Source organism: Triticum aestivum, chromosome 4A, assembly GCF_018294505.1.
Source record: "Triticum aestivum cultivar Chinese Spring chromosome 4A, IWGSC CS RefSeq v2.1, whole genome shotgun sequence".
Classification (NCBI taxonomy): domain Eukaryota; kingdom Viridiplantae; phylum Streptophyta; class Magnoliopsida; order Poales; family Poaceae; genus Triticum; species Triticum aestivum.
The window spans coordinates 746,450,633-746,594,811 of record NC_057803.1 but is presented as its reverse complement, the minus strand read 5'-3'; the positions used below and the strand labels follow the sequence as shown (position 1 = coordinate 746,594,811).

The 144,179-nt window shown below is 46.0% G+C and overlaps 1 protein-coding gene across 1 annotated transcript; it reads left to right on the top strand.

The window, feature by feature from the left end:
• Positions 1 to 119,443: 119,443 nt before the first annotated feature.
• On the top strand, positions 119,444 to 122,848 carry LOC123083591 (protein NPG1). Its single transcript, XM_044505590.1, has 5 exons — positions 119,444 to 119,797; positions 120,535 to 120,736; positions 120,886 to 122,078; positions 122,184 to 122,331; positions 122,405 to 122,848. Exons 1-5 carry the CDS (start codon positions 119,636 to 119,638, stop codon positions 122,722 to 122,724), a joined length of 2,025 nt encoding a protein of 674 aa, XP_044361525.1. The 5' UTR covers positions 119,444 to 119,635; the 3' UTR covers positions 122,725 to 122,848.
• Positions 122,849 to 144,179: the final 21,331 nt, after the last annotated feature.

Below are 144,179 nucleotides of genomic sequence, written 5' to 3'. Positions count from 1 at the left end.
GAAACATTCTACTAGATTGCTCGTCATGTCCGGTAAAAGTTGGCCACGAAATGCCTCATGCACCATCTGTGGTGAAGCTTTGGAGATCCTGGAATAACAATGTCCATTGCCTTGAGTATGCCATAGTGCCGGTCCGATATGATGCATATCTCCCTAGCCCCAATCACATTGTGCCTAACATGACCCATGAACCACTCCCAGTTGTCTTGGTGCTCGGAAGGCACCAAAGCAAATGCAACTGGCAACACGTTGTCGTTTGATGAGTGCGCCATTGCTACCATTAGTGTGCCCTAGTAACTACCGGTCAAGAACGTGCCATCTATAGACAAGACCGGACGACAATGCTGAAACGCCTCCACACATTGTCCATAACTCTAGAAGGCACGATGGAACACTCCCTCATGATCCTCGACCACATGAAACATGCCCGGGTTCTTTTGTGCAATCGCGCCCAACAACCTCGGGAGCTGGTTGTATGCTTCTTCATAACCACCATACAACATCCTAATAGCATTTGCCTTTCCCTTCCATGCTTTCCCATACTTGACTTCATAACCAAATTGTTTTTTCACCGTCCGCATGAGAAACCTCACTTTCACAGTGGGGTCAAATCCTGTGTCTTTCATCCATTTGTATCCGAGATACTCAGATGTGAGTTGACGGTGTGTCATTCGAAGTCGTTTAGATGGCGGTTTGCACCTATGAGTGGCAACACAACTTCTTAACACCCATTCTTCGGTTTCTTTAAGCTTTCTTGCATGAACCTTCCATGGGCATCCTTCTTGCTCACACTTCACGGTGTAACGCAACTTCATGTCGGAGTGCTCAACATAAATTGGCCTATGGTTCCGAATGGCATAGTCAGCCAACCAAAACTTTAGCATAGGCAAGCTCAGAAACTTCACTCCTTTCTTCAAATAAGCATTCTCGTCCTCATTCTCCACCCTTGGTTCTCCTGGATCCGGGCATGGTGTTGGCTCAATCGCCGTTATTCCTATTCCACCGTCAACAAGAGCTTTACGGGCAAGGCTGAGATCTTTAAACAAGTGAGTTCTTTTTTCTAAGCCCGTCAGCTCAAAGTGGATTTGGTTTTCCTCCTTTGTGAATCCATCCTCATCCAACTGTTCAACTAGACCCTCGTCATCCGAGTCATACGCATATTGACGCCTAAAAGGCAACTCACGATCCATGCCCTTCTGTGCTATGTACGCATCCAAGTCACCCAACATCATTACCATGAAACCCTTCCTGTTGCTCTTCGTCGTCATCATAAGCATCTTCATACTCTTGAATTATTTCATCACTAGCAATCACCTCAACTTCATTTGCTTGGCTAGTTTGTGGTTGGCTAGAAGCATTGGGGGCATACAACTCAACCTTATTTACTTCAATAGATGGTACACGGGGACGTGGTTGGTGATAAGCATTGGGGGCATCAACCACAACCCTATGCTCAACAAGTGGCACCATTGTCCTCTCGCTCATGTCATCCATTGGGGAAGAGACATGCTGGTTCAAATCAAGTGTAAACCGAGGAGATTCAACCTTGGTGGCAAACAATTCAAGTGACTTGTCTTCCAATTGGGAAACTTTTTTCTTGTATACATCCCAATGCAAATCCGAGGTGATAGGCATACTTTTCAAGCGAGATTTGGCTCCAACTCCAACATCATACCTTCCTATTAACTTAACATCAACATTGGTGTCCATCCACTTTAAGACTTGTCTCACTTTTGCAACAACATCCTCATAGCTAGGGCTTGTATCAAAAACCAATGATTCCTCACCGTGTCGGCATTGTTACTCAAGAATGCCTCCTTGTCCATGTAATGAACATTAACAAGTCTCTCCATCTAAAACCAACATAAATGCATTTAAGACTTCAATGAGAATTGGTGTTTATCCAAATACATCTCATTATATCCTAATCATATCAACACTAAATTATTGGTGAAGTCCACAAATTTTTTACTAATTAACACACACTAAGAAAAGTTAACCCTAATCACTAACTAACCCTAACCCCCAATCTTTCTACTCAACAAGCATATATTCCTACTACACACCATGCATATCACTATATTATCAAAGTTAACCAAGCCATTTACACTAACATAAGGGAGAAATCATGAACTAGGGTTCCACCAACATGTAAAAAATGCAACCAAAATAACAAGATTTAACCAAAAAAAATTGGGTGATTTGAAGGAGACTACCACAAGCAACAAAGTGATGGAAAGATCCACCTAAGGGAAGCACCTTTTGGAAAGGATTTGAGGGGGGAGCTTGAGGGGTGAGAGAGGGTGGGGGGCAGCAAATGTTCTTCAAGCTCGGGCTGGATTGGGGAAAGTGTGTGGGGTGGGACCCACACACTCTCCCGGTGGGGTTATCCAGTTACCAGGGCCAGACGCCAGGGTCCTTGGCGTCTGGCCCCTTTGCCATGTAAGCAGGTCAATGGACACGCGGGCAGTATGGGCCAGGGGCCAGACGACGGGGTTCATGGCGTCTGCTTCGCAATCCATACGCTAGGGATGTTGGCGTCACCTAAAAAGGTCAGAAACATTTTCCAAACGAGGTCAAATCGGGATTTTGTTAGCCACATAGGTCAGGACAGTAATTTTGTTCCCCATGCCACTACTTACCTTACTCTCTAAGCTAGCTCCCACTATAAAAGGAGACCCCATCCATCCATCCAGGATGGACCCTCACTCACGCATACATCCATGCTCACTCACGGTGGAGCTCTCTCATGCCCACTGGCTAGCTAGCTCACATATACATATGAGACAGTGAGCACTCGGCTACTACTCTCAGTCCAATACAGCTCCAGTAGCACTCTGTACCAGATATGCCACATATACTCAGACATGCAGGAGTAGGGGTATTATCTCTCCGGAGAGCCCCGAACCTGGGTAAACTAGCGCGTGTGTCGGTGTCAAATCCGGCGGATCTCGGGTAGGGGGTCCCGAATTGTGCGTCTAAGGCTAATGGTAACAGGAGGCGGGGGACACAATGTTTACCCAGGTTCCGGCCCTCTCTATGGAGGTAATACCCTACTTCCTGCTTGATTGATCTTGATGATATGAGTATTACAAGAGTTGATCTGCCACGAGATCGTAGAGGCTAAACCCTAGAAGCTAGCCTATGATTAGGATTGTTGTTGTCCAACGGACTAAACCCTCCGGTTTATATAGACACCGGAGGGGGCTAGGGTTACATAGAGTCGGTTACAGAGAAGGAAATCTACATATCCGAATAGCCAAGCTTGCCTTCCACGCCAAGGAGATTCCCACCCGGACACGGTACGAAGTCTTCAATCTTGTATCTTCATAGTCCAATAGTTCGACACAAGTACATAGTCTGGCTGTCCGAGGACCCCCTAATCCAGGACTCCTTTAGTAGCCCCTGAACCAGGCTTCAATGACGATGAGTCCGGCTCGCATATTGTCTTCGGCATTGCAAGGCGGGTTCTTCTCCAAAATCCCTGAGTACCTGTTGTAAGGAGCTGTGTCTGGCTTTCCATTAATGTTGCACTCCTCGACTTCTGTACCTTAATAATGGCAGTCTCCATGTGTCGAGTGGATGCGAGAAGTCAGGGCAATTTTACATTTGCCACCCTGACCATGTAAGTAAATCGTCTATTAAAGAGACGGGGATCTTCAGATCCAAATCATTCCATCTTCCCCCAAGCGAGGATTCATCGGAGCGCGCTTGAAGAAACCATCCGATCATGGCCGGCAGCCGCAGCTCCTCCTCTCGCCCCCATAGCGCTAAGCCAGGTGATTGGGAAAAGTGCACCGTATCCCACGGTCAATTAGTGGAGTTGCAGACCCAAGGGTTTCTCCCGCCTGCATATCTTGTCCCCGTCCGAGCCGGATTAGCCACTTACGATAGCGGGGAGAAAGCAGAGAGTTTCCCCAACCCATCCAGGGGGGAGCGAGTATGCCTCGTCCCTTACTTGCTGAGGGGCCTCGGATTTCCAATCCATCCGTTCCTCCGCGGGCTCCTGGAGTATTACGGCCTCCAGCTGCATAACCTCACTCCTGCCTCCATACTGCACATCGTAGGTTATGTCGCCCTTTGTGAGTTATTTCTGGCTGGGAAGCTCATTTCGAGCTATGGAAGAGGCTATTCTGCCTCGTCCCTCGCAATTAGGAGGGATCAATATACCAAGTGGGCGGAGCCGAAATATGGCGCATCGCCGGGACCGGATACCTATCCGGCACTCCAAAGAAGACATCCAAAGATTGGCCTTCGGAGTGGTTTTATATATAGGACGTCCCCCTTCCGGACCCTATCCGGATAGGCCTTCCTGAGTTTGCCAATGCCCCACTGAAGAAGCGCTGCAGCTGGCATCCCCGGAGCCCCCAGGAGGAAGATAACAGAGAGGTTCTTTATCTGATGGGAAGGATAAAAACACTGGCCAAATCAGGATTGACAATAATCGAGGTTATGCCAATATGCATAATGCGGGGGGTGCAGCCACTCCAGTACCGGGGGAATCCCATGTGGCACTTCCATGGAGAAGACGACGCCACCCGCTGCAATCGTAAAGGTCCGGACTCCGCCACCGCTCTGGCGAAAATATTGTCCGATTTGTATAAAGGAGAAGAAGAGGAGTTCATCCGCATTAAGCCACGGGATGGGTTTTCCATGTACAACCCCCCTGGCTGGGTGAGTTGCTATCTTTTACTCAACTCTATTCATTCCCGCAGTCTTTTTATCGCAAATATTTACTTTGCTAATCCATAACAGGAACTGCGAAAAGCTGTGAGGGAGGTCCATAGTCTGCCTCCATAGCCAGAGGACCACAACCGGGCCCTCAACCCCGGACTTGAAGAAGATCCGGACGTATTTGTGGAGCTTGTCGAAAGGACGTTTTACCAAGCAAGCTGTGATGGCACCTTGGTGGATATCATAGCCGACTATCCCGGCCTACTCCTTGCATCACATGTAAGTAAAACCGAAGTCCTAACTTCCGAGAAGGATCCCTTCTTTACGCCTTACCCACCGCACATGTATTGCGCTTTATAGGGAAGGCCATCGGGGCGCCGTGCCGAACCCGCAGTGACTCACCAACAAGGGCCGCCGAAGACGGGTAGGCTTAAAAGGAAGGCGGTCAGGACCGAGACGCCGTCGCAGAGGTATGATTAAAAACCTGCTCCGTGATTATCGTTTTTAAAATATAACAATGTCCATTGTCTCCTGGCAGAAAAAGAACTCGCCGGACTGTGTCCGGAGATCCTGCCGACCATGCCTCCACCAGCCGGACTCAAGGGCGGAGGCTAACATGCGGATAGAATATCCGCTACAAATTCCGAAGTGGAGAGCGCTATGAATCACAGGCGTCGACGGGCCGTACTCCGCGGCCCTAATTTCTCAGAAGAGGCGTTCAATGCCTTCAACTCGGGAGACGCGTACATCCGAGCTGCTCAAGGTGGGCTTGCTAGAGCCATAGACCAGTATTTAAAAGATATACGGGTAAGAAAAATCTGATAATTATGTATATCAGTAGACCCCGAGACTTGAAACAATTGGCACAACTGATTTAAGGATCATTGTATGCATAGGTTCTTACAGAGAAGAACACCCATTTGTCTGAAGAGCTAGAGGAGTGCAAAGCCCAGCTAAGGGCCGCAGTTGCCGGAATGGAGGAATCTAAGAAGGCCTCATCTGGTAATACTTGTCTTGATCAAAAAGACTGTAATTATATGTATCAATTAGTATTTGGCATGCTTGCAAATCTAACAATAGATTCTGCAGACAATCCCAGAGTGGATCCGGAGATCGTACAAGAGGATGAGCAACGAGCTAAACGACAGCTAGAGGCTAGCGAGCGCGTGCTTACATGGGTTAGGCGAGAGAAAAACGATCTCCAGGATGCCAATACCCGGCTGGGCGTTGAATTGGAAGATGTTCGGTCCCAGCTTGCTGACTCCGTGAAGGAGAATAAGAGGCTTCGACGCGGCATTTTTAGTATGTGCTCAAACGAACCTTTATATAGTTCGATGAAGAAACGGGCTAACAGAGTTATGTCTGTAGGTATGCTGACAGGTCGTCCTGGAGAGGAGATGCCCGGATCCGCAGGCGATCTTCTGCAAGAGCTTTCACAAATGCACGAACAAGTTTGGCAGGTGATGCAGGGTATTGCCCAGGCACTTGTGGCCGTCCGCCTCCCTGCTAGGAAGCATGGGGGAGCTTGTAGAGATGCTCAAGGGAGCGCGGCGGCGCTTCCGATTATGGAAGATATCGGCCTGCCGATAAGGTGCGAGGGAAGCCTGGGCCATGGTAAAAACTCGGTACACCAAGGTTGATCCGAATCACATGGCCCAGGTCGGACCTTTAGGATCAGATGGGAAAGAGATTCCCGTTAGTCTGGTATATTACCAGGTAGGATTAGCCGCAAAGTATTCCCAACAGGATTGTAGGCTGGACAGCCTGTTGGATGGTATAGAAGAAGAATTTAGCCAGTCTAAGTGACTGTGTACTTCAATTGACATATTTTGTCCCTAGACGGATTGTAAATCATTTGTCATGGCGGACCTTTTCGCTTCAACCTTCGGACCCGACAGTCCGGAGTGTATCCGAATACCCGCTCAGTTATGTAAACCGGGGTACGCGTGGAAACCAGGCGTAGGGGTCATAAGTGCTTGAACAGACAAGTACCCAACTAGCTATGTTATATTACATGGATAGTAAGAAACATCTTCCAAAGAGAATAGTTTCGTTAAGGGTTCCTTTCCCTGGGTATGCATGTATTAATGTGCATGTCCGAGCTGCGAACAGAGATGCAGGATATAAATCATCTGGGGGTGTATATTGTAATAGGTAAGAAATATCTTTTGTTCACCGACCGAATATTCCCTTAAGAACGCTAGTTTTTGGCTTCACCCAGTCTCAGGTACACGTCCAGCGGACCCGGCAGTAACAATCGCAGAGGTGCTCCCCTTATGCCCTAGCTGAACTAACGGGAACGTAGGGCATAAACACAGGAGCCAGTCAACCCAGCTTGGCCAAAACTTAAGTCATATCGATGCATATAATGGCGAAGAAAAGGTACATATGGAAAAGTGACACATATGTAGTGGGCATGAAGCCCGGAATATAATTATATTAAGCTTCTGTATAAGAAGCCCCCATGTATAATGAGCGCGCATAGCATGTCGAGATTGTGTAGTCGAGTCACACTTGAAGCTTTTTAGGGCCATAAAAAAGAAAGAAAGAAAGAAAGAGGAAATAATTTAAAAAGGGGCAGAGGTAAGGAGACGAACACAGAGTTCGGCGCTAGGCGTAGAATCTTCGGAGTCTGGACGCGTTCCATGGGTTCGGCTCGAGTCAATTATCTGATGCATCACGCAGGCGGTACACTCCTCCGGTGAGAACTTTATCAATGATGAAGGGACCCTCCCACTTGGGCTTGATCTTGTCCTTTTTCTTCTCCGGTAGGCGTAGAACGAGTTCGCCAATGTTATAAGTTTTGGCCCGCACTTCTCTGCTTTGATATCTTCGAGCCTGTTGCTGATAGAATGCGGAACGGGCTTTTGCGACGTTGCGCTCCTCCTCCAGGGCATCTAGACTGTCCTGCCGATCAAGCTCGGCTTCTCTCTCTTCATACATGCGCACTCGAGGTGAGTCATGAATGATATCGCAGGGCAAATACCGCCTCTGCGCCGTACACCATGAAGAATGGTGTGTATCCGGTAGTTTGATTCGGCGTGGTCTGCAGTCCCCATAGTACGGAGTTGAGCTCCTCGACCCAGTGCGTATCTGATTCCTTCAAGGATCGCACTAGTCTGGGTTTGATGCCGCTCATAATAAGACCGTTTGCTCATTCGACTTGACCGTTTGTTTGGGGGTGATAGACGGAGGTGTAATCGAGCTTAATGCCCATGTTGCCGCACCAAGTTTTCACCTCATCGGCTGTGAAGTTGGAGCCATTATTGGTGATGATGCTGTGGGGGACACAGTAACGGTGTACAACCCCTGATATGAAGTCTATCACTGGTCTGGATTCGGCCATTTTAACTGATTTGGCCTTTATCCATTTGGTGAATTTATCTACCATGACCAATAGGTATTTTTTCTTATGGATTCCTCCTTTAAGGGGTCCGACCATATCGAGCCCCCAGACCACAAAGGGCCAAGTTATGGGTATTGTTTGGAGAGCGGTGGGTGGCATATGGCTTTGATTTGCAAAAAGTTGGCAACCGACGCAATGTTGGACGAGGTCCGTGTGTCTGCTCGGGCTGTCGCCCAGTAGAAACCTGTACGGAAGGCCTTGCTTACAAGGTCCCGAGCTGCGGCATGGTGGCCGCCGATTCCAGCGTGATTTTTGGCCAGGAGCTGCCGCCCTTCCTCTTCGGAGATGGATCTTTGTAATACTCCGGTAGCGCTATTCTTATAAAGCTATCCCTCGTGAACCTTGTAGGCTTTAGAGCGCCGCACGATGCAACGTGCCTCATTTTGGTCCTTGGGGAGTTCTTGCCTATTTAGGTAGCCTAAGTAGGGTTCTGTCCACGGGGCGATGATAGCAATGATCGTGTGGGCCGAAGGTGTTATTTCGGTGGTGGAGCCTCCGATTGTGTCAGTGTGTTCGGGATCTAGGGTTGTGGTCGGATCCGGACTAGTATTGCCAGTCTCCCCTTGCCACACCACGGATGGCTTGAACAACCTTTCTAAGAAGATATTAGGTGGGACGGGGTCGCGCTTGGCGCCGATGCATGCGAGGATATCCGCCGCTTGATTGTTTTCTCGGACCACATGATGGAATTCGAGCCCCTCGAACTGAGCTGACATCTTGAGGACGACATTGCGGTAAGCCTCCATTTTTGGGTCCTTGGCGTCAAAGTCTCCATTTATTGGGATATTGCGAGGTTCGAATCCCCGCGCACCTCTACACATTGAATGCCCATGGAGACCCGCCATCCAAAGACCATGCAATAGAGCCTCATATTCGGCTGCATTGTTGGAGTCTCTGTATAGTATTTGGAGTACGTATTGGATTGTATCTCTGGTGGGGGATGTCAGGACAACGCCCGCTCCCAGACCTGCCAGCATTTTGGAGCCGTGAAAGTGCATGATCCAATTGGAGTATGCGTCGTACTCTTTAGGGAGTTCGGCTTCTGTCCATTCGGCGACGAAGTCAGCCAATACTTGTGACTTAATGGCTCGCCGTGGTTTATATATGATGTCGAACGGGAGGAGTCCGATGGCCCATTTAGCAATCTGGCCGGTGGCATCGCGGTTATTTATTATGTCGTTGAGTGGTACTTCGGAGGCCACCGTGATTGAACACTCTTGAAAGTAGTGTCGTAGTTTCCGGGATGCCATGAAGATCGCATATGCTATCTTTTGATAATGTGGGTACCGTGACTTGCATGGTGTGAGGATAGTGGATACGTAGTATACCGGATTTTGAAGCGGTAACTTATGTCCGTCCTCCTCTCGTTCGACGATGAGCACTGCGCTTACAACTTGGTGCGTTGCAGCTATATATAACAGCATGGGTTCGCCGATGGTTGGTGCGGCCAGGATTGGATTGCTAGCCAAGAGGGCCTTTATTTCTTCCAGTTTGGCCATAGCCGCATCCGTCCACTCGAAGTGTTCGGTGCGCCGAAGAAGGCGATAGAGAGGTAGTGTCTTTTCTCCCAATCTGGAGATAAAGCGGCTTAAGGCAGCCACGCATCTAGTTAGTTTCTGGATTTGCTTGAGGTCTGTTGGGGTAGCCAATTGTGACAAAGCTCGGATTTTAGTCGGATTTGTTTCAATCCCTCTATTGGAGACGATGAAACCCAGGAGTTTTCTGGCAGGAACACCGAAAACGCATTTTTCCGGGTTGACCTTGATGTCATATGTTTGGAGATTCTCGAACGTAAGCCTCAGGTCGTTTATTAAAGATTCGACGTGTCTGGTTTTGATGACCACGTCGTCTACGTATGCCTCAACTATTTTGCCGATTTGTTTTTCCAGGCATGTCTGAATCATGCGTTGATAGGTTGCACCGGCATTTTTTAGCCCGAAAGGCATGGTGTTAAAACAGAAGGGGCCGTATGGAGTGATGAATGCCGTTGCAGCTTGATCGGACTCCGCCATCTTGATTTGATGGTATCCGGAGTATGCGTCGAAGAAGCACAATGAGTCGTGTCCTGCGGTAGCGTTGATGATTTGATCGATGCGGGGGAGAGGGAAGGGATCCTTGGGGCAAGCCTTATTGAGGTCTTTGAAATCGACACATAGGTGCCAGGATTTGTCCTTCTTTGGTACCATCACCAGGTTTGCTAGCCAGTCTGGTTGTTTTATTTCTCTGATGAATCCGGCTTCGAGTAACTTGGCTAGCTCCTCTCCCATGGCTTGTCGTTTAGGTTATGAAAAAACACCGAAGAGTCTGCTTGACCGGCTTGTATCCCTTCAGTATGTTTAGGCTATGCTCGGCCAGCCTGCGTGGTATACCTGGCATGTCTGAAGGGTGCCAGACGAAGATGTCCCAATTCTCTCGCAAGAACGCCCGCAGTGCGGCGTCTATTGTGGGGTTCAGCTGTGCCCCGATGGATTCTATTTTTGTAGAATCTATTGGGTGGATTTGGAATTTGACTATTTCGTCCGCTGGTTTGAAAGAGGTGGACTTGGATCGTTTGTCGAGTATCACGTCGTCCCTGTCCACTGTGGAGCGCAGTGCAGTTAGTTCTGCGGCCGCAAAGGCTTCGTATAATGCCTTAAGGGCCATGGCGGTGGTTTTGTTTTCGGCGCGGAGTGCTACGTCCAGATCACTGGCTAGAGTGATGATTCCATTGGGCCCGGGCATCTTGAGCTTCATGTACCCGTAATGGGGTATAGCTTGGAAGCTCGTGAATGCATCCCGCCCTAAAAGGGCGTGGTATCCGCTACTGAACGGGGCCACTTGGAATGTGATTTCTTCGGACCTGTAATTCTCTGGTGTGCCGAATACCACATCTATTGTGATTTTTCCCGCACATCATGCCTCCCGACTAGAGATAATTCATCTGAAGGTCGTGCTGCTTTGCTCAATGCGGCTCTTGTCTATTTCCATTTTCTTAAGAGTTTCCTCGTAGATGAGGTTTAATCCGCTGCCCCCGTCCATGAGAACTTTAGTAAGCCGGAAGCCATCCACAATTGGACTAAGGACCAAAGCGGCTGGTGCTCGGATTGTTCGGAATTGAGGTTCGTCACTGGCATTGAAGGTAATTGCCGTGTCGTTCCATGGATTTATTGCTGCAATGTGGCAGACTTCAGCGAGGCTGCGGAGTTCTCTCTTGTGCCTGTTATTTGAGGCGAAAGTCTCAAAGACTGTCAATATTGTACCGTTGTTTTCCATGGGATGATGCTCTGCGGTATCGTTAATGAGGAGATCCTCGCCGCTCTTGGCCACCTGCCGAAGTATCCAACATGCTCTAAGGCTGTGTGTTGGTATGGTATCCGATGTGGTGTGAATTTCGCATGGCCCATTGAGCCATCCCTCCAATACGGTTGCACGCCCTGTAGTGGGCTTTGGTTTCTTTGTACTTGGATCGGGTGACTTGCGAGAGTGCGCCCTTTTAGTTCGGACGAAGAATTTAGTGAGAGCCGGAGGAACCCAGAATTTTGTTTGGGTTTTCCAGGCGCTTTCCATCGCACAGTACTTCTGTACTATGGCTGCCAAGTCAGTGAAGTGTGCTATGTCACGTCGACTTATGGCAATGAGGATCCCCTTGCCGTGCAATTTTTGCAAAAGAATGAGATTGCGTCTTCCTCGCGACAGTCCTTGACCTTGCTCATTACAATGAGGAATATGGCCCAAAAGTGATATACTGTCTCTTGGGATTCTTGTCTAATGTGGGAAAGATCGCTTGTATCTGGGTAGGTGGGTAGATTTAAGTCTGAACCCTTACCCGATCTGAGACCTAGGGGCAGAGGAGCTTCCGAACTTGGCAGTTCGGGCTTCGGGATGTTGCCCAATTTTTCTGGCTCACTATCCGATTCTAAGTTCGGAGCCTGGGTCATGTCCTCCCGTAGACGGGTATCCAGCTCGGAGAGCTCAGAGAGCTCGGGAATCCGGACATAGTTCGTCCTCAACATAGAGGAAGAATCGCTGCATTGCTCCTCCACCACCGCTATCTGATGGGTGACCGGCGAAGAGTTAATCTCTCTTTGGTCGGGTTTAAGCCTGATCCGATCATAGTCCGTAGCGACTCCCAAGGCAGCGATGTGATCCAAGAGCTCGTTCAAGGACGAGAGCTCCATTGGATCCATCCGCTCGGTGAATTCCGAGCTGACGTGGAGGCTATTTTTGATGACCCGAGAAGTCATTGTCAGCGTGGCGGCCGAACGGGCGATCATGACGAAGCCGCCTAGTCGGAGAGTTTGGCCTAAAGCTAGGGCTCCCCCAGAGGTGATCTTGTCCTTGATAACAAGGCGAGCCATCAAGCCTTACCGTGACGACACAGTGGAACTCTCAATGAAAGCACCAATGTCGGTGTCAAATCCAGCGGATCTCAGGTAGGGGGTCCCGAACTGTGCGTCTAAGGCTAATGATAATAGGAGGCGGGGGACACAATGTTTACCCAGGTCCGGGCCCTCTTTATGAAGGTAATACCCTATTTCCTGCTTGATTGATCTTGATGATATGAGTATTACAGGAGTTGATCTACCACGAGATCGTAGAGGCTAAACCCTAGAAGATTATATGAGTATTAAAAGTTCACTGGATTGTGGAAATTTTCCATTCCTGACGTAAACTTGGCCAAAAAACGTGTGGAGATGCTTGCTTATAGAGTTGCCGTCACATTGCCGGTCAGTAAGGGACATGGACTGAGTCAGAAACATGGACTAAAACTGCTTACAATTGCCATAAACACCAGTTCGTAGTGGCTTAGAGACGGATCCATCGTCTTCCTCGCCATGCGTACCACCACTTCCATGCTCCTGCTCATATGCGTCCTAGCCGCCGCCAGCTTGCTGGCCTCCGATGCACTTCAGCCCGGGCCGGCCGGCGGCTCGGCCGGCCCAAGCTGCATACCGCCGGAGCGGGACGCCCTGCTGTCTTTCAAGCGCGGCATCACCAGCGACCCCATGGGCGTCCTTCACTCTTGGCACAACGAAGACTGCTATCGCTGGAGGGGCGTCAAGTGCAGCAACCGGACCGGCCATGTCCTTAGCCTTCATCTTCGTAATCTGCCTCCAGATGGGTACGACATAGGAGGCACAGCTTTGGTTGGCCAGATAAGTAATTCTTTGCTCTCCATGGATCGTCTTGTGCACCTTGACCTTAGCATGAATTACTTTGAGGGCCCAAGTGGTCATCACATGCCGGAGTTCTTGGGCTCTTTGACAAGATTAAGATATCTCAACCTTGTCGTCGTCGATGCGATCCGGGCCGAGCGAGAGAGAGGGATGCGAGAGAACAAGACAATGGTTTTTGGTCGCCGGGCGGAACCCCAGCTTTTCCGTCAGATCTATTATCTCATCTGTTATTCAGTTTACAAGGAAACTAAGCTATCTAGCCCGGCCAGTCTGCAGTGATCCGATTTCATCGTGCCATCCCACATTGATCGCATCGCTAGCATGCCACACTGACCGGGCAGGGTAGAACAGAAAAGAAAACAAGTGCGGGGCGATCGTGTACACGACTCGGACCCCTACCTATTCCTACGTGCATGCTGCATGTCCAGGTCACATCGACACACACACGCACTGCTTATTCAAAAGAAATCACTACCCACGTCGCCTGGAGCTTACAGAGCTAACAGTTCTCCCCCTTAAGCTCCAGTGTTCTTGGCGATCTCCCTGACTCCCAGCCTCTGTCGCATCTCCAAATGGCGCACGCGACCTAGCGCCTTTGTCAGCATATCAGCAAGTTGATCTGCAGTCCCGACGTGGTCTAGCTCCAGTTGCCCTTCTTCCACACAATCTCGTATGAAGTGAAACTTCACATCTATGTGCTTGCTTCTGTCATGGTGAATGGGATTCTTTGCAAGTGCGATAGCAGATTTGTTGTAGCTTGAACTTAGTTGGGGCTTCTCCCTTCATCTCAGCGAGCAAACGGCTCAGCCAAAGGCCTTGACAGGTTGCTGCTGTCGCTGACACATACTCAGCTTCACAGGAACTAATGGCCACCACCTTTTGCTTTTGTGAGGTCCATGAAATAGGGTTCCCACCGAAGAAGAAAACCTGACCAGATGTGCTCTTCCTGTCTCCAACATCTCCTGCGTGATCGCTGTCACTATACCCCAGCAGAACACCTGTCCCTCCTCGAGTGTAGTAACAGCCATAATTCGGAGTGTTCTGTACGTACCGCAAGATCTGCTTCACCGCCAACCAGTGTGTCACAGTTGGCTTCTCCATGAACCTACTCACAATGCCTACCGCGTAGGTGATGTCCGGCCTGGTATGTGTCAGATATCTTAGACTCCCAATGATACTGCGGTACAGGGAGGGGTCAAAAGACTTAGCATCGTCTTCCTTTCTTAACTTGAGCCTGCACTCCATTGGCGTGTGTGAGCCATTGCACCCTTTCATGCCACCCAGCTCAAGTATCTTCTCTGCATAACCACGCTGACTCAATGTGATCGAGCTCTCTGACTGAGCCACCTCGATCCCCAAAGCTTAGGAGGCCGAGATCGCTCATCTTGAACAGGTTCTGCATTTGCTCCTTGAACTGAATGATATGATTCTTGTCAGTGCCAGTAATGATCAAGTCATCCACATACACACCCACCAGCAAGTACGAGTGGGCATCTCCCCTTCTGTAGACCGCATGTTCCAGAGGGCTGCGAGCTAAACCTAGTGCATCCAGAGTCTCATGGAGTTTCGCATACCAGGCTCTCGGTGCTTGGCGCAGACCATACAAAGCCTTTGATAGTTTCAGCACCTGATTCTCCTTCCCAGTGACAGCATAGCCCGGTGGCTGCCCCACATAAACCTCCTCCATGAGCTCACCATTGAGGAATGCCGATTTTACATCCATGTGGTGCACCTCCCATCCAGAGTGCGCGGCGAGGGCGAGAAAGAGGCGGACAGTTTCCATTCGAGCCACGGGCGCGAACACCTCCTCAAAGTCCACGCCCTCCCTCTGTGCATAGCCCTTTGCCACCAATCATGCTTTGTGCTTGACGGCATTGCCGTCGGGATCGCGCTTCACCTTGTAGACCCACTTGAGGCCGATCGCTTTGTGTCCACGCGGGAGCGTAGTGAGCTCCCAGGTGGAGTTCTCTGCAATGGCGTCCATCTCAGCATCCATGGCCTCTTTCCAGGCGACATCCTCGGGAGCTTCATGAACATTGGCTGGCTCCTCAGCGCTCAGCAAGCAGTGCAGCATCGCCTCGCGCACTGCCTCCCCCTCAGTCTCGTCCATGATGCACGAGACGCGACGATAGCGGATGTCGCCAGTGTCCACGTCTCGCCGATTTTCATCGTGACTAAGTGGTGTGGCCCAGCGAATGTCCCTGCCACGGCTACTGGGTGTGGACGACGCGGGGGTGGTCGCCGCGGACGTGCTCGCTGCGGGTGTGGACGGCCCGGGCGTGCACGGCGTCCCCGGTGTTGATGAAGAAGGGCTCGCCAGGCTCCGCCGTGTTGGGGTTGACACATCCAGCCCGGTGTCCCGCTCCTGCACCCCGTGTTCCGTGGTGTACACCACGGTAAAAGTCGCCGGCGTTGGAGCATCAGTCGCCGCGTCCGGAGCGCGCCATGTCCAAGGCCTGCTTTCCTCAAAGATCACATCACGTGTCACCCGTACCTTGTTACTTGCCGGATCGTAGACACGATAGGCCTTGGATCCTTCTTCATACCCGACGAATACCATTGGCGTCGAGCGGTCGCTCAGCTTGGTGATCCCGGGGCCAACGTTCTTCACTTGAACCGTGCACCCAAATATCCGTAGGTGATGCACTGCGGGTTTGCGCCCATGCCATGCCTCGTAGGGGGTGACACCGTCCAGGCTCCTCGTCGGTGCGCGGTTCAGCAGATAGACTGCCGTCCGCACCGCCTTGCCCCAGAACAGCGCCGGCGTCGCCATGCTCTTCATCATACACCACGCCATCTCCACCACCGTTTGGTTGCGTCTCTCGACCACCCCATTCTGCTGCGGAGAGTAAGGCGCGATGGTGAAGTGTTGAATGCCGCCTTGCTCGCAGTAGGATCTGAACTTGGCAGAGATGAACTCGCCGCCGCGGTCCGACCTGAACGCCCGCAGTTTGCACTGGCCGCTGGCCTCCGCCATGGCCTGAACCTTCTTGAACCGAGCGTGCGCCTCGTCCTTGGACTTCAGCAGCTCGAGCCACATATACCGGCTGTAATCATCAACCACCAACAGAAAATATCTGTTACCTGCCGGCGTCGTGGGCTCGATGGGGCCACAAAGATCGGTGTGGATGAGCTCCAGGCCGCGCTCTGCATGGTGTGCTGTGGCCTTCGGGAACGGCGTGCGATGCTGCTTTCCCAAAGCACAGCCGTCGCAGTACTCCTCCACACGATCGATCACGGGCATGCCCCGTACCATCTCCTTGGACCCCATGGCCCGCAGCGCGCGAAAGTGGAGATGCCCCATGCGTGTGTGCCATCTCCAGGCCTCGTCGTCCCCGACCGCCATCAGGCACGCCGGCGCGTCCACCGCCAGGACTCCAGTGTACAGGAGGTTGGTGGAGCGTTTGATGCGGGCCAGCACGCGCTGCGACGGATCGTGGACCGCCATCACTCCGTCCCTGATGTCGATGACGCAGCCGGCCTCGTCAAGCTGCCCGACAGAGACAATGTTGGTGCGCAGGCTTGGGATGAAGAAGACACCGGTGAGGGCACGCTGACCTCCGCTCTGGCAACGGAACACCACTGTGTTGCGCCCGCGTATCGCCACCACGGATCCGTCGCCGAACCTCACCGTGCCACGGACGGTCTCATCTAGCGTCGAGAGCACGCGCCTGTCGCCTGTCATATGGCTGCTGGCCCCTGTGTCGAAGAACCACATGCCGTCCGGTGAGGGGACGGGCAGGACCTTTTCCTCGTTGAGGTACACCTCTTGGGGTGAGACAAGCTACGATGCGTCGCCGGTGGTGGCCACGGCCATGTAGAGGCCCTGATCATGCTCTGCGTCTACCTGTGCTAGGTTCGCTTGCTCCGGCTTGCCCTTCTGCTCCTGCTCGCGGAGCCATGTGTGGCACTCTTTCTTCCAGTGCCCCGGGATGCCACATTGGTGGCATTTACCCTTCTTCTTCTTGCCACCAGATCTGCCAAAGCCGCCTACCCCGGCGTTTCCCGGCGTGAACTTGCCACCGCCCTGACCCTTAGGTTTAGCAGGTGACTTGCTGTTGGGGAACGTTGCAGAAAATTAAAATTTTCCTACGGTTTCACCAAGATCCATCTATGAGTTCATCTAAGCAACGAGTCAAGGGAGTGAGTTTGCATCTACATACCACTTGTAGATCACGTACGAAAGCGTTCGAGGGAGCGGTGATGATGGAGTCGTACTCGACGTGATTCAGATCACCGATGACCAAGTGCTGAACGGACAGCACCTCCGTGTTCAACACACGTAGATGGCGGCGGCGTCCGGTGAGGGGGCGGCGGCCAGGGAGGGGGACTTGCCCCCCAAGCAAGGGGGGTGCGCCCCCTTTAGGGTCCCCCCAACCCTAGGCGCATGGGCCCAAGGGGGGGCGCGCCCAGCCCACCAGGGGCTGGCTCCTTCCCCACGCAGCCCATGTGGCCCCCCTGGAGGGGTGGCCCCTCCCGGTGGAACCCCGGAACCCCTCCGGTGGCCCCGGTACAATACCGATATGACCCCGAAACTTTCCGGTGTCGGTTTGACAACTTCCCATATATAAATCTTTACCTCCGGACCCTTCCGGAACTCCTCGTGATGTCCGGGATCTCATCCGGGACTCCGAACAACATTTAGTAATCACATACAAGTCTTCCTAATAACCCTAGCGTCACCGAACCTTAAGTGTGTAGACCCTACGGGTTCGGGAGACACGTAGACATGACCGAGACGGCTCTCGGGCAATAACCAACAGCGGGATCTGGATACCCATGTTGGCTCCCACATGCTCCTCGATGATGTCATCGGATGAACCACGATGTCGAGGATTCAAGCAACCCCGTATACTATTCCCTTTGTCAATCGGTACGTTACATGCCTGAGACGCGATCGTCGGTATCCCAATACCTCGTTCAGTCTCGTTACCGGCAAGTCACTTTACTCGTACCGTAATGCATGATCCCGTGACCAAGCACTTGGTCACTTTGAGATCATTATGATGATGCATTACCGAGTGGGCCCAGAGATACCTCTTCGTAATACGGAGTGACAAATCCCAGTCTCGATCCATGTCAACCCAACAGACACTTTCGGAGATACCTGTAGTGCACCTTTATAGTCACCCAGTTACGTTGTAACGTTTGGTACACCCAAAGCACTCCTACAGTATCCGGGAGTTACACGATCTCATGGTCTAAGGAAGAGATACTTGACATTGGAAAAGCTCTAGCAAAACAAACTATACGATCTTGTGCTATGCTTAGGATTGGGTCTTGTCCATCGCGTCATTCTCCTAATGACGTGATCCCGTTGTCAATGACATCTAATGTCCATAGTCAGGAAACCATGACTATCTGTTGACCAACGAGCTAGTCAACTAGAGGCTCACTAGGGACATGTTATGGTCTATGTATTCACACGTGTATTACGATTTCCGGATAATACAGTTATAGCATGAATAAAAGACAATTATCATGAACAAGGAAATATAATAATAACCCTTTTATTATTGCCTCTAGGGCATATTTCCAACACTTGCCCTTTCCACCGCCGCCGCCGGACGATGATGCGCCACTGCCTCCCTGCTTGTCGCGGGCCAGCCACTCCTCGTGGGTGAGCAAGAGGTGCCCGGCGTTCTGCGCGCCATCGTCTAGATCGTAGTGGTCCTCGCACGCGGAGAAACGGCCGACGAGCTCCTCGATCGTCATGGCCTTCAGATCGAGAAGGGACTCGATCGCCATCGCCATCGGATGATAACGGCGCGGCACCACCCGGAGGAATTTCTGCACGGCCTTGTGCTCGGTGACGGGGTCGCCGAACAGCTCGAGATCAGAGATGAGGGCGGAGAGCCGCAGCCCGAAATCCTCGATGGACTCTCCGTCTTTGAACCGGAGATCCTCGAATTCCCGCCGGCGCACCTGCGCCTTGGCCTCGCGGGCGCGCGCGCTGCCCATCCTCATCGTCTTGATCGTCTCCCAAGCCATCTTTGCCGTGTCCTTGGCGGCCAGGACACGCAGCAGCTCCGGCGGCACGCCGGTGAGAATTATCTGCAACGCGCGCTGGTCGTCGTTCTCGTCGGCGCCGTATTCGATCACCGCGGTCCAGACTCGGGCAACCTGCAGCTTGACCTGCATGACAAGTGCCCACTCCTGATAGTTGGTGCGGGTGAGCATCATCGACGCACCTGATTCCTCGCGCACGACACGCTCCACCACACGCAGGTCGCCGCTGCCGCTGCCAGTGAGGCGCGCGACCGGCGCCTTGGACGAAGGCGTCCGCGTCGGTGATCGAGCGCCGCCCTTGCTCTTGCCGTCCGACTCGTCGCCCGACATGTGCGCCGCCACAGATCAAACACCGCCGGCCACGGGAGCAGGATCAAACACCGTAGGGCTCTGATGCCAATTGTCGTCGTCGATGCGATCCGGGCCGAGCGAGAGAGAGGGATGCGAGAGAACAAGACAATGGTTTTTGGTCGCCGGGCGGAACCCCAGCTTTTCCGTCAGATCTATTATCTCATCTGTTATTCAGTTTACAAGGAAACTAAGCTATCTAGCCCGGCCAGTCTGCAGCGATCCGATTTCATCGCGCCATCCCACGTTGATCGCATCGCTAGCATGCCACACTGACCGGGCAGGGTAGAACAGAAAAGAAAACAAGTGCGGGGCGATCGTGTACACGACTCGGCCCCCTACCTATTCCTACGTGCATGGTGCATGTCCAGGTCACATCAACACACACGCACTGCCTATCTATAATAACTAATAGATGATCCCCACTAACCTATTTCTCTACACATGCAAGCTATACACATCAGCAAGTTTCTGATTGGTCCACGTCACCCCCACATGCACATGCAACCATGTCACTTCTCCCAGATGTGGGAACCGACCCATTTTTATCTGTTCCCATGCCTAATTTCTAATCGTCCATTCGTTTATCCTCCCCTTTTGTAAATGAAGAGTCAATCTAATCGCCTTTTTTATGATAAAAAAACTGAAGAGTCAATCTAATATCCACACAAACAGGTCATGTGCATCCAGTACTCGAACCTTCCAGGAGATGGACCCAGTGAGGCGTAGCGACGCTGCAGAAGTGCCAAGTGAACCTGGTGATCCAGGCATGGCATACAGTGTGACCTCGGTGAGCCGCCCACGATCCTGGCGACGTCGCCCGACCTCACAATCCGGCGTCCCCATCGGTGCCGCCACATGTGACCTCGGCGAGCCATCCGGCGACCCCCTGCGTGTGATGCCTCTCCGGCGACCCTCTCTGACCACGTGTCCGTTCTTCCATTAACCACTTTAGCTGTTGTACAGGGGGAGGCCAATTCTATGGGCACTGTGTGATCACTACAGGTCTCACACCCCGTTGTAGGTAAATCGAGCCCTGCGGCCTCCGCGGACCCATGCCCTGCGCCCTGGCATCGACCAGAGCTCCCGATGAGCCGCAGACACCACCGTCAGTGTCCTCCCTCAACAACACATGCACCAAAGGTTGGGGCTCTCCTTCCTCTATTTCTCCCCGGATTTGAGTGATTCTTTTTGAGTTAGCCTGGGTTGCAAGCTCTGATTCGTGTGTGGTAGGCAATTTTTTATAGAAGAAAGCTCTATTCCATCTCCAGCCACTTCCTCCGGGGCAGCAAGTCCGGTCTCCAGCAATGCTGCAAGCATTTTTCAAGACACGACAGATTCATGATCATGTTTCCAATCCGGTTGGTTTGAATCCGAAGCACTAGATGGTGAAAAAGTTCTCTTGATTTGTTTTCTTTAATGTTCTTGAAGAAATAAACAAATGAAGCTTACCATTTATGACGTGCAACTACAATCCTGTATCTCTGTCTATATATCTCTCACTTACATACAGATATATGTTAGTTTAGTTTTTTTTTGGTATTTCTAATTCTTTGCATTGATTTTCTTTTTGCAGAATCAGAGCATATGTGATATTTCTATTTACTTTCAGGTACGTTGTTGCCTAGCAGTTAGCAAATTCATAAGTTAGGAAAAGTATGTTCGTTTCATTAATTTTCATACTGCCGCTTTTGATGGTGTGTATGATGCAGGCAGCAGTATCTAACACGTCCCCTCCCACTTCTTTGGAGTAGTTCCACATTCTATTTTCAACAGGTGGTCGTACCTTGTTCAAAAGAAAGCACTACCCACGTCGCCTGGAGCTTACAGAGCTAACAAACCTCTCCGGAATACCATTTTCTGGCAGAGTGCCCCCTCAGCTCGGCACCCCCTCAAACTTGCAGCATCTTGACCTCTCATGCAAATATTGCAGAGAAAGTATGTACTCAAGAGAAATTTCATGGTAGCACGCATCCCTAATTTGCAGTCTCTTGGAATGAATTGGGTAGACCTCAGCACAATAGTTGATTGGCCTTATGTCGTCAACATGATCCCTTCTTTGAAGGCCCTCAGTCTTGGGTTTTGCTCTCTTCAAACCGCAAATCATTCACTCCCACATATTAACCTTACCAAACTGGAGAGGCTTGATCTCTCCGGCAACAACTTTGCCCACCCAATGGCACGGAGTTGGTTTTGGAATTTGACAAGCCTCCAACATCTCTACCTTGCCAGAACTCAGCTATACGGTCAAGCTCCTGATGCACTGGCACATATGACGTCCCTCCAAGTCCTTGATTTGTCATATAATCATAACATGGGGAGGATGACAACAAGTTTCAGAAACCTATGCAATCTGAGAATCCTGGACCTTTCTGCATGTCAAATTGTTGGAAATATAAAGGATATTATAGGGAGGATGCCCCAGTGTCCCTTGAACAAACTGCAGGAGTTGGATTTGAACTACAATAATATCAGCGGAATCATGCCGGATTGGACAGCCTACTTGAGCAGCTTAGTCGTTCTTGACATCTCTAAGAACAAGCTAACTGGAGGCATACCACGTGGGGTGGGTCTGCTCTCTAGATTAAGCAGCCTTGATCTCTCTTACGACAATCTCAATGGACATAAAAGAGGGCGGTAGGCGCGCCTCCTCGTTGGCTCCTCCGCGCTTCGTCAAGCCAAAGACGGAGCCGGGGCTCGCCGCCGTGAAAACGGAGCCGGGGCTTCCCGCCGTGAAGACGGAGCACGGCGTGGAGCTCAACGACGAGGCGGCCCTGAAATGGGCGCGCCAGGACTACCTCAAGATGGAGATGGAGCGCCAGCACGCCGCCCTGCAGCGCTTCGAGCAGCGTCGCCGGGGCCGCGACGAAGGAGGCATCGTCGTCCTGGACGACAGCGACGATGACGCGCCGCCACCGCCACCGGTCCGCCTTGGCAACGCCGGCCAGGGGTCCAGCAGGGGCAGCTGCGTCAAGGAGGAGAAGGCCGCCACCGCCGACGGCGGCGAGGATGGCGGCGACGACGGCGACTACTCCGCGTTCAACGACTTCTTCGGCCCTTAAGTTGTAGTTAGGCTTTTTTATATAAATTTGCTATGTAAACCACGAACATGTCTAATATATGCCAAGTTTGTCGAATTTTAGCCGAGTTTAACCGAACTTCACTGAATGTTTTTTTTAAAGAACTAGACGCCGTCCGGGGGCGGCCGTGGGGTCGGCGACTGGGAACCAACTCGTCCCCAGGCCGTTTTTTTGCGCCGGCTCGCCCCCAGGCGGCGATTTTACGAGCCCCCTGAGGGGCCAACGGCTGAAGATGCTCTTATAACTTGCGTTTCAGTTAGCAACTTAGCAATATTAAGCAGCTCATGCCTTCGTGGAATAGATATCAAAGAATCTTTGAAGTGGTTATAATAAATTTTTGAGTAAAATTGAATTCTGAATATGCATCCGTGCCTCCAACAAGAATCCTCTGGTACACATACTATTTTGTAGCAATTGTTGTGGCGTGTCATTTTAATTATCGCAGAAGCCTTCATTTTTTTAGCCCTTTTCCCCTCAAGTTTGGATGTTCTTGCTGCTTATGCCTAGCTTATAGCATGGTTTAGCTTGTGCTCTCACTTGACCGCTCAACTAAAAAAATCTAATAGTGTGAAACTGGTTGTTCATTTTCCCGCATCTATAAGCTCATGTTGATATCTTTAGGACTGCATAAAATCCATGTCCTGTGGCTGATGTGTTTACAAGAATTGTCTTATATATTTTGCCTCTGTATGTTCTCAAGTAGGTTTGACTTATATTGATTGTACTCCTTTGGTGATCAGCAATTCAGCATGCGATGTAACTATGTATCCTATCACTCTTCTGCGCGGATCGGAACGATTGGTTGCATCATTCTGTTCAAATTCGACACTAGGACAGGGGCACAGGGCGATTTAAGTTGAGATATTTAGTTGTTTGATGCCCGCTTGTAGCTCGGCCTCATCTCCAGCTTGTCCCCTCCGTCCATTCTTGTTCCCGCCAGAAGCATCACAACTGCCGTGATCACCGGAGGTGACACAATTTTTTTTGGAAAAGGAGTGTAAGACTCCGGCCTCTGCATCAATCGATGCATGAAGTCATCTTTATTACTTATTCAATAAAGACATGACAAGAACATACATCAAGCCATCCGAAATCACCATTCGCACCTACAAACGCGATAATGTGGAGTGCTCTCACTCCCCATATCTAAAATCGGTGTCGTCGCCGATCCATTCACATAATGTATCGTTACCAACAGCCGGTGCAGCAAACTAAAATGTACACCACATGCACACGTTGTAGAAGCCGCCATCATCATCAAACTGCTGACCCATCTGTAGGAGAGAGATCTGCATCATCCTTTCCAGTCCGGCCATCAGTCGACGCCACCACGGCGCCCAACTGCACTCCCTCCCTACGCTCGTCCATCCAGACGCGAAGACTCTAGAAGATCTGTCATGCGTAGTACCTGCCGAACAGGCATGACAAAGCATAGCACCTGTCGGCCAAGCATGACTTGACGTCACTTCTGAAGCTCCGTGCAAGACAAAGACGCTCCACCTCCTGCCTGTGTCTTCCAGAGATGCTCCACAAATGCTCCTGAGAGAAAAACGACACCACAGTGCCGCCATTGTTCGATCTGGAAAATCAAATCCTAGGGGTTTCCCTGGAGCAGCATGAGTGGGTCGACAATAGTTACAGGACGATGCCTTCATCAAGGTAACGACGCAGAACGCCATCATCGTCCTCCATCGGTTCGGTTTTCACCGGCAACTATGTCTCCCTGACTCGCAGCCGGGACTAGATGACAGATCCGGAGATCCGGTTACCCAGCCTTAGGCCGACCACCTCTGACGTAGGAGATGACCACCACATCCACAATCCTCGTGATGCGATGCAGACCCAGAGTGTCACCGCGAGCCATCACTGAAGACGACAAAATGAAGCAGATCGAGGACGAAACCGCAGCCGCCCGCCTAGACACGAAGGTCCCCGATCGAGCTCGGGATGTGCCCCAGCCACCGCTGCCGTCATCTCCTACCATCCACCAATGCCTGTGTTGCAAGGTGTGAAGTTGAGTCAGACTCAAGACCCGACCGCGGCAGAAGATAGAGAGAAAATGGAAGTCATTCCTTATGCCTCCGCCATAGGTTCTATCATGTATGCTATGCTGTGTACCAGACCTGATGTGTGCCTTGCCATAAGTTTGGCAGGGAGGTACCAAAGTAATCCAGGAGTGGATCACTGGAAGCGGTCAGCAACATCCTAAAGTACCTGAAAAGGATCAAGGATATGTTTCTCATTGATGGAGGTGACGAAGACCTCGTCGTAAAGGGTTACGTCGATGCTAGCTTCGAAACAGATCCAGATGACTCTAAGTCTCAGACCAGATACGTATTTATATTGAATGGTGGAGCTGTCAGTTGGTGCAGTTCCAAGCAGAGCATCGTGGCGGGATCAACGTGTGAAGCGGAGTACATAGCTGCTTCAGAAGCAGCGCATGAAGGAGTCTGGATGAAGGAGTTCATGTCCGATCTAGGGGTTATTCCCAGTGCATCGGGTCCAATGACAATCTTTTGTGACAACACTGGACCAATTGCCTTGGCGAAGGAATCCAGGTTTCACAAAAGAACCAAACACATCAAGAGATGCTTCATCATTCGTGAAAAGGTCAAGGATGGGGAAATAGAAATTTGCAAAATACATACCGATCTAAATGTAGCAGACCCGTTGACTAAGCCTCTTCCGCGAGCAAAACATGATCAACACCAAGACTCCATGGGTGTTAGATTCATCACAATGTAATCTACATTATTGACTCTAGTGCAAGTGGGAGGCTGAAGGAAATATATACCCTAGATGCAATAATAAAGTTGTTATTTTATATTTCCTTATTCATGATAAAGGTTTATTATTCATGCTAGAATTATATTGATCGGGAACTTAAATACATGTGTTAATACATAAACAAATACCATGTCCCTAGTAAGCCTCTACTAGACAAACTCGTCGATCAAAGATGGTTAAGGTTTCCAAACATAGACATGTGTTTTCATTTGATAATGGGATCACATCATTAGAAGAATGATGTGATGGACAAGACCCATCCGCTAGCTTAGCATATTGTCGTTCAGTTTGTTGCTATTGCTTGATGCCAAATACATATTCCTTCGACTATGAGATTATGCAACTCCCGAATACCGGAGGAATACCTTGTGTGCTATCAAACGTCACAATGTAACTGTGCGATCATAAAGATGCTCTACAGGTATCTCCGAAGGTGTTTGTTGAGTTGGCATGGATCAAGAATAGGATTTGTCACTCTGAGTATCGGAGAGGTGTCTCTGGGCCCTCTCGGTAATACACATCATAAGAAGCCTTGCAAGCAAAGTGACTAAGGAGTTAGTTGCAAGATAGTGTATTACGGAACGAGTAAAGAGACTTGCCGGCAACGAGATTGAACTAGGTATGAAGATACCGATGATTGAATCTCGAGCAAGTAACATACCAATGGACAAAGGGAATTACATATGTTGTCATAAGGTTCGACCGATAAAGATCTTCATAGAATATGTAGGAGCCAATATGGGCATCCAGGTTCCGCTATTGGTTATTGACCGGAGAGGTGTCTCGGTCATGTCTACATAGTTCTCGATCCTTGGGTCCGCACGCTTAATGTTTGTTGACGATATAGTGTTATATGAGCTATATGATTTGGTGACCGAATGTTGTTTGGTGTCCCGGATTAGACCACTGATAAAGACGAGGAGCACGGGAATGGTCCGGAGGTAAAGATTGATATATAGGACGATGGTATTCGGATACCGGAAGTGGTTCAGAATGTACTGAGTAGTCATCGGTATACCGGAGAGGGTACCGGACACCCCCAAGAGGTTAATGGGATGTATGTGCCAAAGGGGAGGAACACACCTGCCCACAAGGGGCTCGCGTAGCCCTCCTAGGCCGCAACCCCTGGGCAGAGAAGGAAAGGAGGGTAATCAGCCTCCCCCTTCCTTTCCTCTTCCCCCTTTCCTTCCCCCCTCCAGCAAATATGGTAAGGGGGGCGCCACTACGGAATGACTCCAAGTAAGATTCGTCCTACTTGGGGTGCCTCCTTGGCTGCTCCTCCCTCCCACCCCACCTATATATATATATATATATATATATATATATATGTGTGTGTGTGTGTGTGTGTGTGTGTGTGTGTGTGTGTGTGTGTGTGTGTGTGTGTGTGTGTGTGTGTGTGTGGGAGGGGGTGCCACACATAACCACGATAATTTCTTAGCCGTGTGCGATGCCCCCCTCCACCGTTTACACCCTCGGTCATATTTTAGAGGTGCTTAGGTGAAGCCCTATGGAGATAGCTTCACCATCACCGTCACCGCTGCCGGAACTCATCCACTACTTTGTTGTCTCGCTGGATCAAGAAGGCGAGGATGTCACTGAGCTAAACGTGTGATGACCGCGGAGGTGTCGTACGTTCGGTACTCAATCGGTTGGATCGCGGAGTAGTTCGACTACATCAACCGCGTTTCTAAATGCTTCCGCTTACGGTCTACGGGGGTACGTAGACACACTCTCCCCTCTCGTTGTTATGCATCTCCTTGATAGATCTTGCGTGTGCGTAGAATTTTTTGTTTGTTTTCCATGCAAGGTTACCCAACAATTATTAGATGACGGGTTGCTAGAGCGACAGAAGCTTAAACCCTATTTTATGTGCTATTCCGTAAGGGACTGATTTGGATCCATATGTTTAATGCTATGGTTAGATTGTTATCTTAATTATTCTCTCGTAGTTGCGGATGCTTGCAGGGGATTAATCATAAGTGGGAGGCTTGTTCAAGTAAGAACAACACCCAAGCACCAGTCCACCCACACACCATATTATCAAAGTAGAGAACGCGAATCAAACCAACATGGTGAAAGTGACTAGATGAAATTTTCGTGTGCCCTCACTAGTAGAAAAGGCCCATTCGTACCGGTTTGTGAGGGCCTTTAGTCCCGGTTCTAGAACCGGGACTAAAGGATCGTTACTAAAGCCCTGTCCCTTTAGTTCCGGTTCGCCCAGGAACCGGGACAGATGGGGGCTCCACGTGGCCGCTGCCGCTTGCCCAGGCAGGGGGCCTTTTGTCCCGGTTGGTGCCACCAACCGGGACCAAAAGGCTTGCTGGGTTTTTTGTTTTTTTCTAAAGGGGGGGGGGGGGTTTGGGGGGTTTGGGGGGTTTTGTAGGGTTAATTTAGGGGTTTCATATATTATGTTAGCTAGATAATAGAGAAAAGTGTCCTCTCTTATCTCCGTTCTTGGTCGACGCTACGTATAGAGAGGACTCAACATGCTAGCTAGCTATAAGCAAATGAAGGAAACTATTAAGTACAGAAGATCGTCATGAACATATATAGAAGTGATCGACCTCTCCTTCTCTGAGAGATTGGTCGAACGATAAGTTATCGTATATCTATCCGATGCTACTGGCTATATATATATATATATATATATATATATATATATATATATATATATATATATGTATATATATGGGTCTATTCTAATAACACCCTTTAAGAGTCTTATTCTGCTAACACTAGCTTATTCTGCTAACAGTTTAGCACTTCAAAAACCCACAGACCGAACTGCTGTCGCCAAACAAAATAGACCAAGCTCCCCACTTAACCCACCTTCTTCCCTGTCAACCCCACCTCTCTCCCACGTCCCTCTGCTCCACCCCAACCTCCTCCTCCCCCGCAGCCCCTGCAACCTATCGCTCCCTCGCCCCGCAGCCGCTGCCGGACTGGACGCGCGCCGCCATGCCGCCCCAGGATCCTACCCTGCGCCACTGCATCACCTTCCTCCCCCCGCCCCCGCCGCCGCACCACCTCCCACCCCCGTGCAGCCGCACCACCTCCCGTCCCTGCAGCCGCACCACCACCGGCCCCGCGCCGCCGCATCACCTCCCACCGGCCCCGCGCCGCCGGACCACCTCCCGCCCCGTGCCGCCACACCAACAGCTTCCCTGGATCTGGTCGCGCCGCCGATCGGGGCTCCATCCCCTGCTCCAACCCGATGGCAGGGCCCTGGCAACCCACTGCCCACCCCGGCCCCCTCAGGTACCCGCGCCGTGCCATCCCAGCCTCGGCGGCCAGCGCCTCCACCCGCGGCAACATGTCATGGAGACACCGGACAGGATCTCCAGCGGCTCTGCCCTCCATAGAGGAGTAGATTGCCACCCTGGATCCCGTCCCCTCCCTGTATCTTGCCACCCGGGCGACTGCGGCATCGAGCATCGAGTGTCGCCGGAGCCCTACTCCCCTCCTCATCGAGCGCTGCTCCTATAGCTGATCGCAACCACCACCGTCTCGCCGTTCCTCGCCCGTGTGGCCGCCAACACTGCAAACCGTTCCTCGCCCGACATTTTGTGGAACTTCTGTCTGCTCTGCAGGATTCACTAGTTTTTGTGCAATAATTTGTGATTTTAGGTCATTTTTTCTGCAATTCAGTTCACCTAGTTCCTTGGTGCGGGCTTGATTCTTCAACGACGGCCACCAAATCCTGGGACCATGAGTAGCCGCCGGTGCATGCAGTTCACAAAAGGCCTTTTTGCTCTCTGTTTTTACAGATTATTATAGATGCGCACTTCATCTTGTGCAGTGCCCCAGTGCAGTGCTCTTTCAGTCCATAAAATCAAATGCAGTTTGTTTTTGTTAACAAAGTTTGGTGTCGAACAGGCGAAGTGAGCTACAAACAAAATTACCTTTCTGTTAGAGATTTGTATGTGATGTATGTTGGAGATGTTCTTGCAGTGCCCCGGCGAGTGCTCTGAACCTTCCTGTACCATGTCCCGTTGCGAGTCACCGCAGTCCGCTGCACGATCCCGTGAAGTGCGCAAAAATAGAAAAAACTATAATTGAAGGATGTGTTTTTTAATTACTTGAACAAAGGCAGTCCTCCTTGTTGTAATTGTTTTTAATTTTTCCTTTGCTGTTTGTAAACAAAAATGCAGTGCTCTGTGAGAGAAGTTGAAGCCAATATCACAATAACTAAAGTCATTTGGACCAAAGATCTCCGCTTCAAAGTACTGAGCCGTTTGTTAATTTTGCCTCTGTTGTTTGTGTAAATTATTCAAACAAATGCAGTGCTCTTTGAGAGAAGTTGAAGCCCAAATCACAAAAAAAGTAAAGTCGCTTTGGGCTGAAGATGTTCGCTTGACTGTATTGAGCAGTTCTTTTGTCGAACTAGATTTTTTTTATCATGCTATGTACTTTGAGAAAAAAATGATGTGGTCCATTTTGTGGTGATTAGTGGTTTACTTTGTAAAAAAGGAGAAAAATAAATTCCCATGAGAAGTACACTTCTTTTTGTAATGCACTTTGTTTTCGTTTGTGGCTCTCGAAAACATGCATAGAAGAAAAAAAAAGGTGCAGCTCACTTGTTTCATTGATGTAGTGATTTTCTCTCTCCCAGCGGTTCACTATGTTGCCAAGTGCAAAAACAAATTGGAAGACAGAAAACTGAAAAAGGTTGATTTTTTAATGCAGCTCAATTTGTTGTTTGTGTGCGGTAGAAAGAAAATTGGAAAATAACAATTGATGCAGTACACTCACCTCGTCCCTGCAGTACCAACGGTCGACATGAAGTGCACTCCACCTCGTTTGGGAAAATTTACGTCAAACAAAAACCATGCAGTGCACTTGCCCATCTAATAAAGTGCGGTATTTCGTCTGAAGCAGTGCGTTCTGCTTTCCTCGTCCAAGAAAAAATACGTCTAAACAAAAAGAAACCATACAGTGCACTTGCCCATCTCATGCAGTGCGGTATTTTGTCTGAAGCAATGCGTTCTTCTGTCCGATGCAGTACATACGACGCTTTTGGTCTCGCGAAGAACAGAGTGTCCGCTTTGGGTAAAATCGAAACTGCTCTTAAACCGTAAGGAATTAGAGAGAGTGTTCTACATGAAAAAGTTGCGTCTCGTTGATATCTTTCCAACGACATATTGTTTGGATCATTCCAACGAGCGGTTTGCAAAAATTTCACAAAAAACAGCCGCTGCGTCTCGTCGTCAGCCGTACGATTTTCAAAATTAACTAAAAACCATAATGATTCTCAGAAACATTCCAACATATGAAAGTTGTGCCTCGTATATAGCTTTCCAACGGCGTATCACACGCCTCGTTTTGATAAACGGTTCAAAAACTGGAGCGAAAATAGTACGAAAATTGCTAAAAATTCGAAAAAAAACAGAATTCCGCGATTTAGCAAATTTGAAACTGCTCTTAAACCGTAACAAATTACAGAAAATAATAGATATGAAAAATATGCGCCTCGATCATATCTTTCCAGCGGCGTATCATTTGCTTTTTTGCGATGAACGGTTTAGAAAAAATCGCAAAAATACGCTCGCTGCCACTCGTCGTCCGCCGCGCCGTTTTTGAAACTGCTCTTAAACCGCTAGGAATCTCAAAAAGTGTTCAACATGGCGAATTTGCGTCTAATCCATAGCTTTCCAACGGTATATTATACGCCTCGTTCCGATAAACGGTTAAAAAACTAGAGCGAAAACAGTACCAGAAAAACACTGCATGCAATTTTATTTGACGCGAAGTTCACTAGTCTGTATTGCAGTGCTCGTCGTCAAAATGATGCAGTGCGCTTCTGTTGAGCATGCAGTGCCGAAGTGGTGTGCAGAATAGTTATTCTGCTAATATTAGCACCGTATATATATATATATATAATGTGTAACATCTATTACAATACCCTAACATATGAACTCAACTTCCACATGCATGGTGGTATTCTCCGGCTTTATTGATGACGTGGTCAAGAAAGAATCCAGTCAATTCCTCTTGAATTGCTCGCATGCGATCTTATGATAGGAGTTCATCCCGCATCTGCCACATCTAACTTAAAGAAGGGGGTCAATACATATATATGAATGAAACTCTACACAAATGATGGTAATAAAATAAAATTGTGAATATTTTTGCTTACGCACTTCATATTGTCTTTTAGAGTAGCTCGCCTATTCTTGGCCGTCGCGTTGTTAGATGAACTCGCAGACGTAGTATCCACAGTAATTATTCCCGGGTTCCTGTCACAAGCACTTTACGAGAAATAGAGGTCAATCAAACTGATAATGAAGCATTGCAAATGGGCATTGATTAAAGTAGCTAGAATCAACAGGAGATACGCGGAACTAGCTAGCTAGTACTACTTACTTTCGGGTAAATCCATCGCAGTTCCCGCGGCAGTCCCGAAACTTGTGCGGTGAATACTTTCCAAACCCTGCAAGACAAAGAAAACAATTACATGATATCATGAAATGAACAAAGTTGCCGATATGGTGCGATAATGATCAATTCAACTTACTTCTCGAGCATTTTAGACATGTTCGCATAGTCAGAGGATCTTTTCATCTCGAGTCTAAGACTTTTACTAGTCCCTGCTCACGCTTAATATCTAGGAGAATATAGTGGAAGCTGCGCACGCATGCATAACTCATCAACTACATAACCTCAAGTAATAATAAAGGGAAATTGAATATGCACAAGATAGTAACACTCACTTGAAGTTGTAAGGAAAGAGTATTGTATCTTTGTTTTGATTTATTATCAACGATCGTAGCAAGTTGTCCTCGGTTTCTTTGGCATGAGATGTAACCGTAAATTGATCTATGTGATTTGTGTTAATGAACCCAATATCATACATTTCATCTTTTCTGCATTCGACGATCTTCAACCTGCATAATATAGTGAGGATAATTATATATACATGCAATGAAAGAGCTGAGCTATACATAGAGACTTAATGACAGAAGTAGTACTTACAGACAGTAGCAAGTGACCGTTAATTTATCAAGGGCCTTTTGATTGAAAAACTGGAAGAACTCCTCAAATGGAATAGACAACTGCTCAATTCCAACGAGGTCATGATTATCCTCTTTAACTTTCAGCGTCAAAGTATCCTTTTTTCTTCCCTACAAACTTTCTGCAGGTTTCCATGTACCAATCATGGAATCTTCGCATCATCGTTGTTAGAGTAGTGACATCTTTGACGAGAGGCTTCCCGTACTTGTATTTGAATTCGTCCACCTCCATTGTATCAAAATATGCATCGTCGGGCAGGTAATCTGCAGGATTGGTACCGGGGAAGACCCCCAGATGATTAGCATGATTGGTTCTCTTGTTCGCCAAGCTGGGGAATTTTTTTTCCCGCTTCTTCATTCTTGTAACCTTTTGTCACTGCAAGTACTTCCCGACCGCTTCGCTTCCTTATATGTCTTTTCAGTAATGCGCTCATAGTTGGTTTGCGGCGGAGACGGTGGTGGTCATTGCAAGGCGTCCAAAGTGCGCTTCACTTTCACCTGATCTATCTTCTCCTCTGGAGGTGGATGTTGTAGGATCGAAAGTATGTCTAGAGGGGGGGTGATTAGACTACTTGAAAAAATAAAAACTTAGCCTTTTTACAATTTTAATAGTTGGCAGGTATTAGCAACTTAGCACAAGTCAAGCAATCAACCTACACATGCAATTCTAGAGTATAGCAGCGGAATTTAACACAATTGCATATGAAGGTAAAAGGGGAGGAGTTTGAGGAGGCAAACACAATTTGGAGACACGAAGATTTTTGAGCCGTGGTTCCGATAGGTGGTGCTATCATACATCCACATTGATGGAGACTTCAACCCACGAAGGGTAACGGTTGCGCGAGTCCACGGAGGGCTCCACCCACGAAGGGTCCACGAAGTAGCAACCTTGTCTATTCCACCATGGCCGTCACCCACGAAGGACTTGCCTCACTAGGGGTAGATCTTCACGAAGTAGGCGATCTCCTTGCCCGTAAAAACTCCTTGGTTCAACTCCACAATCTTGTCGGAGGCTCCCAAGTGACACCTAGCCAATCTAGGAGACACCACCCTCCAAGAAGTAACAAATGGTGTGTTGATGATGAACTCCTTGCTCTTGTGCTTCAAATGATAGTCTCCCCAACACTCAACTCTCTCTCACAGGATATGGATTTGATGGAAAGAAGATTTGAGTGGAAAGCAACTTGGGAAGGCTAGAGATCAAGATTCATATGGTAGGATTGGAATATCTTGACCTCAACATAAGTGTAGGTGATTCTCTCTCAGAAAATGTAAGTTGGAAGTGTAGGCATGTTCTGATGGCTCGCTCCACAAATGAAGAGGAGGTGAAGGGATATATATAGCCTCCAATCAAAATCTAACTGTTACACACAACTTACCAATCTTGGTGGGACCGAATTGAGAAACTCGGTCGGACCGATTCAGTAAATCTAGTGTCCGTTAGGATTTTCGGTGGGACCGACATGCAACTCGGTAGGACCGATATGGTGAGGGTTAGGGCATAACGTAATCTTGGTGAGACCGATTACACAAACTCGGTGAGACCGATTTTGGTAATAAGCTAACCAGAGAGTTGGTCAGGTAAACTCGGTGGGACCGATTCGCTCATCTCGGTTGGACCGAAACGTTACGAAAGCGAAACAGAGAGTTTACATTGCAATTTGGGTGGGACCGATCGCTCATCTCAGTGAGACCGAAACGTTACGAAGGGAAACAGAGAGATTACAATCTCATCTCGGTGAGACCGAGATCCCTATCGGTAAGAACGATTTGCCTAGGGTTTGTGGCAGTGGCTATGACATCTGAACTCAGTGGCGCCTGATAGAAAGAATTGGTGGGGCCAAGTTTGACTTTTGGTTTAGGTCATATGTGGATGTCAGAAAGTAGTTGAGGGCTTTTGAGCATATCACTAAGCATTTTGAGCAAGAACCTCATTAAGCAACACCTCATCCCTCTTGATAGAATTGGTTTTTCCTATAGACTCAATGTGATCTTGGATCACTAAAATGGAAAATGTAGAGTCTTGAGCTTTGAGCTTGAGCCAATCCTTTTGTCCTTAGCATTTTGAGGGGTCCACTTTTCTTATCCATGCCATGCCAATCATTGAGCTTTCCTGAAATATTTATCTTGGAATAGCATTAGCTCAATGACCTATATGTTGTTAGGAATTACCAAAACCACCTAGGGATAGTTGCACTTTCAATCTCCCCCTTTTTGGTAATTGATGACAACATATAGATCAAAGCTTCGACAAATCATAATAAGATTGAAAACATTGTCGCTTTGAGAAGTATGTGAAAAACAAGAGCTCCCCCTAAATTTGTGCATAGTTTAAGATTTTCTTTGGACTGCAAATGCACAATGAGTTAGGATCATGGGTTACTCTTCCATGTCACATACATCTTGGTGGAGCGCTCAAAATGATAATAACTAAATACATGCACTCATCACCAAGCAAAGTAAATGATCATATGAGGATATAGGAGATAATATCATCCAATCAAGCAATAATGTAGCATTGCATATGATCAAACACATGATCATCCAAGTATCACACAAACGTAGAATGTATCTCAAAGAAGGAAACAAATAAAGTTCAACCACCAAAAACAAAAGAGAACAAAAGCAACACACTCTCTCGAAGCCTATGATCTATACATTTTCTCCCCCTTTGGCAACAAGTTACCAAAAAAGTTCATAAAAATGCATAGTGCTAATTCGTCTCTCAGGCTTGGTCTTGATGTGGTAGTGTAGAAATGACTCCAAGGACGAAGGAATCAGTTGAGGTTGATGGAGCTGGTGGAGTGGCTACTGGAGCTGGTGGCACTGAAGCTGTTGCTGCTGTAGATGAAGTTGCTCTAGTGTCTATCACTGGCACTGCAGCAGATCTCTGGCCTCTGGGCACTCTAGCAAATGTATCTGTGGTACACTTGCCCTTCTTCTCCTCCACTTCCTCCTTTAGTTGCTCAACAACTGACTGTATCTCAGTGACCTTCACATCTAAATCATAGAACTTCTGCTCTATGATTCTCTCCAAGCTCTCCTGGTTTTGTGTCAGGGTGGCCAAACCCTTCTCCATCCTCAGAGTGGAGGCAATCAAGTGGCCAAGCTGCTCTTGCTTGATCTTCAGGAAATACTGAGATGCCTCATCAATGGTTGGCATCTTTGCAGCCTTCTCTGTCCTTGCTTTCTCCTTCTTTTCTTGTGCTTGCACAGATGATGGTTCATTCTCATCCATCACTACAGTGTTGTCCTCAAAGTCTGGGTAGATGGGCAGGTGTTCCTTGTCCAAGAGATAAGTGTCAGTGCCCATCTTGGAGTTGATGAGCTCCTGAATCTGTGGGGCATACCCACAACTCCTCTTCTGGTCAGCAGATGTCCTCTTGATAGTCTCAACAATTAAGCTCATGACTTTGAACTTCTGAGGCACATCAAATATGTGAAGCAAATTAATTGCATGGCCTCTGATCATCTTGTGATCACCTGACTTTGGCAACATAGTATGCCTGAGGATCCAGTTGATTGTTGGCAATCCTGAGAGCAGATAATGTACTGATCCAAACTTATGAGTCTCAAGAGCAGCATCTGGGATCTCTATGTACATGTGTGCCATGGAGTTGTGATCCTTCTTCTTCTTGGCATAGACATCCAAGTCATCTTCACTTTCCTTAGGAGCATTGATCAATTTTGCCCATTCTTCAACTGATGATTGGTACCTAGTACCTTCAGACATCCAGACAATCCTTCCATCTGGGTAGAAATGAGCTGTGGAGTAGAACTGCATAATAAGCTCATCATTCCACTTTGTGAGCTTCTGCCCAACAAAGTTTTCTACCCCACAAGACTTGAAACTAGCATAAACTCCAGGATAGTGCTCTTCATTGTTTCTGATGTACTTCCAGTCCACCCATCTCATGTCACAGACAATTGGCTTCTTATCAAGCAGCACTGTCTCATAGAAGTCCTGTTGTTCCTTTGTATGGAACCTGTAGTCCACAGCAGTCTTTCTCCTGACAGCATAGGGATCTGTCAATCTCCATTGTCTGAGTCCTGCATCCTTCCCGAGCTTCATGTCCTCAGCTAATGGATGAGCATCAGTGTGATCTGGAATTTTGGGCTTCAACTTCCTCAAGACATGTGACTCATCATCTTCTTCTTCCTCTTCAGCAGCTTCAGGCATTGGGGCCTTGTTCTTCTCTGCAGCAGGAATACTCCTAGTGTTCCTCTTGGGTGCAGTTTTGGGCTTAGGTGCAGCTGCCTTGGGAGCTTCTTTGTGCTTTGATGGAGCAGCCCTTGATCTTATAGCATCTCCCATAAGCTTTTGAGCTTTAGGTGCAGCAACCTCTTCCTCTTCTTCCATCATAGAGGGTTTTCCAACTACTCTGGACATAGTCTTCTTAGCTCTTTCTTTCCTTTTCTTTTCTGCCACTTCTTGCTCTTTGGGTTCAGATCCCAAAGTCTCTTGAGTTGTTCCTCTGACCTTCAACATAGGTGTTCTCTTGGTTGGAACTTTCCAGTTCATGCCAAGCTTGATGGCAGCAGCTATGCCATATTCTTTCTTCAGCACCTTCCTAGATGTAGCCTCATCCTCTTCTGCCACATAGTCCTCATCTTCAGAATCTGAGGTTCTCTTCTTTCTGGCCCTGGTGGCAGCCTTTGGTAAGTTGCTGGGTGTGCTCCTGCTGCCCTCATCTGAGGTACTGGAGGGACTAGTGCCCTCACTCAAGTGAACTAGCTCTTCATCTCGGTTCTGACTGTCACTCTGATTTGACATAGTGCAAACTCTGACAGCAGACCCTGTGAATAGATATAGATGAGATAGACGGGATGAGCATCACAAAGCACATAGGTTTTTGCAAAAGAGTGACTTAAAAACTTAGTTTTAGTTTTCCACAGACAGAATTTCGGATCTACCGATTTGTAAACTCGGTGATACCGAAGCAACTTTTGGAACCTAAACTAGTGAACTCGACCAGACCGAGTCACGGTTCGGTGGCACTGAGACTGCTAGGGTTTCACCAAGTCCTGAACTTGGTCACACCGATTTGCAATTCTCGGTGAGACCTAGAATCACATGTGCAATGGCCTAAGCTAAATCGGTGGAACCGATTTCTACAACTCGGTCGGTCCGAGATGAGTTCGGCGGAAACCTAACCCTAAATTTTCAATCGAAACTAATCTATTTCGCTAGATAGGAAGTTCTCAATTGTGGCAAGATACATGGCAAAACAATGTGCTAGGAATCGGAATGAGATTAGCACAAGGATCAAGTCCATACCCTAAGTGCGGCTGTGGACTTGCTACGACGGCAACGACGGAGACGATTTCCGTTGACGGCGATGGAGACCAGCGGCGAGAGGCGGCTGGCGACGAGGAGGACGATCCGGAGACCCAGGGAGGCAAAGCAGGCTGAGCGCGGGCGAAGGGATTTGGAGAAATTTCCAAACTTTGGCCTGGGGGTATATATAGCTTGACCCTGTCGATGTGACCGAGTGGAACAACTCGGTGGCACCGAGATGCATAACTGCAAGCAGTTGCTGCAGCTCGGTGTGACCGAAATGTTCAAATCAGTTGCATCGAGATTGAAAGCCTAGATCGACTTAGTGATCTCGGTATGACCGAAATGGATGAATCGGTCAGACCGAAACGCACAAAGAAGTTTTGGAAGTTTAAGTCCATGACGAATCGGGGACTCCGAGTGCTCCTCACACAGAGTGGTTCGAATCTGACTTGATCAAACTTTGTGATGTAGCATGAATAGAGTTTGAGACAAGAATAGCATAGATAGATAGAGAGGGTTCTTAGGCATTCTTGTCCATCCACTTGGCAAAAAGAAAAGAAGCCAAACAAGCAAAACTACAAGTGGATGTCCTCGAATGAGTAAAATATGCAAACGACATGCTCACACAATAAAATGGCAGATAAAGTATGTGACAAAGCATGCACAACCAATTCTAGCATCTATCAAGCAATTGGCGATGACTAGGTCATCTACATATGAGTATATTGACTTAGGAGTCAAATGAGAATATTTGATCATAGGTCATACTCATCGTTTAAGCTCAAGTCGGGTTGCCACTTTTACATAATGCATTGTTGTGTTCACATCATTAGAGTTGCTTTAGCTCAATTCTTAGAGTAAAGCTCCCCCTAGATGTGAGATCCCCCCTAAGAGGGATGAACTAACCTTGGGTTTTGTCGATGATGACTTCATGTAGGTGTTGAAGATGTGGATGCTCTATGTTGATGTAGATCTTTTGGAGAAATCCTTTGGAGTGAGTTGCACTTTCAATACCTACACGGGTTAGTCCCACAAGTAACAAACAAGGATATCCATAGACATAGAGTGATGCACACACAAGATGGTGTCTATGAAAGCATTGGGTTACCTTGTCCCTTGTCTTACCAACAAGAGGGTTTGTGACTCCATGAACTAGTGCAAGATGTGGAAGTTGGTTGCACTTGTCCTCGCCAAAATGATAAGAGTGAAGTATGTTGGCGGAGTCACCCTCAGGAAATCTCTAGTTCTTCTTCTTCGGGATCCACACCATCTTGATGGGAATCCTTGGAGTTGTAGTTGTACTTGATGAAATAGAACTTGATGTAGTCTTGGGAACCCACTTGACCAAGGCCTTAGGAGCTTCTTCAAATGCATCAATATCCTCTTGAAGCTTGTCCTTGCCTTTCTGCTTGTGGTCTTGTGGTGGAAGATCATCTTGTGCTTGTGTCCCATTGAAAGAAGTAGGATCATACTTCTCTTGTTGAGGAACAAACTTTGCCTTTGGGTATTGATCTTCTTCCCACTCAACTCCATTGGCATTGAACTTTCGTTCAAAGCCAACACCTTGGTTCTTTCGGTGCCTTCCTTGCTTGCGTACAATTTCCTCGAATTGCTTACTTCCGGCAAGGCTCTTGTAAACACCTTTCTCTATAATTCCCTACAATAAGCTATTTTCTTGCTCAAGTGTAACTTGGCTAAGAGAATTGTTAGTGGAATCAAGATAACTACTAGAGGCAACAACATTGGATTTAGCATGATAATTGTTGTTACTACTAGAGGAAGAATCTTTCTTGTTCTTGTTACTAGACTTGACTTGAGGCATGTAAGTAGATAAGAGTAAACGCTTGGCAATGTAAGAAGAACTTTTCTTGCGCAGATCATCATTGATAGCTTTTAAAAACTCATGTTCTTGCTCAAGGTTGAGCTTTTCAAAGCGTAGTTTCTCATGAGTCCTTAAAAGTTCTCGATGATCTCCTAAGATAGTTTCATGAGCTAACTTAAGAGTGTTTAGTTCTTTTGTTAGAAGCTCGCACTACAAAAAGAATACACTTCCGTGATGATACATGTTTGTCACAGTAGGTCGCGTTTTTTGTCATGCATGTACATCCACGACAAATTTATGACAGAATCAAGATAGTCATACCTGTGCTGTCGTAGAAGTGTTCAATGACATTACCAAAATTATCATCACAGAAGTGTCCACTTCCATGACAATAAATTGCGCGTCACAGAAGTGCTTTCGTCAAGGGTGACCGACACGTGGCATCCACCATAACGGAACACCGTTAAGCTATCGGGTCGGGTTTTGGATCCGATAACCCGTTAACAAACCCGACCAATGGGGATTTTCCACGCGTAAAATCATCATTGGCTGGCGGAAACACGTGTCGGCTCATCTTTGGGACAGATGTCATCCACTCATTGGACAGAAGGCGCCTATGATACTTCAACACGTGGCATGACCCAACAGAGGCCCATTCATGTGAAAAGGCCGGCCCGTTTGACTTGGTCAAAAGGTGGCGGGCTGGCCCATTGAAAGCTTGTTAACGGTATGTTCGCATATAGCCCATTTTCAGCCCGCTAACCCAAGGCCCTTTATGCCCTATCCGAATTAGGCCCAATAGCGTCAACTGGGCCATCCAATATGATTCCAGCCTGTTTTCACTTCTGGCCCATGTATGGCCCATGACGTCTTTCGGCCTATATGAGGCCCTTTGTAACTCTTGGCCTATTAACAGCCCATGGTGAAACTGGCCCCTAATGAACAGTGTATCACTTTACACCCATTAACGACCCGTTGTGAAACTGGCCCGTAATGAACAGTGTATCACCTTATACCCATTAATGGCCCATTATTCCGTTGGGCCGTTTCCAGCCCATTTATCTTTCAGCCTTCTCAGAGCCCATTTATTCTTGGGCTCATTTCCAGCATTCGTTTACTTACGGCCCGTTACTGTAATTTTCTGCTTGTGGGCCAAATTCAGCCCGTGATTACAGTCGGCCCGTTTGTGGTCCGTTAATACGTTGGGCCGTTTTCGTAGCGTCATCAAATTCGGCCTATTAATGATGGCCCGTTATGGTCGGCCCATGAACGTACGATTCCAACTCTAGCCCGTTTAAGGCCATAATGCGGTCTGTTTGGCCCATGTTTGGCCAATCGATCATACGGCCCGCATAAAGCCCATTGATGATATGGCCCGCAGAAGGCCCATTGTTTCTACGGCCTGTAGAAGGCCCATTGTTTCTACAGCCCGTAGAAGGCCCACTATTTCTATGGCCCATAGGAGGCCCAGTGTCACTACAGTAAATATTAGCCCATGGTTATTGTGGCCTAGTATTAAAAAATAGGTTATTGCAGCCACTAGCAAACCGCGGAAAAAGAACTGCAATGACTACAAGCAAACAAATACACAAGACAAGGAAATATATAAGCAAGCAACTAATGCTAGGCTATCACGGCTATTACACATATTACATCCACTGGGCATCAGAGTTCGCCACCAGTGCAAATATAGGGAACAAAGCAGCATATCATATACACTGGTTGTCAAAGATGGCGACCAACGCAAATAAATGCTGCATTAAAACAAATCCTGAACTAAAACCACTTCAGAAGATCTCAAGAAACAATATCATGGGTACCCAAAATGCTGTCAAGATGCTTAGCAAGCTTATTAACTTTCTCTTGTTTGGCGCTTAAATCCTCCAGCGCTTGTTGTTGCACCAGGAAATATGCATCTGAATTCTGCAGGGACTTCCTCAGTCCTCCGGCTTCCTGTCGCAGCACATCTGATCGATGTCTTTCAACTTGAAGTTGAGACTCAAGAAGACAGACTGATTCAGGCAGCGAGTTCGAAGAGCTTGTGCCAGCAGTAGTGGCCAGTAACTCAAACACTACATCAAGACAGGACTTTTGGGTTCCCTCACTGTTGTCAAGATAGTTTTTATCAGCTTTCTTGGAGACCAACAGGGATGTCTCACTATCTTGAACCTTATCTGCATTACTTCCTTTACCATTGGATAACGCGGTACTGTTCTCCAATATTTTGTCCGCATTCTAAAAGAGAAACAAGCAGACACATCACATGTTTACCATGTTGTATATGAAACTCATTTTGGTAAATGAGTTCAGTAGTAAAGTGGACAGGATAACAGCATGAAACAAACATATATCTATGTACCATGGTCACTTTATGGTCTATATCATTCTAGTTTTTGTTGCCAAATCAAGATAGAGACACAGTTCAAATAATATTTGTTCAAGACAAAGCAGAATAGACAGAATATAAGTGTGGGAAACTATAGAGCAATAACAACACTTGTAATGTGCATGACATGAGAACATAACTGTTTATTCAATTGAAACTGAAATCAACATAGAGCAGGTTACAACAGCAAACCAGTTAAAGAAACAGGTTTAAAACATACCTGTTGCGCCATTGGAGTTTCAATTCCATCCTTCAAATTTGAAAATAGTTGGTATGAGTAAATACAGTAATGCAAGGGCAAAGGAGTATGAACCATAGCTACAGAACCTGACCTGAGAACAAATCTTCTTCTCCTTTAAGCGTTGAGTTGGGATTCGGAGTGGTGGTCCTCGTGCTTTGGGCACTGCAGTTCCCTTACTAACTGCTCGTGTTTGGGTGCTCTGTGGTGGAGACGGTGCTGTGTCAACTGGAACTGGGTTACTATCTGCCGGGGTTGGGGTTAGAAGGGGTGTAGCTGGTTCTCTGTCCAACTGGGTAGGGGTACAATCTGTGAGAGTCTGGGTTATGTGTGGTGGATCTGGTCCTTGGGCAAGTACAACCGTGGTTCTATCTGCATCAACTGGTAGCACTATCTTTTCTGAAGACCGTGTTGTTACTCCCTTAGATACTGCCATCACCCTCTCCAATTCAAATGGCTGATAAACAAGAAAAGTAATTGAAAGTATAGACATTGTATGATAGACAGGTGCAATGGATAGTGGGGAATAAAAGAGGGCATGAAATAATTCATATTTATGTTGTCTAACCAAACAGGATAGCATGACACAATTTCACATATATGATGGCTAACTAAACAGGATAGCATGACACAATTTCACATTATGATGGCTAACTAAAAAAGATGGAAAGACATAGTTCAAAATATGAGACTATGTAAACAGGATGACATGATATAACTATATAATGTGTTTATTAAATAGGTTGGCATGCCATAATTCACATACATTCACGGATAGAATGCCATAATTCAAAATATGATGACTGTAAACACTAAACAGGATGAGATGATATAACTATATGATGTCTTTATTAAATGGGTTGCCATGCCATAATTCAGATAGATGATGTGTATGTACTATGTAAACATGATGGCATGATATAATTCAAATATATGATTTATATAGTAAGCAAGTAAGCAGATGGCAATCCATATATGATGTAAAAACTAAGCAATGCAAGACAACATGCATGACATGGGTAATATAACCCTGCCAAGTTTGAGCATAGACCTCAGGGGGGAAATAGGACTGGTCATCAGTCTCTGAATCCTCCTCTGAGGAGCTCTCTGTAACCAGCAAGATGTCTGCTTCAGCAGGTAGCATTGTCTGCTCTGAATACCTTGTTTTCACTCCAGATACTTCCATCACCGCTTCAAATGGCTGATGCACAGGAAGAGTAGTTGAATATACAAACGTTGTCGACAAATGGAACACGTAATACAAAAAAATGATAGCATGATATAATTCACATACATGATGATTGGCTAAACAGCATGGCATTGCATAATTCACATATATAATGCCTTTGCAACAAGATAGCATTGTATAATTCACATATATAATGTCTTGCAACAAGATGGCAATGCATAATTCACATATATGGTAATTAGACACTGAACAGGTGGCATTCACACAAAGCATGTCTAAACTAATCAAATGACATAGCAATGCGAGACACCATACGCACGATATGAGCAACATAACCCTGCCAAGTTAGAGCATACACCTCGGGGGGGGGAATAGGACTGGTCATCTGTCTCTGAATCCTCCTCTGAGGAGCTATCCGTAACCAGCGAGATATGCGCTTCGTCAGATAGCATAGTCTGCTCTGAAGACCTTGTTTTCACTCCAGAATTTGCCATCACCGTGTCAAATGGCTGATGCACACGAAGAGCAGTTGAATGTACTAACATTGTTGACAAATGTAATATGTAACGAAAAAAAGGATGGCCTGATATAATTTACATATAAGATGACTGGCTAAGCAGGATGGCATTGCAAAATTCACATATATGATGCCTGGCTAAACAAGATGGTGTTGCATAATTCACATAAACGATGAATAAACTAAACAGATGGCATTCGCACAAAGGATGTCTAAACTAAGCAGATGACATATTTGATGTATAAAGTAAGCAATGCAAGACACCATATGCATGATATAACCAACATCAGCATGCCAAGTTAGAGCGAAGACCTCAGGGGGTAAATAGGAATTGTCTTCTCCTTCTGAATCCCCCTCAGAACAGATATCTTCCTCTCGATTACAATCCGGAATGCGTGGAGGGGGGGTTGCCTTTGCGCCTACCATGGAGCGACATCTGCATGAAATTTTATTGCTACGCAAGGCTCGTCTCTTTTGCTCTACATGTTCAGTTCCATTGTTTACAATAACTGTCATGCATAGGAATAAAACATAGTGAGATTATGTAAGGAGTGCATGCAGAAATCCAGAGTGATGGTAGCAACCTGTGGATAGACCCAAAACCAATAATAGCAGGCAGATAATGGCTTCAGTTAAAAAATACAGATAATGGCTTCTTTACTGTTTGTTTCCCACCCAACATGAAACTCATAGTAGACACCGGAGATTAACCAGGTAGTAGATAGATACTATTGATTGCGGCCCCGATATGTACCCCACAACCATTTAAAAACTCAAGTTTGACCATTAGTTTGGAGCTGACTCAGAGTCTAATCGGTGAACAGGACGATAAAGTAGCATGTAATATTAAGCGATGCATAACGTAAGCAGACACGAAAGAGTGCGACCTCTCTTGCGGACCCGTGTAGTCCTCGAGGTCATCTGCTCGGTTGATGATGGTAATGCAGTTTTCATGGCTGCCGGCGGCGGGGAAGAAGATCTGAGGCGGCGAAAGACAGTCTGGAGGCCGGATCCCTGCTGTGCTGGACCCTTCTGTCGTTGGAGCAGCTGAGCTGGGGTGGACGACGGCGCAGCAGGAGCGGGACAAACCACGCAAGGTTTTCTTTGACAACTATCTGTAAGAGAAGTAATTCTGTAAGGGCTCGTTTGAGTTGGAGGATTCCAACAATGCAGGGATAGGAAATAGACAGGAATAGGATAGGAATGCACGTGCAAAACAGAGAATTTAAAAACACAGGATTTCTGCCAATCTGGGTGTTTGATTCACAACAATTGGAAGATCACAGGATGCAAAGAAGCATGGTGAGATTAAGTCAAACCACAAGAAAATGTACGGTTATAATGCTATTATGCTACTATATCTTAGTCTTGTGCTTCATGAATAGGAATTTGAAAAGGAGAACAAGTGAAAATTAAAATTCCTACGTTTTTTATTTCAAGGAGACACTAAAGGAACAAATTTGTGTGCTCAGTGGACAATATATATAACATGTAGAGTAAAAAAGAGATGCAACAAGTGTACAACCTCTTTGGCGAAGCCATGTTGATCTCAGCGTGATTGGGTTGTCCGGTGAGGATGCTCGGGCTGACTTTGCTGTCGGAGGAGGCGAAGAAGATCTTAGGCGTCTGGAGATGGAGCCCGAGGTACTGCTCCGCTGTGATGGAGGGTTTCGTCGTTGGAGCAGATCCGGTGAGTTGTACGACGACGAGGCTGAAGCAAGACAAGAGAAACAACGAACAACGTTAACTTGAGTGGAATTCTAATAGCATCTCCAATACATGACGTAAAATACATAACCACAAAGTGCTAGATGTAAAATACACCAGCCGCTCATCTCTGGACTTAACTGTCGAAACTGAATTTAACTGTCAAAACTGAACTTAACTGTCGAAACTGAACTTAACTGTCGAAACTGAATTTTGCTGTCGAAACTGAATTTTGCTATCGAAACTGAACACACTAGCAAGGTGAGGCTACACGTCGGTCGACTGACTTTTTCATCTCTGGCCAGTCGATTTTGCAACCGTTGGATACAAAATCAAGGGCCTGCGGTTCATCTTCAACCTCCACCCCCCTGAGCCGCCAGCCACCACCGGCCAAACAGCAGCCCCCGGCCGCCCGTGGCCTGCGGTGCGCCACCCCGCCTGCCCCAAAAACACTCCCCACCGCCGGTCCGCCGCCGCCTCGACCATTCCTCTAGGCCCCCCTCCCCTGTGCCGAGCTTTTTCTCCGGCGATCCCCATGCCACCGCCCCGCCAGCGCCGGCGTCCACCGCCCCCACCCTGAACCGTAAGATAGATAGTGGGGTACCTCTCCGCAAGCCCCCCACCCTGCTGCGGCTGGTTCTTCCTTCACCCTGGCGAGCCCCCTCCCCCCTGAAAATCGACTGACCCAAAAGTCGATTCAGTCGACTGAAGTGTGGCTAAATTGGAGCAGCATTGCAAGCAAGAGCAAGAGCGAGAGCAGCAGCGCGAGCAAGAGCAATAGCAATAGCAATAGCAATAGCAAGAGCAGACCAGGCAGGGGACCGAGAGCAAGAGCAGAGTAGCAGCGCGAGCGAGAGCTAAAGCAGCAGCAGCAGCTCCTACTGATCTGGACGTCACCGCCGAGGGAGCGACGCCGTGGAGGAAGTGGACGGCGACGCCGCCGTGCATGGAGTCGCGCCGTGTCGGCTCGGGACCAAGCGCCGGCAGCACCGTGAGATCGAATCAAGAAGAAAAAGTGGCGATTAGTGTACAACCTCTTTGGTAGCGCCGATTAGGCCGCAGCTTCATCCGAGGAAACAACGATGATGATGCTCTTCCGGTGGTGCAGGTTAAGACGGCGATGTGGGAATGGAGGTGGCGCAAAAGACAAGGGGAACATCGGGGCAGCTCCTTGGAGGTGGAGGACGGGGTGGCTGAACCGACGGGACCACGAGATCGATGACGGATCCTCATCCGGTACGGTGGATGAGAGACGTCGAGGTCTTGCTGTGGACGATGTCGTCGGGGAAGAGGCTCCGGCTGGGTGGCGGACGGAGCAGGGTGTGGGGCTTCATCGCGGGTTTTCACGGCCTCGGTGTATGAATGGGTGGGCGGATGGGATGGCAGTTGGGAACATGGCTTAGGAACGCACTTGTCCGAAATGTGGGGTAAGTTACGAAAGTACCCCCATCGATTTGAGGCGCTTCTTTCGGTTCAGGGGTACCATGGGCATTTCGCGTGTCGGGATTTCACAGGAGGTGGGAGTTTTCGCGCGCGGTGTAATTTCGGAATAGCAAGGCGCGGGTTGAGATGGAGGGAGTTGTCGGAGCACGACGAGACAAAGATATATCTTAAATATTTCGGGCTAACAAGGCACGGGTTGAAATTTCTGGGCAAGCCTAACGTGTACTGTACCAAATCAATGCGCACTACAAATGTCACTCAAAACTTTGAATTCATGTTATGTTCAATTACAATATTTTGCTACATGTATAATGCATGCAACCTACTACTCAAATGAACGTTTTAGTGCATTCCAAACGTATATACTACCGCTTCAATATGAACTAAATTTGAATTTGTTTCTCTATTTGAATAAGATCTATAGTAATGATTGTTGTGAAGTCAAAGCATTTGAATTCGTTTCTCTGTTTTAATAAGATCTACAATCATCATTATTGTCAAGTTAAACCATTGTTTGTGTATTATCTTCACAGCACACCACATGATTAGTCTCGAGTTACATATGATCTATGTGTACTATATGAACTCGAACTCGATTTTAAATCCACTTTATTTTGATTTCAAATCACACTACATTTCTAGCTCTAGCTAGATCTTCATAATCTAAACCATGTCTCATATGCATAATGTGTTTATCACATTATGTGCCCCGCCCCCTACGCCTACAAGTATTTAGATGTGAGTTGCAAACACCACACATTACCACAAATTCAAATAAAATGTGAGAATGTTCGATACATAGTATTGTTTAGATTGTTCGATATTTAGTTGTAAGCTGCAAACGCCACACATTATCACAAATTCAAATAAAATGTGAGATTGTTTGATGTATAGTATGGTTTAGATTGTTCGGAATTTAGCTGTGAGTTGCAAACGCCATGCATTATCACATCATGGTATAACATGTGCACAACACGTGTATCACCGCTATATTCATGCATGCATATGTTTAAAACACTATGATCTCCTATTCAAATATATGAATCCGCTTTCATATCAAATTATGATCTTTGTTAGTCTCTTACACCCACACAATCCTCTAACCTTTGTACCTACCACTAACTTTCTCTCGTGCATGCACACGCCCTCCTCGCCCTCCCCCTCCCTCGGCATTTTATCCACCGGGCACATTCATTTTTTTCTTTAGGTCGTTCTCCCAGAGTCTCCACAACTCCTTTCCGACACACACCGATCGATAAACCTCTCCAGCGATGCCTGCCTACAACATACACACACACCTTCAATCTCCTCCTTTATGTGTCCTTGCCTCGTGTCTCTCATACGGTCACACACACGTGTAAACTCTCGCCCCTCTTTTCATCAATCTCACAACCGCACACTCCTCCCCCTATCTAGCTAGTAGCCGGGCCTCTCGCACCACCTCCTAGCTCCATTCTCTCTGTCTATCCGTCTCGCTGGGCCTTATTTGCCTCTAACAAATGGACGTACACCGACTGATCTCTCGCTATACATATAGCTAGCTAGGTCCTTATAACTCGTTTTTACCCACGTGTCGATCGATCTACCTCATTAGTTGTGTCTCTCCCTTCCTCCAACAAACAACAATTGATCTACCGATCTAGTTAGATTTGCTTACCAAACACATGGTTCCCCTTCATCATCCATGGATGCGTCCCGACAGATCTATCACGCACATGCACACACAGAAACACATCCCCACTCTTATTGATAACATTGCAGTTCCACCCTCAGTTTGTCTAGTAGGCCTCTCCCACCATCTTCGAGAAGCAACTCCATCACCCATCCAGCACTCTACCCCTCTCCCTCCCCCTCTCTCTCTCCTCTCTCTCTCTCTCTTTGTCCCATCATATTTCCCATCCTTTAGTTAAGTATGGATGTCGACCGATCTCCCTCAAGACATAGCTGGGTCTCTCCTTCTCAACACATATACGAGTCGTTCTACCTCTATAGTTAGGCCTCTGCCTACCCCTCCCCCACCCCCTCCCCCCTCCCACACACCGATACATCGAGCGCTCTAGTCATGTCTCCCTGCCACACACAAACTTGACATGTGCCCTCTAACGTTCCGGTAGGCCAATCGCCCTATATCTTTGACTTGCACACACACACAATTTCGATGGCTCTCTTCATAGATCTCGCACTCACCCACTTGATCCTCTCTTCGACTTTATCGATAGCTATGACCCCTCCCTCTCTTCTCGTGGATTGCCCGACCCTCTATATATGATATGGATAGGCCTCCATTTCACACACATTGCAATGCAAAAATTTGTTTGAGATGTCATCGACACGTATTCCCACAAATTATTCACGAAATCAACCCCCCCCCCCCCCACCCCAAAACAAAAAACACTCACAAATGCGGTTTGTATCTCTCACACACACCCACGTAGGTGGGGGACGTGCACGAAGAGAAGAGGTGCATGCACGGTGCACGCACCCCCGTCTCTTTCCCAACCACGCCCGCGCGGGTACACGGTGGAGCTCATTTCTGTATGAAAAAGGCAGCCCACGTGGTACTTTGGCATGTGTACTGGTTGTCCACTTGGTGGAGGGAGGATCGTCTACCACGGGTGAACAAACAAACTGCGACTTGACGCGTTATGTTAAATTAAAAAAAGAGGCAAACCATGTGGGGCCTACCTTAGAGGCACGGCTCTATACACTGGAGTAATTTTTATGTGTCCCGTCAACTCGCAGAACGAGGAGAAGCTTGCTTAGTACGCCGTCTCGCCCGCCCACGAGCGCGGTGGCTCGCAGGATGAGGTGAAGCTTGCTCAGCCTTATGCCCGCTCCCTCGCCCATGCGCGCGGTCGCTCGCAGGACGAGGAGAAAAAATTACTACTCCCTCCGTTTACTCCTCGTCCCTACTAATACCTTGGTTATAGAGATTATATCATATTGTTTGGAATATATATGTCCTTTAGTAGATTTCAATATGAACTAGTAGTACATACTCCAAACACTAATGTATATAGACGTATTTTAGAGTGTAGATTCACTCATTTTGCTCCGTATGTAGCACTCTCCCTCGCCCCTCGACCCTCGCCCACGTGGTGGACGTGCATCAATTCATTCGGTCTCATATAGCCGGAACGATATATACTGCACTACCATTATTGCTCGACTTCCCAAAGAGGCGAAGAGCCAATCGCAAGGTTAATATTTTGGAGATGCCAAGCGCAAGGTTATAGGACAACGAGTAGTAGGTGCCGCGTCATTTATAAATAAAGTTTTTTTTCTTCAGTGGCACGTACGCAATATGATAGGTTCATATGGAGAGAAAAGGAAACCGCTCCACTATATACATAGTCAGGACGGGCCAGCCTACACGGTTGCTTGCTGGGGTTGCTCTCTTCACACTCTCTCGCACAAAACGACTGTGGCAACATCTCTAACATCCCGGTGGATCACGTCCACTGGGGGAAGGGGTGTATGCTTAGTGTAGATGCGGTCGCCGTCGCTGACGGTGAAAAGCCACTATCGGCACGTCCCAATCAGGGGCCCCCACTATTCTCTCTCACAAAGCCGGTGAGGTTGCCTTCGTCCCTTGCTCACTGCCGCGACGTGGGCAGTTGCCGCCTCCCGCCGCCCTCCTCAAGGTTGAGCTACGTCCCTTAGGTACAACTCCCTTTACAGCCGGCTTGCACCACTGCTCCAGCTGCCCACATCACTCCTTGTGGATATTTCTCTACTTCTTTTCCCCGCACATACCTCTACTGGCTTCTATGTACTGTATTTGTGAATCAACTAGTCCCAGTAATCTTATTCTAATCACACTTCTTCAATTTCTTTGCGACAGGGATGCTCATCTCGATTTTGGTGAAACTGCACAAAATGATCGGATGGTCATAGGGTTGCAAACTTCATTTCTTGGGTAGCTCCACGTTGCCAGCAAATTTAAGCCAGGTTAGGGTTTACGGTTCAAGGGCTAGGGACTGCATGGATCGTTTTTCTTTATCTGTCTCTGTTCCAAAATAAGTGTCAACTTTAGTAGTAGTACAACTTTGTACTAAAGTTTGCATAAAGTTGAGACAATTATTTTGGAACGCAGGGAGTACATATTGGCTATGATTCGTCAATCATTGAGATGCAATAGCATGCATGTTAGTCTCCTTTGTATTTGATGAAATGTTGCAACGGGCAACCTTGGACGCAAGATACATGTAAGAGAAGTTGGAAGCTTCATAGCATTGTACAAATTTATCTCCCTGATAAATTACAGTACGTACTATACTAGTACTTCCTCCGTTCCTAGATATTTCACCATGAACCACATGAGGATGTATATTGATGCATTTTAAATGTAGATTCATTCATTTTGTTCTGTATGTAGTTCACCTAGTGGAATCTCTACAAAGACTTATCTACTAGTAATAGCTAGCCCGCACTACTAGGAATTCTCTATCCTCTCCTTGAGCCACATCATCAAAATTAATGTAGCCGTTAGATGAACTAAATCAGTCCATAATAGCCATCTGATCTAGACGTTGAGAGGCTCCGCACTAAGCCACATGCAAGCATGTAGAAATACCATGGCATGCATGTGAGTGGGTTTTAAATCACATCAACATGTCTGCACGCAAGCATACACCGGTAGCATGCATGTAAGTGAGCTTTTAAGTCCCATTAACATGTCAAAAAGAAAAATATAATCCCATTATGTAGTAGGAGTTGGCTTATCTTTTTTTCCTTGCGTGGGATGATCCAAATGATGATGGGAGTTTATTTAGTTTGGCTACCACATTTGTCATGCGGTTATAGAGTTTTATTTAGTTCTATGAAATCGATAATTTTGCGCGGAGAGATATACGGTTGTTCTGCGGCAACGCGTGGAGCCTGCGTGTTTTCACTGCTCTTGCACTCCTCCGCTGTAAGAATGGAGAAAATTGGAATCTAGTAGTACTCCATCCGTCTAGGTGATTAAGTCATCTTAGTTTGTGCACCGTGACCAAGGAGAAGGGGAAAACGAAAGACCTTAGAGTAATGTTTATTTGCTAATTAATAGCATTACATGCAATAAACTAATCACTGCATGTCGTGTTTGGTAGTCTCAAGTCATTAAAAGCATGCACACCCCTCGTCTCTTTTCTTTTTTTTGACATAACTTACACACCTAGACGGAGGGAGTACCTCCTTTCGCCGAAAGCATGGGACATCCAGCAGTCCTACCACCTCAATAATAAAGACCAATGAGCCGTCAAATCACATTGACCCAGTAGTAAGTTGGATGGACGAAGAAACCATCACTCTTGCGCCAGTGAGAGGTCGCGTCCACTCTGCCCGGGCATGAATGCGACACCGATTCTTTGGAGCGGCGCTAACGGTTTCGGGCGGGAAACGCACGCGGGCAATGGAGGGGCTTTGGGTGGGCCAGGCTGGTCAGGAGCGGGCGTGGCAGCTGTCCGCATGTCCCTACCGGACACGCCCGCAAACGAGAGGATGCACCAACTCTTGCGGCTAAAATCATACACTACACACCATCTCTCTGTAGGAGTAGGTCGATATGTCGCTCTCTCTAACACACACATCCTGTTAAACACACACACACACACACACACACACACACACACACACACACGCAGACACGCACACGCACGCACCTTGGTCCCGTTGCACCTTCTAACGTGACTTATTACACCTAGACGGAGGGAGTAGTAAGTATACGAGTTACGGTGGCACACTGACTTAAGTCGAATACAAGTGCCCAAAATTGTGTGCATGTTATAATAAGGATTCACTTAAAATAGTACGTGAGCGAACAGAGGGATCAATTGGACAGTGTTCCCGAGCAGTAGTGAGATGTGTGAGGTAAGATACACCGTTGGCGCTTTTAATTTTTCTTATTAATTTGTTTGTTTCACCCTCTGACTGGTGGGACCCAACGTACTATGTGGAGAGAGGTAAGGTGACTAAGGCTGCATTATTTCTGCACCACTGTGGATAGTCTTACCACCAAAGCCACATGACATGATTATGATTGAAATTCCAATGACTCCCACACACACAACACACACACACAAACACGGCATGCTTGTCACACGAATGCAGGAATGTATAAAAGGTTATTTTCCTCTCGTTGAACATAACAGGAGGTTGTGTAGCTGGTTAGCCTGTTCGCTCATCAAACTTGAGGTCTCGGGTTCGATAACTACACTTGAGCATAATTTGTGCCAGGATGATTCTTTGACTTGTCAAAATGGATGGATACGGAGCTATACGATCTCATAGTGACCGTAGTGACCATATAATCACCTCATCACGTATAAGCTGCAGCCTCGGCACTTGGTTTCTAGGGTTTGCACGCTTCACACTCTCTCTCCAGTATATATATGTACGCTGGAGCCTCAAGGCTTGTAGTTGCTGTCTTCAAACTCTCTCGCCCTCTCCAGATCTAAACAAGACTTCTTTGGCATCTCTCTCCCCTCACTGCTGCTCAAAGAGCCGACAGGATCCGTCCGCCGGGAAGGGAAGGAGGCTTAACAATGTTGCCGTCGGCGAGGGAGGGAATCCACTACCGGCGCAGTTGTTCACTTTCACCCAGCAGTGCCGCGGGAGGGCCTCCGACCCCTTCTTCTTCGCCGATGTCCCGTCGCCCACCAAACCACGCCCCAAGAACCTTAAGGTATAATTTACTTACTCCACATGCATTGCTCTAAATGCATGTATACCATGTATCTAGGACGTGGTTCAAAGAGGAAAGGAGTGGGGGAAAGTAGTGGGAAAAGTTGTATATAGCATGAATCTAGGACGTGGTTCAAAGAGGAAATGAAGGGGGAAAGTTGTATAGCATGAATCTAGGACATGGTTCAAAGAGGAAACGAATGGGGGAAAGTAGTGGGGAAAGTTGTATCGCATAAATCTAGGACGTGGTTCAAAGAGGAAAGGAAGGGGCGAAAGTTCTAGTACAGACTGGCTATCCAGCACCTACGTTGGTCGAAAATGGAAAACAATTACAAACATAGTACGCACATCTGTAACAAACTGATCTTTTGTTTTGGGGGACAAGGCTGTAGAGTTTGAGTAGGACTAGATTTGCTGCGCTCACATAGGGAAAGGTGTCTAAATATATAAAATATGGGACCAACACAAATATGCTCCTTGGTTGTTTGTTCTTTGTTGCAACAGACTGTGCATGACCACAGTACATCAGTAGATGCACATGGTGCTGGTGCGTCCACTGTCCCGTGCAACTCATTAGCTGTTGTTAATCTAAGGCCCTGTTTGGTTAAAAACTCCCTAGTCCCTACCTGCTTGGTTCCAGGGACTAAACATGGACTAGAGGTTATTAAATGACATGCTAAAAGACCATGTTGCCCCTAGTAATGAACTAATAGAGACAAGGTGCGATGCGTGGCAGGGGCAACTGTTGGAAAAAGTCCCAAAAAGACTTCCTCGGGGTCTTCTTTTTTTAGTCCCAAATGCCCACTTTTAGTCCCTAAAAGTCCCTCCTGTTCGGTTTGGATGGGACTGACACAGAGTTTTTTTAGTCCCTACACCAAAATGTCCCTGTAAACAAACACCCTATAATAATGCCGCTGAAAAATTGATGTAATGCCACAGTTAAATGCAAATTACATGTTCAATGAATTTTATTGTTAATATAATCTCTATGTTAATATTAATCAATGCCACCGTTTGAGAAATGCTACTGTCGCTTTCTTTCCCATTTAGATAAGGTAGATGCTTCTTTTTGTTGGCTTCTGTGTCATCCACCATTATTGACCACTAATTGTTTCCTTTGCACCTCTGTGTAAACATGGTTATCTACTTCACCTCGTTGCCATTGTGACCGTTTGTTGCACTGCACAAAACACTTTTGTTTTAAGAGTGTTTTGTGCAGTTCAACCAAAATGTCACACCGACAACGTTGCTTGATTGCTTGATCTTAGTGGAACTGCACAAGAGATCTTACTTCCCATCCATGTTGGCAAATTTGGTTCAGATCTTCTTCTTGTGAGTTGTTTGAATTCCGCATCATGAGAGGTCAGTACTAGCCTTCTTTCACATGATTCTGCAGTGTGCTTTCATATGTTGTGCTACTTGTATGATAATGTTGCTTGATTTTAGTGAACTGCACAAATGGAGACAAGACTTCCAATCTGTATGTGCACCGTAATATCCCACTGAGGTAAGATAAGGATATTTCACAATTGTTGGCCCGTATTTTGCCGCTTTCATCAGAAAACTAATGTCATTGTTTAGTGCTATACTTGTGCTCCCTAATTGACATGCCAAATCTTACATTGAAGGCGAAGCTTGTCTGTTATTGAACCAAGTGATGAAGGGGAAGAACAAGCGGAAAAACAAAAATCAACTCCCGATGCTGTAATGAAGCACTGGAACTGTGATGTCACAAGTAATGATATAGTTTTGCATATTAATTTATTGCTATGGCTGGAACGAGCAATTGTTTTGCCGCTGATTTGATGACACTCTTAATGTAATACGTAATTATCTCTACTTGTGCAAACAGGGATCTTCTTTGAAGATACCATATATTTTAGTGGAACTGCACAAAAAGATGTTGGAAACATTAAACTAATCGAGGAGTATATAGTAAGCATGGCCACCACAGTAGATAGCAACAGATGGTTCCGGAGAAGTGCTTGATCTGTATGCTCTACACAATAAGCCTCCTGACAAAGGTTGGTACTCGCCCAGTAATTCATCCATATGATTGAGCTTTGTCATCTCTATTGGTGTTGTGCTACTGTTTAGATACTGTCATGAAAAAATGGTATTGTCCTTGAGAAGTGACTCATCTGTGCTGTTTTAAATATTTCCTTTCCTTTTTTCGAGCAAATAGGGATGCTAGCATTTAGTTGTCCTCTTGTCTTTGCACAACAGGATCATCTTCCTCTGAAGAAGAATATGGAGTACGTGAAGTGACTAGTTCTAATTATGCCAGGATGAAGAAGCCCTGTCTATCTTCTCATCAGAAGGAGCAGTTGAAGGACGGTTACATTCCCCACAAGACCCAACTAACTTCAGCTCAGAAGGACTGACAAATCTCCATTTTTTTGCTGTGATGCGCGAGTACAATGTTGTTCTACGATTCTCATCAGAAGGAGCAGTCGAAGGATGGTTACATTACTCCCCACAAGACCAAACTAACTTCAGCTCAGAAGGCGTTGCAACATATAAGGGCAAAATCATACAAGCTACGCGCGAATTTGGTTGATTTTGGTGGAACTACACAAAAAGAACAACTGGTTTATTTAGCACGAGGTGCCATGTCAATGTCCGAACTGATGGCAAACCCTGCCCATTCCACAATCGTAGGCATTTGATATTTTGGAATGGGACAACCTTGTCAAATTTTGCTCATTGATTTTAAGACATGCGTTTGATATTTTCAAATGGGACGCCCTTGCTGTCAGCAGCGTCGAACAATTTTTTCTTTATTCTTTAGTTGTGAAGTAAATATTGCTTGTGACAAGTGAGCCACTGAGATGCATAATCATCGATTGTTTTGAATGATCTCTATGAATTGCCAGCCCTGTGTGTTTGATTGCAATGTATAGAAACACTAAAAAGCTGCTCAAACTCTTTGTACTCCTTCTGTTCCTTTTTACTTTGCACATTGTGAAAGTGCATACTTTTTTGTATAAGATTGGTCAAAGTACCGGAGGGAGTACATGTGAAACTGCAGACAAAACTTGTATAGAGAGGACCGGAGCGAGTACATATGAAACTGTTGCAAACGAGGTGATCACCCTGGGAATAATGCTAGTACGTATTGTTTTGCATGTTCATCCAATGCCAGTGATACAGGAATTCGAACTAATCGAAATAAATTCATTCATACACGGTCGGATTTCATATAAACATGCGGATTTCATTACATTTCATACATTCTTCAACTAAAAAGGGGTGCGCTGGAGGTATAATTTATTAACCGAAGCTACCCACCGGTGTCCCGCTGAGCCAAACAGAAGCTTCAGTGACTTAACTGCAGGTGCAGTTGCGTAACTGACATGTGACCTGTTGGGCCAATGTGTCAGTCAGCCAACTGCACCAGCAGTTAAGTAGAAGCAGTGTTCTTCTCCAGCGCAGCTCTCCGACTCCACGTCGCCGCCAAGAAGCTAACCAGCTGTCAATGGTCAACCCTCCTAGCTTGGTTTCAACCGGAGGGTAGTAGCGGTGGCCTTACTTGGACCCGAGCGGCGGCGGCCTACCGTGTTCTACTCTTCCTCATTTTCTGTGTGGCGCGGCCTCGTTGGCAGCGGGGCGGGCCCTCGGCGGAGCGGTGGAAATCCTCCCCCACGTTGTCGGCAGGGTGGGGCCTCGGCTGAGCCGGCGATGTCCTCTGCCTCGTTGTTGGCGCCGCGGGGCCTCGGCGGAGCAGGGCCTCGTCGACACCAGCGGAGCGGTGACTCGTCGGAGCCGGCATTGTCCTCTGCCTCGTCCTCAGTCTCGCCAAACAGCGCCTTGCCCGCTTCATCGCCCTCTTTGTAGGCGGCCGCAGCCTTCGCCACCAGCATGCGGTACCGCCAGTGCTCGAGGCGGCCCTTGCGGGTAGAGCGGTACGAGTCGAGATGCGCCTCCTGCTCTGCCCGCTCCGCGGCGATCTGCTCCTCCGCCTGCAGGTGCTCCTGGAGGAGATGGTGGTTGTAGGCGGCATCGGCCTACGCCTCCCGGAACTGCTCCTCACGCATCTGCCTCCCCGTGTCCATATATTGGGCACGGGCCTCGCTGATGGTCATGGTGCAATGCACCGGCGAGGATGGCGCGGAGGAGGGGGTTGGCGCCGGATTGTCGACTACCATGTTCTCCATTGGGACGTCGTCGTCCTCCGGCTGCCTGCCGGCCAGCCGGTCGGCAGCAATGGCTGCCATCTCCTTGTGGTCCGTCGTCCGCCCGTCCCTAAGAGCGCTGGAGCGCGAGGAAGCCATGGTGGGCAGTACTGGTGTGGACAGGAGAAAGGGAACTGATGCGGATGACTACGGCTATGGCCGGTGCAGCAGTTTATATAGCAATGGTGGGCGGCGGAGGGACGGATGTGTGGCGCCGGAGTAGCCGCCTCGGCAACCGCGTATCATTAATGTGGGTGGCAGATGGACGGACGGACGGCACTCGTGTCGTTTGAAGGCAGAGCAATCGCCTGCACAGGGAAGCGGGGCGCGCGACGCTGACTGTTTCGGGCGGAAAGCGCGCGTGGGCGAGGAGATGACTTTACTTGGAGAGGATGACAATGGGGACCCACCAGGGCCATAGCCTAACATACGCAAGTGCCTCCTTATTATATACTACTCCCTCCATCCCAAAATAAGTGACTCAAAACTTACTCAACTTTGTACTAACATTTGTATAAAGTTGAGTCATTTTTGAGTCACTTATTTTAGGACGGAGGGAGTAGTATATATGCACGTACAATGCACGTCTTAAAAGAATGGAGTGATTTTGGAGTGTGACTCGAAAAAAATATAATGAAGTGATTTTGATAAATGGAATTCCACCCACAATTGTTTTTAATATTCATACAAAAAAGTGTACATTCACATCTAAAACACTGGAGGTTCATTAAAAAACTGTATGTTACTCTATTTTTTTTTCTTCCCATTCTCCTCCCAAACCTTCTTATCTAGGCTCAAGTCGTCATGCGCTCAAGCCGTAAAATATAGCTCATGAGGCATCGCATATGGGCCTTTTTTCCTGAAAGAGCCACGTGAATATTCTAGAACACAACAGAGGCAACACCAGTCTACTGTTCATGGCGAATCCGGCTGATCTTAGCCCTTGGATTTTGGAGACCAACGGTTATGATTGAAGCTCTGGATCCATCTCAAAACTGATACACTATATCTATATATATAATATATATACCCCTATATAGTGTGCGAATAACTTTGAAAGATGGTCGTTGGATGAAGCCAATCCGACGGTGCAGAAATGGCAAATCCGAGCACTAATGACCGTTGGATATCATCTACATTCCACCAGATTCTGCCACATGTACAATTTAGAAGACTCCATGGTTGAACTTAAGCATAGTGCACAAATCTTAAAACACAAGCACTTCTCCTTTGTTCTAGAATCTTCCGTATCATAATTGCCCAAACTTTTTTTCTAAATGAATTACCATTATTTGTTTTTACTTTATGCTTTACAACGCACAATTCCATAAATCTTAAAATAGATTAATATTTTATAAAACTAATTGATTTTGAATGAGATGAACTATAAGAATTAAACGAACATCTACACCATGCATATATGACTCAAAGGTTACATGCTATAGTGTGGTATTTTTCATAATTTGGTTGCCAAATCTCATGCGTGCAATGCACGTGTACCTAACTAGTATAATGAAAAATAATATAAATATAAATATAAATATATATAATAAGCAATATAGATATAGATATAGATATAGATATATAAAACTATAATTTATTTTGCTTTCTCCTGGTTTCCTGACATCACGGTCCCACACCATTGTCAACCAATGTAGTCAATAAACGAGAGAATTGCACAAGAAGCCGCCGACAGCTCGGACCAAGCAGCTGGAGTAGTATTTGTGTTTTTAAGGTGTGAGCACTATATAGAGTTTTCCGATGTTTAGCCCAGATATTAATTTTTCTCCACTGAACAACAACGAAAACATCGCTGCAGGTATTAACTGGGCGGGTTGTGTCCCGTCTAGTCCAGGCCAGATATCCAGCCCAGATATTAATTTTTTTCAAGCTGAAAATGGCTAGCCAAGCTATACTTTTTTAGGAATACCCAGGCAAGGTCAAGTTGTTATTCTCCGCCCCGCTGGGCTGCAAATCTTTCCTAGGAGGGATGCATTAGTCTTAACAAGAAAATGGGCTTTAAGAAATAATAAATGAGATGTAATTATAAAAACTGGCAGTAACTATAAAAAAATGCACCAAACACGTAATTACTTTATAAAATATTATTTTTGGATATTGAAAATTTTATTTCATTAATTGTTGCGAGCGCAATGTTTTGTTGGATTTTTACATAATATAAATTTATATTGAAATTGTATTTAATCTGACTATACATTTCGGGATAAAAATATTTCGGATCCCATCAAACTGTGGGAAATTTTATTGAATTCTCTTTTGAACAGTTGGTTGAAATGGGCTGTACTTTTAACAAACTGTAAATGGGATGTAGTAAATTCCATTAGAATTCAAAAATGGGCTGCACATTCTTACAAATCTCAAATGGGCTATAAGTTCTCTGCCACACACTTCTGGCCTTACTAAGTTGACGCATCCCCTAAAAAAACAAAGTTGACGCGTATGCAAGGCTTTGTCAACTTATAGTCAACACACGGTTCTAGCAGGAGTGGCCGTTGGATGTCCATCCAACGGATGTCGTCTTTCTTCTTCAATCTCGGATATTCTAGCTTCACCCACCCAAAAAATGATTCCCCCCCTGACATATGGGGCGCACCGTTTCGGAAGCTGGCCTGTGGGCCTACTAAGTTGACGTACCAAGGGCTTTGTCAACTTAGTCAATATAAATGATTCTAGCTGCAGTGACCATACGATGTCCATCCAACGGTCATCATGCTTCTTAAACCTCTGGTCTTCTTGCTCTAGCCGCCCAAAGCAGCGCCGGTCATGTCGCCTGCTCGTGCCTCCTGTGGCCGGCTATGCTGCCACGGAGGCCTCACCGCCCCTACTACTCCCACGGCTGGCCAGGCCATCTCTCCACTCACCCACACCCCCTGTTATTCTGCGGCGATGGCAGCGCAGCCGAACCAGTGAACCCGCGTACTCCTCTCCGTATGTGCATCCACTGTCGCGTCTTCCCCGGCTCCGCGTCGTCCCCTTCCTAGGCCTCGCCGTCGTCCACCGCCGTGGTGCTCTCGGCGCGGCGTGGTCAACATGGTCAAGGAACGACTTCCATCGGACGTGGACTGTACGTGGAGAAGCTGACAGCTGGGTACGCCACACCATCGGAAGTGCCTCCTTATTACGCGCAAAATAATTTTTCTCCACCTGACAGCGGGGACCCATTGGACGGGCCACCGTATTTCGCAAAAAAAATGATTCGCCCCCTGACTGCTGGGACCCACCAGCTACATCTTCGCACGCAAGGAAGTGCGTCCGAAAAAAAATGATTCGCCCCCTGACTGCTGGGACCCACCAGCTACATCTTCGCACGCAAGGAAGTGCGTCCGAAAAAAAACGATTCGCCCCCTGAATGCTGGGACCCACCAACCACACCTTCGCACACAAGCAAATGCGTCCAGGCAAAAAAACGATTCACCCCCCTGACTGTTGGGACCCACCAGCTACATCTTCGCACGCAAGGAAGTGCCTGACAGTCGGGACCCACCTGGTCGAAGCGTAAGTAGAGTTGTCATTCTGGTCGCGAACGTGTATGTACATACTGGAGGATGTAGAGGCGCGCACATGTCGTAGTAGAGGCGCGCACGTAGCATGTACACGTATGTACAGCGGCCAGGGTGCAAGAAAGAAAATACGGCCACGTATGTGTACATATGGGCGGGGTCTCGAAGGCCTACTCGCGCATATATACGTACGGGCAGGGCTCGTGTACATTGGCTGGGTCGGAACGGAGAAACAGTATCATCGTCGTGTTCATGGGGAGCCAACCGGCTGGGTCAGAACGGAATGCGTGGTCGTGTTCATCGGGAGGGCTTGGACGGAACAGGCGATGGAAACGAGGCCTGGCGTACCGCAGAACGGAGGAAACGGCCTTGTGTTCGACCGGCCATGTTCGAAACGGGATCCTGTTCATCGGGAGGGGTGTGGCGTACCTCAAAACGGAGGAAACGGACCTCCTACGGTCGAAACGGGGGTCCTGTTGATCGGCAGGGGTGTGGCGTACCGCAAAACGATCGAAACGGACTTGTGTTGGAGCGCTACGGTCGAAACGGGGGTCCTGTTCATCGGGAGGGGTGTGACGTACCGCAAAACGGGACTCCACGGGATACTGTTCATCTCCACCATCGACCTCCTCCAGCCTCCACAGGCTACTGTTCATCCACCGTCGACCTCCTCCAACCTCCACCTGCGACTGTTCATCCACGGGCTCCTGTTCATCCAGCCTCCACCGTGCGCTATTCCACGGCTACTGTTCAACCACCCCTCTCCATGGGCTCCTGTTCAACAACCCCTCCACGGGCTACTGTTCATCCACCCCTCCACCATCTACTGTTCATCCAGCCCTCCACGGGGTCGTCCTGTTCATCCAGCCCTCCATGGGGTCCTGTTCATCCAGCCCCAACCGGCTCGATCAATCGGGGTCCTGTTCATCCAGAGGCAACGGGTCCTGTTCATCCACTCCCACGGCTCACTGTTCATCCAACCCCCCCCCCCCCCCCCCCCCCCCCGCAACACTCACTGTTCATCCAGAGAGGCAGCATCGATCGGCTTCAGTTAGCAGCAGTAGAGAAGGAATCGATCGCTCGGGTTCAGTAACGCGTAGCCTGCAGTGCAATCGCTCGGGTTTAGTTAGAGCTCAACGCCTCGCTCGGGTTCAGTTAGAGCCAACGCCTCGCACACACGCGCGTACGTGTACGAGAGAAATGCGCATCGCTTGGCCCCCGACCACCCACCGTAACCGGGAACTCCCCGAAATTTTCCTCGCCCTCGCTTCTACCACGGTTTTTTCCGTCATGGACGGCCCAAAGAATGTCATGCAGCTGCGTCTCCGGCCCGCCCAGGACGAAAAGCCCATTTTCTGTCATGATTTTTTGTCAAAGAAGTACAAGCCCACCACATCTACGATGATACCGGGTTTTGTCACAATTATCGTCATAGAAGTGTCATATGTATGACAGAAAAAAATTTCGTTCGGCCCAAAATGTCACGGATGTGTCTTTTTTTGTAGTGTCAATCTTCTCCTTATCATTGTCATTCGTTTTATCTTGATTAGCATGATTAATTGACATTTCATCATAGTATTCATCACTAGAGTTGTCAACAAGTAAATCATCATCACCTAGCAAGTCATCTTCATCACTATTGAAATCAACATACGCAGGGTGCAATACCTTAGGGCCTTTAGCCATGAAGCATCTTCTAAGTCCTTCATTTGGTGAATCAAATATGTCGTAGGAGTTGGTTGACACAAGTGCTAGACCGGCAACACCTCCATCTTGAGTATGTTCTGAGTCGGAGTGATAGCTTCTCTCGGAGTGATGTTTGGAGTCGGAGCCGGATACCCATTCACCAACTTGAGCTTGATGTCTTCGTTTTGTGTAGCTCTTTGATGATTTGTCCTTCCTTTCCGAATCCTTGCTCCTCTGGGATGTTCTTCGTTCATAACGATCATCTCTACTCCTTCTCTCTCTTGGTGGTGATTCTTCTCTTCTACTTCTTCTCTTATGTGATTCTTCTCTTTTCTTGTAGGGAGCCGTACACTCATTTGAATAGTGTCCGGGTCTTCCACAATTGTAGCAATTACGCTCTCGACTCAAAGATCTTTTGTCATTGTACGACCTTGACTTGGAACTTCTTTCCTTGCTCCTACTCTTGTAGAACTTGTTGAAATTCTTCACCATTAGGATCAATTCTTCATTGAAGGTTTGTTTCTGATCTGATGATGTGGGAGCTTTACATGAGGCTTTGTAAGCACCACTTGACTTGTTGTGGAGCTCTTCCTTATCCTTGAGTGACATCTCATGAGCAACAATTCTTCCAATGACCTCAGTTGGCTTGAGATTCTTGTAATTGGGCATCATTTGGATCAATGTGCACACGGTACCATATTTTCCATCCAAGGCTCTTAGGATCTTCTTGATGATGAATTTGTCGGTCATCTCTTCACTTCCTAAGCCGGCAATCTCATTTGTGATGATAGCAAGCCTAGAGTACATTTCGGCGACGCCTTCACCATCCTTCATCTTGAACTTGTCAAGTTGACTTTGAAGCACATCCAATTTGGATTCCTTGACGGAGTCGGTACCTTCGTGCATGTCAATCAAAGTGTCCCAAATTTCCTTTGCATTCTCAAGATGGATGATTTTGTTGAATTCCTCGGGGCACAATCCGTTGAAGAGGATATCACAAGCTTGAGCATTGTATTGCAGCATCTTCAACTCTTCCGCGGTAGCTTCACGGTTCAGTTCTCTCCCATCAAAGAATTCACCTTGCAAGCCAATACACACAATAGCCCATACGGCAGGGTTATGTCCAAGAATATGCATTTTCATCTTATGCTTCCAACTAGCAAAATTAGTACCATCAAAGTAAGGACCTCTACGGTGATAATTTCCCTCGCTAGATGCCATACTCTCCTAGGTTGTGAAACCAAGGATATGACTACCAAAAGCTATGGAAATCAAAGCAAATGGAGAACAAGGCTCTGATACCACTTGTAGGATCTAAAGTATGTCTAGAGGGGGGTGATAGAATACTTGACAAAATAAAAACTTAGCCTTTTCCCAATTTTAATTCTTGGCAGGTATTAGAAACTTAGCACAAGTCAAGCAATCAACCTACACATGCAATTCTACAGTATAGCAGCGGAATTTAACACAATTGCATATGACGGTAAAAGGTGAGGACTTTGAGGAGGAAAACGCAATTTGGAGACATGGAGATTTTTGAGCCGTGGTTCCGATAGGTGGTGCTATCGTACATCCACGTTGATGGAGACTTCAACCCACGAAGAGTAACGGTTGCGCGAGTTCACGGAGGGCTCCACCCACGAAGGGTCCACGAAGTAGAAACCTTGTCTACTCCACCATGCCTGTCGCCCACGAAGGACTTGCCTCACTAGGGGTAGAACTTCACGAAGTAGGCGATCTCCTTGCCCATACAAACTCCTTGGTTCAACTCCACTATCTTGTCGGAGGCTCCCAAGTGACACCTAGCCAATCTAGGAGACACCACTCTCCAAGAAGTAACAAATAGTGTGTTGATGATGAACTCCTTGCTCTTGTGCTTCAAATGATAGTCTCCCCAACACTCAACTCTCTCTCACAGGATATGGACTTGATGGAAAGAAGATTTGAGTGGAAAGCAACTTGGGAAGGCTAGAGATCAAGATTTATATGGTAGGATAGGAATATCTTGACCTCAACACAAGTGTAGGTGGTTCTCTCTCAGAAAATGTAAGTTGGAAGTGTAGGAATGTTCTGATGGCTCTCTCCACGAATGAAGAGGAGGTGGAGGGGTATATATAGCCTCCACACAAAATCTAACCGTTACACAGAACTTACCAATCTCGGTGGGACCGAATTGAGAAACTTGGTTGGACCGATTCAGTAAATCTAGTGACCATTAGGATTTTCAATGGGACCGACATGCAACTCAATAGGACCGATATGGTTAGGGTTAGGGCATAACGTAAACTCGGTGAGACCGATTACACAAACTCCGTGGGACCGATTTTGGTAATAAGCTAACCAGAGAGTTGGTCAGGTAAACTCGATGGGACCGATTCGCTCATCTCGGTTGGACCGAAACGTTACGAAAGGGAAACAGAGAGTTTACATTGCAAACTCAGTGGGATCGATCGCTCATCTCGGTGAGACCGAAACGTTACGAAGGGAAACAGAGAGATTACAATCCCATCTTGGTGAGACCGATTTGCCTAGGGTTTGTGGCAGTGGTTATGACATCTGAACTTGGTGGCACCGGATAGAAAGAATCGGTGGGGCCGAGTTTGACTTTTGGTTTAGGTCATATGTGGATGTGAGAAAGTAGTTGAGGGCTTTTGAGCATATCACTAATCATTTTGAGCAAGAACCTCATTAAGCAACACCTCATCCCTCCTTGATAGTATTGGCTTTTCCTATAGACTCAATGTGATCTTGGATCACTAAAATGGAAAATGTAGAGTCTTGAGCTTTTAGCTTGAGCCAATCCTTTTGTCCTTCGCATTTGGAGGGGTCCACTTTTCTCATCCATGCCATGCCAATCATTGAGCTTTCCTGAAATATTTATCTTGGAATAGCATTAGCTCAATGAGCTATATGTTGTTAGGAATTACCAAAACCACCTAGGGATAGTTGCACTTTCAGATGTCTCTTACCTCTTTGCCTTTCGAAGTAGTCCTTCACTTGGGCTTGACAGATCTCCACATTTTCCTGTACGGTCATCTCGTATGGTAACTTCTTTGGAGTCTTGAGAGATGGACCGAATCTATATTGCCTCCCGCCTCTGGCTGTACGCTAGACGCCGGAGCAGGCTGAGCGGCTGCGGCTGTCTTCTATTGTTGCATACGAGGCGGAGGAGAAGGACTACGACGCACCGGAGAAGCCGGAGCATCGGCGGGTCTCTTCCGCCCTTGCTAACGAGGCAGAGAAGGAGGAGGTTGGCTGGTCGGGCGCGCCGGTGCAGGCGGAGAAGGAGGCGGAGTGCCCCCACGCGCCGGCGAAGGAGGCGGAGTGCCCTGATCACTCGCTGGAGGAGCAGGCGGAGGAGGAGGTGGAGTGCCCTGACTCGCAGGAGGAGGAGGAGGAGGCAGAGGCGTCTAGTTCAGAAGGTTTATGAGCTCCTTCCGCCATAGGCATGGAGTCTTCAGAGCAGACCCCAGCCTGGTCTCCCCTTCACTGGTAGGGTGGTCAAGCATGAGCTCCTCAAATCCCTCCGTTATTTCCTCCACCATCACCCTAGCATATCCTTCTGGAATTGGACGGCAGTGAAAAGTTGCGCCGAGTTCAGTAGGTCAAACAGAGCCGACAACCACCTTGACTTTGTAATTCTGCCATTGCGTCATAAGGTGGCACTGTTGAGACTCCGTGATAGCATCCACGGGGTAGCTAGCAGGAGTTGTGAAGACAGGCTCCAGCTGAAGCGGCTCGGTTGAAGCCACGTTGCTTCTTCGCTGAGATGGCAGGGTAGCTTCGGGGATAGAATCAGCAGGTCGCTTGCTTCGAACTGCTTCTCGTTCCTCTAGCTTCCGTACCCTTGAGTGCAGCTCCTGCAGTTCGCTGTGCTCCTGTTTCCTCCTCCTCTCCTGGGTTTTGTAGCCGCATGCGTCCGGAAACCCAACCTTCCATGGAACGGAGCCTGGCGTGCCTCGTGTCCGTCCAAGGTGCTCAGGATTCCCGAGGGCCATTGTGAGCTCGTCCTTCTCTCTATCTGGAACGAACCTCCCTTCCTGCGCTGCGGCGATATAGTCCCGAAGCTTCGTGATGGGTATTCACAGTTGCTCGCTCGTCAAAACTCACTTCCCTGTTACAGGGTCCAAGGTTCCGCCAACCCCGAAGAACAAATTCCTTGGACGGTCTCGCCAGTTCAATTCAATGTATCTGGTTCGACCCCTTTAGCAAGCAGGTCGTTCTTAGCCTTGGCCCACAACGGCCGGGCTTTGAGGTAGCCACCTGACCCCGGGCGATGGTAATGCACCTTCTTCGCAGCATTTATCTTGTTTGTCGCTGACATCTTCTTACTCCTCTCCGATGTCTTGTTGGCAACAAATGCGTCCCATTGATCTCTCGTCTTCTCATACCGGCCGGTGAATTCTGGTGTCTTCTTTTTGTCGACAAACTTTGCTTTCAGATCATTCTTCCCCTTCTTGAATAGATCTGCCATCTTCTTGAGAGCACATGGCTTGATCAATGGCTCTATAACTGGATTCTCTGGATCCTCCTCTTCCGGTAGGGTGAAATTTACCTTCAGCGTGTTCCAAAGATCCTCTTTCTGTGCATCTTCGACAAAAGAAACTTGAAGCTCTTCCTTCTTAGGCTGATTCCATAACTCGATGCTGACCGGGATCATGTCCCTAACAAGAACCCCGCACTGAGCAGAAAATGCTTCCTTGGTCCGGAGGGGTTCAATCGGTACGTCATCAGGCGCGATTGTTGTGATCGTGAACCTTTCATCCGGGCGCAACTTTTTCTTCGGGCCTCGTTTATTACCGAAGTTGTGCTCGATCCGGAGGGCTAGAAAAAAGAAGAAAGACGAGAGTTAATATGTGTAGATACCAAAACAATGAATGCATCAATTAGCTAGTCAGCACGGGCTTTATTAATATATATATACCTGGCCGGACTCTGTTCGGTCACCGGAGCCGTCATCACGGTCTCCTTATTGCACCGGCATTCGGTCAGCGAAGCCATCATAATCATGTCCTTCACCCTCTCCTTCCAGACCATCGCTTTCATTGAGATACGACATGACATCACCTTCATTTGCGATTATGTCCTCCAACACCTGTTCTGCTTCCTCGTCTCCGCCGTGCTCCAAAGTTTCTGCAAATATTACAACATGGCAATTATTATACAAACATGACAGATGGATATATTAGTGGCAAACGTAGACCTAGCTAGCTAATCACAACAAGGAATTATCTTAATTAGTGGCCTCGATGCCTCTCTAGGGTTTGGGGTGGCCTCGAAAGCTCTTCGACACCCCTCAACAACCCTCGACCCTTGAACCCTCGGCCCCTCGATGACCCTCGACCCTCGAACCCTCGAAAACCTAGAACCTCGAACCCTCGACCCTCGACAACCCTCAAAACCCTCGAACCCTCGACCCTCGACAACCCTCGAACCCTCAAACCCTCGAAAACCTAGAACCATCGAACCCTTGAACCCTCAAACCCTAGAACCCTCGACCCCTCGACCCCCTCCCCCCTCCTCATGTCGAAGTTATCAGGGAGGGGGTATATCGACCCCCCCCCCCCTCATGTCGAAGTTATCGGGGAGGTGGTATATTGGGGAGAGAAAAAAAAGAGGAGAAGAAGAAAGGAATAGAGGAGAAGATCGAAGAAAAAAAAGAAGAAAAAAAAGAGGAGAAGAAGAAAGGAATAGAGGTGAAGAAGAAAAAATAGAAATTACTCTATTTTTTTTCTTCTTCTCTTCTATTCATTTCTTCTTCTCCTTTTATTTTTCTCTTCTTATTTATTTCTCCTCTTCTTCCTCTCCTCTTTTTCTCCTTTCTTATACTCCTTCTTCCTCTTCTTATTTTCCTTTTTCCACTCCTTCTTTTTCTTCTTCTTCCTCTTTTCTCCCTTTTCCTTATTTTACTTTTTCCTCTACACTAACATATGCACTACCTAAAATCGATATCTACTAACTAAGAACCTAAATAAAAAAATTAATACATATATGAAAAAAAACATCATATAAAAAAACATCATATGAACCCCCACCCCCCTCATGTCGAAGTTATCGGGGAGGGGGTATATCGACCCCCACCCCCCCTCATGTCGAAGTTATCGGGGAGGGGGTATATCGACCCCCCTCATGTCGAAGTTACCGGGGCCTCTTTTCTTTTTCTTTTTTCCTCTTCTTATTTATTTCTCCTCTAAAATGTAACTTTTGCATATATAAATTTGTTTCTTCTTCTTTCTTCTTCCTTCTCTCTCCTTCTTCCTTCTTTCCTTAATATATAAAACTTTTCTAAAAATGAAACTAACCTAAAAAATCTATACATATATACATTTCTATAATAATGCAAAAAACAAATCATCATATATATGAACAAAAAATCTGGAAAAAAAGGACATATAATCATATATAAAACACATACATATAATCACACATATACATATAATCTAAAAAACATCATATATATGCAAAAAAATAGCAAGGCCGGCGGCCGGACCGAAGGCAGCGGCGTGCGGTCGGGGCGACGGCGACGGGGTCGGGGAAGGGCACCGCGCGCGGCGATGATGACGGGGTCGGCGACGGTGATGAGGTCGGGGCAGAGGCGACACACACAGAGACGGTGTTGGGGCCGGGAGGGGCGGCGCACGCGGCGACGACGATGGCAACGGTGTCGGGGAAGGGGCGGCGGCGGCGGGAACGGCGAGGTGGACCAGCCTGATGGCGTCGGGGCAGGACTCGGCGGCGACGGCGACGAGGAGCAGGAGGCGTCGGGGCGGAGAAGAAACAGATGGATTTTGGCGAAACTGCTAAGTCTTGTTTATATACCCAGAGTATTGGTCCCGGTTGGTAGCACCAACCGGTACCAATGCCACCCTTTAGTCCCAGTTGGTGCCACCGACCGGAACCAAAGGCCTCTTTTCAGCAGCCCAAAGAACGGGAAGCAGAGGCCTTTGGTCCCGGTTGGCGGCAACAACCGGGACTAAAGGGGGGCATTGGTACCGGTTGGTGTCAGGAACCGGGACCAAAGGGGGGCATTGGTCCCGGTTCGTGCCACCAGCCGGGACCAGTAGGCCTTACACAACGGTGTGGTGGTGGGAGTTTAGTCCCACCTCGCTAGCTGACAGAGAGCCGCGCCTGTTTATAAGGTGCGGTGCCCCTGGGCTGTTGAGCTCCTCTCTAAATCAGGCTTACGGGCCTAACCTCTCTGCACATACCTGTGGGCCTACTCGGCCCTCTGCGGGCCTAAATCCTGGCCAACCTGGCTGGTTGGGTTTTTAGTCGTATTCAGGCCGTGGTGACCCAGTAGGTGGCAAATTTTTTTCAGTTTTTTGTTTTGTTTTTTGCATTATTTATTTTCTTTTGTTGTTTGCTTTATTTTTTTAATTCTTTTTTACTTTTAGGTAATAAAAACTATAAATTTTCTATTAGTGCCATTTGTTTTCCAATTTTAATAGTTTAAATTTCAATTTTTTGAAATTTGTGTGAATCACTAGTTTTTGAATAACTTTACTATAAAAATAGATTTTTGAGTGATTCTTTTTCCTGTTATTTAATATTACTGTGTTTTATCATTATATTCAAAAACAATTTTTGTTATTTTAGTTTCTAACAAAAATTTCTTTATGCTAATTCCTTTTGCTTTTAAAGTTTCTAACAAAAAAATTCTTTATGACAATTTTTTTTTGCTTTTAATGTTTTGAAAATTCTTTGTTTTTACTTATTTATTAAATTTTATTTTCTTTCTACTTATTTATTTCCTTTTCTTTTTTGCTTTTTTATTTATTTATGAAAATTATTTCTTTTTTTTCTTTTTTCTTTTTTTTTGTTTCTACTTACTGTTGCTATTTGTATTTATTTTATTAAAGTTTATTTATTTTACTTTATTAAAGTTTATTTTGCTTCTACTTATTTATTTTCTTTTCTTTTTGCTTTTTTTATTTGCTTTATGAAAATTCTTTTTGCTTTCAATGTTTTATACAAAAATGCCATCTCCCCTTCATTGGTCCCGGTTCGTGCCATGAACCGGTTCTAAAGACAAACCTTTGGACCCGGTTCATGGTACCAACCGGGACCAATGATGTTGGGCCAGGAGCAAGGCCCATTGGTCCCGTTTCGTCCCACCAGCTGGGACCGAAGGTGTCAGACAAATCGGGACCAATGCCCCCACGAGGTTCGGCAGGCCCCCTGGCCTCACGAACCGGCACAAATGGGCCCATGGGTCCCGGTTCGTGACCGAACCGGGACTAATGGGCTGACATGGCCCGGACGTATGCCCTATTTTCTACTAGTGCCTCAAGAACGCTTTGCTTATTATAAGAGACCGTTCCGGCCTGTCCTTTGCTATAAAAAGGATTGGGCTACCTTACTGCACTTTCGTTACTGTTACCGTGATTTGCTCGTTACAAATTATCTTGCTATCAAACTATCTATTACCTACAATTTCAGTGCTTGCAGAAATTACCTTGCTGAAAACTACTTGTCATTTTCTTCTGCTCTTCGTTGGTTCGACACTCTTAGCTATCGAAAGGACTACGATTGATCATCTATGTGGGTCATCACCGTGTCATCGGAGTACTCCTTCACGTCCTACGAGCCGTCAGACGACTCAACATACTGCTCGGCCCACAAATACACAAGAGCTCCTGGGTGCTACACACCCCTATACGAATATGAAATATTAAAAAATAGTAAAAAAAATAATAAACTGAAATTTGGGGATATTGAACCTATATTCTCAATCTACTCCCGTATGAAATTTCGTGAAAAAATACTAGAAAACATATCCCGAGTTCTCAATCTACTCCCACCGGCGTGTTGCTGCAGCTCCGTCGGCCATCAGCGTGTTCAACTGCAGCTCCGCCCCTTCATTCTGCATGTTACTCTCCGGCCTGCACGTTCTTTTTTTTGAGGGTGGCCTGTACGTTCTTGATGGTGCTAGTACACGCACATGCATGCATCACCACGGTGGCTTGCATGCGGATGCGGATCGACACCCGGCCCTCTGTCAGATCGGTCGGTTTTTCAGAGAGAAAATATATACAATCCAGACCAGATCCCATCCAATACTTGCAGTTATTCTATTCTATTACTATTAGCTAGTGGTAAATGAAGCTCTGCACTGCATGGAAAGGTATATAGTTAATTACTGTTGCTGGTAATTAAGCAGAGAAAGGGAAGATGGAGCTGCATGTGATGCCATCGGGCGCTTGATTTGCCGGTCGGTCTCGGGAGATCAACTTGTGTGTGTCCGGCCGGCCGGCCTGGATTTTTTTTTTTGTTGAAATTTGTATTACTCAAGTGGTAAAGCCACGGTCCGTATTACAAAAATCAATAACCTCTGACAAGCCAGAGTTAAGCCAAATGACGGTTCTACTTCAGTTCTAGCAAATTTTGCCAAATAATCACTAATATTATTTTGGCTACGATGAACATGAGTAAAAATAGTTGTACGGAGATTGCTAAGAAGCTTGATTTCCTCCACCATCGAGGTAAAGACAGATCTATCAATGGCCACATCATTTATCTTCCTTACAGCTTGCAAAGAGTCCATCTCCACAGGTATAGGCAGCTCCGTTCTTTGATTGCAATTGAAAGTCCCTCCATGCAAGCACTGAGCTCTGCTTCTAAGGAATTCCTACAGGAGAATAGCACCCTACATGATGTAAAGATGATCTCTCCCGCACTATCTTAAAGGACCATACCAGCACCCGCACCAGCAGTGGCAGTCCAGGCTCCATCTGTATTAAATTTTGTCCAGCCATCCATCGGCAACGTCCATGGAGCAGTAGCAGCTGAGTTTAATCTCTCATGATTCAAAGTAATCTGGTCTATGATATCACATGTTTCCCTTTGATCTGTTCCTCGTCCGACTGATTGAGTGCTACGGTCACACACACACAAACACGACATGCTAGCTATGTAAAGCATGTGCGCTTGCGTGGACTTGGGACTTAGGATTTAGGACGCTTGGCGCGGTCGCGTATATTAGCCTAGTTTTTTTTTTCCTGCCACATATGAACTTTGTTTCGTGCCCATCCACGTCAAGCCTATCAAGTATCCATCATAAACTCCCATCTCTTGCATTACATTATTTGCCATCTGCCTGCTTCTTGGTGAAGTTCTAATTTTGACAATCTCTCGCACATCCAACTCCCCAAAATGCTCTTGCAATCTTTGTAAGTTCCATGCTCCATGAACATACAAAAATCCGCACATGCATGCATCACCACATTGGCTTGCATGCGGATCGACACCCGGCCCTCTGTCAGATCGATCGGTTTTTCAGAGAGAAAATATATAAAATCCAGACCAGATCCCATCCAATACTTGCAGTTATTCTATTCTATTACTATTAGCTAGTGGTAAATGAAGCTCTGCACTGCATGGAAATGTATATAGTTAATTACTGCTGTTGGTAATTAAGCAGAGAAAGGGAAGATGGAGCTGCATGTGATGCGATCGGGCGCTTGATTTGCCGGTCGGTCTCGGGATACCAACTTGTGTGTTGATAAAGCTTATCATCCATGTGATCTGACCATCACGTGATGTCCTGATCCCATCTGATTTCTCTAACTCGTTGGTAGGGATGGCATCAATCACGATCGCATGCAAAATCTGGGATAACCTTATTACTATAGGCGCAGCGCAGCATGCAGCTGGAGCTGGGCAAAGACCCTATATAAATGCAGCACAAGGTGGGAAGCTGATCCCTCCATCCATCAACCATCAGCATCGTCTTCATATATCTATCGTATAGCTACCTAGTATACGCAGCAGGTAGCCACCACAACCATGGCCATCGCCATTGCCATGCCCAAGCTCGCCCTTGTCATTCTGGTGGCCGCCTTCCTCGCTGGCAGCGGCACCACCAAGGGGGATTGTGAGTACCGGCTGAAGGTGAAGACGGGGGACTGGCCTGGGGACGGCACGGAGGCTTTCGTGAACTTCTGGTTGTTCGCCGACAGCCAGCGCGGCGGCGGCCCCATCGTGACACACGAGGAAGACGCCGATGGTGCCAGGTTCAACCGTGGCAGCACCGACGAATTCAGCTTCACGGACCCGAAATGCATCCGGCCGTGCCGCATCGTCCTCAGCGTCGACGACAGTTTCCGGGAACGTCAGGACTGGCTCTGCTATTCCGTCGACGTCACCGTCTCCGGGGACATCTCCTACTCCAAGTCGTTCCATGTGAATCAGTTGGTTGAGTCTCGCAGCCCCGCCGAGGTCGACGAGTGCGAGGACGCGGCCGCGGCTTGAGCCGTCCGTCCGTCCGCGTGATTGCATGTACTACGTATTCCTCCCGCGCTTTCCCTGCTTGCTTGCTTGTGTTGTGTTATTTCCTCAGTTGAATAATATATAATTAATAATAAGCGGGAAGATCTTTCATTCGGTAGTTGTTTCTCCCGCCATGTACGTCCGTACTCGGTTGAATTTGTGTCGTCGTTCCCGATGCAATCTTGCAGATGGATGGCAGGAGTATCTGTTGAGTGAATCTCATGTAAAGATATATTTATTTATGCATTCTGCAGACGCGGTCATATGGGTATGTTAGATCCCTATTCGACAAGGTTATGGCGCTGGATCCGCATATCGTTGAGTAGCACATGCATTCGAAGCGTGTGTACGAATACGGAGATGACTTTCCTTTTTCGGCATCATATTTTCTTTGGAACAGTTTAGTGGAAATGCCAATGAGTGAGTCAATTGTTCTTGTTTTCTGTGATGGCTTGAACATGGGCTGGGGTAGGTTTCCTGGAGGCAGTTTTCTCTTGTGGAATGTATACACATCTGGTTTTTACGGTGGAAACGTAAAAATATGCTGTGCCTGATAGGACTTGAACTCTGGTAGTGTGTCCTACTTTTTTTTAGAAAAGGAGGAGGACCCCCGGCCTCTGCATCTGGACGATACATACGATCACTTTATTAATTATTCTTACAAGACCTTACAAAGTCATACAACAGTAAGACTAAAGCCACTGTCTAAGCAACAAATGTCCTTACACCTATCCAATTGATGAAGGGGGGCTGATAGCCTGGGCCTAATACCAAACAGACATCGCAGCCAGGCCTAACATCTAAGACCTGGGGTCCCAACCAGGACGCCTGCTGGGTATGGGTACCCACCAGTTGTATAATTAATATATATTTTTGTGGGGAAGTTGAATAATTAATAAGCGGGAAGAGTTTTCTTATTTGTGCATTCCGGATGCAATCTTGCAGCTGGATGGTAGGAGTATCTGTTGAATGAATCTCATGTAAGGATATACAGTATCTATTTTATGAATTCCCGATGCAATCTTGCAGCTGGATGGCAGGATTTGTCTGTTGAATGGATCTCATGTAAAGGTATATGTATTTATGCATTGCAGGCGCGGTCATATATATGGGTGCCTAGATCTCTATTCGACAAGGTTATGGCACTAGATGCTGGAATTTTGTCTAATTTGGGCCTAGCCCAATAGCAGTTTCAAAAATTCCTAATAAATCCTAGAGGCCCACTCAGCCCATTCGTGCAAGACCAGAGGTGGAACTAAAGTTTAGTCCCACATTGCTAGTTTAGAGAGAGTTGGGCCTCTTTATAAGGGAGGTTCTTTCCCCACATGTATGAGGATGAGAACAAGAGGGACATCCACGCGCGCTCCTCCTCCGCCGGCCAAGTTCGTACAATGCTCAATTTTACCTTACACTAAATGATCTCACATTTTTATAAGCAATTTTTATTGCCTTTTTTGCACCGATGACAACTTACTTGAAGGATCTTATTCAATCCATAGGTAGGTATGGTGGACTCTCAAACAAGATAGAGTTTAAGGGTTTTTGATGCACAAGTAGCATCTCTACTTAGTGCGGAATTTTTGGCTAGCAAAGATAGGGCAAGCACCACATGTTGAAGGATCTATGACAATATGACTTCTATGTGAATATGAACAAACATAAACCATTAGGTTGTATTCTTTGTCCAACGTCAACAATTTTGGCTTATAATATTTTGATGGGTGCTCACAATCACAAAATATTTCCATGATAGTTTATTTATATGTGAATATTCTCTTCCCTTATTAGTTCTTTCATGTGTTGCATCATTGACCAATGCTATGTTTGTCAATCTACAATAAAATTTTCTACTTATACTTTTCCTTGTGTAATGTCATCACTTACCATAAGATTAGCATATGATCTTTTTCTTTTATTTCTTTTCTTTTTATTGCCGCAAGAAAGTAAAGAAGGCAAAACTCAAACTAACTTTATTATATCTCATACACGATTGCAAGGATTAATCACTAAGCAAACACACAAAAAACAAGAATCGAACTAAATTTTTATTCATCTGATAGCAAAAGATAACAATGGATCAAACTAAGAAAATAAAGGCAAAAGATAGTGGAGATTGATACGATACCGGGGCACCTCCCCCAAGCTTGACGAAAGCCAAGGGGAGTGCCCATACCCAATACTTAGTTTTCTTTTGGTGGTGATGAAGTAGATGGTGGTGATGAAGCAGAAGGTTTCTTGTCCTCGAGTTTCCATGGCAGGGGCTCACAATCATAAGAGGAGGAGTGAGTCTCCCAGATCCTGCAACTGGCAGCCAAGCTCATACCTTTAAACCTGGCCTCATATTCAAAGACCTGGCTTTGAAGATCGTGGATCTGGCTATGGAGGAAGTTGATTTGCTCGTTGAGGGAGAAGATGATGTCCTTTATGGGCTTGCCATCCACCTTGAGATCACGGGTATAGTGCGCGATCATAAGGTGATTGGTATTGTGTCAACGCTCCACCATCCCCTTGCACTTGAAGATGTCCTGCTGCATGGCTCTAAGCCTGGCCTCCATGGATCCAGTCCCCCTGGGTCCTTGTACATCGCGGATGTGCAGCACCCCATCGCGCATCTGGATAGCTTGAGGGTGCTGCATCACCTCCCGCAGATATGGGTTGATGACGTTGTCGAAGAACTTATCCTTGGAGGAGCTTGAAGCGTCCATGGTGGATTGGATCTGACAGAAAACAGAAAGAAAAGAAAACAGGAGATTTCTCCGTGATACGGAGGTTAACAGGTTCGAGAGGTATATATATAGATTTTTTATCTTGGGGAACAAGCAGAACGAAAGAAAGACGGAGACCGGAAAGTACCCTGGTGTATCGTGCCCACCAGGGTCACTTTCTTGGAAGTTTCTTATTTTCCTAATTTTTAAATATTCCAAAACTGTCAAAAAATATTTTTGCGGATTTTTCGGGGTTCGTTTACTTACCGTATCACGTACCTCCTTATTTTCACGATTCTGGAGTGTTCCGGAATGACTCTTTTATGTGTTCTTCCGGTGTCAAAGTTTGGATAACATTGCTTTCAACATTAATTGGCATACCTGAGATATAATGTTTTATTCGTTGCCCTTGACAACCCTTGGGTTAGTCCCTTCGACATTATTTATTTTGATAGCTCCGGATCGATAGACCTCCTCGATGACATAGGGTCCTTCCCATTTGGAGAGGAGTTTTCCTGCAAAGAATCTGAAACGAGAGTTGTACAAAAGAACATATTCTCCTACTTTGAACTCACGCTTTTGGATTCTTTTGTCATGCCATCTTTTAACTTTTTTCTTTGAATAACTTAGCATTTTCATAAGCCTGGATTCTCCATTCATCTAATGAGCTAATATCAAATAACCTCTTTTCTCCAGCAAGTTTGAAATCATAATTAGTTCTTTTATTGCCCAAAATGCTTTGTGTTCTAACTCAAGAGGTAAATGACAAGCTTTTCCACAAACCATTTTATATGGAGACATACCCATAGGATTTTTTTTATGCTGTTCTATAAGCCCAAAGTGCGTCATCTAATTTCTTAGACCAATTCTTCCGGGACCTGTTAACAGTCTTTTGTAAGATTAGTTTTATTTCTCTATTTCTAAGTTCAACTTGACCACTAGACTGAGGATGATAAGGTGACGCAATTCTGAGATTAACATCTTACTTAGCAAGCATCTTACGAAAAGCACCATGAATAAAGTGTGAACCACCATCAGTCATTAAATATCTAGGGAGTCCAAACGTTGGGAATATAAATTCCTTAAGCATTTTAATAGAGGTGTTGTGATCAACACTACTGGTTGGAATAGCTTCTATCCACTTAGTAACATAATCAACAGCAACCCAAATATGTGTATACCCGTTAGAGGAAGGAAAATGTCCCATGAAGTCAAATCCCCAAACATCAAATGGTTCAACAGCAAGTGAATAATTCATAGGCATTTATTGACGCTTACCTATATTACCTATTCTTTGGCATTCATCACGAGACGAGACAAACTTACGGGCATCTTTGAAGAGAGTAGGCCAATAAAAACCAGATTGCAATACCTTATGAGCGGTTCTGTCTCCTGCATGATGTCCTCCATAAGCTTCGAAGTGACATTTCCTTAGGATTTGTTCCTATTCATGCTCAGGTACACAATGTCTAATAATACCATCTACCCCTTCTTTGTAAAGATGTGGGTCATCCCAAAAGCAATGTTTTAAATCATAGAAGAATTTTTTCTTTTGTTGGTATGTGAAGCTAGGTGGTATGTATTTAGCAACAATATAATTAGCATAGTCAGTATACCAAGGTGTACTATGAGAAACATTTATTGCAGCTAGTTGTTCATCAGGGAAGCTATCATTAATAGGTTGTGGGTCATCAAGAATATTTTCAAGTCTAGACAAGTTATCAGCCACGGGGTTCTCTACTCCTTTCCTATTAGTGATATGCAAATCAAATTCTTGTAGCAGAAGAGCCCACCAAATGAGTCTAGGTTTAGCATCTTTCTTTTCCATTAGAAATTTTATAGCAGCATGATCGTTGTGAACCTTTAATTTAGAATCAACAATGTAAGTTCCGAATTTATCGCAAACAAACACCACTGCTAGGAATTCTTTTTCAGTAGTAGCATAGTTTCATTGAGCATTGTCTAGAGTTTTACTAGCATAATGAATAACATTTAGTTTCTTATCAACTCTTTGTCCTAGAACAACACCAACATCATAATCACTAGCATCACACATAATCTCAAAAGGCAAGTTCCAATCAGGTGGTTAAACAATAGGTGCAGTGATTAAGGCTTTCTTTAGTGTTTCAAAGGCTTCCATGCAATCATCATCAAACACAAAGGGAATATCCTTTTGCAAAATATTAGTAAGAGGCCTAGAAATTTTAGAAAAGTCTTTTATAAGCCTTCTATAGAAACTAGCATGACCAAGGAAACTACGAATACCTTTGATATCTTTAGGGCATGGCATTTTCTCAATTGCATCAACCTTGGCTTTGTCCACCTCAATGACTCTTTCAGAAATTTTATGGCCCAAGACAATACCTTCATTAACCATAAAGTGGCACTTCTCCCAATTCAAGACAAGATTTGTTTGTTCACATCTCTGCAAAACTCGATCAAGATTGCTTAAACAATCATCAAAAGACTTCCCATAAACAGAAAAGTCATCCATGAAAACCTCAACAATCTTTTCACAAAAATTAGAGAAGATAGCAGTCATACATCTTTGAAAGGTAGCAGGTGCATTACATAAACCGAAAGGCATATGTCTATAAGCAAATGTTCCAAAAGGACAAATAAAAGTGGTCTTTTCTTGATCTGATTGTAAAACAGGTATTTGTGAAAAGCCAGAGTATCCATCAAGGAAGCAAAAATGTGTGTGCTTGGATAATCTTTCTAAAATTCGATCAGTAAAAGGCAGATGGTAATGATCTTTTCTAATAGCTTTATTTAATTTTCTATAATCAATTACCATTCTATAGCCCGTGACAATTCTTTGTGGAATAAGCTCATTCTTATCATTAGGAAAAACAGTAATGCCTCCCTTCTTAGGGACACAATGAACATGGCTTACCCATCTACTATCAGCTATAGGATAGATTATACCTGCTTCCAGAAGATCCAATTTTTCTGTTCTTACCACTTCTTTCATTTTCAAATTTAACCGACGTTGGTGATCAACAACGGGTTTAGCATCAGGTTCCATATTAATCTTGTGCTGACATAGGTGGGACTAATGCCCTTAAAATCGTCAAGAGTGTATCCAGTAGCAGCCCTGTGCTTCCTTAGAACTTTCAATAATCTTTCTTCTTCATGTTCTGAAAGGTTAGCACTAATAATAACAGGATATATCTTATTTTCATCAAGATAAGCATATTTCAAAGTGTCTGGTAATTATTTTAGTTCAAACACAGGATCACCTTTAGGTGGAGGAGGACCTCCTAGAGTTTCAATAGGAAAATTGTGTTTAAGCAAAGGTTGTTGTTCGAAAAAGATTCTATCTATTTCATTTCTTTCACGCATATGCAAATCATTTTCATGGTCTAGCAAATATTGTTCCAAAGGATCAGTAGGAGGCATAGCAATAGAAGCAAGACCAATAATTTCATCCTTACTAGGCAAATATTTCTTATGATGTTGTTTGCTAAACTTGGAAAAATTAAACTCATGATATTCATCACCAAAGCTAACACCGACAGTTTGTTTCTCACAATCTATTTTAGCATTGACGGTGTTCAAGAAAGGTCTACCAAATATAATGGGAGAAAAGTCATCTTGTGGGGTACTAAGAACAAGAAAATCAGTAGGGTATTTTATTTTTCCACACAAGACTTCAACATCTCTAAGAATCCCAATTGGTGATATAATATCTCTATTAGCAAGTTTAATAGTAACATCTATGTCTTCTATTTCAGCAGGTGCTATTTCATCATTAATTTCTTCATATAAGGAGAAGGGAATATCACTCACACTAGCACCTAGGTCACATAACCCATGATAACAGTGATCTCCTATCTTAACTGAGACAACAGGCATGCCAACAACTGGTCTATTTTTATCTTTTCCTTCAGGTTTAGCAATTCTAGAAGCTTCATCACAGAAGTAAATAGCATGTCCATGAATATTATCAACTAAGAGATCTTTAATCATAACAACACTAGGTTCAACTTTGATTTGTTTAGATGGTTTGGGTATTCTAACATAACTTTTGTTAACCACAGTTGAAGTTTAGCATGTTCCTTCATCCCAACAAGAAAAGGTGGATTTTCAATATAAGCAGTGGGAACAACTGGATCAACATTGTAAATGATAGTTTCTTCTTTAGCTTTTACCGGTTCTTTAGTTTCTTATTTAATTGGTTGGTGATATTTAAACCACTTCTCCTTAGGGAGATCAACATGAGTAGCAAAAGATTCACAGAAGGAAGCTACTATCTCAGAGTCAAGTCCATATTTAGTGCTAAACTTTTGAAAAGCATCGGTATTTATAAAAGATTTAACACAATCAAACTTAGGTTCAATACCTAACTCTTTACCTTCGTCGAGTTTCCTATCTTCAGAGTTGCATTTAATTTTTTCTAAAAGATCCCATCGGAATTCAATAGTCTTCTTCATAAAAGAACTAGTATAAGAAGTATCGAGCATGGATTGATCATTACGAGAAAGCCGAGCATAAATTTTTTTAATAATAATTTCTCTCGAGAGCTCCTAATTGGGGCATGAATATAACATTCACTTAAACCTCCCCCAAGCTAGAGCTATACCTTCTCCTTCACAAGGCCAAAAATTATATATATAATTCCAATCACAATGAACTAGATGCATAGGATAAAATTTCTGATGAAATTCCAATTTCGAACGGTTCCAGTTCCAAGATCCAATATCATCGCGTAGACTATACCATGTCATGCTTTCCCCTTCAAAGATAAAGGGAAAACCTTCTTCTTAGCTTCATCTCCGGGAAATCCTGCAAGCTTAAATAATCCACAAATTTCATCCACATATATCAAGTGCATATCAGGCTATTCAGTTCCATCTCCTGCATAAGGATTAGCTAGCAGTTGTTCTAACATACCCGTAGGAATTTCATATTCGATATTTTCAGTAGGTGCAGTAGGTTGAGGAGTAACTAATTGTGGTCCCGTTCGAGGTGAAGATACCCCGAAAAAAACCCTCAAAAGATTGTTTTCCATAGTAGCAAGTGACAATAAATTTCAGCACATAGTAATAATGTTTCCTTACCAATTTCCACTTACCAAGAGCGCTTCACTCCCCGGCAACGGTGCCAGAAAATTGCCTTGATGACCCACAAGTGTATGGAGTCAATTGTAGCTCTTTTCGATAAGTAAGAGTGTCGAACCCAATGAGGAGCAGAAGGAAATGACAAGTGGTTTTCAGCAAGATGATGTCTACAAGTGCTAAAATTGCAAGTAGCGGAGTAGTTTGTTAGCAAGATAATTTGTAATGAGCAAGTAACAATAGTAGTAAAAAAAGTGCAGCAAGGTAGCCAATCCTTTTGAGGCAAAGGACAGGCCAAAACGGTTTCTTATGATAAGCAAAGTGTTCTTGAGGGTACACAGGAATTTCATCTAGTCATTTTCATCATGTTGGCTTAATTCGTGTTCGGTACTTTGGTAATTTGATATGTGGGTGGACCGGTGCTTAGGTGATGTTCTTACTTGAACAAACCTCCTACTTATGATTAACCCTCTCGCAAGCATCCGCAACTATGAGAAAAGTATTAAGAATAAATTCTAACCATAGCATTAAACTTTTGGATCCAATCGGTCCCTTACGGAATAGCGCATAAACTGGGGTTTAAGCTTTTGTCACTCTCGCAACCCACCATCTAATAACTACTACATAATGCATTCCCTTACGCCCAAATATGGTGAAGTGTCATGTAGTCGACATTCACATGACACGACTAAGAGAATGGCAACATACATACCATCACAATATCGAACATATATTAAGTTCACATGATTACTTGCAACATGATTTCTCCCGTGACCTCAAGAACGAACGTAACTACTCACAAATGATAAACATGCTCAAGATCAGAGGGGTATTGAATAGCATAATGGATCTGAACATATAATCTTCCACCAAATAAAACATATAGTAATCAATTACAAGATGTGATCAACACTACTAGTCACCCACGAGCACCAATCTATAGTTTTGATACAAAGATTGAACACAGGAGATGAACTAGGGTTTGAGAGGAGTTGGGGCTGTGAAGATGTTGATGAAGATAGCTCTCCCCAAGATGGGAGAGTCGTTGGTGATGATGATGACAATGATTTCCCCCTCCGGGAGGGAAGTTCCCTCGATGGAATTGCTGCGCTGGAGGGCAAAAGTGCTCCTATGCAAGTTCCGCCTCGAGGCGGCGACACTTCGTCCCGAATTTCCTCCCCTTATTTTTTCTAGGTCAAAAGACTTATATACCAGAAGATGGGTACCGAAGGTGGGCCGAGGAGGGCAGCACCCACCAGGGCGCGCCTGGGCCTCCTGGCGTGCCCAGGTGGGTTATGCCCACCTGGTGACACTCCTCTGGTACTTATTTGCTCCAATATTCCTTAAATAATCCATAAAAAATCCTCGGGGAGTTTCAGCTCATTTGAAGTTGTGCAGAATAGGTAGCTTGACGTGGCTTTTTCAAGTCCAGATTTCCAGCTGCCAGAATTCTCCCCCTTGGTGCATACCTTGCATATTATGAGAGAAAAGTCATTAGAATTACTCCAAAAAGCATTATTATACAATAAAACAACATAAATAATAGTAGGAAAACATGATGCAAAATGGACGTGTCAGTGGATTACCAGCTATCACAGTGAGAGTGTTGAAGGTGAGAGTTGCATTGTTCTTCTTTTGCTATTAAAAATGTATTATAGTCAATCTTTTCTCATGCAATATTTTATTATGGTTAAAACTTATAAGCATGTGCATAGTCTTACATTGTTATTTTAGTTTTTTGACATAGTCAAAGTGCAATAAAAAGAAGAGTGGGCTCTGATGAGACAGAAAAAGAAAGCATTGCCGTTTTTATACTACAAACATGGTGCATTTGTTAAAGCCTAACCACACAAACCAATTGAGCTAGTATGTTGTTGCTGGTGATAGATAGGAACTTTAGGCCATTGAGTCCGTCCAACCCGTGCGCACATTGGGCCAGCCCATGGGCGAGGACACCCCCCCCCCCCCCCTCTATTTTTTTTGCTTCATTGTTGGCCCTTTTTCTGTTTTCTTTTTTCGTCTTTAAAATAATTCAGAAAAAATTTGAATTTTCCAAACAAGATGTAAATTTTGCAGAAAAAATGTTGATTTTTTTTGTAAATTTGAACAAAACTTTCATGAATATTCAAGAATTTTTAAAACAATGTTCACAAAAATAAAATTATCTTGAATAAAAAAAGGTTTGTTCATTTAAAAAAATCATCAAACAAAAAATGTTCATGAATTTAATCAACTAAAGTGTTCATCAATTCTAAGAATATTAACTGATTCAAATAAAATGTTCACAAGTTTTTTTAAAATTGCATCGATTCAAAAAATCTTCATCAACTTAAAAAATGTTCAGCGATTCATAACAATGTTCACAATTTCGAAAAACAATGTTTGTAATAATTGAAAAAAAATTCCGAATTTGAAAATGTTCATAGTTTTATAAAAACTATTCACGAATTTAAAATATGTTCATGATTTAAAAAATGTTTATGATGTGACAAAAGTTTTTGAATTGGAAAATGATGTTCGCAAAAATTGAAAAGAAAAAAAAATAATAAACGAACTTGAAAAATACGAAAGTGGGAAAAAATATGAATATAAAAAAGGGGGAAAGGAAAAAAATAAATGTAAAAATAATGAAAAATCAGAAGAAATAACAAAGAAAAATAAGAAGAAAACCAGTTCGTGGAAGCATTCTTAAACCTTCCAAAACCGGGTGGGAAAAACCAGACTGGGTCGGCCTATACTGTGGACAGGTGTGCTGGAGGGTATGTGCTAGCTAGGTTGCTAGACAGCAACCTACTCGCCGAATAAGAACATACCTAACCATTGACGGAGACTCGGCCAACGTCAATTTTTTGTGTCACTTTATTAGGCTTATGTTTGATCACTGAAAAAAAGAGCGTGCTATAGCGTCGCTAATAGCACACTATAGCGTATTGAGAATTCTCTCGCTAAATATATCGGTGTATAATGTCTCGCTAATAGCACGCTATAGCGCGATATAGCACGCTAATAGCATATTTTGAGGTCGCCGCTATTTTGTTGTAGCGCGCTATTTTTTTCATTGTGTTTGATTAGCAGTTAGAACAAGTAGCTTAGAAGCAACTTTAGACTAAAAATGACAACAACGTGAATGTTCTTAGGAAATTAGACCTTCCAAGTTATTATTTTCTGAATGGCCTTTTAAAAGTACTTATCCCATTCTCACATATGTTCGAAATTTTCCTTTATGCCTACCATATTTCTATAGCCCGATCCTTGATCCTTGCACAATGTATTCTTTTACTAGAAGGATGTCGTCGTGCCGGGATATTCTTTCTCCCGTTGCAACGCACGGGCATATTTGCTAGTGACCACAAGAAGGGCACTCCTAACACCTCCTATGGGAATGGAGCCAACCCAAAGGGTGCTGGCTGGGTCGTCCGACATCTTTTAGCGACCTTCTGTTCATTGATCGGGATGAGAGGAGTAGGCCTATCATGACAGGCTTCTCTGTTGTTGTGAGCAATGAGAAATGTTACTCTATTACTCCCATTGATCATGCCAAGTGTTTTTATGGTGGACCAGGCGGTTGTGTGGGATAATAGTCTCTTGGATTAGTTGGGTGCGACAATGTTCATTTGCACCTGGTCTGTCGTACTTGTGTTGCTAACCTAATAAGACTATATGAATGGAAATAAATTGTGAAGAGGGTACTACTAGTTTGAATAATTCATGTATGCATGCCATATTATATGTGCGACCAAGAAACCTCCCTCATTATTAGCTGCTAACACCAAGTACGGAAAGATTTCGGGAGACATGGTCAAAACCCAAACACACAACAATTAGCACATACGAGGTCGTCCCATAGTATTGCATTATATCACCATGCATGTGTTTGCGACTTGAAATATAGAAATATCAGCATATATGTGCATGTAAACAAAGGAAACATTACTACAGTCCATGCCCACTAGAACGACAAAAGGTTGATTTTGTTAACCTCTCACTAGTCCTGTTCCTTTGTAGAGTAGGAACCCCACGCCTCCATCCCCCGAGGGACTCTTCAACCAATCTCCAATGTGTTAGTTGGATCATCCAAGAAAATTTTCTGTTGTGTTCTTTATTCATCACAACGTGTAGGCTAGATATCTTTAGAAAGTTCATAATTGGGCCTAAAAATACTTTATATAACTCCGTTCCCCCAAAAATAGCAACCGTGAGAGTGGTGTTGCTTAATCATGTCCTGCTGTATGTGTATCTACCTGAGTAGATTCAGTTAGCTAGTGTCGATTTCTTAAGTTTGTTTTTGGTGGAAATCAGTTAGTCATAGTAGTAGGCAGAAAAATTGAAGTCAATAAACATGAAGAAAGAGAGTTAGTGGGCCTATACCCGATCAATGGGTGGCCCATGGGGCCCACATAGCTCCCATGTGTCTTGGCCCTGGGCTGTGTCTCTTGACCGTGTGGTTCCACTTTGGGGCCCCTATTCTTATATTAGTGTGAAAGTTTCCCTATATATGTGTTAATAAGCTAATGTTCAGTCATCACTCACCATTCCGATATGTATTGTCGATTTGAAACCGAATGCATTTTTATATCAATTTCATTTCATGTTGTAGAAATAGAAAATGACAAGATATTATTCATCGGTGTCCTCAATGGGAAGGTCTACACCTGGGGTTTCAGCTGAAGGGAATCAAGGGGCTAAGAAGACTAAATGAACTTCACAAAATGAAACAACCATATAAATGTTATGGAATGCACAAATGAAATAAACAAGTGATTTCTCTAGTTCGGTCCGGTTTATCTCTGTTATTGTATTGCTAATCACTAAGGTTAAATTATATAATTACTGAGAAATTGAGACTTCTTGAAATGTTACTTTTGGGTGCCTTGGGCATCCCCAAGCTTGCATATTCAACTCATAAAATTTGCTAGGTGCTAACGCCCTAGCTCAGTTGCATAGCAACTACCATTGTATGATCGTGCACGCTCGAGTCACATGTCTTTAATCTCGGGTTAGAAACTTTGATATGCGATTGCTAGCGGTCGATCAAATACAGGGTGAATGGACTTGGCTATGTGTTGGGGATTCATTCCCAGCCCTACATAGTACTTGTTTGGGAATGATGGATGACCCTATGTCGGTAGATACCCGACATAGGACTACCGGTCCATTGTTTCGGGCTCTCCGAGGGTAGATGGCGCACAAGGGCCAGTATTTATGGTGGTTTTGTCTAGATCGCGAACTTAGGCTTACTGTATTGTCCTCTACAACAAGATCTGTATTTCTTAGGTCTCGGGTCTCATCAGGCTAAGTGCACCTGCCGCTACTAAACTGGGGCCGGGTTACCTGTGTGCCAAACTTACATGTGGAGGTATCTTAGGATTGCCCTCCACTGGTACTTACAACAGCAATGGCAGATAGTATAGACGACTGTCACAAGTAATATGGGCCCCAATTTGGCCTGGTAAAGCCTTGAGTCAAGTCTTACCAGCGGTGTTCCTTAAGTGCGGCCCACCACTAGTATAATATGTAGGTATTTTGGTTTTGTGTGTTTTTTTGGTTTTTAGTGTTTAATTTTTTATGTCATTGTATTAAAAATTGGTTTGAACTATGTAGGAGTTAGTTGCTATATTTATTTATGAAGACTTTTGTATTGCACTGCATATAATTGAAATTGAAATTTAATGATACATTTAAATATTTTCCAAATTTAAAGAAGTATCATAATTAAGGCAATTAGCGCATATTTAGGTCTTATATAATATGTTTGGTAGTTTGAAACATACAAATGGGAATATTCAAACACCAACATAATTTTATGCAAATGCTTTTGGAATTTACCAAAAAAAAGATATTGTGTGAACACTATAAAATTTGCATCATGTAATCATAGTGGTTATAATTTCAAAAACATTTGAAAAGGCTACGATGTAGGTTGTTTAGAAAGTGAAGACAACCATGAGGCACATGCACTATATCAAACTAATGAACATGATAGTTTTCACACATAGGGAAAATACATCCTACCATCTAGGGATAGTTACCCCACATGTCTCATATACTACCGTGTGATATTATATAAACTACGTTGTCATTCTACATATGTTAATATACTATGTATAAGATAATTCAAAATGAGTTACATGGAAACTTTGCAAGCTGGCCCATATGGTTTTTATTATAATTGTGAAATATGTATATATTTGTATGTAAAAAGGAGCATACTTATATGATACATACTACCTAAAAAGTAGTATATATACTACCTAAACATTCTTATATACTACATACTACACGTACATACTCTCTGATTTAATAGATACTACATACAACATACAAAACTCAAGTGGTGGTAACTACCACCGGTGGTAGATAAAATTTTTCATATATATTAATGTACATGTAGTCAAATTTGATTTATGTCTATTGTACAGCTAGAAATGCATTAAATGGCCTAAGTATTTTATATTGACTTGGAAAAGTCTCAAAACTAAACATGGAACTTGAAATGGTGTATCTTCAGCATATAAAATATTTCAAGGGAAAATGATGAAACAAAAGTGAGTTCATGTTCAAACCTGACACTTCCCCTTTGAAAGTGCAAGGTAAGGAAGGCACTGCTAGGATCCCCCCCCCCCCCCCAACATCTCTTGCTGGGCACCATTTTATATATCAATGAAAAGACAACATTTTTAGTTCTTGCAGCATGTGATGTCCATATTCGATGATGATCCGATAGAAGGTAACCCTGACTAAGTGAACAATTATCACTTTGGTTCCCTAACAATTTTGGTTAGATGTGTGGATTAGAAAGCAATACTTTCTTACTTTGTATGATTTTAGGATGTAATGGACGATCAGAAACAATGTGGAAAGTGGATCATTTAACCATTTTCTGTTTCACTTCTGCTTCGGTACAACCCCATAAATACATCAACGATATCTTTTTTTTGTGGTTCAAACTTGGGAGCTTTATTCAACAAAGGAGCTCCTAGCATCATGAGCCAAAAGGCTTGTGAGAAGGAAAGGAGGTCTAGTATCAGTCCAACTTTCGGTAACCATTAGCAAGCAGGCATGCTTGGCTTAGAGATGGGTCGGTACATTGGCTGACCTGTATACATGTTGAATACAAAAGGAATCAAAAGATGAAGCTAGCTCTCCAATTTCTACTAATATCAATGCCACAATAGAACGATTGTTATGGCGAGAGTTCTAGAGGTTCACCACCTCCAGGGAGTCTGCCTCCATTATCACATGTGAGAAGCCGCACAATTTAGCAAATAAGACACCATCTCATAGCGCTAGCGTCTCACTGATGAAAGGATCTGTAACCCCAAAGTGAGGTTTGCACCATGCACCCAACAAGCGAGCATCTGATCAAGCAACTCCTCCTGGTCCACACTTGTCCGAGTCCATGCTCATCGCCGCATCAGTGTTAATCTTAACCATGCCCGGACCCGGGGGTCTCCAGCCATGGCCCGGAAGGACAGCTGCACAAGCACGCGGGACCTCCAACACGGCCAGATCTTCCTTGATGCGTCAAATTGTCGTCACTAGGTCCAACTTTTCTCCATAATGTATAATTCTGTTCCTTGAGTGCCAGATAGCCCACATGATAGTTATCATCTATGACCGTTGTACATCTGAAAAACTGCTCACCACATAAAATGTCCCTCGAAGGTACCCGGATGAAGGCGTGGCCGGCAGACACCCAGCAATGAGTAGGCCTCCTCCCAGAAAAGTTTAGCATGTGAATAATGCACTTGGGCGTGCACTAGATCCTCCTCCATAGCTAAACAAACCTTGCATCTAGCAAGTTGTTGTATATGTCTTCGCCGCAGTGTGTGTTCATCTGGAAGGATTTTCCAAATGACTCTCCACCAAAAATGCGCACTTTTGGCAACACAATGAGCTTCCATAATCGCTTCCACATCTGTTCATCGGTCTGCGAGGTGTTGGTAGCCGTCCCTTCCTCTAGAGCAGCATGCTCTTTGCAAGTCATGAGAGCACGATACACTGGTTTAACAGAGTAGTTTTCATTTGTTTCATGGGCCCAAGCAAGAAAATCATCACCGCCCCCATTACGAAGTGGTATGTTGAGGATGGCATCCACTTCAGGAGGAATAAACGCATCCTGGATCAGATCGCGTTTCCAGGTCCCATTTTCTTCATCAATTAACTGACTAATAAGATGCAGCGTAGTTTCTCCTGGCTGAACCGTTGGGCACAAAGTAGACAGACCTGGGATCCATCTATCGCCCCAGATAGCGATGGTGTCACGTGCACCAACGCGCTTTAGCAAACCGATGAGGAGCGAGGCACTGTAGCATCCATGAAGTCACAACGACATCTCTTCATAATAAAGGATATCATGGTCCTCTTGAAAAATATGTCGCCCGCGCCGATTCGCGGCTTGTGTACATACCGCCCGTACGTGGTCCGGCATACTTTTTTTTCTCTTTTCCCTCTAGCATACCCTCTTTCCTTTTTTTTAATCTTCAAAAAATGTGCACCACTCGAGAATCAAACTCCACCCCTCAAGGTTTACTTCAAGTTCTAGTAACCAAATGAGACAGGTTAATTACATTGCCCACATACTTTCTTTTTCGCTTCTTATGTGGCAAATGTAACTTCGTGAACTTTCAGGCTGTTTTTTTGTGTTTCTTTAAACTGGGTTATGTTCTCTTTTATTTTTGGTTTCCCCTTCTTTTTGTTTTTAAAAAATGTGTGAACTTTTGAAAATTTTAAAAATCAAATTTGTTAAATCTTTTGTCAAACTTATTGACCTTTTCAAAAAAAATTGCAACTTTTTTTAGTGAATATTTTTTGAAAGTCTCTGAAATTTTCAAATCCGTGATTTTTTTTCTCAAAATTGATGATCTTTTTTCAAATCCGCCAACTCTTGGGCTAGCCCAACAGTCCCCCGATAGGAGGAATGCTGTCGCCTAACAGGAGGGATACAATTTTTTATTTTCTATTTTTTGTTCTTCTACTCTTGTTTCCTTCATTTATTTTTCTCCTTTTGAAACTTTTTTTAAAACCAGTTCAAAATATTGAAATATTGTTAGGAATGCCAATTTTAAAAAAGTTCTGGACTATTTTAGAAAAAGTTCTTGACTATTTTAAATGTTCCATTTTCTGATATTTTTTTCACAAATTTACGAAATGTTTGCGTTCCAGAAAAAGTTGATAAGTTTTTTTAAAGTACGTGGTGGGGAATTTGTTTTCGAAATCTCCATCAATTGTTGGGAATTTATTAACAATTTAAGAAAAAGTGTTCAAGTCTATAAAATTTTCATACACACTTTGTAATTTCAATTTTTTTTAGTTTGACAAAAGAAAGTAGGCGCAGCCCCTAGTGCTCGGAAGACCGGACTAGGGGCTCTATCAGCACCTGATCGGAAAAAACCGATCCATCTCACGCTGCATTAATTATCGCATAATGCGAAAGAAATCTTTATGGATTTTGAGACCTCTCAAACAATGACCAGCTCTCGCCGCATCATGACAGTCAGTTTTTGGTTTTCTTTACGGAGGTGCTCGTCCGGAAGAACCGGGACACAATCGCAGTAGTTCTTCCTGTGCCACCTTAGCCGACATAGCGGAACGTAAGGTAACAAAACATGGGAGCCGGGCAAACCCAACATTTGACCAAAGACATGATTCGGTGCTGATGCATATAGTGTTATAAGTTCGGGATGCCGAACGGCCGTGAAGGTGTTCGGACTTGTTTGTCATGTTATGGGTACAGTAAAGCCCCTGGTATATTGATGCGTACCAAAGTGTACGACTGCTAATTGACAGAGAATATCAATAAAAAGAGAAGGGAAATGAACGTCATATGCAGCCGCAGTTTTGTAATTGAATAATACGTCAAAGTGTATGAGTACAAGTAGTGTGATAAAAAGAAATATGACTTCGAAACCCGCTGGGGCCAGGGCGGGAGCTGCATGCGGATCCGGATAATTGTATGATGATTGTCAAGGGAAATATCTAGGGATTCCCCTGCGCATTCGAGCTGTCTCCCGCCGCAGTGTGTCTGTCCCTTCATAGGTCCGGTCGCTAGGTCGCCTGATGATGACCTAGGCCAAAAGGTGAAACCTGAAAAGAAAATGCAAAAAATGTTTGTGTGTCCCCCCACTAGTAGAAAAAGGGTCAAATGTGAGACATATTAGTCCCGGTTTGCATTTGAGCCATTAGTGCTGGTTCAAATGGTTAGGCGGGAGGACATCTTTAGTACCGGTTCAGTGCGAACCTTTAGTACTGGTTCATGCCACGAACCGGTACTAAAGATGTTGGGGCCCGGCCAGCACCTTTAGTACCGGTTCGTGGAACGAACCGGTAGTAAAGAGGTTGTGGCAGGCTATTTTTACTCCCACCTCGCTCCCCTAGCAAGATTTTTACCACTTTAAGTATGTTACTTCTCAAACTATCACAAGCATTTGGTCTTGATTGAACTCTATGTGTATAATTTGTGGACTCAATATGAGTCTTCGCCGGTTTCTAAACCGGCGAGGACTCATATTGACAATTCAGATTGTACACAAAAAGATCATTGATAATCAATGTATTTTTGATATATATTTTTACATGTTTACGCCCTCACTCTCTCCACTCACTCGGTCCCCCCTCAATCCCCCGCACTGGTCCTCCCCCGCCGGCCGCCACTCACTTAAAAATTGGACGCACTTCGTATACAAACTAGACAATCTCTTTCGGGGTATCAGGGTTTCGGACGAGAACTCATCTGTTACACGGGCACTTCATTTTTCTTAAACTTATTTGAACTCCAAATTTTTTTTGAGCCGGCATTATGCAGCATTTGAAGCGACATCATCAATTTCCAACACATTCTGACATGATTTGCTGTTTTTCAGTCATTTACCGATTTGTTTAGAGAGCTAAATGACCGTGAAATTGAAAATCACTACAAAATGAAGCATTATCCGGCATTTCGAAGCAACTCATCTGTTACACGGGCACTTCAGTATGCAGCATTCAAAGCGACATCATCATTTACCAATTTGTTTAGAGAGCTAAAGCAAAAATATTCACAAAGAAACTAAATACAACAAAAAGAACTACTCAGAGATAAATAGAAGAAAAAATAAAGCAGAAAAAAAACTATATAAAAAATTACTCAAAAATAAATAGAAGAAAATAAATAATGCAGAAAAGAAAAAAACTATATAAAAAATTGTTGGGGTGCTGTCCAGTGGGCCTGCCAAACCTAGGGTGTGCAAATTCAGGCCCAGAAGGGCCGGCAGACTCACAGGGCAGCGCGCCCTAGTTAGGCCCAGAAGCCTGCTATATAAAGGAGTTCGAAGGAGCAGCCGCGGCTGGGTTTATAAACCAGTGCAGCTGCCCTTCGCTCGGCGAGGTGAGACTAAACATAGTGCACCGCGGGTGGCAGCGCACAACCATTATTATCGGTTGGTGGCTCCAACTGGTACTAATGGTGGTGGCCTTTTGTACCGGTTGGGGTAATGAACCGGTACTAAAGGCGGCCGTTTCCCGCCGCGTGACTTGGCCAAATTGGCCTTTAATACCGGTTGGTGGCTCCAACCGGTACTAAATGCCCCTGCTATATATATGGCACTTACGAAAAATTCAGTTTCATCGACCACCACTTCTTCTTCCATCGTGCGACATCGCCGCCGCCGCTGCGCCGTCGCCCGCGCCGCTTGTCGTCGCCGTCTCGCGCCGCCGCCCCGTACTATGTCGCCGTCTTGATCGCGCCGTCGATCGCCCCCGGCCCGCCGCCCGTCGTCGCGCCGTCCCCGGCCCGCCGTCCCCGTCGCGTCGCTTCTCGCGCCGCCGCCCCCCGCTCATACACACACACACACACTACACACACACACATACACACACACACACTACACACACAGTACTATACACACACACATTTTTTTTACTTATTTTCTGTTTTCTGTTGTTTATATTAGTGTTAGATGAATTACGCAGATAAGAATGTTATAATGTTATGTTAGATGAATTAGATAGAAAAGTTGTTAAATATTAATGTCAATTGTTAGCCATATGAATTAGCTAGATATTAATTACGTATATATATGAGATTTGAACTAATTGAATTAATATAACTAGTTGAACTAATTAAAATACTACTATATATAGCTACTTTATATATTTTAGGTATATGCGATTTGATGATCTAATTAAAATATTACTATATATAGCTACTTTATATATTTAGTAAGTAAATTAATAGAAGTAGTTTGTTTTTAGTAATTCCTAGTTGAATTAATTAGTTGAATTAATAGAACTAGTTTATTTTAGTAAGAAAATTAATAGAACAAGTTTATTTTTAGTAAATGCTTAGTTGAATTAGTTGAATTAACAGAACTAGTTGAATTAATAGAAGTAGTTGAATTAGTTAAATTAATAGAATTAGTAAGTGTTTAATGTTTTACCTATATGAACATAGGAAATATCGTCTAACGACGAAAAAGATTTTATTATATGCGAATACTGTGAAGACCAGCGCGGCCTGTGCGACAGAAATTTCCTTGTTGATGATAGGCGATTCAGCATCAAGCTGGATGAGACCTTCAAATTCGATAAAGTAAGTCACAATGACAAGTCTTTTTTCGTAATTAAGCATGACTTATATATGCTTCATTTGCTTCAACTTAAAATTTTTAATTTTCACTATTCTACTAGCGCATCCCCTGCCATGCAAGAATTTTTGTCTTGGATAAGATAGGTTTCAGTTCTATGGAAACTATGGAGGTAAAGAGAGTTTACCTGAAAACCGAGCATGGTTATACTTTCAACGTCTAAGTATACAATGTAGAGACGTACACCTATTTTGAATGCAAAACATGGCAAGCACTATGCAAGGCTTGTGCATTTGAGCCTGATATGGTTATCACCTTTGATATTCGTCCGGAAGATGATATTGAAGGTAATAGAGACATCTGTGTCGATGTGCAGACGCCTCCAGTTCTACCATTACGTGAGTTTCTCAACCATATTTATGTCTTTGATATTGTTTATTTAAAAATAGTTGACAACTAATTTCTATTGACAGCTTGTTTCCATTCAAGCAAACATGTCCGGCGCTTGGTAGACAGGACCTACTACTGTCCCGGAGCTGAACTAAACTGCGAGGAGATAAGTCATTATGTTTCATGGCTTGAGGATCTTCATACTGTCAAGACAAATTTTCTTCCTGCACTTAGAAAATGTTAATACTCAAAACGTGTGACCAATAGTGATCGTATTGAACTACGGTCACATCTATTTAGTAATGATGGTAAGATTTTTACTATTTGTCCTCAGTGCATCTTTTGCATACATAATTTTTTTGCTAAACTTTCATTGCTAAGTATATTAATTACTATACGATGTTCTTCAACAGGGACTCCCGATGACAGTTGTGCCTCAGTGGATCGAGACTAAAGGTTGCATGTCAATTGTTAGCTTACGGCCAAGATATCCTGCATTGCACATGAGTGTATTCAGGATTTCTACAAGCGATGAATGCTTAATAGTGAAAGATTGGAGCAAAATTGTTAATGATCGCAGAGAAGTACTAGGGGGCAGCAATGAGAAGCGCATCCCATGATTAGGAGACAGGTTCATCTGCATGCTCTAGTATGATGAATCAGGAGAGCTATACATGTTCTATGCTATTTTACCTAAGAGAGAGCAGCAAGAGTGATTTAGCTAGTTCATGCTCTTAGTACTTGCCCTCTCATGTCCGTGTTCTTCGTCCTGAACTTAATCTCAAAGAGTGATTTGCTTTTGTGGTGTTATGAACACTTATAATATCATGACCATGTTGAACTCGATGATATCTTTGCTTCTGGTACAAGTGAATGTTTCTTCTTTAAGCTAGTGTTGGTGGTGATTAGATATCGTTAATGACTATGATGATTAAATATAGTGGTAATGACGACTATGATGATTTTTAGCTAGCTAGTATATACTGTTGTTGATGATATGCTGCAAGAGTTTTTATATTAATATGATGATAATGATGATGAGTTATTATATCATTTATGAAAGAAACCGTAGATTAGTTTCAGCTAGATGGATCCTAGCTAAGTGATCAAGTATATGCCATATCCATATTAGACTTGATCACCTAGGGTGATCAAGTCTAATATGGATATGGCATATACTTGATCACTTAGCTAGGATCCACATGCATCCAGTCGAAACTAATCTGCGGTACTTTCACCTAATGATTTAACAACTCATTATAATGTATAACAATCACTAAATTAAATTGAAAACACAAAATTAAAGGAAAAATTGCTCTCATATAAACCCAGTTTTGCCATGAGAGTCCACCATACCTACCTATGGATTGAGTAAGATCCTTCAAGTAAGTTGTCATCGGTGCAAGCAATAAAAATTGCTCTTTAAATATGCATGACTTATTAGTGTGGAGAAAATAAGCTTTATACGAACTTGTTATGGAAGCAATAAAAGCGATTGACTGCATAATAAAGGTCCATATACAAGGGGCAATATAAAGTGACGTTCTTTCGCATTAAGATTTTGTGTATCCAACCCTAAAAGTGCATGACAACCTCTACTTACCTCTGCGAAGGGCCTATCTTTTACTTTATGTCTTTTACTTTATGCAAGAGTCAAGGTGATCTTCACCTTTCCTTTTTTCATTTTATCCTTTGGCAAGCACTTTGTGTTGGGGTGATCCTGATATATATATATATATATCCAATTGGATGTACGTTAGCATGAACTATTATTGTTGACATCACCCAAAGGTGAATACGTTTGGAGGCAACATTATAAGCCCCAATCTTTCTCTCTGTCTGGTTAAAACTTCATAACCACAAGTATTGCATGAGTGTTAGCAATTGTAGAAGACTATATGATAGTTGAGTATATGAAGTTTGCTAAATCAAAGCTCTGACATAGACCCTTCCTAAAAATAGGATGAATTGCAATTTTTTGATGACTAAGAATGAAGTTTGCTAGTTTTCAAGAAAGTTTATGGTCTATGCTTTAACATGTGAATAGCTGGTTACTTGATTATGAAAAGCTTTATGAGATGAACTATTGTTATGACATATTATGATGCTATTAAAGGTGATTGAAATTATCATTGATCAAACTTGTGCACCTCTATCATTCACACTTCATAAATTCTTTCTTTTATAATTTACCTACTCGAGGACGAGCAGGAATTAAGCTTGGGGATGCTGATACGTCTCCAACGTATCTATAATTTATGAAGCATTCATGCTATTTTATTATCTATTTTGAATGATTATGGGCTTTATTATACACTTTTATATTACTTTTGGGACTAACCTATTAACCGGAGGCCCAGCCCATATTGTTGTTTTATTGCATGTTTCAGTATTTCGAAGAAAGGAATATCAAACGGAGTCCAAACGGAATGAAACCTTTGGCAACGTGATTTCTTGGAAGAATATCACCCAGGAGACTTGGAGTTCACGTCAGAAGACCCTCGGGGAGGCCAGGAGATAGGAGGGCGCCACCCCCTACTGGGCGTGCCCCCTGTCTCGTGGGCCCCTCGAGCACCCCCCGACCGACTTCTTTCGCCTATATAAGCCTACGTACCCTAAAAATATCGAATATCAAGATAGATCGGGAGTTCCGTCGCCGCAAGCCTCTGTAGCCACCAAAAACCTCTTGGGAGCCCTTCCCGGCACCCTGCCGAAGGGGGGATCCTTCACCGGTGGCCATATTCATCATCCCGGCGCTATCCATGACGAGAAGGGAGTATTTCACCCTCGAGGCTGAGGGTATGTACCAGTAGCTATGTGTTTGATCTCTCTCTCTCTCTCTCTCTCTCTCTCTCTCTCTCTCTCTCTCTCGTGTTCTCTCTCGTGTTCCCTCTATGGCACGAGCTTGATGTATCCCGAGCTTTGCTATTGTAGTTGGATCTTATGATGTTTCTCCCCCTCTACACTCTTGTGATGAATTGAGTTTTCCCTTTGAAGTTATCTTATCGGATTGAGTCTTTTATGAGAACACTTGATGTATGTCTTGCCGTACTTATCTGTGGTGACAATGGGATATCATGTGCCACTTGATGTATGTTTTGGTGACCAACTTGCGGGTTCCGTCCATGAACCTATGCATAGGGGTTGGCACACGTTCTTGACTCTCCGATAGAAACTTTGGGGCACTCTTTGAAGTACTTTGTGTTGGTTGAATAGATGAATCTGAGATTGTGTGATGCATATCGTATAATCATGCCCACGGATACTTGAGGTGACAATGGAGTATCTAGGTGACATTAGGGTTTTGGTTGATTTGTGTCTTAAGGTGTTATTCTAGTATGAACTCTATGATAGATTGAGCGGAAAGAATAGCTTCATGTTATTTCACTATGAACTCTTGATTAGATAGAACAGAAAGAATAACTTTGAGGTGGTTTCGTACCCTACCATAATCTCTTCGTTTGTTCTCCGCTATTAGTGGCTTCGGAGTGACTCTTTGTTGCATGTTGAGGGATTTTTATATGATCTATCTATGTTATTATTGTTGAGAAAACTTGCACTAGTGAAAGTATGAACCCTATGCCTTGTTTCCTACCATTGCAATACCGTTTACGCTCACTTTTATCGCTTGCTACCTTGCTGTTTTTATAATTTCAGATTACAAATACCTTTATCTACCATCCATATTGCACTTGTATCACCATCTCTTCGCCGAACTAGTGCACCTATACAATTTACCATTGTATTGGGTGTGTTGGGGACACAAGAGACTCTTTGTTATTTGGTTGCAGGGTTGTTTGAGAGAGACCATCTTCATCCTACGCCTCCTACGGATTGATAAACCTTAGGTCATCCACTTGAGGGAAATTTGCTACTGTTCTACAAACATGTGCACTTGCAGGCCCAACAACGCTTACAAGAAGAAGGTTGTGTAGTAGACATCAATCGGGGCGAGTGGCGGGGTCGGGGCATCGCCTGATCCAGATCCCGAATCGGGGGAAGGAGAGGAGCGTGGGTGCATGGGGGAAGTGGGGGGGTCGGTCCAGATATTTTGTGGGCGTGGGGGGTTATAGCCTGGGGGCTGGGCCGGTTGGGGTGGGATGGGCCGAGGCCCATGGGGAACCAGGGGGTTTGGCCTTCTTCTTATTTTTGATTTGCCTCTGTTTCCTATTTAAAAGAGCCACTGAATTATTTTTGTTAAATGTGGCACTTTGCACAAAATAAGATAGGAACAAAGTGAAGTTGCATAAAAAGTTTTGGGTCAGAAGGAGTTGGCTAACCATTTTTAGAAATTGGAAAGGCCAATTTAATTATTGTTGGACCACAAGATAAAAATCCTAGGGGCATTTTGGGAACTCAAATGAGGTTGGTTCCAACATGACAAATATCCAGGGATTATTTGCCACACTTTGAACATTTTAGATTTCATGTTTGGAAATTTGAATTTTGGACTTTGATTTGAATTTGAAATTTGAACCGGTTTCGAACCAACGTGAGTTTAACAACAGTAATCATGATGATGTGGCATCATTAGGAGGGAATTACTGTAGCTTAATTATCCGAGCGTCACAAGTATATATTTGGATAATTGTAAGAAGAATGTATACCTGGGGCTCGTCGATTTCTTTCGAACAGGCATCCCTTAAGAAAGAAAGGCAAGCATTTCAAAGGTGAGGCAGATAACCGGACGAAGCCTCGCCATTGTACTGGTGATGATGTACATGATATGGTCAAGGATTTGAAGGTAATCTTTTGATAGGGTCTTGGCGGACAATCTGTTCCGAATGACGCTGACGGACGCACGCCCATGTGGAAGAAGAAATCTATATTTTGGGACCTGGCCTATTGGAAAGATCTAGTGGTCCGCTCTGCAATCAACGTGATGCACGGGACGAAGAGTCTTTGTGTGACCCTGCTTGGCTTCTTGGGCATGTATGGAAAGACAAAAGATACACCGGAGGCACGGGAGGACCAGCAACGTATGCACGGAAAAGACGGCATACATCAGGGTCAAGCCAGCTACGCTCTTACCAAAGAAGAGAAGGAATCTTCTTTCAATGCCTGCTCAGTATGAAGGTACAGTCTGGCTTCTCGTCGAATATAAAGGGGATAATGAATATATCAGAGAAAAAAATTCCAGAACCTAAAGTCTCAAGACTGCCACGTGATTATGATGCAACTGCTTCCAGTTGCATTGAGGGGGCTTCTGCCGGAAAACATTCGATTAGCCATTGTGAATCTAAGTGCATTCCTCAATGCAATCTCTCAGAAGGTAATCGATCCAGAAATTATACCAAGGTTAGAGAATGATTTGGTGCAATGTCTTGTCAGTTTTGAGTTGGTGTTCCCACCATCCTTGTTCAACATCATGACGCACATCCTAGTTCATCTATGCGAAGAGATTAACATTCTGGGTCCTGTATTTCTACATAATATGTTCCCCTTTCAGAGGTTCATGGGAGTCTTAAAGAAATATGTTCATAACCGTTCTAGGCTAGAAGGAAGCATCTCCAAGGGCCATGAAAATGAGGAGGTCATTGAGTTTTGTATTGACTTTATTCCTGACCTCAAGCCGATTAGTGTTCCTGAATCGCGGCATAAGGGCAGACTGGGTGGAAATGGCGCGCTAGGACCGGAACAAATAATATGTATGGATGGGGATTCTCTCACTCAAAACACTACACAGTTCTACAAAATTCCGCCTTGGTGGCTTCGTATATGGAGGAACACAAGAATATTCTACGCTCCAAACACCCGGAGCAGTCTGGCGACTAGATTACACGTGAACAAACGGAGACTTTTTCCACTTGGTTGCAGACACGTGCCATGCATGACGCCGCTGTTGAAGATGACCTGTACTTGTTGTCCCAGTTACCATCTTCGAATATAATGACTTTCAAAGGGTACGAGATAAATGGTAATACATTTTACACGATCGCCCAAGATTTTAAGAGCACCAACCAAAACAGTGGTGTCCGCTTTAATGCAGCAACCAGGAGGGGAGTGGACACATATTATGGTTACATAGAGGAGATATGGGAACTTGACTATGGACGTGGTTTGAAGGTCCCTTTGTTTCGGTGCAAATGAGTCAATCTGACACGAGGCGGGATAACGGAAGACCCGCAGTACGGAATGACAACAATGGATCTCAACAATCTTGCGTACGCAGACGAACCATTTGTCCTAGACAATGATGTGGCGCAGGTTTTCTATGTGAAGGACATGTCTACCAAGCCAAGAAAAAGAAAGATAAGGAAGCGAATACATTATACGATGAGCCAAAGCGCCACATAATTCTTTTAGGAAAAAGGAACATCATGGGAGTGGATGACAAGATAGACATGTCAAAAGATTATGAACAGTTTCATGAAATTGCTCCCTTCACAGTGAATATTGATCCGAGCATCCAGTTAAATGATGAAGATTGTTCATGGTTACGGCGCAAAGGGACACACGCGAAGAAAAAGTTTCACACCCAAAGATAGTAGGTCCGGAATCTTTGTAATAGTTAGGGTGCTTATGTGTTTTGCATTTGAAACATGTACTTTTGTGCTTCGGACAAACGTGTACATTTCTGACTTCATTTGCTAATTTTCAGCTCATTTACTTTTTTTTGCGCTAAATGACCCTGAAATTGAAAAACACTACAAATAAACTTTGAGAAGGTTGAAAGTTGGCATTGTATCAACATTTCACCCACATAGCATGTGCAAAAAATTTGAGAGGGCTACGGCAAAAACTGGATGCACTTAGTGTACAAAAATGGACAATCTCTTTCGAAGTATCAGGGTTTGGACGAAAACTCATATGTTACAAAGGCAATTCATTTTTTTTACTTATTACAACCCCAGACTTTTTGTGGGTTTAGTATGCACCATTCAGAGCCATGTCATAAACTTTCGACCCTTTCTGACTTCATTTGCTAATTTTCAGCTCATTTACTGATTTTTGAGCTAAATGACCCTGAAATTGAAAAAGCACTATAAATAAATTCTGAAAAGGTTGAAAGCTGGCACGGTATCAGCATTTCACCTACATAGCATGTGCAACGGCAAAAACTGGATGCACTTCATGTACAAAATGGACAATCTATTTTGAAGTATCAGGATTTCGGACGAAAACTCTGTTACAAAGGCAATTCATTTTTTAACTTATTACAACTCCAGACTTTTTGTGGTTCAAGCCACGTCATCAACTTTCAACCCTTTCTGGCATCATTTTATAGTTTTCATGCATTTACTGATTTTTCTTAAGCTAAATGACCCTGAATTTGAAGAACACTATAAATGAACTCTGAAAATGTTGAAAGTTGGCATGGTATCATCATTTCACCCACATAGCATGTGCAAAAAAGTAGAGAGGGTTACGGCAAAAACTGGATCCACTTCATGTACAAAATGAACAATCTCTTTCGAAGTATCAGGGTTTCGGACGAAAACTCATCTGTTACAAAGGCATTTCATTTTTCTAAATAACCTAAGTATTACCAAATTGAATATAATGATAAAACACACTAATATTAAACATAATAAAAAAGAATCATTGAAAAATCTATTTTAAAGTAAAGTTATTCCCAAACTAGTGATTCACACAAATTTCAAAGAATTCGAATTTAAACTATTCAAATTTGAAAATTACTGGCACTAACAGAAAGTTTGTAATTTTTTGTACCTAAGGCAAAAATATTCACAAAGAAATTCTAAATACAGTAAAAAACAACTCAGAAATAAATAAAGCAGAAAAAAAAAGCCTAAAGAAAAAGAACCCGCCTACTGGGCCACAGCAGCCTGCATACGACTAGAAACCCAACCTGTAGTTGGGCCAGGATGCAGGCCCGCTAGGCCAGTACGCCCAACAGGGCAGCACATATTCATTAGGCCACAATGTCCTACTTAGAGAGGAGCTCGAGAGAGCTACCGCACTGGGGCTTATAAACCAGTGCGGACGCCCCTCGGCTAGTGAGGTGGGACTAAGGGCATCTCCAGCCGTTGGCCCCCCCAGGGGCGTCAAAAAGCGCCGCCTGGGGGTGAGCCGGCGCAAAAAAATGGCCCTGGGGGCGAGTCGGCCCCCAGCCGTCGGCACCCAGGGCCGTCCCTAGGCGCGTATTAAAAAAATATGAGACGTTCGGCGAAGTTATGATAAAAACTAGTTAAATTTCGGCCAAACATGGCAAATTTCGTCTAAACATGGCAAATTTCGGCGAAATTCGTCATTTTCATGACATTAACCTAATCTAAAAAAGAAAGGCGCTGAAGTCGTCGCCGCCATCGTCGTTGTCGGCGGCCTTCTCCTCCTTGACGCGGGTGCCCCTGCTGGACCCGTCGTCGCCATGGCGGACTGGCGGTGGCGCGTCGTCGTCGTCGTCGTCGCTGTCGCGTAGGACGACGACCCCGTCTTCATCGCGGCCGCGTCGGCGCTCTTTGAAGCGGCGCAGGGCGGCGCACTAGCGCTCCTTCACCTTCTCCCGGCGCGCCTTCTCCATCGCAATGGAGTCCTGGCGCGCCCATTCTAGGGCCGCGTCGTCGTCGTCAAACTCCGCCTTCACCGGCGCAAGCCCCGGCTCCGTCTTCACCGGCGCCAGCCCCGGCTCCGTCTTTGGCTTGACGAAGCGCGGAGGAGCCGACGAGGACGAGGCGCGCCGGCCGCCCTTGTTGATGACGATGCCGGCACTGCGAGTGCGTCGGCCGAGCGGCGACTCCGCCGCGGGCTTGGCCTTGACGCCGAGGAGGGCCTGTCGTGGTTCTAAGTCTGACAGTAGAGTGGGCGGTAGGTATGGAGAGGCAAGGTCCTAGCTATGGAGAGGTTGTAAACACAAGAGATGTACTAGTTCAGGCCCTTCTCGAAGGAAGTAAAAGCCCTACGTCTCGGAGCCCAGAGGCGGTCGAGTGGATTATGTGTATATGAGTTACAGGGTGCCGAACCCTTCTGCCTGTGGAGGGGGGTGGCTTATATAGGGTGCGCCAGGACCCCAGCCAGCCCACGTAATGAAGGGTTTAAGGGTACATTAAGTCCGAGGCGTTACTGGTAACGCCCCACATAAAGTGTCTTAACTATCATAAAGTCTACTTAATTACAGACCGTTCCAGTGCAGAGTGCCTCTTGACCTTCTGGTGGTCGAGTGAGACTTCGTGGTCGAGTCCTTCAAGTCAGTCGAGTGAGTTCCTCGTAGGTCGACTGGAAGGTGATCTCTTCTAAGGGTGTCCTTGGGCAGGGTACTTAGATCAGGTCTGTGACCCTACCCTAGGTACATGACTCCATCATTAGCCCCCGAATGGATTGAGGCTTGAGTGATGAAGGAGATGATGTTGTTTCCTATTAGCCTTCGCATACTGGTCGTGCGTCGTTTTGAACCAAAAAATCTCTTTGTTGATAGCGAGCAACTTTTCTTCAGTCGACTCGATCCATTCTTTTCTTTCGTCGAGTGATCTTCTGGACTTCGCCGATTTCCGAGCGACGGATCGCAGGAAATCCCGCGTCTGACAGACCGATCTGCCGTTCGCGGATTCCGCGGGATGCGAAATTTGGGGAAGCGCGCGAAGCGGGGCGGACCGCGGCGCTCGGACGGGATAGGGCATAGACGCCTCGATCTCCGCGCCGCTTTTTTCGCCACGTATCACGTCCGCGTAACTGTTTCAGGATATGATTAGATCGACCGGGCCCACCTGTCATCCACTCGGAAGGGACCTTATAAATGCGCCCGGCGAGGGGTTTTTTGAACAGTGCCTCAGCATTCTCTCTCTCTGCTCCCTTCGTCTCTGCCCAACGCGCTCGCTCTTGCCTCCGCACAACTTCCCCTCGCGCGTCTCGCCGGCAGCCATGGTCAAGGAGAAGACGGCGGCGTTGGAACGCGCGAAGAAGGCGTCGGCGACGGAGAAGGCCAAGGGGAGATCCACCAGCCACGGCGGGTCTTCGTCTAGATCTCGCTTGCCGAAAGGCTGGGTCCAGGGGGATTGGATCCAGTCGACCATCACGGAGACGGATCTCCTCGACATGGCTAACGAGGGCCTGATCCCTCATGGAGCTGCAAGGCTTTCGGGGAAAGAGTGGCAGCCTCAGCCGGAAGAGGGTGAGTGCGTGCTTCTGGCTACCCACGCCGACCGCGGGTTTTCTTTGCCGCCGAGCATTTTCTTCTGTGGTTTCTTGAACTTCTTTGGAGCGCAACTCCACCACTTTACCCCGAATTCTATCGCCTATCTTGCCGCATTTGTGTCCATGTGTGAGAGTTTTCTAGGTTGTCGACCACATTGGGGCTTGTTCAAGCACATATTCATGTGTCGCTCTCAGACCGTGAAGAAGGCGAGCCCAGGCGAAGAAAGAACCCGAGTTGTCCAAATGTGTGGGGGACTGGGGATCCAGGTGAGGAACAAGAGCACCTTCCCGGCCATGACATTTCCCGAGTCAGTCAGAGGCTGGCAGTCGACCTGGTTCTACTGCCAGGATCAGTCGACGCCGGGGCAGTCGAGTGGACTCCCTCAGTTTACCATGGACCGAGTGAACAAGCCTTCCTCTCTGAAGTTGATTCCGGAGGAGAAAGCTGACGTGAAGATGCTGATGGAGCGCGTAGTTCAGTTGGTTCGGGAGGGAGTGACGGGCATGGATCTCCTGGAGGTTTTCCTTAGGCGTCGTATTCAGCCTCTTCAGTTCCGGAGCCATTGTATGTGGTTGTACTGCGGGACTGAGGATGAGACTCGGGTCAATCCAGAAGCAGTCGACGATGCCACTCTGGAAAGGTGGATGGCCGCTGTTACCGGGAACAAGGGTAACCCTCGTGGGGCCAGAAGGATTCCTCCACTCGACCACCACAGTGATCCAAACAAGGTATGTCTGCTCCACTTCCCATTGTATTCTTGTCACATTTATTTCTGTTTTCTCTGCCGATCGGTCGACTGATCTTTGTCTTGATGTCTATCAGGCCCTCACCGAGCTGTACTCAATGCCCAATGGGGCGCAGGCTCCGACTGAGGAGGAAGAAGCGAGCGGGGGCGAGAGCCAGGAGGAGGAGTGGGACTCGGACGTCGCTGAGGATGATGATGATGATGATGACGATGATGATGATGGTGATGATGAGGGCGAAGAAGAGGAGGAGGAGGAGGTCGCACCACCGCGCTCGGAAAGGCAGTCGAAGCTTGTCCATGACCCTGCGACTGAACGTGGCAAGGGGGTTGCGACTGTTACACAGTCGACCAAACGCCCTCGGACCACCTCTCCGGCGCCGACTGAAAAGGCGTCGAAGCAGCCCAGGGCGGCCCCGTCAAAGCCGACCAAGCTCCTGCCGAAGATGAAGGTGTCCATCCCCACCATATCAGGGTAATCATGCTGCTTAAGTCTTCTTGTTTTGTGCAAACTTTATCTCTGGTTGGCGCTGGAGTTAGTCGATTGATTCTTTGGAGTTGCAGTGATGCTACTTCTGAGACCTCAGCCCGGGCTGACGACCATGAGATGGAGGACGCAGCAACCTCAAAACCTGGTACTATACTCTTAACACCGTTTTTAGTCGACTGACTCATGATCTCTAATTCTGATTCTTTTCTGTAGCTCCATCCAATGTTGTTATCACTCTCCCTGATGATGATGAAGATGAGGAACCGCTGAAGCACAGAAGGAGTAGGAAAGCGTCTGCCAGCAGGGTGCCCCAGGATGTGACGGTGCCTGAGACTCTGGTCGCGGAGGATGAGAACACCACTCGACACATTGTGTCCTTCGCAAATCCACTGACGAGTGCTCTGCAGCCCTCCCTCTTCACGACGCACCACGTCCCAGAGGACCAAGCTGGCGCCGCGAAGGAGGCGATACGCCAGGCAGGGATCATGATGGAGTAGTTGAAGACCATCCGGGATGCGAGCCAGGCAGCTTACGACGCCAGTTCCGCCCTTCAAAGCAATGTTCAGGTCAGTCGACCACCGCTTGTTCTGTTAGGATATGCTATCAAAAACTTTTCTTTCCAGAATTTGTAGTAGTCACCCAGTGGGTGTGTCGATTTAAACTCCGTGTTAGCGGGGGCACGCTGAGTGCACCCGCTGGGTGTAGTCCCCAAGGCTAAGGTCGACTGCTGGCAGTCGGCCTTAGGCTTTATAATCTCAGTCTTTCCGTCATTCGACTATGGCGAATGGATTTCGCAAACCGGTGGGGGCACGCTGAGTGCACCCACTGGGTGTAGTCCCCAAGGCTAAGGTCAACTGCTGGCAGTCGGCCTTAGGCTTTATAATCTCAGTCTTTCCGTCATTCGACTATGGCGAATGGATTTTGCAAACCGGTGGGGGCACGCTGAGTGCACCCACTGGGTGTAGTCCCCGAGACTGTGGTCGACTGCTTGCAGTTGATTACAGTCTTAAAGGATACATCTCTTTTTTTTTGAGGTCGACTGGTCGACTCTGTCTTCAATAGGATTAGTGGGGGCACGCTGAGTGCACCCACTGGGTGTAGTCCCCAAGACTACGGTCGAATGCTTGTATTCGGCTGTAGTCTTAGAAACGCGTGATTTTTCCTTTTCCACTCGGAAGTGAATTATCTTTGACATTTAGTCGATTGGTTCTTCGCAGAACTCCTGTGATCTTGCGGCTCGCTACACTGAGCTGGAAAACAAGCACATTCAGCTCGAGCTGAATTTGAAGCTGGTTCAGGAGAATCTGACGAAGGCAAAGGAAGAGACCGAAGGTATGTTTGGTGAGACCTCGACGACTGCTTTTTCCCTTCATTTGTTTCAAAATTTGATCTTGCTGTAACTTGCAGGTAAGGTGAGGGAGGCCCAACGGAAAAAAGACCTTGAACTAGCTGAGAAGATCAAGCTTGTTGACGAGAAGTTAGCTTCAGTCGCCAAGCTTGAGCAAGAAAATACCAATCTGAAAGCTGCTCTTGGGAAGAAAAATGATCTGGAGGCCTTCCTGAGTGGTCTTGCCAAGAAGCTGTTTCTTATGCTTGAAGGTAAACCTTTACGCTCAACAATCATACCCAACCGTGGTTCTTCCATTCGACCATTGCCTTGACTCGGTGATCGTCCTTGCAGAATTTTGTCAAAACTTTGAAGAAGAGACTAGCCGGCTGGAACCAAACCTTGACCCCGTCAATTCTCCAGTGAACGACGAAGTTGCCATGAATGTTTTCCGACTGGAGTCCCGTGTTGCAGCTGTCGTGGACTATCTTGCAAGGCTGAAGGTCGCCACATCTCGCATTGACTCAACGCTCTGGCCCGGGGAGACACTCCAGAACGACCTCGAGTCACTGATGGCTCGCTTGAACACGGTCCCTGGTCGAGTGCAGGAGTGGAAAAAGTCCTCGGCTCGGTGCGGTGCAGATGTTGCTCTGTGTCTGGCCCGAGTCCACTGCAAAGATGCGCGAGAAGACAAGCTGGCGGCCCTCCGGGTGGCCAACACCAAGAAACACGACTTCAGGTCCTTTATGGAAACTTTCCTTGCTGCTGCCACTCGGATCGCAGATGGAATTGATCTTGATGAGTTTGTTGCACCTTCCAGCCCTCCACAGGAGGGGTAAAAAAACTTCTTTTAAGCTCGACGCTTTAAATTTGCCTCAGTATGCCGAGTGGAGTTGTAACCGATAAACCTTAACAGGCTTAGCGCCTGAGCACTTTCGGTTCCTTTAGGTATTGATCCGAACTTGAATTTGGTGTTTGAATATGATTGCTTTTGGCTCGAAATGTCTTTTGCAGGTTCAAAGCAAGATGCTCACTGCAGTCGACTTATTCTTTAATCCACTTAGGCGAGCGCTGGGCTGTAGCTAAGCCCCCGAGTGAGAGGTTTGCTCTTCACTCGGTAGGATTTTCGTAACTTAGGCGAGTACTTGGACTGCAGCTAAGCCTCCGAGTGAGAGGTTTGCTCTACACTCGGTAGGATTTTTATATCTTAGGCGAGCGCTGGGCTGCAGCTAAGCCCCCGAGTGAGAGGTTTGCTCTTCACTCGGTAGGATTTTCGTAACTTAGGCGAGCACTGGGCTGCAGCTAAGCCCCCGAGTGAGAGGTTTGCTCTTCACTCGGTAGGATTTTCGTAACTTAGGCGAGTACTTGGACTGCAGCTAAGCCCCCGAGTGAGAGGTTTGCTCTACACTCGGTAGGATTTTTATATCTTAGGCGAGCGCTGGGCTGCAGCTAAGCCCCCGAGTGAGAGGTTTGCTCTTCACTCGGTAGGATTTTCGTAACTTAGGCGAGCACTGGGCTGCAGCTAAGCCTCCGAGTGAGAGGTTTGCTCTTCACTCGGTAGGATTTTCGTAACTTAGGCGAGTACTTGGACTGCAGCTAAGCCCCCGAGTGAGAGGTTTGCTCTTCACTCGGTAGGATTTTCGTAACTTAGGCGAGCACTGGGCTGCAGCTAAGCCCCCCGAGTGGAAGTCTGGCTTACCACTCGGTAGGATTTTATTTAATCTTAGGCGAGTACTTGGACTGCAGCTAAGCCTCCGAGTGAGAGGTTTGCTCTTCACTCGGTGGGATTTTCGTAACTTAGGCGAGCACTGGGCTGCAGCTAAGCCCCCGAGTGGAAGTCTGGCTTACCACTCGGTAGGATTTTATTTAATCTTAGGCGAGTACTTGGACTGCAGCTAAGCCTCCGAGTGAGAGGTTTGCTCTTCACTCGGTGGGATTTTCGTAACTTAGGCGAGCACTGGGCTGCAGCTAAGCCCCCGAGTGGAAGTCTGGCTTACCACTCGGTAGGATTTTATTTAATCTTAGGCGAGTACTTGGACTGCAGCTAAGCCTCCGAGTGAGAGGTTTGCTCTTCACTCGGTAGGATTTTCGTAACTTAGGCGAGCACTGGGCTGCAGCTAAGCCCCCGAGTGGAAGTCTGGCTTACCACTCGGTAGGATTTTATTTAATCTTAGGCGAGTACTTGGACTGCAGCTAAGCCTCCGAGTGAGAGGTTTGCTCTTCACTCGGTAGGATTTTCGTAACTTAGGCGAGCACTGGGCTGTAGCTAAGCCCCCAAGTGGAAGTCTGGCTTACCACTCGGTAGGATTTTATTTAATCTTAGGCGAGTACTTGGACTGCAGCTAAGCCTCCGAGTGAGAGTCTGGCTCACCACTCGGTATGATTTTCGTAACTTAGGCGAGTACCTTCACTGCAGCTAAGCCCCCGAGTGGAAGTCTGGCTTACCACTCGGTAGGATTTTATTTAATCTTAGGTGAAACGGATTCGCAGCTAAGCCTCCGAGTGGAAGTCTGGCTTACCACTCGGTAGGATTTTTACAAACTTAGGCGAAACGGATTCGCGGCTAAGTCACCCACTGAGGGAAAAAATTTATTGGACAAAATAAAAAGTGACAAAAATTATGGAGGAGCTATGACACTATTATTTTGAGATCCATGAACTACAGAAGTACTTTATTGCAACTCATCCGAGTGATAAACTCAAGTGTAAGATGGGCGGAGTAGTTCCGCGTTCCAAGCTCGGGGCTCGTCGATATTATGTTCGACATTGTAAAGACGGTACGCCCCGTTGTGGAGAACTTTGGTGACGATGAAGGGTCCTTCCCAAGAAGGAGCAAGCTTGTGTTGTTTCTTCTGATCCACTCGGAGAACTAAATCTCCTTCCTGGAAGGCTCGACCCCTCACATTTCTGGCGTGAAAACGACGCAAATCTTGTTGGTAGATGGTCGATCGGATCAGGGCCATCTCCCTTTCTTTCTCTAAGAGGTCGACTGCGTCCTGCCGCGCTTGTTCAGCTTCTACTTCGTTGTAGATTTCAACTCGAGGAGCATTGTGGAGAAGATCACTCGGCAAGACTGCTTCAGCACCGTAGACCAAGAAGAATGGAGTTCTTCCGGTCGATCGATTAGGTGTGGTCCGCAGTCCCCAAAGCACCGAGGGAAGTTCGTCGACCCACGCTCCAGCCGCATGCTTGAGATCACGCATCAGTCGGGGTTTCAATCCCTTGAGAATCAGACCATTGGCTCACTCTGCTTGTCCATTCGACTACGGATGGGCGACTGAAGCGTAGTCGACTCGTGTGCCTTGAGAGTTGCAGAAATCCCTGAATTCCTCCGAGTCAAAGTTCGACCCATTATCCGTAATGATGCTGTGCAGGACTCCATATCTGAATATCAGTTCCCTGATGAAGCTAACAACAGTACCGGCGTCAAGGTTCTTGATTGGTTTAGCCTCAATCCACTTGGTGAACTTGTCGACTGCCACCAGTACATGCGTGAAGCCACTTCGACCTGTTCTCAAAGGACCGACCATGTCCAACCCCCATACTGCGAAAGGCCAGACGAGTGGAATGGTCTTTAGAGCTGATGCAAGCTTGTGTGACATATTTGAGTAGAACTGACATCCTTCGCACTTATCCACTATTTCCTTTGCCATTTCATTCGCCTTTGGCCAGTAAAATCCGGCTCGGTATGCTTTGGCCACGATGGTCCGAGAGGACGCATGATGACCACAGGTCCCCGAGTGGATATCATTAAGGATGATTCGACCTTCTTCTGGTGTTATGCACTTCTGACCAACTCCAGTCGCGCTTTCTCTGTATAACTGTCCTTTGATTACGGTAAAGGCTTTAGATCGACGGACGATCTGTCGAGCCTCTTCCTCATCCTCCGGAAGCTCTTTTCTCAGGATATATGCGATATATGGAACTGTCCAGTCGGGAATGACCACCAAGACCTCCATGACCAAGTCGACCACTGCTGGGACTTCAACCTCAGTCGGATCTGTGGCACTCTTGGGCTGTGGAGCTTCTTCGGAGAAAGGATCTTCTTTGACTGACGGAGTGTGTATATGCTCCAAGAACACACCACTCGGAATGGCTCCTCTCTTGGAACCTATCTTTGCTAGATCATCAGTTGCTTGATTTTTCAGTCGGGGTATATGATGGAGCTCCAACCCCTCAAACTTCTTTTCCAGCTTCCTCACTGCGCTGCAATATCCAGTCATGGCTGGGCTTCTCACGTCCCACTCCTTCATCACTTGGTTGACCACTACATCTGAATCGCCATAGACCATCAGGCGACGGACGCCGAGTGAAATGGCCATGCGCAATCCGTATAGGAGGGCCTCATACTCTGCCTCATTGTTGGAGGAATCAAAGTGAATCTGGAGCACATAACTGAGCTTATCTCCTCTGGGGGAAACCAGGACAACCCCAGCACCGGAACCATTCAACATTTTAGAACCATCAAAGAACATGGTCCAATGCTCCGAGTGAACTTCAGTCAGCTGCTGCTGTTCAATCCACTCGGCGAGGAAATCTGCTATTGCCTGGGACTTAATGGCTTTCTTTGCCTCAAACTTGATATCAAGGGGAAGAAGTTCAATCGCCCATTTCGCCACTCGACCAGTTGCATCTCTGTTGTGCAAAATCTCTGATAGTGGAGCGTCGCTGACGACTGTGATGGAATGATCAGAGAAATAATGAGCAACCTTCTTTGTGGTCATGTATATTCCATACACAAGCTTCTGATAATGAGGATATCTCTGCTTGGATGGAGTCAAGACTTCAGACAAATAATACACTGGGCGCTGAACTTTGAAAGATTTTCCTTCTTCTTCCCGCTCGACCGTAAGCACTGTACTGACGACTTGTCCTGTGGCTGCGATATAAAGCAACAGAGGCTCTTTGCTGATTGGAGCAGCAAGCACCGGCTGGGTGGAGAGCAGAGCTTTTAGCTCGGCAAACGCTGCATCAGCTTCTGGAGTCCACTCGCACTTGTCTGCCTTCTTCATCAGTCGGTAAAGAGGCAATGCCTTTTCATCGAGTCGTGAGATGAATCGACTTAATGCGGCCAAGCATCCAGTAAGTTTCTGGACATCGTGCACTCACACAGGGCGTTTCATTCGGAGAATAGTGCCGATCTTTTCTGGATTAGCATCGATCCCTCGCTCGGAAACGAGAAAACCGAGTAACTTGCACCAGGAACTCCGAATGTGCACTTTGATGGATTGAACTTGATATCATACCTTCTGAGGTTGGCAAATGTTTCGGCGAGGTCAGCGAGCAGGTCGGAACCTTTTCGTGACTTGACGACGATATCATCCATATACGCTTCCACATTCCGACTGATTTGAGTGAGTAGACACTTCTGAATCATTCGCATAAATGTGGCTCCGGCATTCTTGAGGCCGAATGGCATGGTGATATAGCAGAAGCACCCGAATGGAGTGATGAAAGCTGTTTTTACCTCGTCGGGTCCGTACAGACGGATCTGGTGGTACCCGGAGTAGGCGTCAAGAAAAGACAATCTCTCGCATCCCGTGGTCGAGTCAACAATTTGATCTATGCGAGGGAGAGGAAAATGATCTTTCGGGCAGGCCCGGATGATGTGCTTGAAATCAATGCACATTCGGAGCAATTTGTCCTTCTTAGGAACCATGACGACATTAGCGAGCCACTCGGAGTGGTATATCTCTCGGATAAATCCTGCCGCCAACAGTCGAGCCACTTCCTCACCAATGGCTTTTCTCTTCTGGACGGCGGACCGCCGAAGATGCTCTTTGACTGGTTTTGCTGATGAGTCGACTCTTAGGCGATGCTCAGCCAGTCCCCTGGGAACACCTGGCATGTCAGCGGGCTTCCATGCGAAAATGTCCAGTTCTCACAGAGGAACTGGATGAGCGCTTCTTCCTATTTCGGGTCGAGTGTTGTGGAGATGTGGGTCGGGGCTGCATCGGGGTCGGTCGGGTGAATGTGAACAGACTTCGTCTCACCGGACGACTGAAATGCAGATTCTGTGGCGGGTTTCTTGGATCGCAGCAAGTCACTCGGATCTGCGTTTTGCTTGTATTCTTCAAACTCGACCGCTGTCACCTGGGAATCAGCAATCTTTGAGCCCTTCTGAAAGCACTCTTCTGCCTTTTTCCGATCACCGGTGACAGTGATCACTCCTTTGGGGCCGGGCATCTTCAATTTGAGGTACACGTAACATGGTCGAGCCATGAACCGTGCATAAGCTGGTCTCCCCAAAATGGCATGATATGCACTCTGAAAATCCACGACCTCAAACGTCAACTTCTCTTTGCGAAAATGTTTCGAATCACCAAACACCACGTCCAGAGCTATTTGGCCGAGTGACTCGGCTTTCTTCCCTGGTATAACTCCATGAAAGCTCATGTTACTGGTGCTCAGTCGGGACATCGGAATGCCCATTCCTTTCAGTGTGTCTGCATACAACAAATTCAGCCCACTACCACCGTCCATCAGCACTTTTGTCAGTCGAGTGCCTTCGACAACTGGATCGACCACCAAAGCTTGCCTCCCAGGGGTGGCAATATGAGTCGGGTGATCAGATTGGTCGAATGTGATGGGTGTTTGGGACCATCTCAGATAATTTGCTTTAGCTGGGGCGACCATGTTCACCTCTCGGTTAATGACTTTCAATCGACTCTTGCTTTCCACATCTGCAAAGATCATCAGAGTGGAGTTGACATGCGGATATTCTTCTCACTGCCCTCCTTGTCTTCGGCCTTGTCCGACTCCTTTTCCTTATCTTTAGACTGTTTTCCTTGAAACTGCTGGATCAGGAGTCGACATTGGCGAGTGGTATGCTTCGGGTAGATGATGTTCCCCTCTTCGTCTTTCTTCGTGTGGATGTGACACGGCATATCCATCACGTCGTTCCCTTCTTTATCCTTTACCTTCTTAGGGTTCCAGGATCCTTTTGGTTTCCCTTTAAACTTTCCAGGAGTCACGGCCAGAGCCTCACCAGGAGCTGCCGGTTCGGCCTTCCGCTTCTGTTTCCGACTGGTGTTTCCCTTCTCCGACTGGCTCGGCTTGTGCTTGCCGCTTCGGAGTCGGTCTTCTTCTTCGCCGTTGGCGTACTTGGTAGCAATCTTCATCATCCGACTCAAGGTCATGTCTCCGGTTCGACCAAATTTCAAACTCAATTCTCTGTTCTTGACACCATCCTTGAAGGCGCAGACTGCCTGATGATCAGATACATTCTCCACAGTATGGTGCAAAGTGATCCATCTCTGAATATACTCCCTGAGAGTCTCGTTGGTCTTCTGCACGCAGACTTGCAGCTCCGTCAATCCAGCCGGTCGCTTGCAAGTTCCTTCAAACGTTCTGATGAACACTCGGGACAGATCTTCCCAAGTGTAAATGCTGCTAGGAGGTAGCTGAGTCAACCACGCTCTGGCAGAACCTTCCAGCATGAGGGGTAAATGCTTCATGGCTACCTCGTCATTCCCACCACCAATCTGAACCGCCACTCGGTAGTCCTCAAGCCAAGTTTCAGGCTTAGACTCACCGATGAACTTGCTGACTCCTGTTGCCAACCTGAAATTGGGAGGGATCACTGCAGCTCTGATAGCTCTGCTGAAACATTCTGGACCAGAAACATGCACTCGACTGCTCGTGGGCGCATCTCTGTCGAGTCCACCTCGATGGGCTCTGTTCCGGTCGACCAAACCTTGCACGATAATGGAACGCGCGTCGAAGCCTGGTTCTCTGGGGTCGACTGGTACTCTTCGCCCCGCACTGAGCTGACGTCTGTCATCTTGCTGCTGAGGAGCGTAAGACCCACCCCTCGGAGGGGAAGTGGGCACTCGACGCCTATCATCTCGGTCGTGTCGGTCTTCGTATTGGTCTCGCCGATTCTCGCGCCCTTCACGCCGCGGAGGCGATCTGGGACTGTGAGCCGACTGAACCGTATTCGCAGCGACGGATCGACTGTGAATTCTGTTGCGCGACTGCGACACGGTTGAATTCTGATCCCCTGCTGCCCGGAGCAGATCCCTGATCTGCATCAAGCCTCTGCCAGCTTCCGACTGAGAGGGCTGGATGGACTCTGCTATACGGTTCGCGGCTGCTAAATTCTGGACTGGGGTTCGATATACCTGAGTCGGCGGGAAGAGTTGACGTCGATTGGCGTCAGGAACTCGTTGCCGCGCGCGCTCGTCGAGTGCTCGCTGAAGATTCTCCAAGCGAGCGCGTTCGGCCAAATTGGCCAAACGTGCCTCCTCCAAGGCGCGAGCCTCGGGGGTTTCTCCTGCGATGGGAGTATGCAGGGCATCCACGTTCCTGCGGAGAAGTTCCTCTCTTTGCAGAGAGTCGAGTGGCTCGGGCTGGTACTCTTCGTGGTCTCGTGCGGGGTCGCCTCCGTCGCCTGCCCCACCATCACGGGCGAAGCCAGGGGGGCTGCAAGGCCCGTCGACCATCAGGATTTCCGCCGCTGGATCACTGCTATCGCATTCGGATGCAGTCTCTACGGAGCCAGTCGACAGATCGAACAGGCCGTAGAGAGATTCGTCGGGCTCGATTGCCGCAACTTGGGTGGTGGCCGTCTGACGAGCCACCGCGTGTCTCACCCACCGCTGAAGCCTCGGCCGGCCCGAGCGCTTGCGCTGGCGGGAGACCGGGAGGGTGGTCGATAGAGGAGTCGACCGATACGGGGTCGACGGTTGTCGCAGCAGAACGCCGCGGACACATGCATGAAAATGCGTCGCACCGTGGACGGGGAGCGCATCGACGTCGAGTGGAGCCTCCTGGAGCCAGGCGGAGTCGTCGGCGACGAAGGTGAGAGCACCGAGACGGATCTCTCGACCCTCGACCAAAACTCCAGCAACCACCATGATGAAAGTACTCGGAAGAATCGCAACTTCTCCACAAAATCGCTAAAACACCTGCCCCACGGTGGGCGCCAACTGTCGTGGTTCTAAGTCTGACAGTAGAGTGGGGGGGTAGGTATGGAGAGGCAAGGTCCTAGCTATGGAGAGGTTGTAAACACAAGAGATGTACGAGTTCAGGCCCTTCTCGGAGGAAGTAAAAGCCCTACGTCTCGGAGCCCGGAGGCGGTCGAGTGGATTATGTTTATATGAGTTACAGGGTGCCGAACCCTTCTGCCTGTGGAGGGGGGTGGCTTATATAGGGTGCGCCAGGACCCCAGCCAGCCCACGTAATGAAGGGTTTAAGGGTACATTAAGTCCGAGGCGTTACTGGTAACGCCCCACATAAAGTGTCTTAACTATCATAAAGTCTACTTAATTACAGACCGTTGCAGTGCAGAGTGCCTCTTGACCTTCTGGTGGTCGAGTGAGACTTCGTGGTCGAGTCCTTCAATTCAGTCGAGTGAGTTCCTCGTAGGTCGACTGGAAGGTGATCTCTTCTAAGGGTGTCCTTGGGCAGGGTACTTAGATCAGGTCTGTGACCCTACCCTAGGTACATGACTCCATCAGGGCCGGAGTGCCGGAGGAGTGCGACGAGGATCGGGAGGAAGAAGAGGAGGAGGAGGAGCCGAACCTCCTTGGCACCCATGGCCCGACGCGTCAGTGCTGCGCCGGGGGGTACGCCAATGGCGGGTCGTTGCCGCCCTCAAGGTACGTGAGCACGCCCTCGAGTGTGCGGCCGGGAACGCCCCACCAGAGGTGACGCCCCTCGTTGTTCTGTCGGCCGCCGAACACCGGCGCACCGTTGGTGGACGCCAATCGCTGCTGCTGGCGGCGCTCGAAATACGCCGCCCAGGCCGCGTGGTTGTCGGCGGCGTACTGGGGGAGGGAGAGTTGGGCATCGGTGAGGGACGCGCGCACGATCTCGACCTCCTCGGCGAAGTACTTCGGCTTCGCCACGGCGTCGGGCAACGGGGGAATGGGTACTCCCCCGGCGCTGAGCCTCCACCCCGATGGCCCGGCGCGCATGTCCGGCGGCGCCGGGATGTTCGCCTGGAACAGGAGCCAGGACTCCTGTTCACGGAGCGAACGGCGGCCGAAGCCGTTGGCCGCCGCCTCGTCTCCGGGGAAGCGTTCTGCCATGGCAACGGCGGGGTGGGGCGGGCTCGGGAGAGGTAGAGGGAGGGGCCGGAGGGCGGCGCTCGGGAGAGGCAGGGAGAGGGAGGGGTTGGACGGCGGCGAGGGGGGGACTGGTCTGGGCACAGGCGAGTGGAGGCCGCTGGCTTTTATAGCCGGGCCGCGCCCGTGTGTACGCGTGCGCGGGAAGGGAGGCGTCGGCGCGCCGCCCCGTGAAGCGCCGCTCGTGAGGAATCAATGGCAAGGCTGACCGGCGGCAGCCTTGCCATTGATTCTCCGCGGAAAACCGAGGCCGTTGGGGGAAGACGAGGCGCCGAGTCGCTGACGCGGCTGGCCCGCGTCTTTTTCACGCCAAAACAGCTCGCCCCGGCACCCCCGGGCGCCCCCCAGCGCGCCGGGTTCGGGCTAGGTCCGCCGGCGCTGTTTTCGGCCCAAGCCGGCGAAAATCGGGCTCCTGGGTGCGCGACTGGGCCGTTTTTCGGCGCCGGCGCGAAAAAAACGCCTGGGGAGGCCTTCCTGGGGCGCGGCTGGAGATGCCCTAAACTTGCGCACCGCACCTGGGCCAACGCACCCCCTTTAGTACCGGGTCGTAGCTCTAATCGGTACTAAAGGTGGGGTCTTTTGGTTCTCCGATGATCGTTTATTCTACAATTGCCCGATTTTAACTAGATTTGCTGCTAGTCCGAAGATCTACTTCCGTTCATTTCCATATGTGCATGTGTTGCATGGATATGAGAAGCCGTTGAGATACACGGGTATGGACGCAACAAAATGAGGCGTGCCCGGTCACTGCCCGCGGACGCGACCGGATACGTCCGCGGACGTTTGAGGGGCCATATTTGTCATATGCGGCTGTAGATGCTCTAACGTGGCAGTAACGACCGTGAGCAGTTGGCACGTGACGGCCGGCCTTAATCAACATGTTTCTCCATGCCATGGGCATCTGTCATCTGCGCCATTGGTAGTGCGAGGAGATGGGACGCGGGTGACCCTGAGGAGGGAGGTAAAACCTCCTCCTGCGCAAGCAGTTGATGGATGGAGCGCCCTTCAACCCAATGCTCCATAATCCCCAAATATGGAGGCTCGTGGGCTTGATATGCAACGCCTTCATAAATGATAACTATCAAAGCCGTATGGCTGGCGTGTCTGATATAGTGATTTTTGGTCCAAAAGGCGTTACTACGACTTTGTTAAAGTTGCTCTAATTGCATGCATGACCATCCGGTCATCTTATCTGTGCCACACAATGAAATCGCTCGGCATGCAATTTCTGAAGGCTCCTGAGCAATTTCTACTTGTAGGCACCACACGAACGTTGTGCACTTTTTTTGGGATCACATCAACTGGCCTTCACTAAATACTACTCAGAACAAGCCACTACACGTTTTGTCTTGCACTGTATATGTTTTCTCCAACGTCAGACTATTTTGAGAGAGAAAAAACACCTTGTTGTTTCTCTTTTGCAGCCAAGGGCAAATCAAAAGTAATGGGATCGATCACATCTTGGTCAACATAAGTGGCCGTTCAAGAGCAATGTATTGGCGGAGCTAGACAACCTATTTTTACCTTTCTCTAAAAAATAATCTATCATTAACTCAAATTTTCCGGAAAATGGCAGGACTCCCTTAAATTTCTCTCGGTATTCCTGGCGAACTTTACACGTGGCAACAAGCAGTAGAGAGATAGGTAGAGAGAGTAGTCGCAAAAGACTAAAAATAGAAGACAGAAAAATTAGTGGAAAAAAAGGTAAACATGTGAACCGTGGAAGAAGTTGCCGCCTCTGTTTCTCTCCATCGACGACGAAACCGAGCACCTCCAAGCTCGACGAGATCGGGTGCCCGTCGGTGCGATCCCTCTGCTGCATTGGCATGGCGGAGCCGGAGGACGGCGGCCAGGTCGCCCCTCCTGAGGCGGCGGTGGCGGCGACGAGCGCGGCCGCCCATTCGTCTCCCCCTGCTAAGGAGGAGCCGGCGGCAGCGGCAGAGGCAAAGCCGGCCAGCTCCGGCGAGGCGGTCTCCCTCAACTATGAGGTCCGAAATATCTGAAATTCTTTTATGAATGTTTGTTTGATAGTACGGTGCTTGTCCTATATAATGCTGCCATGCTGTGAATTTGGTTGACAAGAAATTGCCATGTTTGAAGTGTTTGGTCAGTGCCACCAATGTTATGTCAAATCTCGTATTGCCGACGATGATGATGCCAATTCAGTTTAGCCATGACTTTGATTGTTCTCACATGAACCGAAATGTAAAGATGCCAACGTTGGTCGTGCGTTTTCCTTGAAAAATATTGTTTGAGAGGCTTTGTGTGGGAAATTTGTTCCTTTCTTGGGGATGTCAAATGCCGAAGTGTGATTTCATTTCAGTTCTGGTTCTATTTCATTGATTGGTTTATCCAATTGTGAATTATTCGGCAAGCTTGTAGACATGGACCTTTTTTGTTCTTTAAATATTTGGGTGAGTGAATTGTGATTTGTGAATAATCTTAATGCCAGTATAGGTAGCAAGATTTTACTGAATAATGTGTAATCATATGGAGAAAGGGACATTTTCTTTGTCCAGATTATGAAGAACTGACCATATTTCTATTCCCACGAACCGTGCTATTGTATCTCCATTGCAATTATTAATTTCCAAAAATGAAATTCAAACTTAGCTTAATACATGGAGAATTCCGACCGTCATGCTTTCTCCGGTTTATTACACCAAGTTCTTTTGTTTTTGCGGGTTTATTACACCAAGTTCGTTTATACATCTATCAATAACAGGAAGCGAGAGCTCTCTTGGGAAGGCTGGAATTTCAGAAAGGCAATGTAGAAGATGCACTTTGTGTGTTTGATGGAATAGACCTTCAAGCTGCCATTGAGCGCTTCCAGCCATCATCCTCGAAGAAAACAACAGAAGCTACTCTTGTTCTTGAAGCCATTTACTTGAAAGCATTGTCCCTTCAGAAGCTAGGAAAATCAATGGGTAACAAAATTGCTTTATACCGTTGTTTAAATTTAAGACAAATTTCTTTAATTGTGTTTTACAAAAATAAATCATCATTTGGAAGTTGTTCTGTTTTTAGCATATGTTTGACTTGTAACAAATTATTGAAATACCTGTTGAACATGCAGAGGCCGCTAAACAATGCAAAAGCGTCATCGATTCTGTTGAAAGTATGTTCAAGAATGGCACTCCTGACATCGAACAGAAGCTACAAGAAACTATCAATAAATCTGTGGAACTTCTCCCAGAGGCCTGGAAAAAAGCCGGTTCTCTTCAGGAAACATTTGCTTCGTACAGACGCGCTCTTCTCAGCCCGTGGAACCTCGATGAGGAATGCATCGCAAGGATTCAAAAGAGATTTGCTGCTTTCTTGTTGTATGGTTGTGTGGAGTGGAGTCCGCCCAGCTCTGGTTCACCAGCTGAAGGCACTTTTGTTCCCAAGACCAATATTGAGGAAGCTATTCTACTCCTCACAGTAGTATTGAAGAACTTTTATCAGGGAAAGACCCACTGGGATCCCTCGGTGATGGAACACTTGACCTACGCATTGTCGATTTGCAGCCAGCCTTCTCTTATTGCAAATCATCTGGAGGAGGTTCTACCCGGGATATATCCTCGGACGGAGAGATGGAGCACACTAGCATTTTGCTACTATGGTGTTGGTCAGAAAGAAGTCGCTCTGAATTTCTTGAGGAAGTCCTTGAATAAGCATGAGAACCCAAAAGATACAATGGCATTGCTGTTAGCCGCCAAGATATGCAGCGAGGACTGCCGTCTTGCTTCCGAGGGTGTCGAGTATGCACGAAGAGCGATTGCAAACACGGAATCGTTAGATGTTCAACTGAAGAGCACCGGCCTCCATTTCTTGGGGAGTTGCCTGAGTAAGAAGGCTAAGGTTGTTTCATCCGATCATCAAAGAGCTATGTTGCACGCAGAAACTATGAAGTCGCTTACGGAGTCGATGTCTCTTGACCGCTACAACCCAAACCTAATATTCGACATGGGAGTTCAATACGCTGAGCAGCGGAACATGAATGCCGCGCTGAGATGTGCCAAAGAGTTTGTCGACGCAACCGGTGGAGCGGTCTCGAAAGGTTGGAGGTTTCTAGCACTAGTCCTCTCCGCACAGCAAAGATACTCCGAAGCAGAAGTGGCGACCAATGCCGCGTTAGACGAGACCGCAAAGTGGGATCAAGGGTCACTGCTCAGGATAAAGGCTAAGCTGAAGGTCGCTCAATCATCGCCCATGGAAGCGGTGGAGGCATACCGGGTCCTTCTTGCTCTTGTTCATGCCCAGAAGAATTCGCCTAAAAAAGTGGAGGTTTGTTTTCTTAATCAAATGCAGCAAAAAAAAAAGAGAGAGTACCATTCGTGTACTATTTTTCTCTTGGCACATTCTCCATTAGTTCACGTACTGATGCTTCAGGGAGAGGCTGGTGGAGTAACCGAGTTCGAAATCTGGCAAGGTCTTGCAAATCTGTACTCCAGCCTCTCACACTGCAAGGACGCCGAGGTATGTTTGCAGAAAGCCAGGGCCCTGAAATCATACTCCGCCGCGACACTCGAAGCCGAAGGTGAGCCAAAGGTTCAGGTCACCAAAGTCTTACAAAATTTCACCCGATCGATGCACGATTCGATGCAATGCAGGTTACATGCACGAGGTGCGCAACGAGAGCAAGGAGGCGATGGCGGCCTACGTGAACGCCTCGGCGACGGAGCTGGAGCATGTGTCGTCCAAGGTGGCCATAGGGGCGCTGCTCTCCAAGCAGGGGGGCAAGTACCTCCCGGCGGCGAGGGCCTTCCTCTCAGACGCCCTGAGAGTCGAGCCGACGAACCGGATGGCGTGGCTCAACCTGGGGAAGGTGCACAAGCTCGACGGGAGGATTTCCGACGCCGCCGACTGCTTCCAGGCAGCGGTGATGCTCGAGGAGTCAGATCCCGTGGAGAGTTTTAAGACGCTCTCATGAGATTATCACAACATACATGAACTCCTTACTTTTTTTACCCTCTACATTACTCCTCTACTCTCATCGTTTAGCTTCCCTGTTGTAGTTCAATGCATGTAAAGTTAATCGATGTGTATAGGCGCAATTTTTTTTACGTATTTATTTATTTTGCCGTTGGACCCTCTATACATACTATTGATTGCCTGGGCTTATTTCTTGGTGCCCTCTATATATTCTGCATAGCCATTTCTTAGGGAGATCGTAATTGTCGACTTATCAAGAAGTTGAGCCTATATAGCAAAATGTATTGTATAGCTGGACCAGCCCTATGGTGTTCCTCATCTTGGCATAATGGGGACACCACTACACTAGCCTCTTCACTGCTTCACAAGGTGTCAACTGTCAAACCAGCAAAACAAAGAGCAAACAAACCAATTACTTGCATATTAAAACACATCTCCAGTTTCAGGTCCATGTGTTCTTATTCATCAATTCACGCCCGAGGGACTACTTTGGATGGGATCTCGACCACATACCTCCTGTCCAAGGCTATATATGATTTTAGAAACCATAATGTTGAGTGAACCTGAGAGGTTTTTGGATCGCCAGTTGGACAACAACCAAACTGTGGTTGAGTTGGTTAGTAGGCCACACTACCGGAGTTCAAGTCCTATCAGGCACAACATATTTTTACGTTCCACAAGAGAAAACTGCCTCCAGGAAACCTACCCCAGCCCATGTTCAAGCCATCACAGAAAACAAGAACAATTTGATGCTGCAGCTAACAAGAACAATTAACTCACTCGTTGGCATTTCCACTAAACTGTTCCAAAGAAAATATGATGCCTAAAAAGGAATGTCATCTCCGTATTCGTACACACGCTTCGAATGCATGTGCTACTCAGCGATATGCGGATCCAGCGCCATAACCTTGTCGAATAGGGATCTAACATACCCATATGACCGCATCTGCAGAATGCATAAATAAATATATCTTTACATGAGATCCATTCAACGGACACTCCTGCCGTGCATCCAACTGCAAGATTGCATCCGGAATTCATAAAACAAATACTGTACTATCATCCAGGAGAATGGAGTATATATATATAACACCAGGCTGAGGAAGGAGGACACAAATTCAACCGAATACGGACGTACATGGCGGGAGAAACAACTACTATGAAAGATCTTCCCGCTTATTATTAATTATATTATTTGACTGAGGAAATAACACAACACAAGCAAGCAAGCAAGGAAATTAAGCGCGGGAGGAATAGGTAGTACATGCAATCACGCGGACGGACGGACGGCGTCCTCGCACTCGTCAATCTCGGCGAGGCTGCCAGACTCAACCAGACCCACACGGAACAACTTGGAGTAGGAGATGTCCCCGGAGACGGTGACGTCGACGGAGTTGCAGACCCAGTCCTGGCGTTCCCGGGTGAGGACGAGGAGGCACGGCCGGATGCATCTCGGGTCCGTGAAGCTGAATTCGTCGGTGCTGCCACGGTTGAACCTGGCACCGTCGCGGTCGTCTTCCCAGTGTGTCACGACGGGGCTGCCGTCCTGCAGGTTGTCGCCGTACAACCGGAACTCCACGAATGCCTCCGTGCCGGCCGGAGGCCAGAGCCCCGTCTTCACCTTCACCCGGTACTCACAGTCCCCCTTGGTGGTGCCGCTGCCGGCGAGGAAGGCGGCCACCAGAATGACAAGGGCGAGCTTGGGCATGCCCATGGCCACCTGCGTTAGTTTAGTAGCTACGATAGATAGATAGATAGATAGATATATGACGATGACGGTTGATGGATGGATGGATCAGCTTCCCACCGGCATTTATATAGGGTGTTTATTTGCCCAGCTCCAGCTGCATTTATATAGGGTGTTTATTTGCCCAGCTCCAGCTGCTGCCCCTAACCCATATTAATAAGCTAGCTTATTATCCCTGATTCGCATACAGCCGTGATCGATACCAGACATCACATGATGAGATCAGATCAGGTCAGATCGATCAGATGGATGATAAGCTTTATCAATTCCCGGCCGGACACGCAAGTTGGTCTCCCGAGACCGACCGGCAAATCAAGCGCCCGATCGCATCACATGCACAACATCAATCTTCCCTTTCTGGGCTTACCAATAACATTAACTAACTATATACATTTCCATGCAGTGCAGAGCTTCATTTACCACTAATAATGGAATGGAATACAAGTATTGGATGGGATCGGGTCTGGATTAATTGTATATATTTTCTCTCTGAAAAAACGATCGATCTGACAGAGTTGCGCGCCGGAGCTGCAGCAACACGACGGTGGGAGTAGATTGAGAACTCGGGATACGTTTTCTGGTATTTTTTTCACGAAATTTCACAGGGGAGTAGATTGAGAACCCAAGTTCAATATCCCAAAATTTCAGTTTATTTTTTAAAAAAATTACTATTTTTTTATATTTAATATTCGTATAGGGGGGTGGAGCACCCAGAAACTCTTGTGTATTTGTCCCTTGCTCTTCTTTATGCAAATTTTACAAATGTAGTCAGTATAATAGGCTTTTTAATACTTATGTTCCTCTTACCGCATTTTATTTTACCTCGCAAGGCAAAACTGACCAAGCTAAGCCAATCTGCTCTCTATCACAATCATTTATTTAGGACATGGAGCTAAGGGCATCTCCAAGGTGGACCCACAAGCCTCCCACAATCATCCCGACTGTGCTGTCCGGACCGCCGAAGCCATCCAACGCGGTCTCGTATCGGTCCGCGGGGCGGCCCGGACGCGATTTCTCCAGCAAAACGGAGACAAAAGTGGGGGAGCTTTGCAGGAGTCCGAAACACGAAACGTAGAAGTCCAACACCCTAGGCCCACCCAAAACCCTTCCCGGACCCCGCGACTCCTTCCTTCTTTCTCTGTTGCCGTTGCCGCCACTCCACCACCCCGGCCGCCACGCCACACCCCTGCCGAAAATCTGCGTCTCCATCACCTCCGGCGCTCCAGCAGGGCTCCCCGCCGCTTCTCCTCCGTCTCCGTTCAACCCCCTGTCCTCCAACCGCCCCGCCATATACGATCCTCTCCTGTGCCTGGCAACACTTCAATGAATCGCCGGAGCTCAGAACTGTGTCCCTTCTTTTTAGCAATGGATTCCAATTTGGAGTACATATAGGAGCATCTTTATAATCACCTAGTTACGTTGTAGGCCGTTTGTGCACCATGATGCGGTGACGTGCTGCCCTGTGCCTCCTTCCCTCCTCGGCACCACGTCGTCGCCAGTCCACCAAGGTGACTCTCATGTGTGGCCCAGATCTAACAGCCATGGGACATGTAGCCATGAGGCCAGGCGGCGGCGGCGTCCCCAACGGCCCAACGGCGAGGGCCGGCCAGGCGGTCTAGACGGTGTTCCCGACGGCCAGGGCCATACTGTCTAGGCGGCGTCGTTCTTGGGGCAGAGGTGGCAGACCGGCATGGTTCGCAAGTTTCAAATGATTCATAATCAAGTGATTCCAAAAGTCCATCTGCATGGAGTTTCTTCATGCGCTTTATACCAATATGACCTAAACGGCAATGCCACAAATATGTTGTATTATCATTATCAACTTTGCATCTTTTGGCATCAATATTATGAATATGTGTATCACCACAATCGAGATGCACAAGAAATAGACCACTCTTCAAGGGTGCACGACCATAAAAGATATTACTCATATAAATAGAACAATCACTATTCTCTGATATAAATGAATAACCGTCTCACGTTAAACAAGATTCAGATATAATGTTCATGCTCAACGCTGGCACCAAATAACAATATTAAGGTCTAAAACTAATCCCGAAGGTAGATGTAGAGGTAGCGTGCCGACAGCGATCACATCGACCTTGGAACCATTCCCAATGCGCATCGTCACCTCGTCCTTAGCCAATCTTCGTTTAATCTGTAGTCCCTATTTCGAGTTACAAATATGAGCAACAGAACCGGTATCAAATATCCAGGCACTACTACGAGCATTAGTAAGGTACACATCAATAACATGTATATCAAATATACCTTTGTTCATTTTACATCCTTCTTATCCGCCAAATACTTGGGGCAGTTCTGCTTCCAGTGACCAGTCCCTTTGCAGTAGAAGCACTCAGTTTTAGGCTTAGGTCCAACTTTGGGCTTCTTCCGGGAGTGGCAACTTGCTTGCCATTCTTCTTGAAGTTCCCCTTCTTTCCCTTGCCATTTTTCTTGAAACTAGTGGTCTTGTTAACCATCAACACTTGATGCTCCTTCTTAATTTCTACCTCCACAGCTTTGAGCACTGCGAAGATCTCGGGAATAGTCGTTTCCATCCCTTGCATATTATAGTTCATCACGAAGCCTTTGTAGCTTGGTGGCAGTGATTGTAGAACTCTGTCAATGACACAATCAACTGGAAGATTAACTCCCACCTGAGTCAAGTGATTATGATATCCAGACATTCTGAGTATGTGTTCACTGACAAAACTGTTCTCCTCCATCTTGCAGCTATAGAACTTGTTGGAGACTTCATATCTCTCAACTCGGGCATTTGCTTGAAATATTAACTTCAACTCCTAGAACATCTCATATGGTCCATGACGTTCAAAATGTCTTTGAAGTCCTGATTCTAAGCTGTAAAGCATGGCACACTGAACTATCGAGTAGTCATAAGATCGAGCTTGCCAGACGTTCATAACATCAGCATCTACTCCTGCGGCATGCCTTTCACCTAATGGTGCATCAAGGACATAATTCTTCTGTGTAGAAATAAGGATAATCCTCAAGTTACGGACTCAGTCTATGTAGTTGCTATCATCATCTTTCAACTTAGCTTTCTCTAGGAACGCATTAAAATTCAAGGGAACGGTAGCACGGGCCATTGATCTACAACATAGATATGCAAAAACTATCAGGACTAAGTTCATGATAAATTAAGCTCAATTAATCATATTACTTAAGAACTCCCACTTAGATAGACATCCCTTAAGTCATCTAAATGATACGTGATCCAAATAAACTAAACCATGTCCGATCATCACGGGAGATGGAGTAGTCATCAATGATGAACATCTCTATGTTGATCATATCTACTATATCACATTCGACCTTTCGGTCTCCATTGTTCCGAGGCCATGTCTGTACATGCTAGGCTCGTCAAGTTTAACCCGAGTATTTCGCATGTGCAAAACTGTCTTGCACCTGTTGTATGTGAACGTAGAGCCTATCACACCCGATCATCACATGGTGTCTCAACACGAAGAACTGTCACAACGGTGCATACTCAAGGAGAACAATTATACCTTGAAATTTAGTTAAGCGATCATCTTATAATGCTACCGCCGTACTAAGCAAAATAAGATGCATAAAGATAAACATCACATGCAATCAAAATATGTGACATGATATGGCCATCATCATCTTGTGCTTTTGATCTCCATCTCCAAAGCATCATCATGATCTTCATTGTCACCGGCTTGACACATTGATCTCCATCGTAGCGTCGTGGTCATCTCGCCAACTATTGCTTCTACAACTATCGCTACCGCTTAGTGATAAAGTAAAGCAATTACATGGTGTTTGCATTTCATACAATAAAGCGACAACCATAAGGCTCCTGCTAGTTGCCAATAACTTTTACAAAACATGATCATCTCATATAACAACGTATATCACATCATGTCTTAACCATATCACATCACAACATGCCCTGCAAAAACAAGTTAGATGTCCTCTACTTTGTTGTTGCAAATTTTACGTGGCTGCTACGGGCTTCTAGCAAGAACCGTTCTTACCTACGCATCAAAACCACAATGGTGATTTATCAAGTTTGTTGTTTTAACCTTCAACAAGGACCGGCCGCAATCAAATTTGAATCCACTAAAGTTGGAGAAACAGACACCCGTTAGCTACCTTTTTGCAAAACTAGTTGCATGTTTGTCGGTGGAACTAGTCTCGTGAACGTGGTCATGTAAGGTTGATTCGGGCTGCTTCATCCAACAATAACACCAAATCAAAATAAGACATTGGTGGTAAGCAGTATGACGATCACCGGCCGCAACTCTTTGTGTTCTACTCGTGCATATCATCTACGCATAGACCTGGCTCGGATGCCACTGTTGGGTAACGTACCATGCAATTTCAAAAAAAATCCTACGCTCACGCAAGATCTATCTAGGAGATGCATATCAACGAGAGGGGCAGAGTGTGTCTACGTACCCTCATAGACCGAAATCGGAAGCGTTTGCCGATGCGGGTAATGTAGTTGAACTTCTTCTCGTTCCGACCGATCAAGCACCGAATGTACGACACGTACGAGTTCTGCACACGTTTAGCTCGATGACGTCCCACGAACTCTTGATCCAGCAGAGTGTCGAGGAAGTAGATGAGTTCCAATCAGCACGAAGGCATGGTGATGGTGATGGTGAAGTTATCCGTGCAGGGCTTCACCTAAGCACTACGAAGATATGACCGGAGGCATAAACTGTGAAGGGGGGTGCCCCACACGGCTAACAATCGTTGGTGTGTCTTCTAGGAACCTCCCCCTTCATATATATAGGTGGGAGGGAGAGGGAGCAGCCAAGGGGCACCCAAGTAGAAGGAATCCTACTTGGGGCCCTAGTCCTATTCGCACCCCCCCCCCACGCCCTACCATAATTACCGGGGGGAAGGAAGGAGGAGGGAGGAGGGAAGGAAGGGGGAGGCCGAATCCCTCCCCTTCCTTTCTCTCTTCCCCTCTTTCCTTCCCTTCCAGGTTCGGCCTATATGGGGGGGCGCAGCAGCCCATGCTGGCTGTTGTGTTTCCCCCTCTTGGCCCATTAGGCCCATATCTTTGCCGAGGGTGCCTCGAACCCCTTTCTGGTGACCTGATACATACCCGGTACCCCCGGAACACTTCCGGTGTCCGAATACTATCGTCCTATATATCAATCTATACCTCTCAACCATTTCAAGACTCCTCGTCATGTCCGTGATCTCATCCGGGACTCCGAACAACATTCGGTCACCAAATCACATAACTCATATAATACAAAATCGTCATCGAACGTTAAGCGTGTGGACCCTACGGTTCGAGAACTATGTAGACATGACCGAGACACCTCTTTGGTCAATAACCAATAGCGGAATCTGGATGCTCATATTGGCTCCCACATATTCTACGAAGATCTTTATCGGTCGTACCGTTATGACAACATACGTTATTCTCTTTGTCATCGGTATGTTACTTGCCCGAGATTCGATCGTCGGTATCTTCATACCTAGTTCAATATCGTTACCGGCAAGTCTCTTTACTCATTCCGTAATGCATCATCCTATAACTAACTCATTAGTCACTTTGCTTGCAAGGGTTCTTATGATGTGCACTACCGAGAGGGCCCAGAGATACCTCTCTGATACTCGGAGTGACAAATCCTAATATCGATCTATACCAACCCAACAAACACCTTCGGAGATACCTATAGAGCATCTTTATAATCACCTATTTACGTTGTGACGTTTGATAGCACATAAGGCATTCCTGCGGTATCGGGGAGTTGCATAATCTCATAGTCGGAGGAATATGTATTTGACATGAAGAAAGCAATAGCAATAAAACTGAACGACCCTTATGCTAAGCTAACGGATGGGTCTTGTCCATCACATCATTCTCTAATGATGTGATCCCATTCATCAAATGACAACACATGTCTATGGTTAGGAACCTTAACCATCTTTGATTAACGAGCTAGTCTAGTATAGGCTTACTAGGGACACGGTGTTTTTGTCTATGTATCCACACATGTATCAAGTTTCTGGTTAATACAATTCTAGCATGAATAATAAACATTTATCATGAATAAGGAAATATAAAATAACAACTTTTTTATTGCTCTAGGGCATATTTCCTTCGGTCTCCCATTTGCACTAGAGTCAATAATCTAGATTACATTGTAATGATTCTAACACCCATGGAGTTTTGGTGTTCATCATGTTTTGCTCATGGAAGAGGCTTAGTCAAGGGGTATGCTACATTCATATTCGTATGTATTTTGCAAATCTCTATGTCTCCCTCCTTGACTAGATCATAGATGGAGTTGAAGCGTCTCTTGATGTGTTTTATCTTTTTGTGAAATCTGGATTTCTTCGCTAAGGCAATTGCTCAAGTATTGTCACAAAAGATTTTCATTGGACCCGATGCACTAGGTATTACACCTAGATCGGATATGAACTCCTTCATCCAGAATCCTTCATTTGTTGCTTCCGAAGCAGCTATGTACTCCGCTTCACACGTAGATCCCGCCACGATGCTCTGCTTGGAACTGCACCAACTGTCAGCTCCACCATTCAATATAAACATGTATCCGGTTTGTGACTTAGAGTCATCTGGATCAGTGTCAAAGCTAACATCGACATAACCATTTACGATGAGCTCTTTGTCACCTCCATAAACGAGAAACATATACTCCGTCCTTTTCGGGTGCTTCAGGATGTTCTTGACCATTGTCCAGTGATCCACTCCTGGATTACTTTGGTACCTCCTTTCTAAACTTATAGCAAGGCACACATCAGGTCAGGTACACAGCATAGCATACATGATAGAACCTATGGCTGAGGCATAGGGAATGACTTTCATTTTCTCTCTATCTTCTGCAGTGGTCGGGCATTGAGTCTGACTCAATTTCACACCCTGTAACACGGGCAAGAACCCTTTATTTGACTGAGCCATTTTGAACTTCTTCAAAACTTTGTCAAGGTATATGCTTTGTGAAAGAGAACGGCGATGTAGAGGACGAGCTCGCCTGCTCCCACTACATCTGCCAGTCCAGCAAGGACAAGTGGAGTTGTGCATTGAATGCGATCGCAGAGGTAAAAGGACGATACGTAGCGGGGAATAGTAGTATAAGGTGAACCCGCCGTTATGTTCCGACGGTGCATGGGAGGACTACCGGTCCATACCCAAAAAATGAAAAAAGAGAGTGCCTCATGCCCTGACCACTCTGTCGCAGGGATTGCGGTTGAGTTGGACAATTTATTGAGTGTTTGGATCTTCATTCGTCGAACCAAATGACAATCCCACCATGCCGGTGTTGTATATACCTTCCCCTGTTGTACGCCCCAAAAATCAGATACACCACTCGCCCTTGTCGTACTTGTCCAATATTATGGCCACAATCCATGGAAAAAGAGGATCTGTTTCTACAAAACAAAAATCCCTCCATGACGGATAGCAATGCAAAAATTACTGCAAAAATACAGGCCTACATATTGAGAACACCAGAAAGATCAGCAGAAAAACCGAGCAAACATAAAGATGTACATAAACTGTAAAGGTACAGATCCATGTTGTGTCATGCATTGGCATGAATTGGCATCTAAAAAACAATCTATTTATCTCACCCGACATATATGTAATGGTGGCCATGGGTGGCTTTCGTAAAAAGTATTTCACATATTAGCCTCAATGATTTAACCCCTAGGAAAAATAAATCTCTGACAAACCCCAAAAATCTGTTTCTCCGGTTATGTTTTACAAAAACATGAGTAGCTAAAAATAACAGCAAAACGAAATAAAAATTGACTTCAAAATTTTTTGTGCGAAAAAACTTCCAATCTATTCATCTCCAATAATGGCAGTACAACGAACACCAGAAATAAAAATTACATCCAGATCCATAGACCACCTAGAGACGACTACAAGCACTGAAGCGAGCCGAAGGCGCGCCGCCGTGATCACCCCTCCATCGCCGGAGTCGGGCACAACTTGTTGTAGTAGACAGCCGGGAAGTCGTCGTGCTAAAGCCCCATAGGACCAGCGCACCAGAACAGCAATCGCCGCCGATGAAGAATAATGTAGGTTGGAAGGATTCAACCCGAAGACACACGAACGTAGACGAACAACGACGAGATCCGAGCAAATCCACCAAAGACAGATCCACCGGAGACACACCTCCACACGCCCACCAACGATGCTAGATGCACCGCCGGAACGGGGGCTAGGCGAGGAGACCTTTATTCCATCTTCAGGGAGCCGCCGCCGTCTCGTCTTCCTGAGCATGACACAAACCCTGACAAGACAGGAAAAAACGACTGAAAACGAGCCCTCCCGCCGGCCCTTGGCAGGATCCACCGCGCCCCCATGGCCCTAGGGCCACCGGAGACGAGGCGGACCTGCAGCAGCGCCGGCGAGAGGCAGAAACCCTAGCTTTCTTTCTTGGAGGAGGAGGAACAAAAGCTTATCAAAGGATATGACTTGTCACGCCATATGACATTCTTCAAATTTGATTAAAAAATCACACGAGTCTACTGTCCAAAAAATTAAAATGTCCAGGTCTAAGCTTGGGCTCATTGATATGCACCCGGAAAAGAAAAAAAATCTGACAAAACCCAAAAAATTGTTCTTCATTTCTATTTTGGAAAACAATATTGGCTATAGACTAGATCTGTCAGATATCCATATTTATCCCTGAAACCACAAAATCACAGTGAAAAATCGACATTGTTCATGTGTAATTGTAACAAAAATTATGTCACCAGTCTGCCCATCCAAAAAATCAGAAGACCTATTACGACAAAAAAGGGAATCGAGCAACCGCTTATCCCAACATCATCGCTTATCTGTTCGAAAGCATCTGGAAAGGGAATGACATGAACGTATTTCATGACCATGATTTACAGCCAGACAAATCCACAGTGGTGTCTAAGCTTCACCTCTGGGATAATCGTGCTAAGGATTCTCAAAAGCCAATCTTATTCTGCTTGTGGCCGCGATTGTGATGCGCGTCCTGGATTAGGTGGGGCCGTGCTCCAGCCTGTCTTTGACCGCCTCCCAGCCTCCCTCTGTTACGATGCCGTTTGCTCCTACTGCAGATGTTGTCGCGTCTCCCATCGACCATATGCATTAAATAATCCATGTACGCACCTGAAACACCACATCCATCCCATATCCAGAACGGATCGATGGCTCATGATAAAGTGAGCAGGCGAGCTCGTCCACGCCAATGAGTTTTCGCTTTGTGGAAGTCATATTAAGCGTCTTGATCTATCTCAATAGGTCTTGATGCCCAATATATAAGCACCTTCACCGAGGTCTTTCATTGAAAAACTCTTATTCAAGTATCCTTTTGTGCTATCCAGAAATTATATATCATTCCCAATCAACAATATGTCATCCACATATAATATTAGAAATGCTACAGAGCTCCCACTCACTTTCTTGTAAATACAGGCTTCTCCAAAAATCTGTATAAAACCATATGCTTTGATCACCTCATCAAAGCGTATATTCCAACTCTGAGATGCTTGCACCAGTCCATAAATGGATCACTAGAGCTTGCACACTTTGTTAGCACCTTTAGGATTGACAAAACCTTCTGGTTGCATCACATACAACTCTTCTTTAAGAAATCCATTAAGGAATGCAGTTTTGACGTCATTTTGCGAGATTTCATAATCATAAAATGCGGCAATTGCTAACATAATTCGGACAGACTTAAGCATCGCTATGGGTGAGAAAGTCTCATCATAGTCAACTCATTGAACTTGTCGAAAACCTTTTGCGACAAGTCGAGCTTTATAGACGGTAACATTACCATCAGTGTCAGTCTTCTTCTTGAAGATCCATTTATTCTCTATGGGTCGCTGATCATCGGGCAAATCCACCAGAGTACACACTTTGTTCTCATACATGGATCCTATCTCAGATTTCATGGCCTTAAGCCATTTTATCGGAATCTGGGCTCATCATAGCTTCTTCATAATTCGTTGGTTCGTCATGGTCAAGTAACATGACTTCCAGAATAGGATTACTTTACCACTGTAGAGCGGATCGTACTCTGGTTCACCTACAAGGTTCTGTAGTAATTTGATCTGAAGTTTCATAATCATTATCATTAGCTTCCTCTCTAGTTGGTCTAAGCATCACGGGAACGGATTTCTCGAATGAGCTACCTTCCAAATTGAGAGAAGGTACAATTACATCATCAAGTTCTACTTTCCTCCCACTGACTTCTTTTGAGAGAAACTCCTTCTCTAGAAAGGTTCCATTCTTGGCAACAAAGATCTTGCCTTCGGATCTGTGGTAGAAGGTGTAACCAATTGTTTCCTTAGGGTGTCCTATGAAGACGCACTTCTCCGATTTGGGTTTGAGCTTATCAGGCTGAAGCCTTTTGACATAAGCATCGCATCCCCAAACTATAAGAAATGACAGCTTAGGTTTATTGTCAAACCACAGTTCATACGGTGTCTTCTCAACGGATTTTGACGGTGCCCTATTTAACGTGAATGCAGCTGTCACTAATGCATAACCCCGAAATGATAGGGGTAAATCGGTAGAAGACATCATAGATCGCCCCATATCTAATAAAGTATGGTTACGACGTTCGGACACACCATTACGCTGTGGTGTTCCAGGTGGTGTTAGTTGTGAAACTATTCCACATTGTTTTAAATGACGGCCAAACTCGTAACTCAAATATTCACCTCCGCGATCAGATCGTAGAAATTTTATTTTCCTGTTACGATGATTCTCCACTTCACTCTGAAATTCTTTGAACTTTTCAAATGTTTCAGACTTGTGTTTCATTAAGAAGATATACCCATATCTGCTCAAATCATATGTGAAGGTCAAAAAATAGTGATACCCGCCACGAGCCTCAACACTCACCGCATACATCATTATGTAATTTTTTCAGTAAGTCATTGGCTCGCTCCATTGTTCCATAGAACAGAGTTTTAGTCATCTTGCCCATGAGGCATGGTTCGCAAGTATCAAATGATTCATAATCAAGTGATACCAAAAGTCCATCTGCATGGAGTTTCTTCATGCGCTTTATACCAATATGACATAAACGGCAGTGCCATAAATATGTTGCACTATCATTATCAACTTTGCATCTTTTGGCACCAATGTTATGAATATGTGTATCACCACAATCAAGATTCAAAAGAAATAGACCACTCTTCAAGGGTGCATGACCATAAAAGATATTACTCATATAAATAGAACAACCATTATTCTCTGATTTAAATGAATAACCGTCTCGCATTAAACAAGATCCAGATATAATGTTCATGCTCAATGCTAGCACCAAATAAAAAATATTCATGTCTAAACTAATCCCGAAGGTAGATGTAGAGGTAGCGTGCCGACGGTGATCACATCGACCTTGGAACCATTCCCGACGTGCATCGTCACCTCGTCCTTAGCCAATCTTTGTTTAATTCGTAGTCCCTGTTTCGAGTTACAAATATGAGCAACCGAACCGGTATCAAATACCCAGGCACTACTACGAGCATTAGTTAGGTACACATCAATAACATGTATACCAAATATACCTTTGTTCACTTTGCCATCCTTCTTATCCGCCAAATACTTGGGGCAGTTCCGCTTCCAGTGACCAGTCCCTTTGCAGTAGAAGCACTTAGTTTTAGGCTTAGGTCCAACTTTGGGCTTCTTCCCGAGAGTGGCAACTTGCTTGCCATTCTTGTTGAAGTTCCCCTTCTTTCCCTTGCCTTTTTTCTTGAAACTAGTGGTCTTATTAACCATCAACACTTGATGCTCCTTCTTGATTTCTACCTCCGCAGCTTTGAGCATTGCGAAGAGCTCGGGAATAGTCTTTTCCATACCTTGCATATTATAGTTCATCACGAAGCCTTTGTAGCTTCGTAGCAGTGATTGGAGAACTCTGTCAATGACACAATCAACTGGAAGATTAACTCCCAGCTGAGTCAAGTAATTATGATATCCAGACATTCTGAGTATGTGTTCATTGACAGAACTCTTCTCCTCCATCTTGCAGCTATAGAACTTGTTGGAGACTTAATATCTCTCAACTCGGGCATTTGCTTGAAATATTAACTTCAACTCCTGGAACATCTCATATGGTACATGATGTTCAAAACGTCTTTGAATTCCCGATTCTAAGCCATAAAGCATGGCACACTGAACTATCGAGTAGTCATCAGATCGAGCTTGCCAGACGTTCATAACATCAGCATCCGCTCCTGCAGCAGGCCTTTCACCTAGCGGTGCATCAAGGACATAATTCTTTTATGCAGCAATGAGGATAATCCTCAAGTTACGGACCCAATCTGTGTAGTTGCTATCATCATCTTTCAACTTAGCTTTCTCTAGGAACGCATTAAAATTCAAGGGAACGGTAGAACGGGCCATTGATCTACAACATAGATATGCAAAAACTATCAGGACTAAGTTCATGATAAATTAAGTTCAATTAATCATATTACTTAAGAACTCCCACTTAGATAGACATCCCTCAACTCATCTAAATGATATGTGATCCAAATTAGCTAAACCATGTCCGATCATCACGTGAGATGGAGTAGTCATCAATGGAGAACATCTCTATGTTGATCATATCTACTATATGATTCACGTTCGACCTTTCGGTCTCCAGTGTTCCGAGGCCATATCTGTGTTGACGCCTGATTTTGGCAAGATACAGAGTGAAAGGGTTTTCAGCATGAAAAGTTTCACATCACCGAGTGGAACAACTTTGATGTTTAGGTTATCATCGCCCGACTCCATCTTAGGGGCCGAAATTGTATTTCGAGTGGCAGAACTCAATATTCCGAGTGGTTTTCGGCCGATCATGCCTTCAAGACAACCTCGGATGAAGGAATACTCTAAAGTAATTGTCTTTGTCTCGTCGAGGCAATCAATTTTGATATATAAATCATCTCAATCCGAGTTCATATGCAAAAGTTAGAGGGGATACACTGCAGACCGAAGCTGAATGGAAATGTTGCGCGAAGTACCAGACACCCTGTCTGATGGGTCGCGCGAGCAATTAGGCCCTTAAGAAGTCCTTGAATCGGAAAAACTTCAACACGAGAAAGTTTCATCTCGTCGAGCCGATCGATTTTCATATATAATTCTTCTCAATCCGAGGTCGTATGGGACCTGAGGAGACAAATCAAGATCAGCCTATGTTTTTGGTCGAGTGAAAAGCTTGTCGTCCGAGTGAAAACTTACCGGTCGAGTGAAAGCTTAACTTTCGAGTAAAAACTTACCGATCGATAAAAAGCTTATCATCCGAGTGAAAATTTACCGGTCGAGTGAAAATTACTGGTCGAGTGGAAGTTTGCTGACAACTTATTATTATCCGAATAAAAATATAGTCATCCGAGTGAAAGATTGTTTTCCGAGTGAAAAAGTCCAGTCGGATGGTCCGAGTGAAAGTCTCTACTATCCGAGTGGATGACCTCGAATCCGAGTGAAACTGAACATGTGCCCGAAAGTTTATCAAGATGACCTCGGATGAAGAAGTGTTCAATACAGAAGCTATGCATATCATCAAGACGGTAAACTTTGGTTTTGGAGTCATCATCATCAAGAGAGAGTATATGGCCGAAGCTACAAGTTCACTACCAGACTCGGATAATCCAGTCTACCGCAAGACCGAGTCCGACTGGAAGGTAAAGATGACCTTGATGAGTATTCAAGATGGCCTTATTTGAAAAAGTAATCAACATGAGAGTTGTTCGTATCATCGAGGCGCACAAGTTTGATATTTGGGCCGTCTTGATCAGAGATCATATGCAAGCTCGGCGGCCCGCGCAAGAAGGAATACAGAATTTGGGCAAGATTCAGGCTGAATCCGAGTTGGAATAGAACTAGGACTCTAGGACGCGAATTGATGTATTTTTTCTTGTAAGAAAAGCCTAGATGAATTCTTTACTTGTACGGGAAGTCCAGCCGCCTCTTATATATGTTGGGGGTGACGGCCGATTGAACAACACACAATCGAACAAATCAATATACTACTTTTTCATCTATGTTTTATCTCTCCACCGTTTTTCTCTCTCGTTCTTCGTTGTTCTTCGTGTTTGAGAGCTGCGAATCTCGAGGCTCTAGGGGCGAGCGAATCGAACTAGGGCAGCCCATAACCTCCGCACTCCCTAACGGGGTCCCTCCCGGGGGTGTGGGGTTTCGGGTCTGCAAAAGCGCCCGTCGATTGTCTTGCGTATCGCGCTGTCGGTCGGGTCTCCTTCGACGTGAGCTGCGGTGCATCACCCCCGACGTCGAGGGTACACGTGATGTGTTCATGTATCAACACACTTTTTGGCAACTCCACTGGGGACTCTAAGATCAATCATCATCATCCACCATGTCCGATCTTCCCAAGCCATCCGAGGTAGACGCCGATAACATCATTGAGCCCAGTCTTGATGAGATATCGGCTGATCATCGCCAAGTCTATGAGGAGTACAAGAAGGCGCGCGAAGAGAATGATTTGCAGGAGTTCCTTGCAAAGTGTCAAGTTCCCTCCTCTTCAAGCCGAGCAGGTTAAACCTTCTGTGAGTACTACCTTTTCTCCTGAGCAGTGGGCTGAGATTGAAAGTCGTATTGCTGATGGTAACAATCTAGTCTATCAAACTTTCATAGAAAATACTAATGCTCAGAAGAATACATCTCAATCGACTAGTGGTAATGATGGTGTAGCTGCTAGTGTGCAAAACCCTAATCTGGCTTTACCTATTGCATCGGCGCCTCCCGTGTCGATGGCTTATTATCCTACCCAAACAAATTAGATTGTGGTTGCACCCATTAATCCTATTATGAGCATGCCAGGTTCGATGGCAACGCCGAACCCCACCTTACCTACAGCTACAACCACTCGACCACTAGCAAATTATGGGTCGACATACATGCCACAGTTCCTACCTACAACTAGTAGTCCTACTCCTCCTATGCCACTGCCACAAGTTTCATCGTCCACTATGGATGATGGTCTAGCTAATCTTAGAGAGGAGATGGCTAAGATGCTTCGAGAGAATTTTGGGGTTGAGTTACCTCGGAATCGGATTTACCAAAAGCCGTACCCCGAGTACTTTGATGCCATCCAGTGCCCTCCAGGATATAAAATTCCAGATTTTGTTAAGTTCAATGGAGAGGGCACAAAAACCACATGGGAGCATGTTAGTCAATACTTGGCACAATTAGGTGAAGCGGGCTCACTAAATGAGTTGAAAGTGTGTTTATTTCCTTTATCATTAACTGGTACAGCATTTTCATGGTTTTCTTCTTTACCACATGGTTCCATTCGAGTTTGGTCGCAGCTAGAGCAGAAATTTCATGATCACTTTTACAGCGGCGACAATGAACTCAAGTTGTCACATCTAACATCGGTTAAACAGAAGCATGATGAATCGGTCTCCGATTACGTCAAGAGATTCAGAGAAACGACAAACCGATGTTTTAGTTTGGTGATAACCGAGAGAGACTTGGCAGACCTAGTGCTGAGTGGTTTGAGAACTCCCATTAGAGAAAAGCTAGAAGGCTATGAGTTCTTAAATATTAACCAAGTCTTACAAAGGGCTTTGGCTCAGGAAAGCCAAAGCAAAGATCTCAAAGAAGTGCATAGATACAAAGCCGATCGTCCAAAGATGAATATGGTGGAATATGATAGTGATCACTCGGACGATGAGGGTGATGTTTTTGCTACTGAATTTGTTTGGCCATCTAAGGCCAAACCCTTTACTTACAATGATCTGAAACCGATTCATAAGAATCGTGATGAAGAGATGAAGTTTACTTTTAACATTGCTAAGTGTGATAGAATATTTGATGCTTTGCTGCAGGCTAAGATTATTAGAATATCTCATAGTTTACCGCCGTTTGAAGAGCTGAAACGGCGTGCTTATTGCAAGTATCATAATTCTTTTTCTCATGCTACTAACGATTGCAATGTTTTTCGACGACAGATACAATCGGCCATTAATGATGGACGATTGAACTTTTCTGAGATGCAAGTTGATAAACAGCCCTTTCCAATGAACACCATGGATTTAGAAGGGAAGAAGCTGCTCATTCGGCCGGAGGTAGCCGAATCTGCTAATAAAGCTAATATCATTGTTGGTGAGCCCAGGAAAGACAAGGAGGGCGACAAGGTCTTGGGGAGACATGTTGTGCTTGATAGGCAACCCGATGGCAAGGAAGTGATCAAGATCACCATCAAGAATCCTACGCTCGGGGGGCAAACACAGGTGCAGCAGGACACTCGAGTTAAATTTGTCAAGCCCAAGAGTCCAGAAGTTGGCAAGTGGAAGAGGAATGAAGCTAAAGTGCAACGCAAGCGGATCAAGCCAACTTTTGATATGTTGCTGTCCAAATATGCGGTTGGTTCCAGCTCTAACCGGCCATCATACTTGAAACGACCAAGGTCACCATCAGATGATATATTCAGTCAGTATGTGAAACCGAGTGGACCAAGGGCGCAGTTTTCAGAAGAGCAGAGGCAATCTGTGTGGAATCGACTTGATTACTCATATAATGGCCGACTGAACATCGGTGACTATCAGTCGGCTGGTCAAAATATGCGACCGAGTGGAAAATATCCTAGTGTAAGAATGCACCCAGGTGAAAGCTATCCAAGTGAAAAAATGTGGCCAAGTAGATTCCATCCGACTGAATTCCATCTTAGTGGATTCCATCCGACTGAATTCCATCCGAGTGGATTCCATCAGAGTAAAAAGGTGCGCCCGAGTGAAAATTTCATGCATCTGGAAAGTCGAAAAGAATGGTGTGTTAAATCACCAGATGCTGCAGTAGTTGAGTCGGGAAAAGGTAAGGGGAAAATGAATGCCGACTCACTTGTCTTGGGCGCTGAAACATTCCCCATACAACAGCCGACTGTGCATAACCGCTCGACTGATCCGATACTTATTATCGCGCCAAAACACTCGGCTAATGACCATGAAGCAAGCACCAGCCAAGTAAAGGTGAGAGATGCTAAATACACTCGACCAAAGTGGTGTCCTCCAGGGCTAACAAAGACACAGAAGAGGAAACTACAGAGGTTAAGGAGTCAAGAGATGGCAGAGCAGGAGGCCGAGAAGCAAAGGGATAAGTTGTTCAATGACACTCGGCCCATGGTTCCAGCAAAACAAGTGTGGAGGCCAAAACAAATACAAGATACGTCAGCTTCTACATCTATCAGAGAAGTGCCTACACCACCCAAGGAGGGTGATGTGACAGCTATTACATCGTCTGCGACACTTCTTACTTCTCCTTCACTCGGCCAGATTTCAGAATCGGTCGATCCACTTGAAGAAGAGGTTGATATGTTGGACTATGAGTCTACGTCGGTTCATTAAGGTATGGATATCAATATGGTGTATTACTTACCTGTTGAGTTTCGTGTTGTAGATGAGGAAGGGGAGGTGGCTCAGCTGGATTTTGGACCTAAAAATGCAATATTCGAGAAGCCAAAAGAACCAGTAACGCATCTGAAACCGTTATATCTCAGAGGTCATATCAATGGGTCGTCGCTCACTCGGATGCTTGTGGATGGAGGTGTTGTGGTAAATCTTATGCCCTATTCGGTCTTCAAGAAATTGGGTTTGCCTGATGAAGAATTGATCAAGACAAATATGGTGCTCAACGGGTTTGAAGGCAAAGAGAACACTGAAGCCAAAGGTGTAATGTATGTGGAGCTTACAGTCGGAAGCAAAACTTTGGCTACTGCATTCTTTATCACTGAGGTGCAAGGTAACTACAACGTTATACTAGGCCGTGATTGGGTTCATGCAAACCAATGCGTGCCATCCACTATGCACCAGTTTTTGATTCAGTGGGTTGATGATGAAGTGGAAGTCATTCATGCAAATAACTCGGCCTGTGTTGCTTTGGCCGATGCATAGGTGGATTGGCAACATCCCAATGCTACTTGCTTGACGGGACGTGACTTATCAGAGTTTGATTTTCTCAGTGCGACCAAGAATGGTTTTGTGCCCGTGTCTTTAAAGCCGACTGAATGCAATCGGCTCCAAGGTATGATATGTTTAAATGGATCCTAATTCCGAGTGGTTACAAAAACGTGTTGTAAAATATCGGTCCAGTGAGGACGACATGTATGAGTCTATAGAGGAGTTGGATGACATGGATAAACTTGGACAAGGTTTTACATTGGCAGATCCATTAGAAGAGATAGATATTGGAGATGGTTCAGTCACTCGACCGGCATTTATAAACAAAAATTTGAAAGCCGATTGTAAGGCTAAATTAATCGAGCTATTGAAAGAATATGTTTGTTGCTTTGCATGGGAATATCATGAGATGCCAGGGTTGAGCCGAGGGCTAGTGGAGCATCGGTTACCTATAAAGGTCGGTTTTAGACCTTATAAACAGTCGGCCAGAAAGTTTAATCCGAAAACATATGACCGGATCAAAGAAGAGATCGATCGACTGCTTGAAGCTAATTTCATTCGACCTTGCAGGTATGCCGAGTGGATTTCTAACATTGTCCTAGTGGAGAAGAAGGGATCCGGCAAGTTGAGGGTGTGCATTGACTTCAGAGATTTGAATAGGGCTACACCCAAAGATGAGTATCCCATGGCAATAGCCGATATGCTTATTAGTGATGCTTCTGGACATAATGTTATTAGCTTTCTAGATGGTAATGCCGGATACAATCAAATTTTGATGGCCGAAGAGGACATGTACAAAACAGCTTTCCGATGTCCAGGTTTCCTTGGTTTATTCGAGTGGACGGTGATGACATTTGGATTAAAAAATGCTGGAGCCACATATCAAAGGGCTATGAATTTGGTTTTTCATGATTTACTCGGTATCATACTTGAAGTTTATATTGTTAATATTGTTGTCAAATCGGATGCTTTTGAATCTCACTTGGCCGATTTGCGTTTAGCTTTTGAAAGAATGAAAAAGTATGGACTAAAGATGAATCCTTTGAAGTGTGAATTCGGCGTGTCAGCTGGCAAATTTTTGGGTTTCATTATTCATGAAGATGGCATCGAAATCGATCCCAAAAAGATAGAGGCCATACATAAAGTGGAGGCTCCAACATGCAAGAGAGATATGCAAAAGTTCCTTGGCAAGGTCAATTATTTGAGAAGGTTCATAGCTAATCTGTCAGGGAAAGTTGATGCATTTACTCCTATCCTTCGGTTAAAGAATGATGTTGATTTCACTTGGGGGGCAAAACAGCAAGAAGCCTTTGATATGATCAAGAATTATTTGTGCACTCCTCCGGTGATGAAAGCACCCAAGCATAGAGAGCCTTTTAAGCTTTATATCGCAGCAGAGGAAGTTGTTATTGGTGTTGTTTTGACTCAAGATACCGAAGGAAAAGAGCATGCCATTACGTATTTGAGCAGGCGCTTATTGGACGCCGAGACAAGGTATACATTTATTGAAAAACTATGTCTATGCTTATATTATGCTTGCACAAAATTGAGACATTACCTAGTGCCGAGTACTTGTGTAGTAGCTTGTCAAACCGATGTCATTAAGTACATGTTGCATAGGCCAATTCTTAGTGGTAGAATTGGCAAGTGGGCTTATGCTTTGATTGAATATGATTTGGCTTATGAATCTCTAAAATCCATGAAAGGCCAAATTGTTGGTAATTTCATTGTTGAACATCGGATTAATGACAAGCATGATGTTGATATGAACCTTGTTTCATTAGTGCCATGGAGATTATACTTTGATGGTTCAGCTTGTAGCAATGGCCAAG

Coding starts and splice junctions, on each gene's coding strand:
- LOC123083591 (XM_044505590.1), top strand. CDS start 119,636: ATGGCGGAGCCGGAGGACGGCGGCCAGGTCGCCCCTCCTGAGGCGGCG. Junction 122,079..122,183: donor ATTCGCCTAAAAAAGTGGAG/GTTTGTTTTCTT, acceptor CTGATGCTTCAG/GGAGAGGCTGGTGGAGTAAC. Junction 122,332..122,404: donor CGCGACACTCGAAGCCGAAG/GTGAGCCAAAGG, acceptor GATGCAATGCAG/GTTACATGCACGAGGTGCGC.